At 44.6% G+C, this 134,860-nt stretch overlaps 1 protein-coding gene and 2 pseudogenes across 4 annotated transcripts; 1 reads left to right on the forward strand and 2 right to left on the reverse strand.

The window, feature by feature from the left end:
• Positions 1-19,567: 19,567 nt before the first annotated feature.
• Positions 19,568-100,103, forward strand: LOC104139558 (amyloid-beta A4 precursor protein-binding family A member 1). 4 transcript variants are annotated; one of them, XM_068925368.1, is made up of 13 exons: positions 19,568-19,784; positions 48,700-49,877; positions 64,484-64,582; positions 70,019-70,058; positions 73,487-73,632; positions 83,512-83,544; positions 84,597-84,683; positions 85,345-85,530; positions 90,894-91,073; positions 91,863-92,075; positions 94,987-95,106; positions 95,763-95,903; positions 96,261-99,552. In XM_068925368.1, exons 2-13 carry the CDS (start codon positions 48,747-48,749, stop codon positions 96,330-96,332), a joined length of 2,448 nt encoding a protein of 815 aa, XP_068781469.1. In that variant the 5' UTR covers positions 19,568-19,784; positions 48,700-48,746; the 3' UTR covers positions 96,333-99,552. The 4 variants fall into 4 exon arrangements, with proteins under 4 accessions (XP_068781469.1, XP_068781470.1, XP_068781471.1 ...); XM_068925369.1 differs by lacking the exon at positions 83,512-83,544 and having other exon boundaries at positions 96,261-100,103; XM_068925370.1 differs by lacking the exons at positions 90,894-91,073; positions 91,863-92,075 and having other exon boundaries at positions 96,261-99,307.
• A 4,167-nt stretch (positions 100,104-104,270) lies between these two features.
• Positions 104,271-105,014, reverse strand: LOC138064221 (uncharacterized; annotated as a pseudogene).
• A 1,085-nt stretch (positions 105,015-106,099) lies between these two features.
• LOC138064222 (uncharacterized) lies at positions 106,100-107,135 on the reverse strand (annotated as a pseudogene).
• Between the last annotated feature and the right edge of the window lie 27,725 nt (positions 107,136-134,860).

Raw genomic sequence — 134,860 nt, forward strand, 5'->3', positions numbered from 1 at the left:
TTGTCTTTGACCTGTGGAGTGGCTATTCTGTTATAAGCCAGACCTAGACTGATTTATGTGAATAGTCTAAATCAGGATCTCTTGGTCTTGCAAGATGATAAGCCACTGTAATTGCAGATTTTTGAACTTTAAACTTCCTTGCAAGTTAAAGATACCCAGAATCCTTTGGCTCTAGTGTAACTTAATGATCACATTTTGTTTGGGACTCTGAGAAAGTCAGTTTTTACAACTATTGCATAAATAGTGAATATTTAGCAGTTTTCTCATCCCAGTTTCTCTCTCCTTCAATACATGCCCAGAAAAATGACAATGTAATGGCATCAGATATACCTAAAATATCATCTCCTCAGTATTGAGCATTCTTCTGAGAAAATGCATGATGCTTTCATTGCTCTGGCTTGGCCTTCAACTCAATGAGAATTTTTGCATAAGTTAAAAGACAAGGGCATTGCCATACGTGAGTCATGTGACACTTGGTAATATGATTGTTATATTATAAATACTTAATATTTCACAAGTCTGGGATAGTTGCACAGAATTATGTTAATATTCAGCATGCTCACCTCCAAATTAGATAACTAAATTAACATGAGAGGTTGTAAGGGCACTGCTCAGTAGGCCATGTATGAAATGGAAAAAGATCTGAATAAATAATGCTTCTTTCAAGTGACTGGATTATAATTTCTTCAGTATGTATTTCTTGATCCATTGGTCCTTCACAAAGATCAGGGTTTTTTTAGATATTAATTTTAGCAGTTAACATACTATGTATGATATTGACCAAAGAGACTGTCAAAACATTAGTGAATTTATTATGTAAAATGTCTGTCATACTTATGTCATAAAAGCCTCATCTGTGTGAGTTTGTGTGAATGGCCTCTATAGGTACCTATGGGTATGGCTGGAGAAATAGTTACCAGAAAACAACCGGCCAAAGAGAGGAAAAACATGTACTGAGAGATAGCATGTGAGAGTCTCCCAAGGACTCCCAAGTTTTAGAGACTAGTGGTCCTGTTGAATCTGCGAGAACTGATAAACTCAGGACACTAAGACACTACTGAATCTGTACAAGACCACTTGCGCACGCTGGCATCAGCAACGGGTTGTGTAACTGGGACCACATCCAAGAAGGTGATGGCTGCTATATGCAGAGAAAGACTACAGCTATAGCTTAATATATATTGGTTGTGATCTGTGTCTCCCCTTGAATTGATCCTCTATTGGAAATTTACAACACTTGGATCTACTGCAAGAGTTCATTATTGTACAAATTATATAGCAGAGGCAGAAGTTTTACAGAAGAAGGTATGATATTTATTTTTTTGATTTCTGTATCTTGATATATTTGTTATGAGGCTTTCATCTTCATAATATTTTGTGTCCCTGGTTTGCTACCTCCTGAATACTCTCAGAAACACAATTTACTTATATGGGTGTACTGTATTAAATGTTATTAATTTTGGCTGATTTTATTTACCAGGTTGCCATGTGAAGACTTAAAGGAAGAATCTGCAGACAATTCAGGAGAAGAGTTTATCAATGAATATTATCTTTCTAAAAGGTAATTTAGTATGTTACAAGGATTTTTAGATGTATTTAAAATTTTATTCTATTAGAGATCCTGTATCACAGGAATAATTACTTATAATTATAATAATTATGTATTTAGATATATTTCCAAAAACATAAATCTGTGGTTTTTATTCTGAGAGGTAAGTTAAAAAAATCCACAAGCATAATTTTCTTAAAATATACATATTCTGAGATTTAAATTATTCTGTGTATTTTTTGTTTAGTTTTTATTCAGTTATACACTTGAAAAATGTGTTGATAGCAGAGGATATGCTGGGTATCACAGATGAATGTAACGGTGGGTCACAAGATGACTTTATAGAAATCTTTGAGGAAACATCTCCTGATATGACATTAGAGGACACGGGTGATATTTCTCATGAGAAAACTCACATAGTCTATGATTTCTGCCTTCTCCAACTAGCAAAAAAAATATTACACAAAAATGTTTGTTTTGTGGTGGTGAAGTTGATGTTTCTGTACAGTCTGTTTCCTCCTGTGTGCATTTAATATGGGTGAGTAGGATGTTAATATCTTTGTCTGCTACGTTACCCTGATGATTTCTTAGTAAATTGTAAGTGGGCTCATTTGATTAAGGTGCTGATCTACAAACAGGTTAGCCCTAACCTTTGCAGACTTCTACAGCTTTAAATGAGGCTCTACTTAAGTGTCTTGTGCCCACAGAGAAATCTACTAGTAATGCTGATCTGGAGAGGTGCCTGAGGACTGGAAGAAAGCCAATGTCACTCCAATCTTCAAAAAGGGCAAGAAGGAGGACCCAGGGAACTACAGGCCTCTCAGCCTCACCTCCATCCCTGGAAAGGTGATGGAACAGCTTCTCCTGGATGCCATTTCCAGGCACATGACGAACAAGAAGGTGATCAGGAGTAGTCAGCATGGATTCACCAAGGGGAAATCATGCTTCACCAATCTGATAGCCTTCTATGATGGAATGGCTGGCTGGGGACATGAGGGGAGAGCAGTGGATGTTGTCAGTAAGGCTTTCGACACTGTCTCCCATCACATCCTCATAGGCAAGCTGAGGAAGTACAGGCTTGGTAAGCAGACATGGTGGATTGAAAGCTGACTGAATAGCAGAGCTCAGAGGGTTGTGGTCAGTGGTGTGGAGTCTAGTTGGAGGCCTGTGGCTAGCGGTGTCCCCCAGGGGTCAGTCCTGGGTCCAGTCTTGTTCAATGTATTCCTCAGTGACCTGGAGGAAGGGACAGAGTGCACCCTCAGCAAGTTTGCTGATGATACTAAACTGGGGGGAGTGGCTGACACACCAGAGGGCTGTGCTTCCATTCAGAGGGACCTGGACAGGCTGGAGAAATGGGAAGAGGGGAACCTCATGGAGTTCAACCAAGGCAAGTGCAAGGTCCTGCCCCTAGGGAGGAATAACCCCAGGCACCAGTACAGGCTGGGGGTTGACCTGCTGGAAAGCAGCTCTGCAGAGAAGGACCTGGGAGTGCTGGTGGACAACAAGTTAAACATGAGCCAGCAGTGTGCCCTTGTGGCCAGGAAGGCCAAGGGTATCCTGGGCTGCATTAGGCAGAGTGTTGCCAGCAGGTCGAGGGAGGTGATCCCGCCCCTCTACTCAGCCCTGGTGAGGCCTCACCTGGAGTGCTGTCTCCAGTTCTGGGCTCCCCAGTACAAGAGAGACATGGCACTCCTGGAGAGAGTCCAGCGGAGGGCTACAAAGATGATTAGAGGGCTGGAGCATCTCTCCTATGAAGAAAGGCTGAGAGAGCTGGGCCTGTTCAGCCTGGAGAAGAGAAGATTGAGAGGGGATCTGATCAATGTCTACAAGTATCTGAAGGGAGGGTGTCAAGAGGATGGGGCCAGACTCTTCTCAGTGGTGCCCAGTGACAGGACAAGAGGCAATGGGCACAAACTGAAACACAGGCAGTTCTGTCTGAACCTGAGAAAAAACTTCTTCACTGTGAGGGTGACAGAGCACTGGACCAGGTTGCCCAGAGAGGTAGTGGAGTCTCCTTCCCTGGAGACAGTCAAAACCTGTCTGGATGCGATCCTGGGCAATGTGCTCTAGAGGACCCTGCTTGAGCAGGGAGGTTGGACTAGATGATCTCCAGAGGTCCCTTCCAACCTTGGCCATTCTGTGATATACTGAAGCCAATGCAGTTGCACAAAGTTATCCCACATAGATCTCCTCTCAGAACTGAAAACTGAATGTTTATTTTTACTATATGTAGAGCCTTGATTTTGCATACTTATGAGACTATTCATTTAGTGATTAAAATAATTTGATTAATCTCAAAAATTTGATTAAGTGTGAAGGACTATTTGAATAGGGATGACACTCAGGAGTACCTGTTTGTGAAATAATTCCCTCTGCTTTAACACACATTTGTGTATATGTGTAAGGCAGAGGCAATGCCTGGACTCCCAGCAGGGATAGATACACAAACATAAGGCACACTGTGTATCGAGCGTTTATTACCTCTGCATCTAAGCGAGGGTTCACCAATGATTTCCCAAGCAAGGCAATAATGGAGTGGGAGAGTCCCTGGCACCGCTGAGCATCGGTCCATGGCAGGGAACCCTGGAAGGGGCACTATATGAGGTTTTTATGGACTACATGTATGCACAGTAAGCATAGTGACCTCATCACTCATCTTGATTCAAATCCCAGGTGTAGCACCATGCTGGCACGGGCTCAGCCAAGTGACTATGGGTCAGCATGCCCTGCAGATGTTCCTTTTCCCATGGAATGGTCTGGCTAGCTTCCATCACCTATCTCCTCGACATTCTTCTGCATTTTCCCATACAAAGTAGCATCCAGGACATGCCGTGGGGTCCTTGGCCACTCCATCATAAAGGAAAGGACACTTAAAGTAACACGACCCACAGTGCGTGGGCCACCTGTGGTGTTGGCTGGCACATATGTATATGCTGTAGTGCCCCACAGAAGGAACCATCCTAGTGGTAGTATCCGGTGAGCAGACACATAGGTAATATTCATAGTGTTGTTACAAATTAACTGTGTATTGGTTACATTCTACAGAACATAGGTAGCATTTACAAAGTGAAAGCAAATATCTGCTTTAGATAGGTTAGCTATACAAAAAGAGTAAGTCCAAGGTGTCAGCTTTTGGGAAGCAATACCCAAATTGTATAAATTCATGGGAGTAACAGAAGTATCAAAAATTTTTTAGGACAATATACCTCTGCAATACCACGAGTGGAGTTGGCACATCGATGTAATACGTAGTTAAGACATCATCCACTGATCGTCCCCCTGCAATGCAGAAAGCAGAAAGGTTAGCTGATCTTGTGCGCGCCAAATCCGTGTATTTACATGGGAAACTGGATGGTCTTGTAGGTCAATGGTATCTGTCGTAGTCAGCAAAAGACAACATTCCAACAGCAACGTACAGATGCCAGCGTGATAACCTGTTGATGGGAAGGTAGAAAGGCATGGTATCACCATCAGGAAGAACTCGAGCAGTGGCTCCTGGGCCATCTGCTAAAACAGTGCCAGGCCATTTTTCCCTTCTGAGGAGTTAGTATCCACACACTGGCTAAAGAGTGCACTGAGGGTGTTTGCTGAACTTGAGGCGCTCCGGCACTGTGGATCAGAATTCCTCGCAGCATTGGTGCTCCCTGCGAGACATTCACTGGTGTGGATATGGATACCTGGAAAGATAAATCTTGAGGAGAGGTTAATAAGAGTGGGGCTATTTGAACAGGTTTTAAAGGTGTAAACAGCCATACACACTGTGAAGGGCAGTCAAGTCTTAAATGTACGCTTACAACTCTTTGCTCAGTAATCATCAGTTGCGTGTTGGGTATTCATGTCCTTTCTACTCCCTGCAAAGCATCTATAGTTTTCTGAATCTCCTTTTCCCCACCAGGAATCCTATACTGCTTCACTTCCACAACACTGGGGGGAACCAGTAAATCCACTGGGTCCCATTTTGGATACCCTCTAATCAAAGTAATGGATCGCAACTGCAGTAACGCAGGACTTTTTCCAAAGGAGAACAATCCTTGCAGGGTCTGAATATCTCTGCGCCTTGTTACCTTTCCACTCAATTTAGTAGTCCCTGACAATTTTTTCACCTTGGAATTCCAAGCTGCTCTCACTTCTTTAGTATCCAGTCCACCACCTAATGCCAAATCCCTTATATTGCTTACCAAAGCCCCTACTGACCCAGCTGCAGGTATTACTGTGCCAAGTAGTAACGGATTTAAGGCACTTGGAGCCCCCTTTAATAGTTAGGTTTTCATCTGCCACATTATTTCCACACCATCCGGTCCGTCTCCATCTGCTAACCCAATTGCTACCCCGAGCTGCTGGAACGCTTTGATCCCTTCCTCAAAAGTACGCCACGCTCCCACTGTAGCGGCTAATTCACCTGTGGACAGGTAAGCACCTACCACAGTGGTGCATAACCATTGATATAATGTTGGAGCTTCAATAACATTCCCTGCCCCATCCCACACAGAAGTTAATTGGGTAAGATAATATTGTACTTGAGCATCGATTGATAAGGGGCTCATTAAATTCAGCTCCTCTCTTAAGAGAGTAAGCGATCCAGCACCTGCATCCCATGCTCTCACCAACCAGGCTAACAAAGACTCCCCGGGTTGCTGCTGGAAAGTAGTTAAAAATTCACGCAATTCCTTGCGAGTATACGTCCTCAATTGCTCCACTGTATTCCCATCTACTTGCCTCTCCCCCTTCAATTGCACAAGAGGTCAGACCTGGGGAGTAGCCGGTTCTCCTTCTAATCCATATTCAACCTGCGAGTCAGATGAAGTACTCCAAATATTACCATGCCAATTCTCTGGGTCCCAGGAGGGTCTAGTTATCATTGCTCACACCTGGGCAACTGTAGCTGGGGTTTTACCATACTGCACACAGCATTTTTTAGCCACTCGTAAAGCTCATCGCTCTACCCTATAGGTTAATTCTTGAGTCTTTTCAGTTTGGGTTGTAACCAGCTCCTGTGCTGTCACCTTCACGTCTGTCATGGAAGGTTTGTTTTAGGGGAAAAGTCAGGAAAATGGGTTTTATTGAACAATGGGTATAAAGTGCCAATCACCCTGTCCTCTCTGTGACCCCAGTTAGCCTGCAGGAATCTCCCACTGCCACAATTTAAAATCATTGGTAGAGAGCTAACATGTGCCCCTAAAAGCCCATATCTGTCAACCAAGTAGAATATTCCAGAAGGAAGGTGAGTCTACACGGCCATCTGCAAACAGGTCCACATTATAATTAGGAATTGAAAGCAGACCAATAAGAGCAGGGGTCTAGACAAATTTGACCAATCACTTGCCTGTGGTCCCAAAGTGGGATAGGTATAAAAGGGGCACATGCTAGACCAGTGGTGGCTTTTTGTGATGGTGATGATGGAGGAGAGAAGAAGAGATCTGAATTCACTGATACAACTGAGGAAGAAGAAGCCTTGGCAGCCTTTTTCAAGGCTCTTCCCCCGCACCGAGGGAAGATCTCCCCGGCAGGCTGCGGGCAGCCAGTGCTGCCGTGCCCCCTGACCTGGGACGCCGGATCAGGCAGCTAGGGATCCCCCCCACCGCTACTAACACTTGCGGACGCATGAGTACTCCCCTCCCCTCCGGGGAGCAGTAACCCAAGCGGCACACCGGCTCGGCTGCGGCCTGCTCGCCTTGTGGAGCACGTGTGGTGGCAGCACACTGCGCCTGGTGCGGCCTGCTGAGGAGCCCTCGAGCTTGAAGTGGCACCTCCCCCCAGGGCGTGGCCTGCTTGTCCCTTCCCCCTCCCCCTCCCCCCATCTTCCCACGTAACCACCAGGCACCTTTTCCCTTACTGGTTTGAGCTCATATATATACACACACATATATACGTACTTGTAAATATTGTAATTATTCCTGTTCCATGTTGTGTGTGGAGTTGAATGTATAGTTATTGATTAACTAATTGTATATTGTTACTATTATTGTTATTATTATTAGTTTGTAATTGTTATTACTACCAGTGATACATATTAAATGTTGTTATTTGTTTCTGGCTGTTAATTGTGAACCCATTCATAAGACTCCTGGCAGGGACAAATACACAAGCATTTCCCAATTGAGGCAATAATGGAGTGGGAGAGTCCCTGGCACTGCTGAGTGTCAGTCCATGGTGAGGAACCCTGGGGCAGAAGGGGCACTATATGAGGTTTTTATGGACTACACACACGCACAGTAAGCATATTGAGCTCATCGTGAATCTTGATTCAAAGCCCAGGTGCAGCACCACACTGGCATGGGCTCAGCCACGTGAATATGGGTCAGCATGCCCTGCAGATGCTCTTTTTCCCATGGAGCGGTCTGGCTAGCTTCCATCGCCTATCTCCTTGACGTTCTTCTGCATTTTCCCATATGCCACCTCAGCCTGTGAGGTGACCCAGAGAGCCTCTCCCTTTGGCTCATCTTGATGGGTCGACAGGTGCCACTCCCAGCCCATGAGGCGGATGGCTCTCCTGGGACAGGCCTGGGAGGGGCTGAGGCAGGGACTCCCATTTCTCTCACTGGGTTATTGGGGCTCCCCTGTGCTTGTGGAGATGAGCCCTTGATGGGCTGATGGCTCTCCTGTGATGAGCCTGGGAGTGGCTGGCTCAGGGTATTATTCCAGTTCCCCCACCTGCCATTGTTCCTCTCTGCTCCTTTGTGTATGTGCAGATGCATAACCTAACAGAGGTCACTAGGATATTGTTTTGTGTGAGGTTGTTTGCCCAGTTGTTCTTTCATTGTTCTTCTCTCAATCTCTTTCACTGTGTGTTGCACTACAAGGAGAACAAAACTTGGTCTCTCCTCACTATTCCCCTCAGCCATGCTTTTTCCTATGCAATTTGTTTTGCCGGCCTTACCAAAAACCACCTTTGTACCCACCTTGTTTCAAAGGTCTGCTACAAATTTGCACAACCATGTTCACTCTGTTTCCAGGTAGTTCTTCCAGGAGTTTGAATCTCTTAGGTCACCTGTAGATTTTCACAGCATTGGAAAAATGTTAGAGTAGATTTGCAGGGCCTGTTAGACTGTTAGAAGCATTTATTCCTGATGATATGATGCTGTCTTGCTATGCCATCATTGACAGGATGGGCAGGCAGAGGTGCCTCAAGCAGCATCATGAGCAGTGTCCTCACTGGGCAGGAGTTCCTCTGCAGTACTGGCTCCCAGTGAAATGCACATCAGATTAGCTGTATTGATTCCTGGGGCATTTTCTAGCTCATACCACCTGACAGGGTGGCTCTGACATTATTAAATATCTTAAACTACTGGTGAGATTAACACTTGAATTCTCCAAACCCCTCAGGGAGATGGGGACTAAACCCATTTCATAGATGGACACTGCAGGCCATGGAGGTGTTCAAAGAACTTGGCCTTTTAAGCATTCTCAACCAGTACATGGAGTTATGAATTCAGTAATCTGAAATACAACAGAATCACAGAATAGTTGGGGTTGGAAGAGACCTGTGGAGATCACCTGGTCCAACCCCCCTGCTCAAGCAGGGTCAGCTAGAGCAAGTTGCCCAGGGCCGCGTCCAGTCAGCTTTTGAATATATCCAAGGATGGGGACTCCACAACCTCTCTGGGCAACCTGTCAACCCAGTGCTCAGTCACCCTCACAGTAAAGAAGTGCTTTCTTGTGTTCAAGTAGAATTTCCTGTATTTCAATTTGTTGCCCATTGCAACAGAGAACTGAGCCAAATTCTCTATTGCTCAAAATCCAGGGGCAGTTTACATGTGCAGGGAATACAGTGCCAAATCTGTTTCTAGATGCTGAAAGTGACTGTTCCCATATCACATTTGGTCAAGAAGTAATCAGCCCTGGTGCTCCTTCCTCCAAATGATGACAGGAGTGGGCACTGCCTTCACTTCACAGAAGTACACCTGGGCTCCTGCTATAATGTGAATTTTCATTGGTGACACGTTTCTGATGGCAACATAGCTATCTGGCACTGCTAAATGTTCTGAATGAACTGAACCAAACTGACCATGGGCAGACTCTTCCATTCATCCAGAGATGATTGGAACTATCTCTCAACCATAAATATTTTTGGCCTCTGTCTTAAAAAAAAAAAAAAAGCCTCCAGCTCTTTTGCCTGGGAAACTCACTTTTGCTATGTAAATTAGTGTATTCTTTGTTGTCATACTCTGCCTGCTACCAGGCAAATAGGAATGGATGGCAGTTCTATTCCGCTCAGCTCCTAGCAATAACCAAAGTTCTGCAATACAATCCATGTGGGCAGGAAGGGATGGGGCACTGCCTAACCATACGCACCTCACTGCAGGATGAGAGCCATAAATGTGTGGCTGTGGCCACAGGAGAGCTTCACGGATCATATTAAGAAGAGATTTCCAGGATAAAACATGCCTTCCTGATATTATTGCAAAGTTATCAGAATTAAGAACTCTACATACACTTTCTTGTCTGCCCTGCCCCACATCTGAATCAGAATTGCTTGTTGGTTTGCAAATTAGGATGTTTAAAAAAAATGCAGAGGAAACTTTCAGAGTGAATGTAGATTTAATGAGTTTTATCTGTCATCTAATCAAAATTCTTATGGATTCCCAAACTATTCCTGTTAAAAGTAGTGTCTGTCTTTCGTGAAAGGGAGTGTACACCCTTTTAGGGCCTCACTTTTCACACCTGGGAGTCACCTCCACAGGGCATGAGTCTGGAGTAGGTATCAGCAATAGCTCTGAAGGTAGGTGCTGCTACTGCAAGCAATGTGCCTCTAGCTGTGCTCATGTTCCTTCCAGCCAACCATCTCCACAATCAGTTCCTTCCCCTGCATCCTGGCGCAAGTTCAGAATGGCTGCATAGGCTCTGGTCATCTTCCAGAGATATAGTGTGTTGGCCACGCTATAGTATTGGCAGAATGCTGAAGGCTTCTTTGTTAGATAACACACATAAATAGCTCCATGACCAAGAACATCACAGAGCAAAAACCTCAGCCCTGCTAGGACTGCTACTGAAGGAAGGTTTGGTATAAAGGGGTAAGGTTTTTCCCAAGAGAATGAGAGAGACCACGGACTGCGGGGTGCAGAGTGCAGACTGACTTTACTTTAGACCAGAAGCCACCTAAGGTGCTCACGCAGTGGTTTGATTTATGTCTCTCAGTCCCCCCACTCTTTAAACCCAGTGCCATATACCTGTTCACATGGCCACTGAGCTGGAGGGAGGGCAAAATGGGGACATCTGAAAAGCACAACTTCAGCAGAGTTGTGCAGCATTGCCCTAATGTTTCTAATGCTACTATAGAGACTCACCAGTGACAGTTGCCCAACACAGGATCATCAAGTTCCATATACCTTGGTATATCTATGGAAGTGCAGACAGACCACAGTGAACTCACCCACATGTGGTGTAACTGTAGCAGTTTACATTCTTCCCTGATTTATCTAGAGAGAGCTTTTCCTGCTTGAATAAGCCCTATAGGTGCTTCAAAACTGGGGGGAGTGGCTGACACACCAGAAGGCTGTGCTGCCATTCAGAGGGACCTGGACAGGCTGGAGAAATGGGAAGAGGGGAACCTCATGAAATTCAACAAAGGCAAGTGCAGGGTCCTGCACCTAGGGAGGAATAATCCCATGCACCAGTACAGGCTGGGGGTTGACCTGCTGGAAAGCAGCTCTGCAGAGAAGGACCTGGGAGTCCTGGTGGACAAGTTAAGCATGAGCCAGCAGGCTTCACTACTCCAAGCACTGATGCTAAGTTTAATCAAGGTTATGCCAATGGAAATAACAGTAGTTTTCTTACAACTACAATGTTTTTTTGACTTCTTATACATTATTTATACTATCAAAATCCTTGTGTTGTTTAAATATGAGAGAAAAAATTGTCAGTTTATACTGGTAGTTTACCTTATATTGAACTGGTTCTAAAACAAGCAAAGTGTTAATATAGTGAGAAAGCTTAGATTTTGTTTTGAAATGCTTAAGTAAATTTAGGTTTCAAGTTTTGTGTTAGTACTACATAACTGGAACATGTAATTAGCCTTTATGAACAAGAGTAACTTTTTTACTCTAAGTAGGTAATGAATTAATTTTTAAAACAATATTTCTGATATTATACAAAGGGTCTTGGGAGGGCTTCTTTGCATAGCCACTGTTAGGTTATGTGATAAAAAGCTCATCTCCACACACACACAAAGGAGCAGAGAGGAACAATAGCAGGTGGGGGAAAATAGAGGGATAAGGGGATAAAGGGGGCTGGTTGTCTGTAAACAGACTGCTGGTCAGTACATTTGTCTGGTCATGCCCTGCACCTGATCAGTGCAGTCTGGCCTGTCTCATTAAACTCAATTTCTAACTAAACTCCATTTCTAACTATTTTCCTGGGTGAGGGGCTCTCTATTCTGTGTGCACATGCATGCATGGAGAGCTAAGTGCCAACAGCTGGAGTCAGACCACAGGTCATAGGGACTTGTGCATCTGGGGTGCCAGCAACTGGAGACACCAGAGTGCATGCATATTGTGCAGGTATGCATGTTAGTGTGTGATTGCTAGCACATATCAATCTGGACTAGCTGGCAAGCAGGATAAGAGGCTGGGAAGCCAGGAATCAAAGCAGCCTTAAGTCTGGGCCAGATGTGTGTGAGGGTGAGACACCTGGAAGAGTTGGCTACCAGAGAGACTGTGAGGTCTGGAGATCAATTGAGAAACCTGTTTGCACATGTGTGTCTCTGTGCAAGAGACAACAGGGGGAGAGCAAGGATTCAGGGCCAGCTACCTGATGGGACTGCATGTCCAAGGCCAGTTCCTGGAGGGATCCAAAGCATGTGTATGTGTGTAAGAAAGGGGGTCTGTATGAGCAACTGGAGTGGGGCTGTAGGCCTTGGGGGCTCTCTGTCCAGGTGCTAACAACTGGAGATATTGTCTGAAAAGAAGGCTTCTCTTTACCCAGTGTGCAATGAGCCAAAAACCCATAAATTTAATTCATACACTCAGTCTATCCAGTAGCTGGCCCCTGGATCCCCATGTCTCTCCAGTTGCCTCATGCACAGACACACAACAGGTCTCTCAGCTAGCAGGTCCAGACTTATGGCCTTACTAGTAGCTGACCCCCAGACCCCTTAGTCCCTCCAGTAGCTGGCTTGGACCCCTCTGGTCCTTCCAATAGCCAACTCAGACCCTCTGGTTTCTCCAGTATCCAGCCCAGACTTACAGCCACTCTGAAAGCTGGCTCCAAAGCCTCTTATCCTATTTGCCATCTAGGTCTGGCTTGATGTTTGCTAATGATTATACTCACTGACAAACACATCCACACAATATGCACACACTCTGGTCTCTCCAGTTGCTGGCACCACAGACACATGGATCCTATGACCTGTGACCTCCCCTCCCCCACTTAGACCTCCATACACACAGAATAGAGAGCCCTTCACCCCAGAAAATAATTAGAAATTGAGTTTAATGAGACAACAGGCCAGACTGCACTGATCAGGTATGGGGCATAGCCAGACAAGCATACTGACCAGCAGCCTGTTTACAGACAACCAGCCCCTTTTAACCCCCTTTTCCCCATGCTTGTTCCCCCCAATCCACCTTGAGAACCCTCCTTTTCTCCACGTTTGGGCCTTTCCCTAAACATCCCATAGCAAGTCTTGCACAACCCCAAAATGCTCTTCCCTGCATCCCATAATGAGTCCCATACCCCTGTAGAAAGTAACCTCTCTCATTCTGTAAGGTGATCTGGGTAGCCATTCCCATTGACTCTTTGATAGTTTTGGGAGTAGCTGGGTCAGGATGCTCTGTTTTCCCTGATTAAGTTATTGGGGCTCCTCCACCTGCTATTGTTCCTCTGTGCTCCTTTGTGTTTGTGGAGATTAGCCTTTTATCACAACCTAACAAAGACAATAACAATACCTGTTATCAACAGCCCTAGAACTTCCCTGCAATTCCAGCAATTACAACCAATTAGGACATAGCCAACAGATCAGCCTATTATAATTATACATATGAAGATAGCTGGCCAAACTAAAGGGAGAGGGCAGGGCAAAGCAAGGCATTTGCTTATACACCTGTAGAACAAACATGAACAAGCCCAGGTACATATATTAAGTGCAAGGTACAATCTCTGAATTCACAGACCCTAGTAAACATCCCATCCTGTTTGACACTGCTCTGAATAAAAACAGCCAAAATAGTTTGAAGTCAAGTAACTATTTCAAAGTAACAAGTTTGTCACAGGGATAAACTCTTGAATCTGACTGTGAATTAAGTTATTTTATGCTCAGTACACAGAAGAGTTCCAACTGTTATAATTGAAAGAGAAATACTTTCTTTTTTTTCCTTTAACATAGAAATTAAGTTTCTGGAAAATTTATATCAGGATCTGAATATATAATACAAGGGAGGTTTTCTTAAAGTGGGCCTTTTTAGTGCTTTATAGTTTTTCAGAAAAAAAATACACTTTAACTTAGTGGTCCTTTAAATAGAACTATCATTAACTTTAATTTTAATGAAGCTGAAAAAAATAGTTAAAACCATTTTAGTGACTGCTCTTGTGCCTATGTAATCCTACATTTATATTTGTTCTTAATGAATTTGCTTTTTTGTGATGCCTGAAAGAGCCATCTAAACTCAGAAAAAGTGACTAATTCACTACAATAAAAAAGGATAATAAACCAAAAGTCACTTTAAAGTGGATTACATTCCTTCAAAATATTTTAAAACTTTAAAAAGTACCTATGTAGCCATGTTGGTGCTGAATTCCCAAAATACTAATATGTACAACATTTTCATTATGGCTGATTCCAAATTGCTTTTTTAAAAAATTATTAAATGATTAAAATTTTCAACTACTTATTTTCCTTTTTTTGGAAATAGGACTTGTCAGGGAACAGCAAGAGCAAGGCTACTGCACAAGAGAAGGCAAGCCAGGGACTAAGAGTGACTACAGCACAAGCAGGGGCAGCACTCTCACCAGCAGGGCACAGTCCCACAGTATCCAGGCAAGGTAAGCAGAACAAGGCTGGTAACAATAACAGATTCCATCAACACTTCAGCAACTACCAGGCAAAAGTAAAGTAACAAGTCAAGTTTAAAGTAAATGCAGGAAATCCAAACAATTCAGAAACAGCAAGGGACAGAAACAAACATACCTATGAAGTAGATCAAAACAGGACTGAAGACCCAGGCCTGAGCTTAAATGGAGCCCATGGGCAGAGGGTGTGGGTGAAGGCCCCAGGTGAGGATGGTCAGGGCCAGTAAGGCCTATTGGTGCACTCAGGGCCCTGACAGGTTTAATGATTGTGATGTCTAGTATTCCAGATAGCACTGCAATTTCCTTTATCATAGTCTGAAGAGCTTTCTTAGTGACAGCTAAGATGTCTATTTAAAGCCTTTTCATAGATTATGCTGCATTCTTTGGAATTTAAAATAATTAAAGTTTTATATATATGGTCCTTCAGGTAAAATAAATGCTTCAAAGCATAACTATTGATGTTGGAGAATGCTGCTGGAACTTAAGTGTCTTTTGAGAAGCAGCCAAGTAAGTTATGGGCTTCATACCAAAACATTAGGTGAAATGTTATGGCTATGTTATATAGGAAATCAAAATAGATGATGATAATGGTGCCTTCTAGGCTTAAAATCTATAAGCCTGCTGTCAGGGCCCTGAAAACACGAACAGGCCTTCATTGCCCTGACCAGCCTCACCTAGGATCTCCACTCAAGCACCTTCTGCCCACAGGCCCAGGAGCTCCATTTAAGCTCAGGCCTGGGCATCCATCCCTTGTCTGAGTTCTGTTGTAGGTAGGCCTGTGTTCAGTCCTGTTTGTTACTATCCTAACTGATTGGTCTTCCTAAATGGACCTTGGACAGCTTTATTGACTAAATTTCTTAGTTTGATGCTGGATCTGACTCATTACCTTGTGTTGTCTGATAATCACCCCTGAAGGCTATTCCCCCCCCCCCATGCACACTGTGCTTGTGTACTGTATACTGTGTTGGTAAGGTCATTACCCCTGCCTGCCTTGCTGTCGCCCTTGGCTCCTGGCTTGCCTGTCCTTGTAGTTACTCTTTCTGCTTTCTGATAGCTGCTTCTTCACTCCTGACCTAGCTATTTCTGACCAAGCTAAATAAAAAGGTAGAATGTTTGTGAGACTCTTATTAATAAAACTGCCTTCTTTTAATTCATTGGTCTAAGACCAGAGTTTGGAAATATTTCCAGTTCTAAAAGCCTCTCACATATATTGTGAAACATCTTTAAAACAGGTGGTGCAGTTCTAGTAGCAGATATTTCAGAAACCACTAGATTCAGGAACTAATGCTTTATGATATATGAAAACTGTAATTTTAAACTTTCAAAGGGTAGAAGGTATTCATTTTTGTCCCTAGTGGATCTTGAGCTATCTGACCTTAAAGCTATGTTAAGCTTGACATTGGTCCTTTCAGTCTAAGAGTCCTAACGTGCCTTTGGCCCAAGGCTGAAAGTAGCAAGTAAAAAAGCCTCAAGATCACTACAATTTTCAGAGGTTCGAACCCCTGAAAATACATGCAAGCTGCCTAGCTCAACAGACTAATGTCACTTAAAAAGAATACCTGAGCTGGCATGGCCAATGTTTTATCTAGGCTAATTGGGTGTATTAGTCAAGGTGGAATGTAGCCAGACTGAATAAAATACATGTATTTTATGGGGAGTGTTAAGGGATGTTATAATTATATCTAAATAATACAGTGGAATTTATAGTCAGTTTAATTTATTTGGGAAAATTCATAGAAGAAAAATTGTCATAAATAATGACAATCAAACTGATAACATGCAAGAGCCTGAAGGACAATGCTGGTGCACCATACTAATACTGTTGAGTTAGCAGTGGCATCTCTTAAGGTTCATTGGGTACTTGTGCCCTAGAAGACTTTGCATGATGAGTTGTGAAGCAGATGGAAAGAAAAATGGAGATCTGGGAGAAGAATATGTTTAGAATATGGGATTTTTCTTGGATGTAATTTAGCAATTATGAAGATTCTTATTATAAGAAAATATAATAGTTTGTTGTATTATTTTGAGAAAGGAAAAGGGGGAAGAGGCAAGAGGCCAATCAGAAATAAACTGCTTTACCTGATCTAACTATTCAGGAATTGGTAGTTTTGCATGTACACTCTATGCTAAATTGTGGTAACTTGTAGTTCCAGCTCCACAAAAAAAAACCCCACCTGAGCAGAAACCTCCTCCAGGTTCTGTTATTTTCACTCCAGGAGTTATGAGGTTGGAAGATGTTTCTGGGATGGAAAAGGAGAAATATCAATCAATAAAAACAATAAGCAAAGGAAGAAAAAATTAAGTGTTCCATAATTAGAGGAAGAGGTTGTAGTAGTAGTTCTGTAAGGAAAAAAAACCCCAAAAAACAAAAAAGCCTCACCCCAACGCTTATTTTCTGGAAGTTTGTGATTTTTTCTCCTCTCCAGACCATATGCTTTTGCATTGTGCTTTTTTAGAGTTTGAATTTGTACTGTAGCATATTGACTAGAGTATAGAAGTACAGCAGAGTGGCTCAGGCCACTACTCTAACAAATGGAGTCTTTTTCAGGTAGGAGCCTCTGTTTTTTTGGAGAGGAATAAGCAAAACTCTATTCTAAATTAACACCATGCCATTATAGCAGCTATTACAAACTCACATAGGTACAGATTACTTATGCTACTTTCCAGTCGGGTATTTGTAAGCACTTCACAAATGTTTAATCTTCATGGCCTCTGAAGAGACAGATTTGCAATACAGTTAAAACTCACTAATGGAAATGGAGATGGAGATACTGTAATTTTGCATTAGCTTTCAAGGAGCTTAAAGAGTCTCCTGTTCTCCTATAATAAAAACTTTGATTTTTGTTACAAAAGGGTTATGCATTTTTCTCATTCCTAGACAGGTGCCTGTCCTCTGATCATTTTGTTAATTTATTGCAATCCAGCTGTATATATCAAAATGTTGTAAAATAAAAGGTATTATCTTTAGAAATTAAGGATTCTGGTTGTACTTGTGAAATAGGGCACTACCATGTAGAACAGTAGCTTGAAAAAGTACCTACAAGATATAGTAGGTAATGGCCTAGGCTGTAAATGCAATATAAGGACTAATGCTATCTTTATGCACATAAAAGGGGAGTAAACAGATATGCCCTCACCCAGGAAGGCAGTGTTGGTAAAACTGTTACTGCAGGGAAGCTAAAGGAGTTATCAGACTCCACTTCCCATTGTTCTGTTGGCTATTAGGGTGCTCCTATTGGTTCTACAGCACCATCCTTAGGCTCCTCCAAAGCAGGAGAGAAAGCACAATGCTGGCTAGCAGCAAGCAAGAACATACACACGCTTTGTATGTCTGTCCTTCCACCATACAGCTCCATGCTGAGAGGCTGCTCCTCTTCTGAGGGATGCCCCTCCTCACCTGACCTGTTGAGGGCTGTAGGCCCATAGGTAAAGAGGGAAGGGAGAAGGAAGAGTCTCAATCCCATTGGGGCTATCTCTGCCCTTGTACTAGTCAACTGCATAGCTCTTATATCCACATTTCAAGAGATGTGGGAACATTGGAAAAAAGTGATCTGGGACTGAAAAATGAGCCTGAAAAGTTACTGTCTTAGGGGCTCCACCTGTTCAGCTTGTAGAAGAGCAGACTGAGATGTGACTCCTTGCATAGGAGTACTCACATGTGGAGAGGATGATGGGGCTGTTTGCCCTTGCTGACAAAGGCACAAGGAAGAAGATAGCCATTTAAAACCTTTAAGTAATATATTGCTTCTGGTGAATTAGGGTCAGTAAATACTATTTTATCAGGGGAATTGCTTGTGTGTGAAAACCTTAACATGAGTTGCACTCTTTCCAGGCCCTGTAAGAAGTTTCTGAGCTTTTGGGGGCATGTTTGGGGCAAGGGAAAGGGGATCTGGGTGCTGGTCACTTCTAGCCTTTCAACTCCCTTGAAGGAGGGATTTGCCTGAATTGTGTTTGTAGTCAGTCACTTCTGCACTAAGGCAATTGAAACAGCTATAGAACTTCCTACTTCAAATGTTTCTTCAGGTGAGAGGGGCTATTTTTTTCCTCCATGGTATGCAGTTTGGTTTCTGGTGTGGGTTCCTCTGCTTTCTCTGTGGCTTTAGGTGAGTTGCAGCTAGAAGTGGGCTAGTTAATGAGGTGAGCTGAGGTGCTGTAGACTTTCTCAGCAGGTGCTGTGCATGTTTGCATGTTCCGGGTTGTGCTGAAGGCTGACTTTGGGGTCACAAGCTCAGTCTATTGGGGCACTGTGTGCTCTCCTCTTTCTGCCATGTTGTCCACTAGGATCATACCTGATCAGTTCCTTGCTGTTGTATGACATTCAAGAATCTGACTGTATGGTGGTCTCTTGTTGTCTCTGCTTGTGACACTTTTTGACTACTGCAATATTTAGTCTAATTATAGCTTTTAGCCTTCATTTAAAGGATTCAGTTGAACTTAATAACTTGAGATGTGCAGGAGGTCGGAAAGGACAGTTTGATTGTGCTTTTAGGCCATCACTGCTTTTCTAACTGAAATAAGTACAAGTGTATATGCAAATCAAGTTAATGTCCATATAAGTATTTAGTTAACCTCCTTACAATTCATTGCAAGATGTATTTACTTGATTTGCACAGACATCTGTGGCCAATAGACTGGTGCAATTACATTGTTATGCATTTTTTTGCATATGCTGTATTTTTAAGTTCAAACATGTTAACATGTCTGGTGTCTGTGATGTGATTTGAGTTAGTTTGTAATGGGAGAGAAGTAAAGCAAGCCTGTGAAAGTACACGTAGGAAGCTTTCTACCGTGGATTGTTTTTCTGCATGGGCCGATGGTGAGGAAAGCAAGCTGCATAAACACTCTTTCCTATAAGCAGTAGAATCCGGTTTAGCGCATTTGTTGCTCTTGCTATTGGAGAGCGGCTAGGAGCCTGCACCATCCCCTCCTACTGGGGGAGGGAGTAGCTGATTTCCTGCCTGCATCAGCTGTGGCTGCCTGAGAAAACAGTTTAGGCCACACCCCTTTTCTCAATGCGCTGGTCACGTGGAGGCAGGCAGGCAGGGTAAGGGAGGAAGGAGAAGATGGTGAAGCTGGAGATAGTAGTAGCAGCAGGCGGCGGCGGCTGCTGCTGCTGAAGCAGGAAGGGCGGGCTTATTTTCTAGGCTTCCTGCTGTTGTCTGTGCTGGCAACTTCCCTGATGTTATAATTGCTGTTCTGCCTGCTGAGGTGGTCTGCACAGAATCAAATCAAGGTATAAGGAGGCTGCTCTCTTTAGGCCTGAGCTGGGTAGGGGGAGGATTGAACCGGGAATCAAGTGTGCGGGGGGGGGGGGGATTTATCTTGATTGCAAGTGTGTTTGTATTTTGTACTGATGGCAGTTGTTAAGCCTCCTTGAGGAAGGATAGGGTTCACTTAGAGTAACAACAGGAGAGTCTGGATGGCTGCACATAGGCTATATGCATGGTGCTGGAGTTATAATGTGATGTGTATAAACTGTGGAATGTTGTATGAGTGTTCCCCTTGCCTCGGGGGTCTTCTTACAGCTAAGGATGCTGTAACTGAGAAGGAGGGGGGGAAAAAAGGCAATAGCAGCTATCAGCATCAGAAATAGAGTGTTGTGGCAGGTACTTGATGTGTAAAGCATGCACCAATGAAAACAGGGGAATGGAAGACAGTAGGTTGTAGGACCTGTGTGTGTATTTGAGGAAAACTTGTATCTGCTTCAAAGCTGTAGTGAAGGATATAAAGATATATTAATGCCCTGGGTCCAGCTGCAAATAGTGGCTTTAATGAGTAATTATGTGTATTGGGTTATTTTAATATTACTGGGAGATGCATGGAATATTACTGTACAGAACTACTTATACCTTAACATAATTTTTTTTGGCATCTCTTCTCCCCTTAAAAGGGAAAGGAGAAATGGGGGTTAAGAGGAGACTAATCACTGAGCAAGCTGCACGTGGTTGCAGCAGGACAGGGAGCAAAAACATTCCCTGCAGGGAATGCTACCAGACTCCTGGTTTGTGGGAAGGGCTCAAGGGAGAGGAGATCTACCCACCCATATTTGTAAGGTTCTCTGACTGTTCACTCTTCTGTTCCTCATCTCTGAGCTGGGGGAGAGAGAACACTAGCTGTTAATATCAAATACTAATTCTAGGAAAGGGAAACCTCTTGATTCTTCCTGGAGAAGCATCTGTATAGCTTCTGATGCAATTAGGGTGTGGATTGCTTAAGTTATCTTCCTGGTTGGTGTAGCCATAAACATTTTTATTTTCCTGGGAAGTTTGTTCATAACAGAAAGCCTTTATTGCAACTTGTTTCACTATCATTGTGAGCTGTGTTTGGAGGAGAGAGATTGAGGAGGAGGTGTGTGTTTTTTTTTTTTTTTTTTTTTTTTGCTTTCCATTTTTGTGGCTTTATGGGGCTGTAGAATTACAGTTTACCATAGAGTGCTTTATGGATCTGACTGTCATAGCCACTAAGAAACTAAAACAGAAAAGTTAGAAGGCATAGATGTGTCCCTGACTCTGCATATGTATTAAGGGTGACCTAATGTAGGTGCAGAGTGGATCAGACATGTAGCGTTCATTCTTATCTTTGCTATACACTACCTTATGCTGAGTGATAAGAATACATCCATATGGCAAGGATTTTGATTCTTTTTAAATATGGCTCACAGGCTCCCAAACAAATTGCTCCATAAAATATTCCAGTCACAATACTTCAAATTTTACTGCATTGCTGTCAAAATCTGAACTGACTGTCCCTACCTTTGCAGCTTGTGCCTGTCATACCTTCAGAGACAGATATGTTATTTTCTGAATGCTGAAGATGGCAAAAAGTGCTCATTTTCTAGATGTTACAATTTAGTGATACCAGAAATGAGGTGTATGTTTACCTTCCGAGTCAAAAAGACCCCTCAAAAAGCCCACCACTGTGAATGCCCAGAAGTCTGCTTATCTATTACTTTTAATCACACTAATTTCTAATAGTACATGTAGCTTTTCTGTCCAGCCAGTTTAAAGCAGACTTTATATTTTTCAGTTTGTTTTGACTTTTTCTTTGCTTCTTAATTTTAGATGTGGTATATTGGAGGAGAGAGAAATGCTGTTTAGGATTACTCTTTCGGTTTTATATTTACTTTAAAACAATTTCCATGAGTTCTTTTGTTAATGATGTTAATTACAAACTTATAGCTACATGTTTGTAACTCCTCACATCTCTGGCGAGAGTGGGAGTACGCTTCTCATTTTCTTGTTTTATAGCTGTCCCAATGTGTATTTAGATAATAGAATCTCTTGCAAAGCATTACTTCCTATGATGTTGAATGTGATGGAGTAGACTGAGTGATGGAGTAGATTGAGAGCGCAGCCAACAGAGGCAGCGAACAGATGCAGCAGTTTGTGCAGCAGTGTCTGGGCTCTGCCTGGGCCTTTTGTGGGCCTTGTTGGAAGTTGGGGAGACTTTCTGGGGACCCCCGAGGAACTAGACAGTGCTTGCTGCTAGCAGGAAGGGAGAGCTGGGCAAGGACTCCTGCAGGGGGCCTTGACTTAACTTCTCCTGGGAAGTTCTAGCCAGGTGGGGCTGCTGCTAACGAGCTCTCTGGGCTGCCCTGGTCAGAGGGAGTTGGGGCTTTTGTTTCAGGTGGCTCCTGATTGGGTGGGTCAAGCACCCTTGTGAGTCACTGCTAGGCAGAGGCCTATATAAGAGCCAGGCCTAGAGCGCAGCCAACAGAGGCAGCAGTTCATGCAGAAGGGCGCCAGAAGGCAAAGAAGGCACCTCTCCATTTTGCACAGGGGTGTGTCCTTCCCCGGGGCATGGTCATGACATGCTGCAGAGCACGTTTCCCAGTGGCTGCTGGAGGTGCTGCATCGGCTGTGTCTGAGGCTTCAACCCAGACAGACCCTCAGACAGCAGATGCAGTGCTGCAGGTGTCAGGCTGCAGGGAGTGCCTGGGGCCTCTCTGTGAGGCCTGGGCTGACAGTCAGCTCTCCTGCAGAAGGTGTGCTGTGGTTGACCAGTTGCATCACCAGATAAAGGAGTTACGGGAGGAGGCTAGTAGGCTGCGTAGCATCCGAGAGGATGAGCGGGAGATTGACAGGGCGTTCTCGGAGACTGTTCAGCTCCGGGAGTCCCCTGCCCCCACTGCAGCGGAGTTGTCAGAGGGCTCAGCACCGTGTGTAAAGGTGCATCATAGCACTGTTGAAGAGGGCTGGAAGCTGGTGACCTCTCGTAGAAGGAGAAAGGCTCTTGCTCCTTCTCAAGACTTACCCTTGAAGAACAAGCTTAGCGCCCTCCAAGCTGAGGAGAGGCTGGGCATGGCTCCAAGGGAGGCAACTGGCCTGGCAGACCCTGTGCCATGCAGGAACACCTGGAAGAAGCAGCGAGTGATTGTTGTGGGTGACTCCCTGCTGCAGGGGACAGAGGCACCTATCCGCCGACCTGACCTCTTGTCTAGAGAGGTTTGCTGCCTGCCAGGGGCTCGAATAAGAGATGTCGTGGAAAGACTGCCAAGGCTTGTCCATGCATCGGACTACTACCCTCTGCTGATCATCCATGTGGGTGCTAATGACACAAAAGGCAAACTGGAAACCATCAAACGGGACTTCAGAGCTCTGGGGGTGGTGGTCAAGGGTCTGGGAGCCCAGGTCGTTTTCTCCTCAATCCTGCCTGTGAGGGGAAAGGATGAGAGGAGGAGTAGATGAGTTTTCCAAGTTAACAACTGGCTGTGCTGCTGGTGTTGGCAGCAGGGCTTTGGTTTCTATGACCATGGGACCCTGTTTGAAGATTGACAGCTGATGGGGAGAGATGGGATCCACCTCACCAAGCGGGGCACGCGCATCTGTGCCAACAGATTGGCCAGCCTGGTAAGGAGGGCTTTAAACTAGGAGAGATGTGGGGGGAAGGGGAGTGGTATAGTGGCAGGGGAGTCAGTAAAACACCGCTCAAGTCAGGATGCCTCCAGCGGGTGCATGCAGCCAGGGGAGACAGCATGCAACGTGGCTATGGAGGATCCTCTTGCACCTCTCCTGGGAAGCTTGCATGCTTGACTGGCTCTCTGAAATGCCTGTATACCAATGCATGCAGCACGGGGAATAAGCAGGAAGAGTTAGAGATCTGTGTGTGGTCGCAGGGCCATGATCTCATTGCAGTTACAGAGACATGGTGGGATAGTTCACGTGACTGGGATGCGGTCATGGATGGCTATGTGCTTTTTAGGAAAGACAGGCCAGGAAGGCGAGGTGGTGGAGTTGCTCTTTATGTGAGGGAGCAACTGGAATGTATGGAGCTCTGCCTCGGGGTGGATGAAGAGCAAGTTGAGAGCCTATGGGTAAGGATTAAAGGGCAGACTAACATGGGTGACACTGTGGTGGGGGTTTACTCCAGGCCACCTGACCAGGAGGAAGTCATCGATGAGGCCTTCTACAGACAGCTGGAAGTAGCCTCATGATCACAGGCCCTGGTTCTCATGGGAGACTTGAACCACCCTGACATCTGCTGGGAAGAGAGCACAGCTAGGCACAAACAGTCAAAGAGGTTCCTGCAGAGGATTGATGATGATTTCTTGACCTAGGTGGTGGAGACGCCGATCATTTCTCCACCACTTGGGTCAAGATGCCAACGAGGAGAGGTGCAATGCTAGACCTTGTACTAACGAACAAAGAAGGTCTAGTTGGAGATGTGCAGGTTGGGGGCAGCCTTGGCTGCAGTGACCATGAGATGGTGGAGTTCAGGGCCCTACGAGGAGGGAGCAGGGCAATGAGTAGGATTGCAACGCTGGACTTCAGGAGAGCTAACTTTGGCCTCTTCAGGGACCTACTTAGGGGAATCTCATGGGTGAGGGCCCTAGAAGGAAGAGGGGTCCAAGAAAGCTGGTTAATATTCAAGCGTCACTTCCTCCAGGCTCAAGATCAGTGCATCCCTCTGAGTAAGAAGTCGAGCAAAGCGGGCAGGAGACCTGCATGGATGAGCAAGGAACTCCTGGCAAAACTCCAACAGAAGGAGGAAGTACACAGAATGTGGAAAAGGGGACAGGCCACTTGGGAGGAATACAGGGACGTTGTCAGAGTGTGCAGGGATGCGACAAGGAAGGCTAAGGCCCATTTGGAATTAAATCTGGTGAGAGATGTCAAGGACAACAAGAAGGGCTTCTTCAAATACATCAATAGCAAAAGGAAGACTAGGGAAAACGTGGGCCTGCTGCTGAATGGGGCGGGTGCCCTGGTGACGAAGGATACAGAGAAGGCAGAGTTGCTGAATGCCTTCTTTGCTTCAGTCTTCACTGCTAAGGCCAGTCCTCAGGAATTCCAGGCCCTGGGGACAAGAGAGGAAGTCTGGAGAAAGGAAGACTCTCCCTTGGTGGAAGAGGATCAGGTCAGAGATCTTTTGTCCAAACTTGACATCCATAAATCCATGGGCCCTGATGGGATGCACCCACGAGTGCTGAGGGAGCTGGCGGATGTTCTCGCTAGGCCACTCTCCACCATCTTTGAAAGGTCCTGGAGATCAGGAGAGGTGCCTGAGGACTGGAAGAAAGCCAATGTCACTCCAGTCTTCAAAAAGGGCAAGAAGGAGGAGCCAGGGAACTACAGGCCTGTCAGCCTCACCTCCATCCCTGGAAAGGTGATGGAACAGCTCCTCCTCGAGGTCATCACTAAGCATCTGGAGGACAAGAAGGTGATCAGGAGTAGTCAGCATGGATTCACCAAAGGGAAATCATGCTTGACCAATCTGATAGCCTTCTATGATGGAATGACTGGCTGGGTAGATGAGGAGAGAGCAGTGGATGTTGTCTCCCTGGACTTCAGCAAGGCTTTTGACACTGTCTCCCATCACATCCTTGTAGGTAAGCTCAGGAAGTGTGGGATGGATGAGTGGACAGTGAGGTGGATTGAGAACTGGCTGGATGGCCGAGCTCAGAGGGTTGTGGTGAATGGCGCAGAGTCAAGTTGGAGGCCTGTGGCTAGTGGTGTCCCCCTGGGTCCAGTCTTGTTCAATGTATTCCTCAGTGACCTGGAGGAAGGGACAGAGTGCACCCTCAGCAAGTTTGCTGATGATACTAAACTGGGGGGAGAGGCTGACACACCAGAAGACTGTGCTGCCATTCAGAGGGACCTGGACAGGCTGGAGAGCTGGGAAGAGGGGAACCTCATGAAGTTCAACAAAGGCAAGTGCAAGGTCCTGCCCCTTGGGGAGGAATAACCCCATGCACCAGTACAGGCTGGGGGCTGACCTGCTGGAAAGTAGCTCTGCAGAGAAGGACCTGGGAGTGCTGGTGGACAACAAGTTAAACATGAGCCAGCAGTGTGCCCTTGTGGCCAAGAAGGCCAATGGTCTCCTGGGGTGCATTAGGCCGAGTGTTGCCAGCAGGTCGAGGGAGGTGATCCTGCCCCTCTACTCAGCCCTGGTGAGGCCTCACCTGGAGTGCTGTCTCCAGTGCTGGGCTCCCCAGGACAAGAGAGACATGGCACTCCTGGAGAGAGTCCAGCGGAGGGCTACCAAGATGATGAGGGGACTGGAGCATCTCTCCTATGAAGAAAGGCTGAGGGAGCTGGGCCTGTTCAGCCTGGAGAAGAGAAGATTGAGAGGCGATCTCATAAAGGTGTACAAGTATCTGAAGGGGGAGTGTCAAGAGGATGAGGCCAGCCTCTTCTCCGTGGTGCCCAGCAACAGGACAAGAGGCAACGGGCAGAAACTGAACCACAGGAAGTTCCATCTGAACCTGAGAAAAAACTTCTTCACTGTGAGGGTGACAGAGCACTGGAACAGGTTGCCCAGAGAGGTGGTGGAGTCTCCTTTGCTGGAGATATTCAAAACCCGTCTGGATGTGATCCTGGGCAATCTGCTCTAGGTGACCCTGCTTGAGCAGGGAGGTTGGACTAGATGATCTCCAGAGGTCCCTTCCAACCTAAATGTTTCTGTGAGTAGTGATGCCAGAGGTGAAAATCCTGGTGTAGTTAGTTGTGCACTGCTCACTCTTCTGGTACAGGTAAAGTGGATATGGATTTTCTGAGGTAATATGAAATATTTTATATTTTGTATGAAAATTGTTTGGTATGTGTGGATATTAAAAATCCATAATGCTTTTAAGATAAATATTACTGTTAATTTCTAGGCTAAATCTTGTGGGAATCTCACCAAGAAACAGTAATTTTAAAAGAATGGCTTATCTGAGTGGGTTTTAATGGGACAAGGGATTGCTCTCTTTTTTTTTTTAGCTTAAGTTGTAGATGTACAATGTTGCTTTTTCTTAATTTAAGAAAAATCAAGCTATAAAAGGCTGCACCATGGTAATTATGTTTGCCTATGGGATGTTCTTAATCTTCTGTTGTTACAAGTAGTACCTACTAGTACTGGAGCAGAGATGGAAGTCATGGGTGTGGGGAGGAAATGGCATCTCTTATTCAGCTTTTTATATGCAGTGTCCTGTTAAATACAGGAAATAGTCATTTGCAGTGCTTTAGTTGGTTCTAGGTTGTGTGCCTTTGTTTATGGCAAATAAAATACTTGCCATATTTGCTGATGGCAAAATTGGGGAAATGGGATGTTAAAACCAAAAATATTAGATAGCAGAAGTAATATGTACTCATTCCCATGTTGCTGCATCCTGTCATGCAAGGGCAGGATTAGAACCTAAAACAAATTCTCACTTTAAGAAATGTTTATAGATCAAGTCTTAGGAGTCCTTCAGGCTGACAAAAATCAAAATAGAGGCTAAAACTTGACTCTAATCTTTGTGCCTAGGTAGGTCAGTTTTTCCTTTGTACATGAATAGCTCTATTTGCCTATAGTCATTCTTGTTTCTCACCAGACTGGGCATGAGAAGAAACTATTGGAAACATTCCCCCTCCTGCCCCCCCTTTTTCATGTATGATGCTGCACTGCCTACAGGCAAAATTGAGATGGAACTTCCTACAAGATTGTGTCAGTGTAGATATAAGTCAAACTCTTGGTGTTATAGTGCCACACTTTTAATGTGGTTTTCTTATTTCAGTAGAAGCTGAAAACTTAATGTGAGATATAGCAAGTTATTCTCTGATAATTTATTTCTAATGTAGGGGAGCTGCTACTACTACTATCACCATTAACAAGGTAGGATCCTGCCCTTGCTGCTTAAGGACTTGGTTACCTTAAACTAGTTTATTTTACTGTTGTTATAGGGTCATGTCCTATGAGAGATTTTCTAGTGCTTTCTTATTGGAGGAATCTTCCATGGTCTAAAATGTCTATATAAGCAAGCATTGCTGATAATCAATGGGGTTGCTAGCTTCCTTTTTGAAGTATGTAAAAAGGAATGAGATAGAAGTATTTAAAATAATGAATAGTCTAGATGAGGTAGACCAGGAACTTCTGGTTTTGCTATCTCATAGTGAAAGGAAGTAATGAGATTCTGTGAAATTAAGACAAAAAAGCAAATAATTTAGAGATATGACTTCCATGTCTCTGGCTGCTCTCTCTCCATGCTGTCATTTATTCTTGTATTACCTATTTATTCTTCAAAAGCTTGCTCATAAGTCAGTGATTAAGCAACATTTGTATTCAGCTTTTTTTTAAGTGAGCAGTTTAATAAAACCAATTCTCTGTAGATAGAAGACCACCTTATCCCACAGAGTAGAAAAACAGAATTAAGAAGTGGGAGACTTCCAAATAAAATCTGTGGGGAAAGGTCATGGCAAATGAGTAGTGTATCCCTGAGGTTTTGGCTGAATCATTTTAAGTGATAATTTGTCTTCTCAATTAATTGTACTATTCTAAACTTCTGTGGCATCCTCTTTGAGCACTGAGAGCATCCCTTCTGAATTTGATGTTCAAACGTTCAACTGTAAAAGAGAAGTGTCAGGATAGCAGATCTGTAAGAGTCTATAAAAACTCAGTCATCTGCTATCAAGATCAGTTGAGCAATTTTTCTAAATTACTAATTTTTTTCTTTTGTGCTTGAGATATATGCCTTGAACTGCTTTTCTGTGTGTGTGGTTGAGGTAACAGATTGATATCTAGGTTTGATTCCCTGCATCGATCTGGTTAAATCATTTAATTTCTCTAATCATTTTTCTTTTGCAGGTAGCAAAATAAGGTTTCTGTTCTTTATGCTTCTGCTGTTCTAGAATCAATAAGTGTTTCATCAAAATCTTGTTTGAGAAGAAATGCCTTTTGTTGAAAACTTGTTTTTACTTGTGGGGATTGGGGAGGGCAGGAGACTGTTAGGATAAAAGAAGGTAATCTTGAAGGGGAGAGGAGAAATTCAAATGTGATGGGTAGTTTCTAATATACAATACATCAAAACATTCTGGAAGCAAATCTAATTGCTTTATTAATGTTGAGCTGGTATCTGTAATTAGCTGTGGAACTGACTTGGTTGTGTGGTTTTTCTCCCCCCCCCCCCCCCCAGCTTCCTCTTGCTCATAGACTGGAAAAGGGAAATTAAACTTTTCTTTTTATCACTGCTGTGTATAAAGCAGTTACTGAATTGACCTGATCTGAAGTGAAGAATATATCCTTTGTGAACCTGCAGAAGAGGCTATCTAACTATCAAAAGTGGTTTAATACTTCTGCTAAACTTAGTTCCAGGAAAAGTAAGTAAAACTGACTGAGGTGAACTGTAGAAGAGGCTTTTGAAAAAACAACCAACCCTCCTCTCCTTCTTCTTGCAAGAGAACTTTTTAAAAAGATTATGATGTGTTGATGTGTTAGCTGTGCATATTGCTACTTATTGTGACTTTTTTTTTTCCCCTCCTATGGGAAAGTTATACCAGACTGGCAGGCTTTGGCATGCTTTATTCAACCACCTTTTGTTGACTAGCAGAGGTGGCAAGTATTTGCTTAGTGACAGGAACCATGGGATATTTAATATTTTTACTAGGTATATTATTTATAGTGTTAGTAGCAGAAGGAATCAAAAAGGGGAGAAGAGAAGACTGAGAGATGATCTGATCAATGTCTACAAGTATCTGAAGGGGGGGGGGTTGTGACGCGCCACTAGAGGGGTGTCCGTGATTCTTTCGTATTCTGGGATTAGTTGCACTGAACTCGAGAGATCATTCTTTGTCAGATGTAAGAATTTTAGATCTAAGCGGTTCTACACATGACGGACACTGGACAACACTAAACCATTAACAGCAGACAATCTACAAGTATAACAAAGCTAAGAAGTATAGTAAAGAATCAAAAACACACACGTATCAGAGCTCTATGGTTAAGCCACGGAAGCACAGTACAATGACTGCTCTCAGATGCACGGTATAATGACCGCTCTTGTCCTTATGGGCCACCCCTCCAGTATAGTTTTCCCCGGATTGTTCTCACCACGCTCAAGCTGCGCCAAGAGGATTCAGGTTCTCCCTGGCAGTTGGCATCAGGGGCCTCGCCACTGATGGGTGGGTTGTCGGGTCCGCAGGCCAGCTGATGGTGAGTCTGAGTCCACACAGAGGTATGTGGCTTACTTCCTTTTATCCTTCCTGGGCTTAGTTCATTAATCAGTGCCAGACCACAGCTGGACAATGGAACAGATGGTCTTAGGTGATAACAGTATGGATGTTGACCATCCTGTCGGCAGGATGCTTATCAGTACATTCAGCAGCTATCAGTGTGCATGTTTAACAGTTGCACGTTTAACAGCTATCAGTGCACACAGTCAGCAGCTATCAGTATGCACATTCAACAGCTATCAGTACAAAATTCCAAGGTATCTAGATACTTACAGTGTGAGTCTGCGGTGTCACTTCTCCTTTGCTGACTAGGTTTGCTCTGCACTCATGCTCTGCACTCATGAGGCTACGGCAACCCCACAGTGTGGTGGCTCTGGCCGTGGTGCACCCGGGGTTCCTAAACTTTTGGGGAGCACCCCAGAGCAAACCCCTCTTCTACGGGCTGCACCATCCTGAGTCCCATGCTTGCCTGTGTGGCTCCTATCAGGGGTGGGTGTCAAGAGGATGAGGCCAGCCTCTTCTCCGTGGTGCCCAGCAACAGGACAAGAGGCAATGGGCAGAAACTGAAACACAGGCAGTTCTGTCTGAACCTGAGAAAAAACTTCTTCACTGTGAGGGTGACTGAGCACTGGACCAGGTTGCCCAGAGAGGTAGTGGAGTCTCCTTCGCTGGAGATATTCAAAACCCGCCTGGACATGATCCTGGGAAATATGCTCTAGAGGACCCTGCTTGAGCAGGGGGGTTGGACTAGATGATCTCCAGAGGTCCCTTCCAACCTAAACCATTCTGTGATATTGGAAAGAGGGAGGTGGAGGAGGGCGAAAAGTATTAGATAGGGAGGTGGGGCTGTGTGTTGTATGTGGTGTTTTTTACAAAGGTTTATAGGTCTTGTGTGTGTATATACATGTAAAATAAAACTTAGTCCGGATGCTTGATTCTGTATAAGTTGAACCTCTTGAAGTTGAGGATGTCCTTTTGCAATTGTTTGTTTTCCTTCTGTAACAGACTCTCTCAAATTCCAGGGAGGAATTTGCAGAGAGCTCAGCATCTGGGTCTCTGCCTGCTTTATGGCTGTGGTTCAATAATTGTGGTGGTCTCTTGCTTTCAAGAGATCCTATATATACTCATTCAAGTGAATGTTATGCAGTTTGGTCACAAACTAATGCTTTTAGGCGCATTCGCAAAAGTAGCGGTCCCTCCTTTGCATAAGGATTCTATGCTTGCTGTTCCCTGTTCATGACAACAGATGTTAAGGAGTGGCCAAATGCTGTGGACTTTGTTTTGGGGGAGTCTTTCCTCTTGCAGTCTGCTGGGACTGCTGCTTTTCACAGGTCTGAGCGTAAATTCCCAGTAGGCATGGGCATAGTCAACCATCCATAGGTCAACACAAATGGAAGGGCAGTGCTTTTACAGGTTCCATATAGACACATAAACGTGGACAATACAAATGCTGTCATCTTATGTGCTGACTAATGAGATCTGCTAGCCAGCACTGAATCTGATGTACACAAATGCATACATCTTGGGTAGCTTTTTGTATTCCTTGGCCTCCTACTCAGAAACAGGATGCCAGATACTGCAGTGTATCTGCATACTATTCACCTGGCACCCTGAAACAAATGTTAGCCTTAAGTAACTGGGTTGTAATCCCAGCTGCCTGGTTACAAATGCTGCAGCGCTCTGCATCTGACCATGTTATGGGAATGTAGTGTGTATGTTGTTCTTACTTTTTTTTTGCACCTGACAAATGATCCTACCTAATATGGATTCACATGTGAACACTTGTTCCTGATAGGTGTGTGCTCACAACAAACAGAAAATTTCTGCAAATGTCTGTACTCAGCTTATGAACAGACAGGGTCTCAAGCAAGCATGCTAAGGGCTGGGGTTTTACTCAGATTGTCAAAACCCAGTATGTGAAAGGGCTTGGGTTGTATACTTAATACACAACAGATAAAAATTCCTCGCAAATGCATTGTGTCCAAAAGAATAGGATTCCCCACAAACAAGGACACCTAACCTTAAAAAAGGAGTGTTCAATACCACTGATATTTAATAAACAGAAGGGAATTGCTCAGCATCAGGAAGATGCTCTTGCCTGTGTTCTTAAATGGCTTTGTGACATCTAATTAAGGGCAAGGTAGCAGCAAGAACAGAACTGTACCACTTGTTGTGGTTTTTTTTTTTCCTTTTAGTGTAATGGGTATAGTTGGGATAGCAATTTCTATCAGAAGATTTCTCTTCTATAATGCTTGTACACTTCATGGTTGCACTAATATAGCCCCCTTCCCTCTCTGGTCCATTTTAGATGGGCACTATGGACTGAGGGGAACTGGATGCTCACTGGTTGCTATGTGCAACAGTTCCACAGCAGGCTCAGAATTCAATGTGGTGTCAGACCTCTGTGTATGGATGTTCCCTATAAGGGCTTATTGTCTTGACTACATATTGCTTCTGAACTTAGTAGTTGGCTCTATATCTAAGGCCACTTAGCAGTTATGTGGGTTGCTATCTGGTCTCCTGCTCGAGATGTTCTAAGGATGTAAAGTTAAGAGTTTCTGTTCTTTGCCCCCCCCCCCCCCCCCGGGTGTGTGCCTCCACCATTAAAGCAGGGTGGATGTAGCCTGGAGATCTTGAGCAAACCTCCTCTGTAACAATTACAGAATCACAAAATAGTTGAGGTTGAAAGGGACCTCTGGAAATCATATTGTTTCACCCTCCTGCACAAAGTAGGGTTGCCTAGAGCAGGTTGCTCAGGACCTTGTCATCAGGCTTTAAATATCTCCAAGAATGGTATCTCGGCAACCTGGTGCAGTGTTTGACCACCCTCACAGTATAAAAGTTTTTTCTTATGTATAAATAGGCACAAATTGAAACACAGGAAGTTCTATTGCCTCTTGTCCTGTCACTGGGCACCAGTGAGAAGAGTCTGGCTCCCACTTTACTCCTCCCATCAGGTATGCATATTGATAAGTTCCCCCTGAGCCTTCTCTTCCCCAGACTGAACAGACCCAGCTTGCTCAGCCTCTTCTCCAAAGTCAAATGCTCTAATCTCATAATTGTCCTTGTGGCCATTTGCTGGACTTGCTCAGATACAGTTATCTTTTTTGTTTGTTTTTTCCTCATCGCATACTCTGTGAAGAGCCTGGCCCCATCTTCTTGATGACCTCCTCATAGGCATTGGAAGGCTGCTATTAGGCCCCCCTGAAGCCTTCTCTTCTCCAGGCTGAATAAGCCCTGTTCCCTCAGCCTCTCCTCATAGGGCAAGTGCTCCAGCCCCCTGACCAGCTTGGTGGCCCTCCACTGAACTCATTCCAGTTTGTCAATGCTTTTCTTGCATTTGGGGGCCCAAAACTGGACCCAGTATTCTAGATGTGGTCTAATGAGTGCTGAGTAGAGGGGGGAGAATCACTTCCCTTGGTCTACTGGTTGCACTCCTGTTAATCCAGCCCAGGGTGCTGTTAGCCTTCATCACTGCCAGGGCACGCTGCTGGCTCATGTTCAGCTTGCTGCCTACCAAGACCCCCAGGTAATTTTGGCAGAGCTGCTCCCCAGCCTGTACTGATGCCAGGGGTTCTTCCTTCCCAGGTGCAGGACTTGGCATTTGTCCTTGTTGTATTTCATGAGGTTCTTGTTGGCCTGTTTCTCCTGCCTGTCTAGGTTCCTCTGGATGGTAGCCCTGCCCTTGAGCATATTGACTGGTCCCCTCCTAATTTGGTGTAAAGTTGATGAGAGTACAGTCTGTCTCCTCCAGGTCATTGGTAAAGATATTACCTAGGACAGGTTCCAGGGAGATTCCCCCCCCCCCCCCCCCGCATGGTTTCCACTTCTCACTGGAATCCAGGTAGAGACAATCCGTTAACTACTACACTCTGAGTGTGATTATTTAACCATTTTTTTTACCCATCTAGTTGTGTGCCTATCCAGACTGTTATGTCCCAACTTGGATACAAGAATATTGTGGGAGATGGTGTTGAAAGCTGTAATGGGCATATAAGCTTTTAAGTAGCAGTGGGCTGCAATGGTGACCTATATGGGAGGAGGTCATGAACAGCCCTATGCCAGTCAAAAGCATTTCTAGCCAGCACTGACAGATATAAACAATGGAAAACTATTGTGTGCTAAAACTTTATCCAATGGGAGAAGCACGTAAAGCCCCTGCTCAAACATCTTCAACAAAGAAATCACCAGCCACAGGCAGCTGGACACCCTCTTGAGGGGGGATGTTCTATTCCAAAAGGAGGTACAGACACCCCTGGAGAGGTTGTGGCCTGTGGAGTGACCCACACTGAAGCAGATATGCTAAGGAATAAAGTGGCAGGAAGAAGCCATTATGCATATGACCTCAACCTACTATACTGCTCATTGACACCCCCCCCCCCCTTCAACTTTCTGTATTTCTGCTATGGGTCACACCTGGACTGCTGCCTCCAAGTGCAGGATCCAAGGAACTTAGCCTGGGAGTTATAGAAGGGATATGACCCATAAAACACTGGGAGAGAGATGCTGCTTTGCTGTGGGGGTGTGCCAGTGTATACTGTATGCTTCAAGTAGAGCTTTAAAAAGATTGGACTGCTTAACAGAGGTCACAAATGCAGCTGAAGTTCTCTCCTGGAGTAATGGCTTGCTAAAGGATGCATTAACAAGTGCTCAGTGCAAAAGAGACGCCTAATCAGAAGTTAGCAGCTAGTAGTGCTGAACTGGCTGAATTAAAAGCTATGGGCCAAGCTGCCCATGCTGCTAGGGGAACAGTCAGTGACCTTAAGGTGACTGCCACAGACAGGGATCCCAAAATCTGGGATGGTGAAATTCAGGGCTCGGACTTGAATTAAGATCAGAGTCACAGAATCACAGAATGGTTTAGGTTGGAAGGGACCTCTGGAGATCATCTAGTCCAACCTCCCTGCTCAAGCAGGGTCACCTAGAGCATATTTCCCAGGATCACATCCAGACAGGTTTTGAATATCTCCAGGGAAGGAGACTCTACTACCACTCTGGGCAACCTGTTCCAATGCTCTGTCGCCCTCACAGGAAAGAGGTTTTTTCCTCAGGTTCAGACAGAACTGCCTGTGTTTCGGTTTGTGCCTGTTGCCTCTTGTCCTGTTGCTGGGCACCACTGAGAAGAGACTGGCCTCATCCTCTCGACACCCCCCCCCCCCCTTCAAATACTTGTACACGTTTATGAGATTGCCTCTCAGTCTTCTCTTCTCCAGGCTGAACAGGCCCAGCTCCTTCAGCCTTTCTTCATAGGAGAGATGCTCCAGTCCCCTCATCATCTTTGTAGCCCTCCGCTGGACTCTCTCCAGGAGTGCCATGTCTCTCTTGTCCTGGGGAGCCCAGTACTGGAGACAGCACTCCAGGTGAGGCCTCACCAGGGCTGAGTAGAGGGGCAGGATCACCTCCCTCGACCTGCTGGCAACACTCTGCCTAATGCAGCCCAGGATACCCTTGGCCTTCTTGGCCACAAGGGCACACTGCTGGCTCATGTTTAACTTGTTGTCCACCAGCACTCCCAGGTCCTTCTCTGCAGAGCAGCTTTCCAGCAGGTCAACCCCCAGCCTGTACTGGTGCATGGGGTTATTCCTCCCCAAGGGGCAGGACCTTGCACTTGCCTTTGTTGAACTTCATGAGGTTCCTCTCCACCCACCTCTCCAGCCTGTCCAGGTCCCTCTGAATGGCAGCACAGCCTTCTGGTGTGTTAGCCTCTCCCCCCAGTTTAGTATCATCAGCAAACTTGCTGAGGGTGCACTCTGTCCCTTCCTCCAGGTCATTGAGGAATACATTGAACAAGACTGGACCCAGGACTGACCCCTGGGGGACACCGCTAGCCACAGGCCTCCAACTTGACTCTGCGCCATTCACCACAACCCTCTGAGCTCGGCCATCCAGCCAGGTCTCAATCCACCTCACTGTCCACTCGTCTAGCCCACACTTCCTGAGCTTGTCTATGAGGATGTGATGGGAGATCACCTTCTTGTCCTCCAGATGCTTAGTGATGACCTCCAGGAGGAGCTGTTCCATCACCTTTCCAGGGATGGAAGTGAGGCTGACAGGCCTGTAGTTCCCTGCCTCCTCCTTCTTGCCCTTTTTGAAGGCTGGAGTGACATTGGCTTTCTCCTAGTCCTCAGGCACCTCTCCTGATCTCCAGGACCTTTCAAAGATGATGGAGAGTGGCCTAGCAAGAACATCCGCCAGCTCCCTCAGCACTCGTGGGTGCATCCCATCAGGGCCCATGGATTTATGGATGTCAAGTTTGGACAAAAGATCTCTAACCTGATCCTCTTCCACCAAGGGAGAGTCTTCCTTTCTCCAGCCTTCCTCTCTTGTCCCCAGGGTCTGGAATTCCTGAGGACTGGCCTTAGCAGTGAAGACTGAAGCAAAGGCAGCATTCAGCAACTCTGCCTTCTCTGTATCCTTCGTCACCAGGGCACCTGCCCCATTCAGCAGCGGGCCCACGTTTTCCCTAGTCTTCCTTTTGCTATTGATGTATTTGAAGAAGCCCTTCTTGTTGTCCTTGACATCCCTTGCCAGATTTAATTCCAACTGGGCCTTAGCCTTCCTTGTCGCATCCCTGCACACTCTGACAACGTCCCTGTATTCCTCCCAAGTGGCCTGTCCCCTTTTCCACATTCTGTGTACTTCCTTCTTCTGTTGGAGTTTTGCCAGGAGTTCCTTGCTCATCCATGCAGGTCTTCTGCCCGCTTTGCTGGACTTCTTACTCAGAGGGATGCACCGATCTTGAGCCTGGAGGAAGTGATGCTTGAATATTAACCAGCTTTCTTGGACCCCTCTTCCTTCTAGGGCCCTCCCCCATGAGATTCCCCTAAGTAGGTCCCTGAAGAGGCCAAAGTTAGCTCTCCTGAGGTCCAGCGTTGCAATCCTACTTATTGCCCTGCTCCCTCCTCATAGGATCCTGAACTCCACCATCTCATGGTCACTGCAGCCAAGGCTGCCCCCAACCATCACATCTCCAACTAGACCTTCTTTGTTCGTTAGTACAAGGTCTAGCATTGCACCTCTCCTCGTTGGCATCTTGACCCAAGTGGTGGAGAAATGATCGGCGTCTCCACCACCTGGGTCAAGAAATTATCCTCAATCCTCTGCAGGAACCTCTTTGACTGTTTGTGCCTAGCTGTGCTCTCTTCCCAGCAGATGTCAGGCTGGTTCAAGTCTCCCATGAGAACCAGGGCCTGTGATTGCAAGGCTACTTCCAGCTGTCTGTAGAAGGCCTCATCGATGACTTCCTCCTGGTCAGGTGGCCTGGAGTAAACCCCCACCACAGTGTCACCCATGTTACCCTGCCCTTTAATCCTTACCCATAGGCTCTCAACTTGCTCTTCATCCACCCCGAGGCAGAGCTCCATACATTCCAGTTGCTCCCTCACATAAAGGGCAACTCCACCACCTCGCCTTCCTGGCCTGTCTTTCCTAAAAAGCACGTAGCCATCCATGACAGCATCCCAGTCATGTGAACTATCCCACCATGTCTCTGTAACTGCAATGAGATCACGGCCCTGCGACCGCACACAGATCTCTAACTCTTCCTGCTTATTCCCCATGCTGCGTGCATTGGTATACAGGCATTTCAGAGAGCCAGTCAAGCATGCAAGCTTCCCAGGAGAGGTGCAAGAGGATCCTCCATAGCCACGTTGCATGCTGTCTCCCCTGGCTGCATGCACCCGCTGGAGGCATCCTGACTTGAGCGGTGTTTTACTGATTCCCCTGCCACTATACCACTCCCCTTCCCCCATCTCTCCTAGTTTAAAGCCCTCCTTACCAGGCTGGCCAATCTGTTGGCAAAGACACACGTGCCCTGCTTGGTGAGGTGGATCCCATCTCTCCCCATCAGCTGTCGATCTTCAAACAGGGTCCCATGGTCATAGAAACCAAAACTCTGCTGCCAACACCAGCAGCACAGCCAGTTGTTAACTTGGAAAACTCGTCTACTCCTCCTCCTGTCCTTTCCCCTCACAGGCAGGATTGAGGAGAAAATGACCTGGGCTCCCAGACCCTTGACCACCACCCCCAGAGCTCTGAAGTCCCGTTTGATGGTTTCCAGTCATATCAGGCAGCCCCAGTTACAATAATTAAGCAGACCTATGTCTCTGGCCCTCATCCTGACCTGGACTTGCTGCTCTGCATTCTGGCTCCTCCTTGTTGGTGAGGTCACTGCTTTTGTTTGCCTTGTTATCATGCTCAGTTTCTGGCTTACCTTCCCTTCGGGAGCAGCTAGCCCTTGCTGCGCCCTGACAAAAATGAGTCGAAGGAGAATTGTGTCCCTCTTCCTTTTATATTTTCTGAACCCTGATGGCTACCCATGAGGGAATGTTCTCTTAGCTTGAAGTTCTCAGATGTAGCTAATGCCCACCAAGGAATTTTTGTTTTAACTGAATGTGTGACAGACTGTTTGGAAAGTTACTGTAGTTTAAACACTTTTTCATTACGTTTTCATTGAATTCATCCAATATGCTCTCTATTCTACTGTTTTAACCTTTTTATGCTTTTTCTCCTTTGAAACAATCTTTCCTGGAACAGTATTCAATAGCTTGCTGCACTAAGTTGAAGAAGCCTAATGGGGACAATCTCTCTAATAAAGATTGAAGCTAGCCTCACGCTATAATATTTATATTTGCTTACATGCTATTCTGATTTCTTTCTTTTTTGGAAACTGACTTTATTAATAAGCATGATTTAAATGTCAGTGCAGCAATTCCAGTGGTCAAATTTGTAGGTTATCTTGGCAGCTAATTTAAGATGCAATCCATAATAAATCCTGGGAAAAAAATAGTAAGCTATTAATGAATAACTGTGCAGTAAAAAACATACAAGAAAACCAAATTTCCTTACTTTAGGCTTTCATAATAGTAATTTTATTTATGATACTTAAGCTGTAATGTTCTGTTGGTAAGAGCAAGCACACTTTCTCACTGTACCACTTGCTATTTGGGATTGGTTAATGTCTTTTTTAGCATCTTTGATCCAGTGTGTGAAATCTGTTGTTACACTTCCTCTACTGAGATGGCTGTCTGAGGAGTCTCATCAAGATTTTTGTCTCCACTGCCTTTGGATTACTACTTCTTTGGGTTATAACATCAGGCAACCTTTCTATGGTGGTCTATAGGTGGTCTTTCTTTAGGTGGTCTTTAATTCCCCTCGAGTCCATTGCCTGTGTTTCTTCTGTTGGCAGGATTTTATTGCGAAGAATGGCCTATTCCTTTCCTGAGCAGTGCTTGCTCATAAATGTTTTTCTCTGTCACACTCAAGCTCGGTCTCTCTGTCTCGCTCAGTCGCGCGCTCGGCCTCTCTCTTCTCATTCGCCTGTACACATTCATGAGATCTGGTGTGTCTGAATCAAAGACTGTTTAAAACTAAAACTTAGATCTTGAACAAAACAGAACAGGTATTGGAAATTGTGACTTCCATTTGGAAGAAAGGATGAATGTTAATGGGAGGGATGACTAGTGATTCTAGGTCTGGATTTTTTTATTAATAAAAGAGCTTGGGGAGGTTGGTTATGTCAGGTGCAGAGTCCTTTCAGTTCCTTTTTCCTCAGGTAGAGAGGGAGATGTGAGCAGGTGATTCAGGGATTTTTTTCATCTTGTATCTGTTAGATTTGAATCATTGTTGATTGCATACTAGCTATGTATCAAGTATTCAATAAGTACTGGTTTAATGATATTTGAAATAGATTTTTCTTTTCTTTGTTTAGTTTAATAATTAGGATGCCTAAATAAATTCTTACTTTTCTGAAATTATGTGAATTCAGGGCTGCTACAATGCTTTTTCTGTCATAAATTCATATGAAAAAGGGGTAGAGTTTAAGTTTGGGGGCATTTCAATAATTTCTGTTTTCAGTAAACTGTTAGATTTGTAAATATAATCATTTCCCATCTTCTTTTTCTTCCTAAAGATATTTTTCAGACACTATCCACAGTTATAGACGCGTTTCTTGGATAAATTGGCATTTTTCTAAACTGATCCTCAGTAGTTTCAGCAGTTTTTCATCTACTGCTGCACATAAGGAATGTGCTTTTGAATACTTGCAGCAAGGGTCAGTCTGCATTGACCAAAAAAAAAAGAAGGAGGGGTGGGGGAGAGGGTGAAAAATGCTTTGGGGTAAAAAACATGGTGCAGTAGAACTTCGTTATCCATCATTCAAGAAATGCTGGCATTTCCAGACTCCACATGAGAGTTGTGACTTCTGCAGGTTTTGTTTATTATGATGTCATTCCAAATTAAAAGAGATTTTTAGGAGTTACTGTGAAGAGTATTTTTTTTTTTTTAAATTAGAAGCCAAAATTCAAATTACTTCACTGTAATCAAGGTTTAGCCTGTGATGTGTTTTTGGGAGTCTACTACTGATTCATGTTACTGGATTTAGTACCCTTTCCCACTACAGAATTTTATATCCTGGTTATAGCAAAAATTAAATTTAAAAACAGTGGGGAAAATGAAGTCTGGCATGTGATTCGCTTCTGCAGCATAAATGACTTGAATCCAATTCAATTTCAATTCAGTGCAGTTTGTATGTTCAGTTTCTTATATTGTTAACTTCATAGATGTATATTAAACTATAATGCTTACTGAATTATCTGTGGGAACATCAATACCAACTAGACTCAGGTGTCAGTTTGCCTTCCTGAAAATTTCCAGGTTTTGTTCAGTGTTCTGTCTCTGACTTAAACCTATGAGGGTCTTGTTCAAATAACTCAGAATTTTATTGGTCATAAATAATCCTTTTGCAGTTTTTGTTCTTTTGTTAACAAAACTTAACTTTTTTTTTTTTTGCCCTTTCAGTTGTGAGGAACCATGGGTTGTAAGCCACTGAGTACTGTGACAGAAATTTTGATATTTGGCTAGCTGTGACTGTTTAAAAAAAAAAATTGCTATCAGTTGCCATGAACGTGGGTGTGATGTCACAAGCACAGGCCAATATATAGCTCCCTTTTAGTGAAAATATTACCATGTCAATGGAATCTCTATAGTGGTTTAGACCAGTTGTAGTCAGAAACAGGACTGCTCAACTTAGTAGGAGAAACAAGCCCCTTTTGAAACTTACATACCTTATTATGATTGGCAAATATCTTAAGAAAAGAAAATATGGTATTCATAGATTTGAAGTATTTACATCTTTAATTTCTCCACCTTAAAAAAAAAAAAAAGAAAAATGCAGCTGTCCTGTTCATTTGTTGAACTAGAATTAAGGCATGTGGATAGTAAGTCCGTATTATTTACACGTACATGCTGTGTTACCCATGCATAGAGATAATGGCATGAGCAAGTAGTGTAGTGTGAAGTTGCAAGTTTTGTTTCTTCTGGTTTTCATCAGTTCAGTGAACTTTTCACTGTTTGGACAGACTTTTTTTTTTTTTTTTTAGTGTCTGGTCTTTACCTAGAGATGACCTTTCTTAAACACTTTCAAATTTCTTCCCCTCAGAAGTATTAAAATAATGAACCTATTCTACACTCTTGTGAACAGTTTTGCAACTAATTTGAAACACTTGAAGATGAATTGAAATTTTGGTAGGATTAAATAACATGAATCAAGGAATGTATTCAAATTTTTGAACACTTTGGTGAAAATGGTTTTGATTACGACACTGTGACTAGTAAACATGCAGAAAGTAATTTTCAACCTCTCCCAAAAATTGCATCAGCTGACCAGAGTGAAAAGTATACGTACTACCAAATACTGCAGTTTTTAAGACCTAAAGCAACTCTGCCATATTTAAAAAAAAAACACATACAACATGTACCTTACTAAATCTCATTTGATCTTTTTCCCTGCATAATTTACCTTCCAACACGTTCTCTCTTTTTTCTTTTTTTTTTTCCCTTCCCCCTTCTCCTGCTTTACCTCTCTTACTTTGTATTTCATTGTGCCAGCGGCCACAGAAAAAAATCTAAACGAAAATAGATTATCTAGCAATTGATGGCTAGGACACACAGGGTTATTTTGTTGAATGTTGTGGAGTGCATATTTTAAACTTTGCTCTTACTAAATTCATAAGAGTAGCTTGGGCTCAGAAATGGAAGTTTATATGGTTATTTATGAAGAAGGCAATTCAAATAAAAGACTGCAGCAAATGTTAAAGGCAGATTGCACTGTTGAAACTCTTATGTCCTGAGTCTAAAACTTTGCAGTGACACAAGGATTCTACAAGCTCTTGTGGAAAACTCTATGTACACAGCAATTTTTATGTACAACTGTTTTGCTTTACTGTTTCATGATGATTAGGGTTCACAGGTGTGAAACAAGGTGTGATTTTTTTTCTTTTTTTTTTTTTAAAGTCACTTTCAAGGAATGTATGTTTCTTGCCCGTAAGTGAATATAGTATTTTTACAAGTCATATATATATATTTTTTTAAAGCTATTTTGGGAGAAGTGATCTCTTTTTATTAATTTACTTAATACTCAGAAATGTAAGCAATCAGGTTTCCCAAACAGGTTACCAATTCAGAAGGGAGACAGTTGTGGACTCTGGAAACAAATAAAAACAAAAACCACTTTGAACCTGAATGTTCGAATTTTCAGCTCTTCTATGGCATGTTTTATGATTAGCACCAGTGATCAGTGCTGTAGTCTTGCTTCAGGGTGATAGCATGCTTGGTGGTGGTGTAGCTTTTCTTGAAGAGTTTTTATTTAGTATAAAGCAGCAAAGAGTGAACCTCAAACTTCAAATTACTGTGAGTCTTCTTTCTGTTGCCTAAAAATATGTGATGTTTAATATTTTTTTTCTTCATAGCCAAGAAGGTAGTTTAACCTTCAGTGAAGAGCTAGTTGTATTAGTAATTGACCTCTGATTTCTCTGTTTTGAAGATAAATTAATCCATCAAGATTTGAGCGCAAAGCTAGGAGTACTCAGAGTACTTTCTCATAGGTGTCTGATTATTGGAACAAAGCTGCTGTTCTGGGTAATTAATGTGAAAGTATGACATCTTTCAGATGGGCGTTGTGTCTTTACAGAGTCAAATGGCCTCTCCTGCTTATATTCTCTTCTATTTATGGTATTTTATGTAGGGTGGTATGTGTTTTTTGATTTTTTTGATATTTTTTTTTTCCTGTTTTGTGAAAGCCTGGTGAGAATAATCAGAAAGACCTTGCATCTGCTTGAGGGAAACGTTACCGAGAGAAGAACATTGCATTTTTCACATGCCTTCTAGATACCATGTATAAAGGTGGTGGTCTTATTAAAGCCCAAATGTTAAATAGTTAAATGAATGTACATGATTTAAGAGCTTATTTTTCATCAAAGGTCACCTAAACCCCAGTAACTTAAGTGTTGTTACTCAGATCCAAAGTTCTATAGGTAAAACTTTCATACACCATTAAGATGTTTTCCATTTTTTTTCTTTGCAAAATGAAAAAAATGAAATTAAATTGGAGTGATTGGGAGAGGGAGAACCAGAAATGATTTTTTTTTCTCCAGTGAAAACTAATTTTTTGGAGTATGGGAATTTTTTCTTTTTTTTTACGCTTTTAGGATATCAGAGCAGTTTCACAACTAAAACCGTTTTACTTTAGAAACTTCTGTTTTACAAAATGAAAATGTTGAAGCCTTCAAGTAGTCTGTAACAATATTTTAAATAGTTTGTCTCTTTTTAATTTCTCACGGCTGTAGTGGTCAGTAATGTATCTCTTGCATGCTAGTACGTTGAAATTGATCTTGTGTTATGTGACTTTAAAATTGGGTCATGTGTTCTTGGATGTTGTCTTAGCTTTGGTTGTAGTAAATATTGTGGCATTTGATAGCTTATTTGAGTTCAGGTATAGATAGTCTTTATGTAGTTGAATTTTGACATCTTCCCTAACTTGATGTCATTCAGTTAAAGATATTCTCTTTAACCTCTTCTGGGAAGCCTGCGTGCTTGAGTGGCTCTCTGAAATGCCTGTATACCAATGCACGCAGCATGGGGAATAAGCAGGAAGAGTTAGAGATCTGTGTGTGGTCGCAGGGCCATGATCTCATTGCGGTTGCAGAGACATGATGGGATAGTTCACATGACTGGGATGCGGTCATGGATGGCTATGTGCTTTTTAGGAAAGACAGGCCAGGAAGGCGAGGTGGTGGAGTTGCCCTTTATGTGAGGGAGCAACTAGAATGTCTGGAGCTCTGCCTCGGGGTGGATGAAGAGCAAGTTGAGAGCCTATGGGTAAGGATTAAAGGGCAGGGTAACATGGGTGACACTGTTGTGGGGGTCTACTACAGGCCACCTGATCAGGAGGAAGCCATAGATGAGGCCTTCTACAGACAGCTGGAAGAAGCCTCACGATCACAGGCCCTGGTTCTCATGGGAGACTTCAACCACCCTGATATCTGTTGGGAAGAGAGCACAGCTAGGCACAAACAGTCAAAGAGGTTCCTGCAAAGCATTGATGATAATTTCTTGACTCAGGTGGTGGAGACGCCAACGAGGAGAGGTGCAATGCTAGACCTTGTACTAACGAACAAAGAAGGTCTAGTTGGAGAGGTGAAGGTTGGGGGCAGCCTTGGCTGCAGTGACCATGAGATGGTGGAGTTCAGGATCCTACGAGGAGGGAGCAGGGCAATGAGTAGGATTGCAACGCTGGACCTCAGGAGAGCTAACTTTGGCCTCTTCAGGGACCTACTTAGGGGAATCTCATGGGTGAGGGCCCTAGAAGGAAGAGGGGTCCAAGAAAGCTGGTTAATATTCAAGCGTCACTTCCTCCACGCTCAGGATCAGTGCATCCCTCTGAGTAAGAAGTCGAGCAAAGCGGGCAGGAGACCTGCATGGATGAGCAAGGAACTCCTGGCCAAACTCCAGCAGAAGAAGGAAGTACACAGAATGTGGAAAAGGGGACAGGCCACTTGGGAGGAATACAGGGACATTGTCAGAGCGTGCAGGGATGCGACAAGAAAGGCTAAGGCCCATTTGGAATTAAATCTGGCAAGGGATGTCAAGGACAACAAGAAGGGCTTCTTCAAATACATCAATAGCAAAAGGAAGACTAGGGAAAACGTGGGCCCGCTGCTGAATGGGGCAGGTGCCCTGGTGACAAAAGATACAGAGAAGGCAGAGTTATTGAATGCTGCCTTTGTTTCAGTCTTCACTGCTAAGGCCAGTCCTCAGGAATTCCAGACCTTGGAGACAAGAGAGGAAGGCTGGAGAAAGGAAGACTCTCCCTTGGTTGAGGAGGATCAGGTTAGAGATCTTTTGTCTAAACTTGACATCCATAAATCCATGGGCCCCGATGGGATGCACCCACGAGTGCTGAGGGAGCTGGCGGATGTTCTCGCTAGGCCACTCTCCATCATCTTGGAAAGGTCCTGGAGATCAGGAGAGGTGCCTGAGGACTGGAAGAAAGCCAATGTCACCCCAGTCTTCAAAAAGGGCAAGAAGGAGGAGCCAGGAAACTACAGGCCTGTCAGCCTCACCTCCATCCCTGGAAAGGTGATGGAACAGCTCCTCCTGGAGGTCATCACTAAGCATCTGGAGGACAAGAAGGTGATCAGGAGTAGTCAGCATGGATTCACCAAAGGGAAATCATGCTTGACCAATCTGATAGCCTTCCATGATGGAATGACTGGCTGGGTAGATGAGGGGAGAGCAGTGGATGTTGTCTCCCTGGACTTCAGCAAGGCTTTTGACACTGTCTCCCATCACATCCTCCTAGGTAAGCTCAGGAAGTGTGGGCTAGATGAGTGGACAGTGAGGTGGATTGAGAACTGGCTGGATGGCCGAGCTCAGAGGGTTGTGGTGAATGGCGCAGAGTCAAGTTGGAGGCCTGTGGCTAGTGGTGTCCCCCAGGGGTCAGTCCTGGGTCCAGTCTTGTTCAGTATATTCATCAATGACCTGGAGGAAGGGACAGAGTGCACCCTCAGCAAGTTTGCTGATGATACAAAACTGGGGGGAGAGGCTGACACACCAGAAGACTGTGCTGCCATTCAGAGGGACCTGGACAGGCTGGAGAGGTGGGCAGAGAGGAACCTCATGGAGTTCAACAAAGGCAAGTGCAAGGTCCTGCACCTAGGCAGGAATAACCCCATGCACCAGTACAGGCTGGGGGTTGACCTGCTGGAAAGTAGCTCTGCAGAGAAGGACCTGGGAGTGCTGGTGGACAACAAGTTAAACATGAGCCAGCAGTTTGCCCTTGTGGCCAAGAAGGCCAATGGGATCCTGGGGTGCATTAGGCAGAGTGTTGCCAGCAGGACGAGGGAGGTGATCCTGCCCCTCTACTCAGCCCTGGTGAGGCCTCACCTGGAGTGCTGTCTCCAGTGCTGGGCTCCCCAGGACAAGAGAGACATGGCACTCCTGGAGAGAGTCCAGCGGAGGGCTACCAAGATGATTAGAGGGCTGGAGCATCTCTCCTATGAAGAAAGACTGCAAGAGCTGGGCCTGTTCAGCCTGGAGAAGAGAAGATTGAGAGGCGATCTCATAAACGTGTACAAGTATCTGAAGGGGGAGTGTCAAGAGGATGAGGCCAGCCTCTTCTCCGTGGTGCCCAGCAACAGGACAAGAGGCAATGGGCAGAAACTGAACCACAGGGAGTTCCATCTGAACCTGAGAAAAAACTTCTTCACTGTGAGGGTGACAGAGCATTGGAACAGGTTGCCCAGAGAGGTAGTGGAGTCTCCTTTGCTGGAGATATTCAAAACCCGTCTGGATGTGATCCTGGGCAATCTGCTCTAGGTGACCCTGCTTGAGCAGGGAGGTTGGACTAGATGATCTCCAGAGGTCCCTTCCAACCTAAACGATCCTGTGATATGTGGCAGGATACAAATCCCATGTGGCTATGGGCTATGTGTGACTTCATTTTTCTTTATTACTACCCTTTATCTGTGAGTAAGCCACTGACTCTTACCCAGATGTCATTGGTGCTTTGAGTGCAACTTACTGAAGGTAGGATTTCTAAATAATACTATTTGGGCCTAATTCTGTATCTCTGTAAATCAGTAGGAATTTTATCACAAACTTCAATGGGAGCAATGAATCCTTCTTGGATTGGATTCCTTCTTGGAATGGACTTTTCTAAGCCCTAATATGCATTATCATCTTCGCTGTTCTTTTTCTTTAATCCGTGCTTAAAACTGAAAGCTCTTCAATACTGATGTTCTTTGTAGTGTTTCCTTAAATAATATAGCTCTAGTACTCTGTTTTGTGGGCTTTTTCTTTTTTATTATTTATAATACACATTTTAAGAAGTCTTTAACTTCTCAGTTCTTTAGAAGTCTGGAGGGTGTTGACATACTTTCACTTTTTTCATTTAAAACAAAACAACCCACCCCAAACTTTCAAATACTTCTTTTGACATAAGTCTAAATCCATGAGCTACTTCTGTTTGCTTTTTGTTTATATGTACTCCTAGAAGGCTCAGTTAGTTTTGTGTATAGTATCTTTACCTGTTCAGTTATGTTTTTATGTGATTTCTTAATTAGTATTTTACATCTATGTATTATGACTTAAGTCCTGGGTTTGTTTTGTTTTGTTTTTTTTTTTTTATGAAGGTGGGAAAGGCATATATTAGAGGTTAAGCATAGCATGTTAGATTTGTGCAAGCTATGTATGTGCTGTTTCTAGAAGTGAAAAAAGTCTATCTGGAGCCAGGGCCAAGATTTATTTTTTTTCTCTCTTTTAAGGACTTAGTTTTAAAAACTAAAACAGTGGGTGTGGCATAGATGAGGAGAAACATTTGCTGAACTGGAAGCTACACCCACTGGAGTTCCTATAGAGTTGTAGCACAAATAACTCCCATCTATTCTCCCCTGCCTATCAGGAACTCTGATGGAAGGCAGCTGAGCTCACTATTGCTTTTTTGTCTGCAGGAGAAAAAAACAAAAAAAAACACACACAAAAAACCCAAACAAATGGAAAACCCAACAACCTGTGGTTTTGTACAGAGCTTTAGTGTAGCAGTATCGTTTAAGCCTCTGCCTTAGTTCACTAAATTTGATTCAAGTTCTACTTTATCTGTTGAATTCTTTTTTTTATTATTATTGGTATCTGATGCATACATCTTATAGTATCTTCAAAATATAAATCTTCTGACAGGCATCTTTTTTCCCTTATATGTGATGGTAAACCACAGGCTAAAATTATATTTTACTCACGGGTATGTGGTTGGACTTGAAATACATGAGATGTATTCTTATATTTATGATGCTACATTTTAAAACATTGGGCAATGTTCAGAATAGCTGAAGTTGGCAGGTAAAAACTACTCTGAGCTAGGTAAGCCTGGCTGCTCTGAGAAACCTCTAGAGGCTAAGCTATATTCTTATAGGTTTTTCTTATTTCCATGCCCTACATAATTATCATTGTTGGCAGACCTCTTTAGTAATTATATCATCATTTGAGATTTTTTTTTTCTACTCTGATCAGAACAAATTCAGTAAAACTAAAATGGCTCACTAGTCTCAAGGTGGCAAAGGTCATGATTATGAATATTATTAATGTCTGTTCCCTGTTTTAGGAAAGACATTTGGAGCAGGACTAATTTTGCATAATTTTAGATGTATTCCATGAAGTTGTCTATATTGGAGCTAGCTATCTTATGCTTCCCTAGGGAAGAGAAACAGGCACTTTGGATTACACCCTAGAAGTGCCTTTTTTCTCTCTGTTGATTATAAGGTGCCTTAGGATGAGGAGCTCAGTTGGAACTCCTCATCATGTTGGAGATGTCTAGTCTGGGATTGTTTATTGACTTTATTTTTTTAATTTATTTTTTCATTTTATTTTGTTTCTTTTTTGTATAACCTCACTCTCTTAATTTCTTTCCAGCCTTGGTAGACAAATACCTTCTAAAGGCCTACATATCGGAATTTTCCATGAACCATTTGGTCGTACCATCTGAGGGAGAGGTAAATGAAGAGATGAATGAGTCAGTGGAAGCTGACCTGGAGCACTCGGAGGTAGAAGAGGAACAACAGTATGTGATTTGCTACTCAAGGCACAGAAACAGCTGCCAAGGGATACTGTCTGGGGAGGAAGAGGTGCTAGCTCGATCAGCCAGCACTGAGAGCGGCTTCCACAATCACATGGATGCCGCAGAAGGCGATGTTATAGCTACAGCAGAGGATGGCTATGATGTAGATAGAGCTCAGGAGAATGAGGATGAGAGTACATATGCAGTGCAGTACAGGCCTGAATCTGAGGAGTACATAGAAAATGCTGAGGCAGAGCATACTGAGGCCATTCATAATCAAACGCTGCCTGATCACGTACGTTTCCATTCAATCGAACATGAGGAAGCCATGAATGCAGCATACTCGGGTTATGTCTATGCTCACCAGCCCTTCCACCAAGGAGAGGATGAGCGGTATGCCGAGCCCTATGCTGACTATAGGCTGCAGGAGCATGTGTATGAGGAGATAGGGGATGTGCCAGACCTTAATGTCAGGGAGGGGCTTCAGCTCTATGAGCGGGAAAGGGAGGAAGCTGACAACTATCGAACGGAAGCTCTTGGTGCCCGCCTTCATCATTATGATGAGCGATCTGATGGAGAGTCTGACAGCCCTGAGAAGGAGGCAGAGTTTGCGCCATATCCAAGAATGGACAGCTACGAACAAGAGGAAGATATTGATCACATTGTGGCAGAGGTGAAACAGAGCATGAGCTCTCAGAGCTTGGACAAGGCTGCTGAAGATATGCCAGAGGCAGAACAGAGTTTGGAGCACGCTCATGCCCTCCCTGGCAGGGGACACAAAAGCAATGGTCAACTGTTAGCTAGTTCTAGAGCCACAGCCAACTCAGGAGAGTTGATACAGAGGTACAGCAAGGAAAAAAGGGATGCGATATCACTGGCCATCAAAGATATTAAAGAGGCTATTGAGGAAGTGAAGACAAGGACTGTTCGTTCTCCTTATACCCCTGATGAACCAAAAGAACCTATTTGGGTGATGAGGCAGGACATTAGCCCAACCAGGGACTGTGATGATCAGAGGCCGATAGATGGAGGTGTAAGTATACAAAGCTATTGGCTCGCATATTACAATTAAAGGAATGGGGTCTATTTAATATATGTTACAGTGCAACTGAATAGGTTATACTCTTCTGTGACTCATTGTATTCCTCACTGAAGTATATAATGTTTTGTGTATTTTAAATTTGTACTCTAAAGGATGCATAAGGAATATACATGTTTTCAGTGTGCCAAAATTTCCTTTATGAAACACTGCTGACTTCATTACAGTTATACTAGAGGTGAATTTGACACAGAAAGCTCTACTGACTTTTTTCTGAAATAAGTGTTATTACTTTTTTCTAACATCCACTGGATAATTAGAATAGCTACTAAATAACTTACCTTATAAGGTATAGAACCTTGTGTGTTCCTGTTAATTCTCAACTTGTAAGTTTTGTTTTCTGTCAGATAATAATGCTAACAGTATCTATTAGCAACTTGTTAATATTTATGATTTTTATAAAGGTAATATCACAGCTACAGATCTGAACAGATTCAGGCTCCTTATCTGCTTGCAGTCTACAGAGATTTCACAGAATCACAGAATGCCCAAGGTTGGAAGGGACCTCTGGAGATCATCTAGTCCAACGCCCTCTGCTCAAGCAGGGTCACCTAGAGCACATTGCCCAGGATCGCGTCCAGGCAGGTTTTGAATATCTCCAGTGAAGGAGACTTCACAACCTTTCTGGGCAACCTGTTCCAGTGCTCAGTCACCCTCAGAGGAAAGAAGTTTTTCCTCAGGTTCAGATGGAACTGCCTGTGTTTCAGTTTGTGCCCGTTGCCTCTTGTCCTGTCACTAGGCACCACTGAGAAGAGTTTGGACCCATCCTCTCGACACCCTCCCTTCAGATACTTGTACACGTTGATGAGATTGCCTCTCAGTCTTCTCTTCTCCAGGCTGAGCAGTCCCAGCTCTCAGCCTTTCTTCATAGGAGAGATGCTCCAGTCCCCTCATCATCTTTGTAGCCCTCCGCTGGACTCTCTCCAGGAGTGCCATGTCTCTCTTGCACTGGGGAGCCCAGAACTGGAGACAGCACTCCAGGTGAGGCCTCACCAGGGCTAGGTAGAGGGGCAGGATCACCTCCCTTGACCTGCTGGCAAGACTCTGCCTAATGCAGCCCAGGATGCCATTGAGCCAGCAATGTGCCCTTGTGGCCAAGAAGGTCATGGTTAACTTGTCCACCAGGACTCCCAGGTCCTCCTCTGCAGAGCTGCTTTCCAGCAGGTCAGCCCCCAGCCTGTACTGGTGCCTGGGGTTATTCTTCCCCAGGTGCAGGACCCTGAAGTTCCTCTCCACCCACCTCTCCAGCCTGTCCAGGTCCCTCTGAAGGGCAGCACAGTCTTCTGGTGTGTCAGCCACTCCCCCCAGTTTAGTATCATCAGCAAACTTGCTGAGGGTGCACTCTGTCCCTTCCTCCAGGTCATTGAGGAATACATTGAACAAGACTGGACCCAGGACTGACCCCTGGGGGACACCACTAGCCACAGGCCTCCAACTTGACTCTGCGCCATTCACCACAACCCTCTGAGCTCGGCCATCCAGCCAGGTCTCAATCCACCTCACTGTCCACTCATCTAGCCCACACTTCCTAAGCTTGCCTATGAGGATGTGATGGGAGACAGTGTCAAAAGCCTTGCTGAAGTCCAGGGAGACAACATCCACTGCTCTGCCCTCATCTACCCAGCCAGTCATTCCGTCATAGAAGGCTATCAGATTGGTCAAGCATGATTTCCCCTTGGTGAATCCATGCTGACTACTCCTGATCACCTTCTTGTCCTCCAGATGCTTAGTGATGACCTCCAGGAGGAGCTGTTCCATCACCTTTCCAGGGATGGAGGTGAGGCCGACAGGCCTGTAGTTCCCTGGCTCCTCCTCCTTGCCCTTTTTGAAGACTGGGGTGACACTGGCTTTCTTCCAGTCCTCAGGCACCTCTCCTGATCTCCAGGACCTTTCCAAGATGATGGAGAGCGGCCTAGTGATAACATCCGCCAGCTCCCTCAGCACTCGTGGGTGCGTCCCATCAGGGCCCATGGATTTATGGATGTCAATTTTGGACAAAAGATCTCTAACCTGATCCTCCTCGACCAAGGGAGAGTCTTCCTTTCTCCAGCCTTCCTCTCTTGTCCCCAGGGCCTGGAATTCCTGAGGACTGGCCTTAGCAGTGAAGACTGAAGCAAAGGCAGCATTCAGCAACTCTGCCTTCTCTGTATCCTTCGTCACCAGGGCACCCGCCCCATTCAGCAGTGGGCCCACGTTTTCCCTGGTTTTCCTTTTGCTATTGATGTATTTGAAGAAGCCCTTCTTGTTGTCCTTGACATCCCTTGCCAGATTTAATTCCAAATGGGCCTTAGCCTTCCTTGTCGCATCCCTGCACACTCTGACAACGTCCCTGTATTCCTCCCAAGTGGCCTGTCCCCTTTTCCACATTCTGTGTACTTCCTTCTTCTGTTGGAGTTTTGCCAGGAGTTCCTTGCTCATCCATGCAGGTCTCCTGCCCGCTTTGCTGGACTTCTTACTCAGAGGGATGCACCGATCTTGAGCCTGGAGGAAGTGATGCTTGAATATTAACCAGCTTTCTTGGACCCCTCTTCCTTCTAGGGCCCTCCCCCATGAGATTCCCCTAAGTAGGTCCCTGAAGAGGCCAAAGTTAGCTCTCCTGAGGTCCAGCGTTGCAATCCTACTTATTGCCCTGCTCCCTCCTCGTAGGATCCTGAACTCCACCATCTCATGGTCACTGCAGCCAAGGCTGCCCCCAACCATCACATCTCCAACTAGACCTTCTTTGTTCGTTAGTACAAGGTCTAGCATTACACCTCTCCTTGTTGGCGTCTCCACTACCTGAGTCAAGAAATGATCATCAATCCTCTGCAGGAACCTCTTTGACTGTTTGTGCCTAGCTGTGCTGTCTTCCCAGCAGATGTCAGGGTGGTTCAAGTCTCCCATGAGAACCAGGGCCTGTGATCGTGAGGCTACTTCCAGCTGTCTGTAGAAGGCCTCATCGATGACTTCTTCCTGGTCAGGTGGCCTGGAGTAAACCCCCACCACAGTGTCACCCATGTTACCCTGCCCTTTAATCCTTACCCATAGGCTCTCAACTTGCTCTTCATCCACCCCGAGGCAGAGCTCCATACATTCCAGTTGCTCCCTCACATAAAGGGCAACTCCACCACCTCGCCTTCCTGGCCTGTCTTTCCTAAAAAGCACATAGCCATCCATGACCGCATCCCAGTCATGTGAACTATCCCACCATGTCTCTGTAACTGCAATGAGATCATGGCCCTGTGACTGCACACAGATCTCTAGTTCTTCCTGCTTATTCCCCATGCTGCGTGCATTGGTATACAGGCATTTCAGAGAGCCAGTCAAGCATGCAAGCTTCCCAGGAGAGGTGCAAGAGGATCCTCCATAGCCATGTTGCATGCTGTCTCCCCTGGCTGCATGCACCCGCTGGAGGCATCCTGACTTGAGCGGTGTTTTACTGACTCCCCTGCCACTATACCACTCCCCTTCCCCCATCTCTCCTAGTTTAAAGCCCTCCTTACCAGGCTGGCCAATCTGTTGGCAAAGACACACGTGCCCTGCTTGGTGAGGTGGATCCCATCGCTCCCCATCAGCTGTTGATCTTCAAACAGCGTTCCATGGTCATAGAAACCAAAGCCCTGTTGCCAACACCAGCGGCGCAGCCAGCTGTTAACTTGGAAAACTCGTCTACTCCTCCTCCTGTCCTTTCCCCTCACAGGCAGGATTGAGGAGAAAACGACCTGGGCTCCCAGACCCTTGACCACCATTCCCAGAGCTCTGAAGTTCTGTTTGAGGGTACCCAGTTTGCCCTTGGTGTCATTAGTGCCCACATGGAAGATCAGCAGAGGGTAGTAGTCCGATGCATGGACAAGCCTTGGCAGTCTTTCCACGACATCTCTTATTCGAGCCCCTGGCAGGCAGCAAACCTCTCTAGACAAGAGGTCAGGTCGGCAGATAGGTGCCTCTGTCCCCTGCAGCAGGGAGTCACCCACAACAATCACTCGCTGCTTCTTCCAGGTGTTCCTGCATGGCACAGGGTCTGCCAGGCCAGTTGCCTCCCTTGGAGCCATGCCCAGCTCCTCCTCAGCCTGGAGGGCACTGAACCTGTTCCTCAAAGGCAAGCCTTCAGGAGGAGCAAGAGCCTTTCTTCTTCTACAAAAAGTGACCAGTTTCCAGCCTTCTTCAACAGTGTTATGATGTACTGTTACACACAGTACAGAGCTCTCCAGCAACTCCGCTGCAGTGGGGGCAGGGGACTCCCGGAGCTGAACAGTCTCCGAGAACGCCCTGTCCGTCTCCTGCTCATCTTCTCAGATGCTACGCAGCCTACTGACTTCCTCCCATAACTCCTTTACCTGGCGATACAACTGGTCAACCACAGGACACCTTCTGCAGGAGAGCTGACTGTCAGCCCAGGCCTCACAGAGAGGCCCCAGGCACTCCCTGCAGCCTGACACCTGTAGAGCTACATCTGCTGTCTGAGGGTCTGTCTGGGTTGAAGCCTCAGACACAGCTGATGCAGTACCTCCAACAGCCACTGGGGAATGTGCTCTGCGGCACGTTCGTTTGCTATGAATCCTCATGCGTTTTATTATTGTTGTAAAATAATTTTTCTCCTCTGATCTGAGTGGTAAAGGCCACTATTCAGGTGTACAGTCTTAGTTTTTGTTGTTGTTGTTGTTAATTCTGTGCCTCTTCGCATCGAGCCTAATTTGCATCAGAATCGGTTCATAGCCTGTCATTCCAGTTGTCGTTGCTGCCCTGTCAAGGTAATCTTTACTATTAAGTTTATGGTTTTTTTCCTAATTAAGTAAGTGCATAAGCAACTTTTAACTGTTTTTAAAATTTATAGCTGACGTGAAAACAGCCAATAGACTAAATTTGGTGGACCAAAGTCATCCCTAATCTGAATCCATTCAGTTATCTCAAGGATGACTGCACTGTAAACATCCACATCACTTCTCTTTGTTGCTGTGGAACACTTTTTGGTGACATCTGTGCATTTGTTTGGAAGAATATGGAATGATAGAAGTTTTGTGTTGGTTTTTTTTTTTTATTTTTATTTTTTAACAATATCGATTTATCTTTTAAACCACATTTTTGTGACCTAGGTGTCAGGGCCCAGAATGCATCCCCCTTCTAGGAGTTTAGTTGGCTAAGTGAAAGAATTTAGGTGGCTGAGCCCAGGGTCAGCTCCCTCACTGCTAAGAGCTGTTGTGAAGCAAGCTAGAAGCAAGGCCCTGCCCCTCCTTGCCCTTGGGAGCTGCTTTTAAGCTGAGGCTGCACTGCTGGCCCTGCCTGTGCTACATCACAGCTGTGCAGCAGCTGTGTCTGCACCTGGTCTCCTACCTCCCTGAGTCTGACCTGGACCCACTGGCTCAGCTTTCTGGCTTGAGCTCGGGCCTGCCTCATCACTACAGACCTGCCTGGTGACTGGACTGAGGCTGACCCTGATCACTGTCTCTGGCCCTGATCCTGACCTGGACATGCTGACTCAGCATCCTGGCTCCTGGTTGGTGAGGTCACTGCTCACACCTGCCTTGCTATCACTCTCAGCTCCCAGCTCCCTTGCCCTTGGGGAGCAGCCAGCCCTCCCTGCACTCTGACACTGGGCTCTCATGAGAAATACCCAGAATACCTCAGTCTCTTCTGCGAAATCAGTAAAGAGAATTCAAATGATGTGAAATGGATTACGTACAGTTTATACATGAGACATACTTAGGCTTTTCCAGCTATGTTCAAATGAAGTAACTCGTATTCTGCAATTAGGAAGAGATTTAGAAGCATAGTGTTTGAACTGTGGAAAAACATGCAAGTAGTTTCCTGATCCCCCCTCCTTAGAAAGCCCATAGTGATGAATATGTTCTAGTTCTTGTGTGTTGCTTCTACATAGTCTCATTGAAACTTTTTTTTAAATGTATTTTTAAATTTATCCCTACAAATGTTTTTAAAAAATAAAGTTATTTATAGAATTGATTATCAATTTTTTGGAGAGCTAAGGTAATCTACTCATTTTATCCTATATAGGAAAAATACAATTTTTAACATAAGTTTCCAGGAGTTATGATTAATTCCTATTGTTCAAATATGTATCACATTATTCTTTGTTTAATCCTATTGTAAGTTTTGGTCAGTGTGTTGTGTATGCTTATAAATGCTCTCCTGATCTGGGAGAATAACACTAATTGTCTGCTCAGAATCCTAAGTACCAGTGATAATCTCAGAGATGTTAGCTTGGAGATCCTGTGGAAGGCCGGGTCCTTTCTGAAGGTGTTCTGACTTCTCTCTAAAACCTCTCTGCATCTAACAGAATTTGACTCTCTAAGGTGTGCTGTTAGGTAGGCTCCAAGTTGGTACACTTACGTAATGATCAGATCAGGTATTTCCTTAGGTATGTATTTGTGTCAGATATTAAAGCTCATTGGGTTTTGGCTTTTTGTCCCAAAGAGCTCATTTTTTCCTTCAGTATTTTTCATTGCCTGCCTGCCACATAGGTACCTGACTATGACTTTCAGTGCTGGCTGTAATAAAAACAGTAAAACATAAAGATTATAATTAAAGCTCAGTGCAAAGATTAAATGTTGGTAGGTATATAGGCAATCTAAATTATTGGGAAGAGAAAGCAGGAGTTGAGCAAAGGGTTTAAAAGGTATGCGGTAGACTGAGAAGAATACATGTTTTATAAGAAAAATAGAATATGAGACTTGGAGTGGGTGGAGGTTTTTGCTTTTCAATTAAGATAAAGGGTTCTGTTTGTATTATTGTGATCTTTAATTAAGGTGTCAATTCATACAGGTCTGAACATTCAATTTTTTTTAACAGAACATTCCTAGAATTGCTTAGCAGTGTGCTGAACAAAATGGAATTGTGTTGACTAAGTGATCATGAGAAATACATTATAATAAAAATATAGTAGAAGCTCATTCATCAGAATGTAGATTTCTTCTTTTTTCCCTTCAGAAAGAAACAAGATTTCAGAAAAACTAGGAGCTTTTCGATGTAAACAGTATATGGCAGAGGGATAATTCAATTTGATTTGTAACAGTGCTATTGAATTAAAAAGGGATTAGATTAAAAGAGACCACTGATGCAAATTAGATGCTTATTACACTTTGTCTTTTTTCTGGTCTGTCTTAAAAGTGTTCAATTCCACGCATGCTATTTTTTAAAAAGTGTTGTTTTTAGAAGCAGTACTTACTTGAAAATATTTGTATTATTTTGTCTTGTCAATCACATGATATCCAAACCTCTAAGTCCTCTTTAGATCAGAATAGTAGTCATTAATTTAGCTACTAGCTCTCCAAGAGAGATTGGTGAAGCCAAGGAGTCAGAAGAATGATTTGCAGTTCATAGTCATTGAATATGACAACTTTGCCTTTGCCTTTTTTGGAAGCAGAAGGGAAAAAAAAAAAGGCAAATGAGTCACTGTGAGTCACTGCTAGGCAGAGGCCTATATAAGAGCCAGGCCCAGAGCGCAGCCAACAGAGGCAGCAGTTTGTGCAGCAGCTCGCGCAGAAGGGTGCCAGAAGGCAAAGAAGGCGCCTCTCCATTTTGCACAGGGGTGTGTCCTTCCCCGGGGCATGGTCATGACACGCCGCAGAGCACGTTCCCCAGTGGCTGCTGGAGGTGCTGCATCGGCTGTGTCTGAGGCTTCAACCCAGACAGACCCTCAGACAGCAGATGCAGCTCTGCAGGTGTCGGGCTGCAGGGAGTGCCTGGGGCCTCTCTGTGAGGCCTGGGCTGACAGTCAGCTCTCCTGCATGAGGTGTGCTGTGGTTGACCAGTTGCGTCACCAGATAAAGGAGTTACGGGAGGAAGTCAGTAGGCTGCGTAGCATCCGAGAGGATGAGCAGGAGATTGACAGGGCGTTCTCGGAGACTGTTCAGCTCCGGGAGTCCCCTGCCCCCACTGCAGCGGAGTTGCTGGAGAGCTCTGTACTGTGTGTAACAGTACATCATAACACTGTTGAAGAAGGCTGGAAACTGGTCACTTTTTGTAGAAGAAGAAAGGCTCTTGCTCCTCCTGAAGGCTTGCCTTTGAGGAACAGGTTCAGTGCCCTCCAGGCTGAGGAGGAGCTGGGCATGGCTCCAAGGGAGGCAACTGGCCTGGCAGACCCTGTGCCATGCAGGAACACCTGGAAGAAGCAGCGAGTGATTGTTGTGGGTGACTCCCTGCTGCAGGGGACAGAGGCACCTATCTGCCGACCTGACCTCTTGTCTAGAGAGGTTTGCTGCCTGCCAGGGGCTCGAATAAGAGATGTCGTGGAAAGACTGCCAAGGCTTGTCCATGCATCGGACTACTACCCTCTGCTGATCATCCATGTGGGTGCTAATGACACAAAAGGCAAACTGGAAACCATCAAACGGGACTTCAGAGCTCTGGGAATGGTGGTCAAGGGTCTGGGAGCCCAGGTCATTTTCTCCTCAATCCTGCCTGTGAGGGGAAAGGATGAGAGGAGGAGTAGATGAGTTTTCCAAGTTAACAACTGGCTGTGCTGCTGGTGTTGGCAGCAGGGCTTTGGTTTCTATGACCATGGGACCCTGTTTGAAGATTGACAGCTGATGGGGAGAGATGGGATCCACCTCACCAAGCGGGGCACGCGCATCTGTGCCAACAGATTGGCCAGCCTGGTAAGGAGGGCTTTAAACTAGGAGAGATGTGGGGGGAAGGGGAGTGGTATAGTGGCAGGGGAGTCAGTAAAACACCGCTCAAGTCAGGATGCCTCCAGCGGGTGCATGCAGCCAGGGGAGACAGCATGCAACATGGCTATGGAGGATCCTCTTGCACCTCTTCTGGGAAGCTTGCATGCTTGACTGGCTCTCTGAAATGCCTGTATACCAATGCATGCAGCATGGGGAATAAGCAGGAAGAACTAGAGATCTGTGTGCAGTCACAGGGCCATGATCTCATTGCAGTTACAGTGACATGGTGGGATAGTTCACATGACTGGGATGCGGTCATGGATGGCTATGTGCTTTTTAGGAAAGACAGGCCAGGAAGGCGAGGTGGTGGAGTTGCCCTTTATGTGAGGGAGCAACTGGAATGTCTGGAGCTCTGCCTCGGGGTGGATGAAGAGCAAGTTGAGAGCCTATGGGTAAGGATTAAAGGGCAGGGTAACATGAGTGACACTGTGGTGGGGGTTTACTCCAGGCCACCTGACCAGGAGGAAGTCATCGATGAGGCCTTCTACAGACAGCTGGAAGTAGCCTTGCAATCACAGGCCCTGGTTCTCATGGGAGACTTGAACCAGCCTGACATCTGCTGGGAAGACAGCACAGCTAGGCACAAACAGTCAAAGAGGTTCCTGCAGAGGATTGATGATCATTTCTTGACTCAGGTGGTGGAGACGCCAACGAGGAGAGGTGCAATGCTAGACCTTGTACTAACAAACAAAGAAGGTCTAGTTGGAGATGTGATGGTTGGAGGCAGCCTTGGCTGCAGTGACCATGAGATGGTGGAGTTCAGGATCCTATGAGGAGGGAGCAGGGCAATGAGTAGGATTGCAACGCTGGACTTCAGGAGAGCTAACTTTGGCCTCTTGAGGGACCTACTTAGGGGAATCTCATGGGGGAGGGCCCTAGAAGGAAGAGGGGTCCAGGAGAGCAGGTTAATATTCAAGCATCACTTCCTCCAGGCTCAAGATCAGTGCATCCCTCTGAGTAAGAAGTCCAGCAAAGCGGGCAGGAGACCTGCATGGATGAGCAAGGAACTCCTGGCAAAACTCCAGCAGAAGAAGGAAGTACACAGAATGTGGAAAAGGGGACAGGCCACTTGGGAGGAATACAGGGACGTTGTCAGAGTGTGCAGGGATGCGACAAGGAAGGCTAAGGCCCATTTGGAATTAAATCTGGCAAGGGATGTCAAGGACAACAAGAAGGGCTTCTTCAAATACATCAATAGCAAAAGGAAGACTAGGGAAAACGTGGGCCCACTGCTGAATGGGGCGGGTGCCCTGGTGAAGAAGGATACAGAGAAGGCAGAGTTGCTGAATGCCTTCTTTGCTTCAGTCTTCACTGCTAAGGCCAGTCCTCAGGAATTCCAGGCCCTGGGGACAAGAGAGGAAGGCTGGAGAAAGGAAGACTCTCCCTTGGTCGAGGAGGATCAGGTTAGAGATCTTTTGTCCAAACTTGACATCCATAAATCCATGGGCCCTGATGGGATGCACCCACGAGTGCTGAGGGAGCTGGCGGAGGTTCTCGCTAGGCCACTCTCCACCATCTTTGAAAGGTCCTGGAGATCAGGAGAGGTGCCTGAGGACTGGAAGGAAGCCAGTGTCACCCCAGTCTTCAAAAAGGGCAAGAAGGAGGAGCCAGGGAACTACAGGCCTGTCAGCCTCACCTCCATCCCTGGAAAGGTGGTGGAACAGCTCCTCCTGGAGGTCATCACTAAGCATCTGGAGGACAAGAAGGTGATCAGGAGTAGTCAGCATGGATTCACCAAAGGGAAATCATGCTTGACCAATCTGATAGCCTTCTATGATGGAATGACGGGCTGGGTAGATGAGGAGAGAGCAGTGGATGTTGTCTCCCTGAACTTCAGCAAGGCTTTTGACACTGTCTCCCATCACATCCTCCTAGGTAAGCTCAGGAAGTGTGGGCTAGACGAGTGGACAGTGAGGTGGATTGAGAACTGGCTGGATGGCCGAGCTCAGAGGGTTGTGGTGAATGGCGCAGAGTCAAGTTGGAGGCCTGTGGCTAGTGGTGTCCCCCAGGGGTCAGTCCTGGGTCCAGTCTTGTTCAATGTATTCATCAATGACCTGGAGGAAGGGACAGAGTGCACCCTCAGCAAGTTTGCTGATGATACTAAACTGGGGGGAGAGGCTGACACACCAGAAGACTGTGCTGCCATTCAGAGGGACCTGGACAGGCTGGAGAGCTGGGCGGAGAGGAACCTCATGGAGTTCCACAAAGGCAAGTGCAAGGTCCTGCCCCTAGGCAGGAATAATCCCATGCACCAGCACAGGCTGGGGGCTGACCTGCTGGAAAGTAGCTCTGCAGAGAAGGACCTGGGAGTGCTGGTGGACAACAAGTTAAACATGAGCCAGCAGTGTGCCCTTGTGGCCAAGAAGGCCAATGGTCTCCTGGGGTGCATTAGGCAGAGTGTTGCCAGCAGGTCGAGGGAGGTGATCCTGCCCCTCTACTCAGCCCTGGTGAGGCCTCACCTGGAGTGCTGTCTCCAGTTCTGGGCTCCCCAGTGCAAGAGAGACATGGCACTCCTGGAGAGAGTCCAGCGGAGGGCTACAAAGATGATGAGGGGACTGGAGCACCTCTCCTATGAAGAAAGACTGCAAGAGCTGGGCCTGTTCAGCCTGGAGAAGAGAAGATTGAGAGGCGATCTCATAAACGTGTACAAGTATCTGAAGGGGGAGTGTCAAGAGGATGAGGCCAGCCTCTTCTCCGTGGTGCCCAGCAACAGGACAAGAGGCAATGGGCCGAAACTGAACCACAGGGAGTTCCATCTGAACCTGAGAAAAAACTTCTTCACTGTGAGGGTGACAGAGCATTGGACCAGGTTGCCCAGAGAGGTAGTGGAGTCTCCTTTGCTGGAGATATTCAAAACCTGTCTGGATGTGATCCTGGGCAATCTGCTCTAGGTGACCCTGCTTGAGCAGGGAGGTTGGACTAGATGATCTCCAGAGGTCCCTTCCAACCTAAACGATTCTGTGATTCTGTGATCATCTTTGTAGCCCTCCACTGGACTCTCTCCAGTAGTGCCATGTCTCTCTTGTACTGGGGAGCCCAGAACTGGAGACAGGACTCCAGGAGAGGCCTCACCAGGGCTAGGTAGAGGGGGAAGATCACTTCCCTCGACCTGCTGGCAACACTCTGCCTAATGCACCCCAGGATGCCATTGAGCCAGCAATGTGCCCTTGTGGCCAAGAAGGTCATGGTTAACTTGTCCACCAGGACTCCCAGGTCCTTCTCGGCAGAGCTGCTTTCCAGCAGGTCAGCCTCTAGCCTGTACTGGTGCCTGGGGTTATTCTTCTCCAGATGCAGGACCCTGCACTTGTCTTTTTTGAACTCCATGAGGTTCCTCTCTACCCAACTCCCCAGCCTGTCCAGGTCCCTCTGAATGGCAGCAGCACCCTCTGGTGTGTCAGCCACTTCTCCCAGCTTTTTATCATCTGTTTTTGAATATAATATCAGTTAAAGCTGCAGAGCCTCAAGAATAATGACATTGAGAAACTGACACTTGATGGAAAAGACTGGAGCTTCAGTTAGATTACATATTCTGAGCATGGAACTGGAGAAGTGCAGTTCATGCCCTCCTGAATAATGCTCATGGATGTAGAGCAGCATGGAATTTCTGGCACATGCATATCAGAGAGAGTGGCGTACAGGGATTTCCTTTTGAAAAGCCTGTGTTTCTCCTAGGTAAATACTATCATCCCTCTGACAGGGCAGGACCCTGTATCATTAAGGTAGTGTGGTAGGCAACAATGATGAGAAAGAGCTGTCTCCAGTGGAAACTGCATATTGTGAATGCTCCTAGCTGAATATAGGAAGGGAGGCATTTAAACCGCAAATAGAGGTATGCAGTGCATGGATCATAGGTCTTCAGATATACTGCTGCTAAAAATGGATAAGCAGCATCACTCTTCTGAAACAAGAGCAGATTTTTGTATTAGAAGACATTTTAATATCAGTAATGTGCCTTTCATAGGCTATTCAGTAACGAAATGGGTTGAACAGGATAGGTTTGATGCAACACAATGCTATTGCCTTTCTTGTTATGAGTTTTGTTATTAAATCCCACTGTAAAATAGCAATGAAGCACACTCAGATCAAGTGGATCACGTGTTATTAGGCTCAAACAATGCTGAAATTAAGATGGAGTATTTTTGGATGTACTGGGCTGAATATTTTAAGAGAAATGTAGGTAGGTTTTCAAGGAGGAAACATAAGTTTGCAGGTACTTATTATTGAGCTAAAAAAAGACATTGCAAGTCAATAACAAAGTTTTCTATGGTAATAATAGAAAAACTGTCATTCATTTATTGTTTGTGGCTTCTAAAGTAGTTCTCTTACCTGTTAAAGAAGCAGTATTGGACATCTGCTTTAGATATTAGTTTCCAGTGTTTTAAGTAGCTGTACAAATTGTCCATCCTCCATGATTTATCAAATTTTTCTTGCTATTGGTATAAAAGCTACTTGCAGGCTGTAGTGTATGTTGTATATTGTACTGCTGAGCTTTCATTTTGCTGAGGAATACAAATGGGTAATTATTCTTCAAAGACCGAACTTTGACATAAAAGCATTTTTGAGAATAGCTTTCATTTCATGTCTTGTAGCACACTGTAGGTTATATGATGTTTGATTTTTTGGGTGTTTTTTTTTTTGTCAGGCTGCAGTAGCTCTTTCAGAAACTTTTGTAGCAAACATGCAAAAACAGTGCCTAGAAGGCAGCAGTATGATCCTTTTGATAGTCATATAAGAATAATATTCTGTAGATGAGAATAGTTTAGGGTTTTTGTAATGCTACTAGAGTGACTGTTAACACATTTTAAGCAGTGGTGAATTTCTGAATGCTAGCAATTAGATTAGTTTATGTAAGAGCATTTTTTAAATTATTGTTTCAGCATATGAATATGAGAGTTTTAGGCTTTTCAAATAATTCTTTGTGGATGCATTTGGTATTGAAAGATCATATTCCAATATCTGTATACTGATGTCATTGTTAGGTTGATAGTATTGCAGACCTTTTATGTTTAACTCTAATATAAACAGCATTATGTATCTAATGGGAATAGGAATGCTAGGGGAACGCTTTCCCAAGGGAACAGGAAATGCTACTTGTACGATTGAGTCAGTGCAGAACTGTAACTTCTTATGAAGTCACATGGTAAGTTGGAAAGTATATAACTCTCTCAAAGTACTTGTGGGAGTGCCAGGGGTCTAATGGGTAATGGGTTATCTTTTAGTTTGACAGTGCAATTATATTCCAGGATTCTAGGTGCCATTTCACAAAATCATCTTTTCTGTATGTCTTTTTTTGCCCCACAGTTGTGAATCAAAGAAAAGAATGCATCTGTACAAAGAATTACTTCATAACTCTTCAGTAGCCTCTATTAGTTAAATGTGATTCTGGGGTTTCTATTTAATAAATATACAAGATAGGCCTTTTCAAAAAATGAAGGGAAGGAGGAGAGGAGTGGGTGGTGGTGGTGGTGGGGGTCCTGGTTGTGTGTGTGTGAAGAAAAAGCTGAAGGAGACTTTGTAGAATTTCAGGGCTGCTGAGCTAAAAAAAAAACAATGTGCATAACTGAATACTAAAACTTCCTTTGAGGATTCACATTGTGACATCTTGCACTGCCTTGTCTTGCAAGTACCTCCTAAAGATCTGGTTTTGAAATGCTTGATGTGTCAAAGCTTTGTATTCTCTTATATCTTAAATGATTTCATTAGTCTCCTTCATTAATTTGACACACTATTTTTTGTATCATATTTGCACTAAAATCCTAAGTATATGATGTCTGATGGAGGTTTTATAATTTTACCTGAGAGTAGATAGATGAAAATGAGAGATATTTCTACATTGGTCACTCAAATTATTTAATTTTATTTTCTTACCCTTTCTAGTCTCTATCTCCTGATTCCTCTTCACCCTGGGGTGCTGAATCAAGTAGGCAACATCATCAGGATGTCTGCAGTACAGCAGAGCCCTCCACTAATAAAGAGGTAGTGCAATCTTTTTAAAAGCCACAGTCCTGTCTATTATTTATGCCTTTTTATTTTCTTTACCTCTTTGTACATGTGCAATCCCCTCTCTCCTACCAAAACAGCAACAAAAAGAAAAAGCTGTTTTGAAATTTTCTTGTTTGCCCATCTGACTGAATCCATAACATACTGTAAGACTGTTTGTGGTGGCATTCCTTAATCTGTGTTTGGCTGCCACAGCACTTGTTTAACAGGCTAGGGGGTATTGATTTACTGAGGAACAGCCACCAACATCACCTCTGTATTAGAGACAAGAGGAGGTAGCCCTTTTCCTTTTCTCTGCAGAATATCTTGCCCTAAAGAAAATAACATTTCTCAGCCAGGTGAATAGGCCTTTACAAATAAATAGGTAGTAATTTAATGCTGCATACTATTTTATTGTTAAGCAAACTGATCCATAGGAACAACTAAGTGATTTGTCAATAGCGTGTTTTTTTTTGTAGGGGCCTGTGCCTGGCAGCTTTCCACACTGCAATATTTCCACTGATAGAAGATGAAAAAAATGACTTTTTTCTTAAACTTTAATGTTAGATTTGTTAACAGAGATCTGTAAGCAATTAGGCACAGTTGCTGATAGATAACTTGTACTTAGCTATCAGCTAACAACATGATATCTTCTACAAATGAAGAAACTGATCTTCCGTAACCAGAAATATTGGTTGAAACTGAAACAGCAATTAGTCTATTCATTTTTTTTTCTTTATCATCTGGTGGAAAAAAGCCTGTAACCTGTACATATTTGTTTAAATGTGTGCTTGCATTTATAAGGTGATGGAAGCTTTCAGAAGACTTCAGAATTTTGTCCTTAATTTATCCTGTACTGAAGCCTTCAACAGTATTGGATTGTGTCATTGTTTTCATATGCAATATTCTTAGCTTGTTAAAGCTTCTGGTTTTCATCAGTTTACAGATGTAGTTGCTTTGTGAACACTCTAATGGCTGGCAGTTGTTAGACATTATTAAACTAACTCAAAGAAAAAAATGAACAAGATGCTACCCATTTTAGTTTTCAATATATGATCACATACAGTGTTAAAAGTAATAAACTTTCAGAGTAATTTCAGTCATATGTGTTGTGTGTGTGTGGTTTTTTTTTCCACCTAAATAAACAACACCGCATACTTTAGTACCTCCCTTACAAAAATAACAATGGCAAAGCAGCCTCATCATTTTTGGGAGACACTTTTAGGTCTTAACAAAACCTTTATTTAAAATATAAATTTTACAATTTTCAGTTGATGGACAAATATCTAACATTAATGACCTATGTTTTTCATTACTCATGGATATGTAAAATTAAAAATTATAGAATTCCTTTTTTTCAGTAACATTATCTGATGCCTTATTATTATTATAGTTTTATCAGAGTGTCTCTCAGCATGGGTAGTAAATGACAAAATTTTGTCACAGAATCACAGAATCACAGAATCGATTAGGTTGGAAGGGACCTCTGGAGATCATCTAGTCCAACCTCCCTGCTCAAGCAGGGTCACCTAGAGCAGATTGCCCAGGATCACATCCAGACAGGTTTTGAATATCTCCAGCAAAGGAGACTCCACTACCTCTCTGGGCAACCTGGTCCAATGCTCTGTCACCCTCACAGTGAAGAAGTTTTTTCTCAGGTTCAGATGGAACTCCCTGTGGTTCAGTTTCGGCCCATTGCCTCTTGTCCTGTTGCTGGGCACCACGGAGAAGAGGCTGGCCCCATCCTCTTGACACTCCCCCTTCAGATACTTGTACACGTTGATGAGATCCCCTCTCAGTCTTCTCTTCTCCAGGCTGAACAGGCCCAGCTCTTGCAGTCTTTCTTCATAGGAGAGATGCTCCAGCCCTCTAATCATCTTGGTAGCCCTCCGCTGGACTCTCTCCAGGAGTGCCATGTCTCTCTTGTACTGGGGAGCCCAGAACTGGAGACAGCACTCCAGGTGAGGCCTCACCAGGGCTGAGTAGAGGGGCAGGATCACCTCCCTCGACCTGCTGGCAACACTCTGCCTAATGCACCCCAGGATCCCATTGGCCTTCTTGGCCACAAGGGCACACTGCTGGCTCATGTTTAACTTGTTGTCCACCAGCACTCCCAGGTCCTTCTCTGCAGAGCTACTTTCCAGCAGGTCAACCCCCAGCCTGTACTGGTGCATGGGATTATTCCTGCCTAGGGGCAGGACCTTGCACTTGCCTTTGTGGAACTCCATGAGGTTCCTCTCCGCCCAGCTCTCCAGCCTGTCCAGGTCCCTCTGAATGGCAGCACAGTCTTCTGGTGTGTCAGCCTCTCCCCCCAGTTTTGTATCATCAGCAAACTTGCTGAGGGTGCACTCTGTCCCTTCCTCCAGGTCATTGATGAATACATTGAACAAGACTGGACCCAGGACTGACCCCTGGGGGACACCACTAGCCACAGGCCTCCAACTTGACTCTGCGCCATTCACCACAACCCTCTGAGCTCGGCCATCCAGCCGGGTCTCAATCCACCTCACTGTCCACTCGTCTAGCCCACACTTCCTGAGCTTGCCTATGAGGATGTGATGGGAGACAGTGTCAAAAGCCTTGCTGAAGTCCAGGGAGACAACATCCACTGCTCTGCCCTCATCTACCCAGCCCGTCATTCCGTCATAGAAGGCTATCAGATTGGTCAAGCATGATTTCCCTTTGGTGAATCCATGCTGACTACTCCTGATCACCTTCTTGTCCTCCAGATGCTTAGTGATGACCTCGAGGAGGAGCTGTTCCATCACCTTTCCAGGGATGGAGGTGAGGCTGACAGGCCTGTAGTTCCCTGGCTCCTCCTTCTTGCCCTTTTTGAAGACTGGGGTGACACTGGCTTCCTTCCAGTCCTCAGGCACCTCTCCTGATCTCCAGGACCTTTCCAAGATGATGGAGAGTGGCCTAGCGAGAACATCCGCCAGCTCCCTCAGCACTCGTGGATGCATCCCATCAGGGCCCATGGATTTATGGATGTCAAGTTTGGACAAAAGATCTCTAACCCGATCCTCCTCCACCAAGGGAGAGTCTTCCTTTCTCCAGCCTTCCTCTCTTGTCCCCAGGGTCTGGAATTCCTGAGGACTGGCCTTAGCAGTGAAGACTGAAGCAAAGAAGGCATTCAGCAACTCTGCCTTCTCTGTATCCTTTGTCACCAGGGCACCCACCCCATTCAGCAGTGGGCCCACGTTTTCCCTAGTCTTCCTTTTGCTATTGATGTATTTGAAGAAGCCCTTCTTGTTGTCCTTGACATCCCTTGCCAGATTTAATTCCAAATGGGCCTTAGCCTTCCTTGTCGCATCCCTGCACACTCTGACAATGTCCCTGTATTCCTCCCAAGTGGCCTGTCCCCTTTTCCACATTCTGTGTACTTCCTTCTTCTGTTGGAGTTTTGCCAGGAGTTCCTTGCTCATCCATGCAGGTCTCCTGCCCGCTTTGCTCGACTTCTTACTCAGAAGTCTGAGTCTATGTAGAGCTTTTGAAATTAAAGCATTAATTTGATGTTAGCTTACACAGCTTTATCCTGAAAGGAAGTTTTATCAGCTAGCCAGATTGCTGAATAGTTGTCAAACCTGTAATTAGATAGGTAAACTTTGGTTTAGGCCTTGAGTCTGTTTAAAAAAATTATCCACATATTTATCCTTTTCAAAACATATAAGCTGCCTCTGATTTTTTTCTGAAGTGTACAGTTGTTTTGTTCTCTAGGCTTGTCAGAGTCCAGGTAGTTCATTCTATGTTAGCACCACAGTAGCAGCAATTACATGCGGTTATTGAAGTCTGTATAGCTGGTGCAGTAAAAATAAAGTCATCACAACAGATAGAATAGCCACAGAGCAGCCACTCTTGATTTGAAAACAAATGCTTGTGTCCTCTCTCTTGATTTCCCTTAAGCACTTTGACAGCAGGAGGTCATTACTTAGTCACAACTTTCTTTCTGTTGGTATCTTCTCTGAGAAGAGCTTTCTTGGTTTTGCTGTACAACTCAGTCATTTTCATGAGGAAAGGCCAAGTATATTAAGGTTGTCTAGGCTCTGTTTTCTGTTTCATGCACCTTTTGTTTTTTCTGCCATTTTATAGTGAAGCCAGTGTAGTAGGTTGAAAAATATTACTTATTTCTCACATCCTTCTAATAATAAATGGAAAAGACTCACTGGATTAGTCATTTACCTGTCACACAAATATGCACCTTCCTGAGTGATTTATTTTTTGTCACAAATGTACAGAACCTGTTCAGCTACCTATCATAAAGGAAAACAACTTAGTATATATGTGTGTGTGTAAACACAACTGAACCTCGTCTGAGACACTGGGTTTTATCCTGTTTATACATGGATCTTGTTTTAATATAACTGTACTGAGGAGTTGATCCCAGTTTAATCCATTGTAGAATGAGGTTCAGGTTCATCAACATTTTTTAATGCTTAGCTTATCCAAATTTCTTGTTTCAAAAAGGTTTAATAGCAGCATATGCTTCATTATACCTATTACCATATGTTTTGACACACAAAGTTGTCTTTAATAAATTTTCCCATACAGATATATTGTTGAATGTAACAGAATGGTGAGTCTCACTGAAGTTATAATTACCAGATGGTTATATTGTCACCACAGAGCCTTTCATAGAAAGTTACAACTGGAAATGAGGTATTATTTTAGTCTGTGTGTTTACAAATGTAGGACAGATTTTTTTTCCATTAATGCACCTTTTATGAAATTGAGACTTTACTTGCTTGTTTAAGTAAGAAAAAAATCAAAGAATAAATGCCTTGCTTGCAATTTTCGTTATCTAAATCAGGCACGTATGTGCTTTTGCGCTTGTTACAGCATAAACATAATCAGTGTAGAAATGTTATTAAATGGATTTACCCAAGAGGATATAGGTTGTTACGTAGCCTGTCCAAATTTGGAAGGTTGTATGTAGGTTGTACTAACATAGGGAACATATCTAAGAATAATCCTAATAAGTAATAAAATTTAGTTCATAATTAATTGACTAGGTCAGTGCTTTTTGTCATGAATAACAACGTTATTAGTCCATTTTAAATATCTCTAGATGTATTTGTTTTTACTTGGGAAGTCAGCAGATTTGAGAGAGGATGTATTTTTCTGTGTTTCTATTTGTTAAAGAGAGCACAGCACTAATAAGTAGTCAGGAAGTATACTGCCAAACACCAAGAACTAACTGGAAACTGAATGTAGCATGTTGCTTGATTGATGAGCATGTTAATGGAATATGCTATACTTAGGGATAATAACCCTCTAATAATTGGTCAGAGTTTGAAAACATTAAATATTTTCCCAATAAACTGTCATCTTCTTTTGCTAATAACTATCACTGTGATTTCATTTTTATGGAGGAATTTTTAATGTATATTTAAACATACTTTGTTCTGTTTGAAATCCTGTTTGTCTTGATTACAGTTCAGAAAAAGCTTGGCTTCATTCCCAACATATGTCGAAGGTAAGATATATTTCATAACTTCAATATTTTTTCATTATATGAAGAATTCTAATGTTTATAATGTATAGAATTGTATTTTTTATATACACAATAGAAAACTTGCTAGGGTTGGGTGAAATGATTTAGGTTAAGCTGGGTGCAATCTGGAACTTGAATTAAACAAACACTAGTAGGAGTTGAGAAAGAAGTTGAGAAAAATATCTCTTATTTCGTAATGTTTTATTGATGGCTTCTGCTCCAGTTCTTCTTGGTTATTATCAATATCACTTAAAGCACAGATTAAAAAAAAATGGAATTCATAATACATGTGGATGTGTGTGGAGAGTGATTTGTTCTCTGATAAGGAATAGAGGTTAGACAAAATGATCATAATTATCTCTACAAAATTGAGATTTAATTGACAGGCAAGTAGGAAGAAACTTGCACTGCTTTTCAGGTACTTGTCCTCTGATTAAATAACATTTCCTGTCTCAGAGTTAATGTTGCGCTTCTACTAGTGCTAATCTTATGAAAAAAAAATCACCCACTATTTGAGCTAATACTCAGTTCTGTGTACTCATAAAGATTGCATGCCATAAAACACAACTAGATGGATTTAGTTATAGCAGCATGATAGAAACTGAAAATTCTAAGTTCCCTGAAAGTAATTGAGCCTTATGCTTTAGAAAATGGCAAAAATGGAAGCTGATGTCATATTTCAGTTGGAATGTTCTGGAATTCCTTGATTGCTTTACAGTGTACTGTATATAAAAGATTATATGATCATTGTCTTTAGACTGTAACATTTATCACTGGTTTAGTCTTTAAAGTATATGTTGTATATTTTAGAACCTGTGACCAGATGAACTGGTATAAATTACATGGATTGCTTTGAAACTAGCTGAGGTTTAGAAATTTAAACCAATGAAGGATCTGTCTCAGATTTAAAATTTATCTACAGTAGGCAGGCCTCTCTTTGAAGGGCCATCTTAAAGTGCCCCCCCTCCCCCCAAAAAAAACCCTTTAGCATTCTGAGATATTGGTCCAGTGGGCAGTTGCTTAAAACACTGAACTCTATTTTTATGCAGGGAATTGATAGTCTGAGGAAAAACTTTCAAACACCTGCACTACGCTTTTATTCAACAGATAACTGACATAACGCATGGAGGAGGGCTTGTGAAAAACAGTACTGTTGTTCTGCATGTATGTTCACATCTCATGAAAATAAAACATGTTCCTTTTCCCTTTTGAATATGCTTCCTTCCTGTCTTATCTGTACCCTTTTCACCTTATGTTTAGGATTTTGTGTTTTGATCAAGAACTATAGTATAAAGAGTTTGGTAATTGAAGTGGTGATAAGGCCTTCGTGTATAGAATATAGACATATAGAGTCAGGGCTTGAGCCTTGAAATAATATGTAAATATGTAGCACTTCTAGATGCTGTGTGTCAGGAAGGAGTTGGTAAGATGCCAATGTCATCAGGCCTGGAACATGCACCAACACAGTGATAACAGGATGCTCAATCTGCTAGTCAACTAAAGCACTCCCTAGTCCTCCTGACTGTGGAAGCAGGTTTGACATGTGTGGCATGGTCAGAACAGGTTTGGTTGATTGTCCTGATTTAGGCTGTAGTGAGCAAGTGCAGGGTTGCCCAGCAGGGACCTGCAAACAGCACTGATCACAATTTGCCTCCATTTTCCCATTTCTTGGCCCTCCTTTTTGCCACCCTTGTACCTTCCTTTCTCTGCCCCGGTTTCCTCCCAAATAAACAACCCACCCCTAATTACTTCTTCCCCACTGGTCCCAGTTTTGCTATGTCCATACCCAAATTTGGTATTTCTGGTACCAGTCCCTAGGCACTCGTGGCCTGATATGCTGTTACTGATATGGTTGCCCAGGCACTGGTGGCCTTGCAGGGTTCCGCTCCCCAAAAGGCCTCCAGTGCTCCCCGTCAGGTGTCTGTGAAGTATGGCCATCTCTCACATTGCTCCCCCAAAACCACCTGTGAAATCCAACTATCCCTCACAGCACTGCCTGTAACTTCTGCCAGCTTCTCCCTCTGTTGTCTGTCACATCGAGCAATTTCTCCTGTCATGTCCAGTAGTTTGCCACGTCCTGTTCAGTTAGCTGAACCTCAGGCCAGGGCCTAGTCAGCGGCCTGCAGCCCTAACAGTATGAAAGTCTCACTAAGGGAAAAATTCTATTCATTGGGTTTCGTTCTTGAAAGTGACTAGTGATCATAATTACCTGCATTTTTTGGGTGTCCAGATGTGTAGTATTTGAACAGATTTAACACACTCAAGGTACCTCAAAATCACTAGTCATAAACTTTCATCTCTAAAAAAAACATAAAGTGGGAAAGCTTCATGATAAAGTTTGTGTATGTACTCATATCTGAATGTATGTTATGAGTGTGATTAAGATTTAGCTCCAGCTACTATATATTTTTTTAACTTAATAATGACTTATATTCTTTGGGGGATTAAGTTATAGTCATTCTCAGTGCTTGTTAATCTCTTCTTTGGTGAATTAGTACACAATTGGCTTTTTTTTTTTGCATTATGTTCAACTTTAGCACCTCTTAAATCTCGGACTAATCCTTGAGTCAATTAAAAACTCTGTTCTAAAAGCATCAGTTCCTAGCAAAATAGAGAGCAAAAACAGTTTATACTTTTGATAAAATATATACAATTTTACCAATAGTTTTCTCTCAAATGAAAATTACCTGTACATTTTTACTGGCCTTGAACAAAGATTTTTTTTTCTTGTAGCAAAACAAGAAGCTTCTTGCATAAACCTTCCTTTTTTCTCAGATCATGAGAATTTTAACATATAGAGAGAAAAGTCCAGTCTTCTGTAGATGTAATCCCCAAACACCTGAAAACCTGCAGTTTATACATGTTGCTCTGTAAGGACTTAACTTTTGAGATGATATATACCTCATCGCCCTTTAACTTTACACAGAAGTTGATGAGAATTGAAGTCATTAAGTATCTTGCAGGACTAAGTAGCTTTTTGCAACACAAGAGCCCTTGCCCTTCCCAGCCCTCTTTATATTTGTGACCATGTCTAAACAGTAATATGTTTATCTTAGTCAGGATTACAAGGCTATTGATAGTGGTGAGAGAGCAATTTAAGTATTCCTGTTTCTTTGTAAGAGATACATACAGGTTATTTTGCTCTAGAGTGAACCCTGCCTCATAGGGGAATGAACTATTGTGAGAGGTTGAATTAGCAATTAGTTTCTGCTGGAGAGATGTTGAGAACACATGCTCAGTGTTTTGTATGCCTTGATTGAAAGTATTGGTTGTTGTGCCATCATGCTAAAGTGAAGTAGTTCAGAGGAGCGTTTACAGCTCTCAGGTACAGGCTCAAGTAGTCAGAGTACTGTTTTCTTACCATGGTTTAATGTGATTTAATGTGATTTTTTTCCCCCCTGTGTTTGTAGTTCCTGGACCTTGTGATCCTGAAGACTTAATTGATGGAATCATTTTTGCTGCCAATTACCTTGGCTCCACTCAACTCCTTTCTGACAAAACTCCCTCCAAGAACGTGAGAATGATGCAGGCACAAGAGGCTGTCAGCAGAATCAAGGTGAGGGGTGGCTCTTGCTGCTTTTCAAGTTGGTGTTTTAAAGCTGCAGATGTGAACTTCTTGTATACTTACGTCTTCTCATGTTGGGTTATCTGTGATTTCAGAAACGTTAAGTGCCTAATCTTTCTGCAAGATAAACCACTTGTTTAATGCTGCTTTTGGAACAAGGGTGAGAAGAAAAAAGTACCAGATAATTCCAATTCTGTACAGTACAACTTGTGCTCTATTCTGTGAGCCAAAATCTATAATGAATGGTGCTCTGTTATATATTACCTTTAAGTTGTCAGAAAACAGATTTGAAGAAAACTAACATTGCAGCTGCTTCTGGTTTGGCATTGGATGATAGTTGTACAGTGGTAATGCCTGCAGTTATTTTTTGCCATCTTATGTATAGTGGTGCCTCACCTCATAGTAGTTATTAGATGGTAAGGAATGGCCTATGATGGTAAAGAGTTAATCTGGAAAAAGTAGTGTTTTGTCTGCTGTCTGATGTGTTCATTACCCTTGCTTTAAAAACAAAAACTTCCATGTAGGTGATGACCAGTGATAGACATTTGTCTGCTATATCATTCCTGAAAATGCAGAACCATCCCAGGGCTGGACTATGTTGTTAACTGACATTAAGGTGTGTGGGTGAATTATTGTGCTATTGTAGAAGATACTGCAATCTTAAGATGCACCCCCTCCCCCCAGCTATGTAGTGTTAATCATCTAGCTTCTGATAATTCACCTACTCAACAAAATCCGATATGAAAAAATGTTATTAGTTTTCATTAGTTCAGCATCTATGTGTCCTTAGGATCCAAAGTAAACTGCACAGAATTCAGACTGCATATGTACAACTGTGAAAAAGGGCAAGGAAGGGAAAGAGCACAGCAGGGCTGGTAGCACTATTAAGGTTGCCTGATGCTTCCTGTTGTTATTTCTTCACATATTTTCCATGCTAGGTGCCTGATTCAGTCTGTGTAATGACCTTTTAGAGGGAAGCTCCAGCTAGAGCCATTCATACTTTTCCAGAAATTGCTATTTTGTCCATGTTTGAATACGTGAATAAATTCTGTTAGCCTTGTTTTTGAAAATCATTAGCACTGTAGCATTTTGGAGCAGGCTTGTTTAGCAAAGAAGTAGCCTTCCTGTCACAGATGCATCTTTTGATTATCTCTGTAGCAGCTTGCTCAAATTTAGACAAGTAATAAGCCTAATAACAGTGGTTGGTGTGTGTGGTTTTAGTACTTTTATTTTTTTTAAAGAGGACATACTTGCTGAACTTGCTCAAGCCTGACAGCTCGTAGTGTTGACCAGACTGTGTGCACTATTTATAGAGTGGTTTTTCCCAAAGCTACAGGGATGGACTGAGATTTTCCCCTGTAGTTGCTGCCCCTTATCTACTCTGGGTAGCCAGATCTGCCACTGAAACAGAGAGTAAGTAAGGCTCTCTTCTATGCTCAGTGGCCCCCATGTCTTCTTTCCTGACACTTGGACTGCATGGTAGAGATGTTGTTTGATTTGAATTCAGAGGGAATAAAAGCTAGGCTGAAGAAGGAAAGAAAATAAGGACTTTGAGACTGGATCTGGGAGGGAAATGCGACTGGAAGTTGAAAGGAAAGATTAGGATAGAAAACTGATGGTAGGAGTTAGGAGGCTCGTGAGCTTGGGCCTGGCTGAGTAGGGAGTTTGGGTCCAGGATAAGCAGCCTATGAGGGAGAACATTAATAGAAAAAAAATTTAAAGGAGGGAGGTAAATAACATGATTGGGACAAAGATGTATTGGTGCAGAAAAGACTAGGCTTTGGGAGGTGGAGGAGAGATGAGTCTGACACGTTAAATGTATTTCTTAGAATTTTGTTAACAAAATACAGCATATACCAAGGCAATGTGCCTTACCACCATATAATCCTGAAGAAATCTACTTGACTCACTTTCACACATTAAACTTCTACATTGTGCACCCAAATAAATGAGTAGGCATGCACATACTTGGTTGTAGCAAGTTTATTTTGGAGTTGAGGTCCATGTAATTGCATTTTTGACTTGGTAAGACCCTAGCATGTACATAGGGGTTTCTGAAGCCATGAGTGAATTTAAGATCACTTCTTTACAGGAATGGACTGCAGGGTATGTATTACCACTATGCACTTTGACAATTGCTCCTTTTCTGCTTCTTAGGTGAAATAAAAACTTACTTAGGCAGGCCTGGGCCTTAGGGTCTCCAGTTATTTTGTTTTTTAGGGGGAAGGAGTTTGATATTTTTGTTGGCTATTGCCATGAAAGCTAACCTTCATTATGACAGATGATATAACAGAACTCCTGCTGCTGGATTCATCACTGCTCAAGACAGCACTTAACTCAGAATTGTAAAATGTTCCTGGCAAAATGCTGCTGATGTTTGTGTCCGACTCATGTTTTTTACAGAGTGTGGGGGATTTAGTACCGTAAGGTGTTACATCTGAAAAACTTCTGTCTGATTAAAAGAAGATAGTAAAGGTTATGAATTAAGACTAAACTTTTAAAAACCCAAATACCTGAAATTAAGAAGATTAAAAAGCAGGGGAGTGGCATTCTCTGTTTACATAACTCATTAAATCAACATGTAACTTCAGGTTCTTGCATTTGGAAGTGTTACTTTTCTGTTTATTAATTCCAGAATCAGAATAGTTGGGGTTAGAAGGGACCTCTGGAGATCGTCTAAGTCCAACCCTGCTGCTCGAGCAGGGTCAACTAGATCAGGCTGCCCTGGACCATATCCAGTTGGGTTTTGAATTTCTCCAAGGATGGAGACTCCACAACCTTTCCTGTTCCAATGTTCAAAAACCCTCACAGAAAAAAGGATTTGCTTATGTTCAGATTGAACTTCCTGTATTTCAGTTTGTGCCCATTGCCTCTCTTCCTGTCACTGGGCACCACTGAGAAGAGTCTGGCTCCATCTTCTTTACACCTCCCCAATCAGGTATTTATACACATGAATAAAATCCCCCCCGAGCCTTCTCTTCTCCAGGCTGAACAGGCCCAGCTCTCTCAGCCTCTCCTCATATGAGAGATGCTCCAGTGCCTTAATCATCTTAGTAACCCTTTGCTGAACTCGCTCCAGTGAGTCCATTTCTTTCTTGTACTGAGGCACACAGAACTGGACACAGTACTCCAGATACGGCCTTACCAGGACTGAGTAGAGGGGAAGGATCACCTCCCTTGACCTGCTGGCAGTGCCCTTCCTAATGCAAACCAGCATGCCATTGTCCTTCTTGGCCACAAGGGCACATTGCTGACTCGTGGTCAACTTGTCCACCAGGACTCCCAGGTCCTTCTCTGCAGAGCTGCTTTCCAGCTGGTCAGCCCCCAGCCTGTACTGGTGCCTGGGGTTACTCTTCCCCAGGTGCAGGACCCTGCACTTGCCTTTGTTGAACTCCATGAGGTTCCCCTCTGCCCATTTCTCCAGCCTGTCCAGGTCCCTCTGAATGGCAGCACAGCCTTCTGGTGTGTCAGCCACTCCCCCCAGTTTTGTATCATCAGCAAACTTGCTGAGGGTGCACTCTGTCCCTTCCTCCAGGTCATCGATGAATATACTGAACAAGACTGGACCCAGGACTGACCCCTGGGGGACACCACTAGCCACAGGCCTCCAACTTGACTCTGCGCCATTCACCACAACCCTCTGAGCTCGGCCATCCAGCCAGTTCTCAATCCACCTCACTGTCCACTCGTCTAGCCCACACTTCCTGAGCTTACCTAGGAGGATGTGATGGGAGACAGTGTCAAAAGCCTTGCTGAAGTCCAGGGAGACAACATCCACTGCTCTGCCCTCATCTCCCCAGCCAGTCATTCCGTCATAGAAGGCTATCAGGTTGGTCAAGCATGATTTCCCCTTGGTGAATCCATGCTGACTACTCCTGATCACCTTCTTGTGCTCCACAAGCTTAGTGATGGTCTCCAGGATGAGCTGTTCCATCACCCAAGCAAGGGGAGCAGGGCAGACCCAGAGACTGTGACTAGGTTCCATCAAGAAGTTCAGGTAAGTTCGTGGTGATGAGGCTGGTCCAAGGTCAAGCCGGGACGTCAGTCTACATGTCAGGGTTGGGGTCAACGTGGTCCATGGCCAAGTGCAGTGTGACCGCAAGGCGGGAAAAGGAGGGACAGACACCAACGTAGAGAGACACTCAAGGTTTGTGAGTAGTTAAACAGGATAGATTTAATAGAGGACTTTAAACTCCAAACTGCACAGGGAGCCCCGGGAACCATGTGGAGGGGTCGCTGATGGGAGGCTGCTGGACAGACTGGTTGGACGCCCAGGCGGGACTCACTTTGTGTATGCTAAGGGCCTCTTAAATCTACTAGAACTATTTTCTTATCTCGATAATGCAAAGCTTGAGTAGTTACTGGCTGCAAAGCAGCTATACATTGTTGACAAAATGGATTATGCATGTCTGGCCCTGATGGGTTTCAGTCAGTGGTCGAGAGCACACTCTAGGTCTTATCTAGCCTATATGCGGATGTTATGGGAGATAGTGTCAAAAGCCTCACTCAAGTCAGAGTAAGCAACAGCCACTGCTCTCCCCTCATCCACCAAGGTAGTCATCGCATCGTAGAAATATGTTTAAGCGTTATTTCTCCTCGTAAATCCATGCTGATTACTCCTGATCACCTTCTTGTCCTTCATGTGCCTGGAAATGATTTCCAGGATTATTTGCTCCATCGGCTTCCCAGGGATCAAGGTGAGGTTCCTTGATTCCTCCTCCTTGAAGAAAGGAGTGACATTTGCTTTCTTCCAGTCCTCAGGAACCTCCCCCTATCACCACGACCTTTCAAAGACAGTTGAGAGTAGCCTCAAAATGATATCAGCCAGATCCCTCTGCACTCATGGGTGCATCCCATCGGATCCCATTGACTTGTGTATGTCCAGTTTAAGTGATCCCTAACCTGATCCTCCTCCACCGAGGGTAAACCTTCCTTGCTCCAGATGACCCCTCTGGTCTCAGAGACCTGGAATTCCTGAAGGCCAGTCTTACCAGTAAAGACTGAGGCAAAGAAGGCATTCAGTGCCTTAGCCTTTTACGTGTCCTTTGTCAGCAGGGCCCCTGCCCCATTCAGCAGTGGGCCCACATTTTCCCTAGTCTTCCTTTTGCTGCAGATGTACTTGTAGAAGCCTTTCTCATTGCACTTCATGGCCCTCACCAGATTCAACTCTGGGTGGGCTTTGGATTTCCTAACCTCATCCCTGCATGCTCGGACAATGTCTATATTCTTCCCGGTTCACCTGTCTCTGCTTCCACTTCTTGTACCTTCCTTTTTATATTTGAGTTTAGTCAGGAGCCCCTTGTTCATCCATGCAGGCCTCCTGCTGCCTTTGCTTCATTTCCTGCTTGCTGGGAATGGACCATTCTTGAGCTTGGAGGAGGTGATCTTTGAAAATCAACCAGCTCTCTTGGGCCCCTCTTCCCTCCAGGGCCCTATCCCATGGAATTCTTCCAAGCATGTCCCTGAAGAGGCCAAAGTCTGCTCTCCTGAAGTCCAGGGTTGTGATCCTACTTATTGCCCTGCTCCCTCCTCTCAGGATCCTCAACTCCACCATTTCATGCTCACTGCAGCCAGGGCTATCCCTCACCAGTCTTTCCTCGTTTATTAGTATGAGGTCCAGTAGAGTGCCTCCCTTTGACTTCTCGATCACCTGTATCAGGAAGTTGTCATCAATTCTCTCCAGGAACCTCCTGGATTGCTTGTGCCCTGCTGTGTGGTCCCTCCAGCAGATATCAGGGTGGTTCCAGTCCCCCATGAGGACCAGGGCCTGCGAACGTGAAGCTTCTTTCAGTTGCCTGAAGAAGGCCTCAACTACTTCTGCTTCCCGATCAGGCGTTCTATAGCAGACACCCATAGCAATGTCGCCCATGTTGGTCTGCCCTCTAATCCTGACCCATGAGCTCTCATCTGGCCTCTTACCCATCCCTAAGCAGAGCTCTATGCATTCTAGCTGCTCTCTCACATAAAGGGCAACTCTCCCTCCTCGCTTTCCTAGCCTGTCCTTCCTGAAGAGCCTGTATCCATCCATGGCATCGCTCCAGTCATGTGGGCTGTCTCACCATATCTCTGTGATCCCAATGAGATCATAGCCCTGTAACTGCACGGAGACTTCTAATTCCTCCTGTTTATTCCCCATGCTACGTGCATTAGTGTACAGGCACTTCAGAGAGGCACCCCAGCATGCTGACTTCCCAGAAAGGGCATGAGAGCTTTCCCCATAGTTCTGTCTGGTAGGCACTTCCTTATATATGGGCATACACTTGAGGTGACTCCACTTTAGCCCTGTTTTGTTGATTAAGAGGTCCCTTTTCACATCACCCTAGACCCTTTGCTTGCCAACCCCATCTACCACTTCCTTACTTGATCGATGGTCATTTTCTTCCTCCCCCATTGTTCCTAGTTTAAAGCTCTTCTTACAAGGTTGGCCAGCCTCTTGACAAAGGTCTCTGGTAATGCTTCCTTATAGCAGATAGAACTGACTTTAGACCACACGTTTAGATTTTGGACAGTCTTTTCCTACGCTTTCTTTAAATGAGTATCTTTTTTGTTAAAGGTCAAAAAGAGGATTGTGGCATTTACCGCTCCCCCTGGCCCTTTTCTCTGTGAAGTCTGACTAAGTCTACTAATGCTTTGTAGGCATTCATTAAACTCAAGTGACTTGAGTTCACTTAAAGGTACTTTCCCATTTGCCTTTTTCCAGCCATACTCTCTATCATTTTTGAAATAGCATGGAAGGAAGTATCTTTCCATGTTTTACTTCTATTGGATTTATTTAATGCTTTTAACAATACAGAAAAGTTAACGTTTGCTGGGCTAGAATAGATTTAAAAAACAAATTATTATAAAAGTGAGGATGTTGTATCTGCTTCCCATTAATACCAGTAGTTCCAGATTTGAAAGCGTTAGGCCCAACATGGTCTGGGCACAGGCAGTTGATCTGAGTGCATGCAGAAAGTTCAATCTAGGAAATGTCAGATTCTTTCTGCCTTACAGTCGACCTGTTCAGAATGATTGTTAGGCTTTGCATATAAAGTAGTGATTAATTAGAGTTTTTATTTTCATCAGCAGATTTGAGCCTTGCTCCTTAAATGAAATGCTTGGACTCAGTGTTGTTCTAAGGGCATAGAAAGAACCAGCAAAAATGATTTGATGGTGCAGTAGGATTTGTCTGATCATGCCTCTTGCATGGACTGTTGTTTTAATGGGTAACTTTCCTTTGTTAGATGGTTACAAATATCAGCTTCTTTCATAACATTTCTTTACTGCGTTAATTATTTCTTAAGCATGAGTAGCTGTTCCATACCATTATATTACTTTTATGAAATATTAGAAAATCATTCACCAATAAGCTGAAATAAAACTGCGAACTGATGCTGCTCCCATTGAATTTGAAAGCAGAATTCTGAATAATGTACATAATAGGATATTTTGAGTCACCTTTGGCATAGTATATGCATCGTAGAGCTGTAGCTCAAGGAGACTTTTTCCTTTCCCTTTTTGACATGTGCTTTTCTTTTTGTGTGACATTCTGTACAGTTTCTAGTTTTGTCTGGAAAATAACTTGATTTTGGGGAACAGTTAAAATTCCTTATCTTGAGAGTTTAAAAAACAAAACAAAACACCAGTGTGTGCAGCAGCTGTTGTTCGGGATGCATATGTTATTTCTGAATGTCAGTGTCAATTTAATGAAGAGACTTCAGTATGGGCCAGTTGCAACTGCTTTTGCAATAGCCTGGTGATAGCAAACTATAGTATATTTCTCTATCTGAAAAGGATGATTAGAGAGGATGTGAAAATGTTTGTTTTTATTTGTAAATAAGCAGAATCTAATGTTTCAGCAGTTGCTTTCAGAGTGATTTAAAGTAAAACCAGCAGACTTCAGTTGTGAACTTGAATGTAAAATATTCAGTGCATCCATGATTCAGGCTTTCTGTTTCTGGCTCTTCCTAATACTAATTTGTCATGACTCTCTATCTATAAAGTGTTATCCTATAGCTCTATAATACAGTATTGCCATTGCTAGTAATAGGCCATAAGCTTTGTGCTGAGTTTGCAAGGCCTCAGAACTTAGGATTGTCAGGCTTGCTCTGTCTGAACTTTTCCTGACCTGCCTGCAGCTTTGTTTTAACATGGTGTTAGCTGTAACAGCAATTTCTCCAATTGACCAGGTATCTATGGCTAATTTGATTTACTTTTGTATGGTGCCACCATGGTTTTATGACTCTAACATAATGATGTAGCGTAGAGAAATACAGTCCTGGTATGATAACAGAGGCCTTGAGAAGTAGACACACAGGATACAGTGTAGAGGAGTGCAGGCATGGGATAATAAGTGATGGGGCACGGGCTTGGCACTGGAGACCCCACAGCTATAAACAATTCACTAATGGTCAGTTCAAGTAATGCAGACCTGGAGCTAAGCAAAACTGGTTTTAGGGGTAACAAAGAGAACACAGAAATAGTATCTAGCATATGTAAAAGCCACCATATTATCGTAAATTTGGATGTAATGTGGAGCTGCAGATCAATGATGAAAGAGCAAAGGTGTAAAAGCATGTTAGCAAACATATAAAAATGACCCCAAGTGGATTCTAGAGTGAAGAAGAAGTCATCAGCACGAACATCATATTCCTGGTGAAGGGCTGCAGATGCTGACAACTCGTCGTAACAACTCCCCACAACCACCATCAGAATGAAACCACCAACCTTAGGACCAAGAGGAGCAGGGGAAACAACACCAGGAATGGGGTAGAAACTAAGGAGTGTGTATATAACAATTTTAAATGTATTATTATTCTTTCTTTTTCTATAATAATTAGATCTAGACTAATAATGGTTAAGCTGTTAAGATTTCAGTTATGCTAACAGTAAATTTTTGGCTCTCTCTATGTATAAGGTGTGCTTCCTCTTTGCCCATAAAAAATTTTTAGTGTAACAAAAGTCTGGCATGATAGACTCTTGCCCCCCACAGAACACCTGTTAACTTAATTAGCTAAGAGGAGATGTTACTGTTGGAAGTAGAAATGATATTTGCCAGTATGGTGAATCTTGCATTTCTTCAATAAACTGGTCTATAAGTTCAGGCCATAAGTTGTTCCCCCCCCTCCTTGGGATTAGGATGAAATATCTTTGGATATAAAGTAATTACAAACAGTTATAGTAATACTGCTTCATGAACGCAGACGATTTCAGGTGTTTAGGAAGTATATTCTCTTCCTCATTCTTGGAAGAATGTGATGGTATAGAAATATCTTTATAAAGGTGTCACAGGAAAACCTGATCTCCAAATGCATAGGTGCATTTGCATGGGAGGAGAGGGAGCTGGGGGCAGAAGGGTTCAGTCAGATATCCCTCTATTGTTCTGTTTTTCCAGAAAAAAATTGACATATTTCTGGGATTTTTTTGGTTTTTTTTGTTTTTTGGGTTTTTTTTAAGATTGCGTGCGTGTGTGTGTGAGACCATTAAGCAATTTGAATGTAAATTCTTTAGATCTCAGAGAGTTGGAATAATAACGGGTGGGATTCTTCTCAAATCTTACACTGATGTTATTTCAGAGGAGTTATTCGCAATTTGTACTGCTGTAAATGAGGAGAGGCTCTCAGCAGGGGGAGGGGAAAGCTGTTTCTTCAGAGTAATGTTTAAATGGGAAAAAATCCTTTTATGTTTTCTCCTGGTGCAGATTTCTTTTCATTTTTTTAAACTGTGTTAAACATGAAACTTTCTTTCATAAGCCAAAAAGAAAAGGGGGGAAAATTAATCTAAGCGGAGACTAATCTAGAACAGCTAGTAGACTGAGCCCTGGCATTAGTGTATAGATTCCTGTTTCTTCTCTAACCATTCTCCTATCTCTGTTTATTCCATGCTAAGCAGATGGCCCAGAAATTAGCCAAAGGCAGGAAGAAGGTGCAGTACAACCTCCATCAGTTTGATGTTATACCTTTTTCTTTTTTTTTTTTTTTTTTGCCTTTGTATTTTGTGCTTTTAATTTTCTGCATCCAGCAAGTTTTGTTTAGGTTTATTTCTGAGCCACTATACCAGTTGACATTTCTCAGAAATCAGTTGACTAGTTGGCCATTTTTGTTGCTTATCATTAGCCATTTCATGTTAGAAATAGGTTAAAGATTGGATTTATCAAAGGGATACAGTCAGTACACAAAATACATACCAAAGAAATAGGACTAATGTGGCAAAGGTTTTCTGTAAACCATTAGATTAAAAAACAAGTACCTTTTTATTCTTCTATGAAGTGTTTTGCTTGATTTACAGATGTGTCAAATTGCTGGATGCAAAAAAGGGAAAAAATATACACGCACAATTATATGCTGACTGACTCATATTTTAGTAATATGAATATGGAGTTCTTAGAGTTATTGGATTTGTTAAAAGGTACTTAAAAATGTAAGCATTTGCTTTTTGTTTGCAAAGGTATGGCTTCTGGAGTGAATTAGTGCTTTAAATACTATTTTGTCTGACTGTGAAAACCCTCTTACTAGAACTGCACTATAAGTTCTTTAAAACTGCAGCTGTGGCACACATTTTTCCATTACTCTGAGCAGTCACTGTTGTTAGCCCATACAGAAGTTCTCCAGGCAAGAGATACCTTTAGTCCTATATATGGCCTTCTTTAAAGCAGGTATCATGTGGAGGAGAATCAGTTTGATTTTCATGGAATGTTTATACAGTTCATGTTGCAGTAGTTTATAACTTTATTGGATCAAGAAGGTAGTCAAGGGTGGCTTTTATGGGATTAAAAATTTTACAAATGACATGTAACTCACTTTCATATCTAATGCAGGGATTCCATATCTTTGTGTTTATCTTTAACTTCTGCAATCTAATACTCTGTTCTGCATTGCTGTTCTGGTGACTGTGTCTTAGTGTGCCCTTGTTTGTGATCTATTTACGTTATTAAGGATGTTACCTAATGTTGTTGACTCTATTCCATTTATCTGTAGGCTCCAGAAGGTGAATCTCAACCCATGACTGAAGTGGACCTCTTCATTTCTACACAGAGAATAAAAGTATTGAATGCAGACATGCAGGTATAGACAAAGAAGCACCTTTGCCAGGTCAGGCCTTGTCAGTATTGTAATAATAGTTCATTGAAATAGACCTTCATCTACCTGCCAAAATGTGACTTTCTTAGCTCCCCTGAAGTAACATCAGTGCTGGCTCTTATATTTCCCTCCAAGATTTCCTGGTCAGAAATTCATGCTCAAGAATCATGTCACGCATGCCTGATGTGTCTGACTCTAGAAAATGATAGTGTTGGCAAGTATGCTAATTGCAGTCAGCCCACTTCTGATAAGAAGCTTTGTTCACATTATCCAACATTCTAGGTAGTCTAGTACCATAACATGACAAGTATCAATCATCCCCAGAGTAGCCTAAAGCAATTGGTTGTGATAACTAACTTGAAGTCCTTAGTCCTCTCTATGTTGTGTGTGTTCAGGCCAAGACACCCAAGTCTGTGTTCTTTTCCACAGTAAATATAACTTTAATTTTCAAAATGTGCTTTTTTTATTTGTTTATTGAAAGTGAGGCTGTTGGTTCCTCTTGACACCTCCTTTCATACAGACTTCTTTCCTTTTTATAGACACTTAACAAAGATCTCAAACTGCCATTGATCTGTTTATAAAACACCAGAAGTGCAATAAGAACTTGCTTAAAACAACTGCTGATACTGTTTTTTCTATCCTCCAGGAAACTATGATGGATCATCCTCTGAGGACCATTTCTTACATTGCGGATATAGGGAATATAGTGGTTCTGATGGCTCGTAGACGAATGCCGCGATCAAATTCCCAGGACAATGTGGAAGCATCTCACCCCTCCCAAGATGGAAAAAGGCAATACAAAATGATTTGTCACGTCTTTGAGTCTGAGGATGTAAGGAATTTTACTATCTTGTGATTTTTCTTGGAGGTAAAATATGAGTTCATCTTGACAGGCTTAAAGTCCATCACCAGTGGTCCTGTTTGGTTTGTTTGTTAATTGCATAAAAATATTTCATCTAAGTAGAGGAACTTACCTTCTGTTTGTATGTTGGGACCTGGTGTTTTACTTGCAAAGTTAGTATTTATAGAAGAACTTCCTATGTTTATGTGAATTTAATACTTTCTAGTGACAATGAGGGGCAGGTTCTAAAAGAACACTGTTGCCACAGCTTACATATACCAGCTCAGGATCTGCCTGTGAGAGTGAACATCCATCAAAGCAGCTTATTTCCATAGGGAGCTTCTATTCCCTACAGTTGCCACAAGGGTCAGTGATATATGCCATAAAGGGGTGTTTTGGCTTTTTTGTTTGGATTTCCTTATGATATGAGGCTGGAGTTCAGGAGCTGATGAAATCATTCCAAAAAAAAATCCTGTAAAAGAGACACGTCCTGTAAAGAGACACATCTGAGTGAATACGTATGAGGTAGAGGATGCCACAGGGGGAAAAATGCTCAGTTCATGTGATTTAAATCAAATCAGGATCAAAGTGGTCGTCTTCCTCTTTAGTGTTATCAGTTTGGGGCAAATGCCCTCTCAGACAGTTGCGGGTGTCCCATTCACACCCACTGTTACACTAACATCCCTATTTATCAGCTGTTGTTATCCAGGCCATGTTACCAAGTGTTGGTGTGCAAGTGCCCCCACAGAGGGCTTACTGAGTTGTCCGTTATCAAATCTGTCCTCGCTAATTAAAACCCAAACATTTGGGAAATAAATATAAATGCACCTAATTTACTGGTTTTATGTAGTGGGTTTTTTAAACTAAACTAAATAATTGGGGGGAGGGGATACACAAATACCTCAAATTGAAGTTGGTAGATATACAGCTGTCAGTCTCATAATCAGGTTAGCCTCAAATAATACGATGTCACACAGTGCTATCTAATTGGGAAGACAGCAAATTTCACTTAGTGCTCAGCCCTCCAAATAAGAGAATATTATATGCCTCCATGGCAACCACTGTATTTATGCCAGTCAGGTGGCTTACACAGAGCGAGAGGAACCACTCCCATGTGAAAATTAATATTTAGGCTACAGCGATGATGCCAGTTGAGGTATCCTGCCCAAATTACAGATGGTGAGGTAATAGCCTATTTCTGCTTCTTGTGCCTTGCACCTCACCTAGGCTTCAGAAAGACTTTCCAGTACAATTCAGAGTATATTGAACTAATTAAAAAATTAAGTGAAAATATTATTTTCTCATTAATGCCTTAAATGTCTTCTGCTCCACAGAATATATTTGTAAGGGCTTTCAGATGCAAAGGTTTCCTTTAAGAAGTGGCTGATTTTATGTATTTGGGAACCTATTCTGAAGGCACCATGTTCATATCAAATCTGTGGCTGCAGATACACATGCAATCCACTGCTGGGATTTTCAGTGCTCTTGCTTTGCTTTTTAGAGGTACCAAAATTAATTTGACAGAGAACCTAAAAAATTGATTTTTATGCAAAATAGCATATAAGCCACACTTCTTGTAATGCCCTTCATGAAATTGGTGTGCAAACAGAAAGACTAGCTTATGTTTTTTGGACTTAATATCAATAGATGTGCTGCCTGGTTTGAGGCTGTTGCTTCTGTATTTCAAATCACAGATTTTGTATGTTACTGGACTCTCTCTCACTGGCCAGTTGAAAAAGGCAAAGATCAAATTGTCAGATGCCAGAGGCAATGGTTTATTTTCTTTCAGAATATGATAGCCTGACTATCATCCAGTCTTCCTGGATCTATTTCTCAGTGTTTTCTTGTCTATTCAAAACCTGTGCTTCCATTATAGGATTGTTGTCATTACCTTCTGTGGTTTAGTCAGATGATTTCATATTTGTGTCAGATGTGATCCTTCCTGTGCCAGTAAATATTGGCCTGGAAAGTACATGTCCGTAGGTCCAAAAAAAAGCATTGATCGCTCAGTAGTCTGAAAATATTCTGAAAATTTTCAGGAGATCAGCTTTCCTCAGTCATAGAGCAGTTCAAAATAATAGCTTGCGAAGCATTCTAAAAAATCCAAATGAGTAGGTAAAATATAATTTGGAAAGAGTTAGAACAAAAATATTATTGTATCTGTTAGCAGCAGAGATTTCCACTCTAAAGAGCTTGTAACTCTAATGGAGTAATAGACCCTCTTTTATATATAAATCTTACATATTTTACTGTTATTTTTTCTTCTTCTGGGGCAGCTGAGTATCTAGAAAAATTTATCCAGTACCTGACTGTGATATACCTTAAGCCCTCAAATGTGTGATGGCCAAAATGTGTCCCTGCTTGGAACTATCCTTATCTTAAAAAAAAAAAACAAAAAAAAAACCACAACACCAGATTTTCCAAGTGTAGTTGGGGCTGGATCTTCAAAACGGCTCAGCTCCCAGAATATGACCAAATGCTGCCAAATGGCAGTTGATCTCTTGGAAGTCATTCTCAATGTATGCACCTGAATGTACAAGTCCATATTTATTTCCTCTTGCAGATCACTTACTGAGCTATTGAGTTGTAGTGCTCTCATCTTCTTGACATCTTGTTCTTGCCATCAAATTGTTTTGATTTGAATGTTGGCAAAATAATGCTAGTCCAGACACTGTGTGTGCTGTTGCCTTTTCAGTGCCAGCAATCATGCTGTTGTCATCAACAGGTTTAGAGCTAGCTTGAGTAGTTTTAAGATGCAACCAGTTTTTATTTCAGTATTGGGAATCTTTTCCTTACTGAGGCCTGAATTGGACTTACAAATACAGTTGGCAAGCTGCATGTAAAAACACACCTTAGCGGTGTTCCTGCATACCCTCACGCAGTAGGCTATGGAGTCCTCCCATCTGCTTTCCCTCCAAACCAGCACTACCTACCAGAGGGCAGTTTCATTCCACACTGTGACCAGCACCATTACACTCCACAGTGCTTCCTACACCCAACACTCTGGTTATACACAGCACTGCTCCACACCCAGTTTTCTCAACTGCTCCTATATGCTCTGCACTCATGCTATGTTGCTTTCCACTTGCACCCAGTATGTGTATCATTCTAACTTTACCTTGATCACCACCTTAAAACAAAGGATTCCAATAGTCTGCTATTTTCAGCTGCTTCCTTGCATGGCACAGAACTTTCTCTTTACCTGACTATGTCCTCTACCCCACCCCAATCTCTACCAACAGTAGCAGGTGGTGGGAGCTAGAACAGCTCACAGGGAGTAATGTAGAATAGTGAGTGAAAGCTATGGAGCATCCAGTAGCTTTAGGTGTAGAGTGGCCAAGAAGAAGCTGCAGGCATAGGATAGAGCTGTGTAGAATAGGTAGAATGTGCTAGAAGCCCAATGAAATTCATTCATAGAATACAACAAGGACAAATGCCAAGTCCTGCACCTGGGAAGGAAGAACCCCTGGCATCAGTACAGGCTGGGGAGCAGCTCTGCCAAAATTACCTGGGGGTCTTGGTAGGCAGCAAGCTGAACATGAGCCAGCAGCGTGCCCTGGCAGTGATGAAGGCTAACAGCACCCTGGGCTGGATTAACAGGAGTGCAACCAGTAGACCAAGGGAAGTGATTCTCCCCCCTCTACTCAGCACTCATTAGACCACATCTAGAATACTGGGTCCAGTTTTGGGCCCCCAAATGCAAGAAAAGCATTGACAAACTGGAATGAGTTCAGTGGAGGGCCACCAAGCTGGTCAGGGGGCTGGAGCACTTGCCCTATGAGGAGAGGCTGAGGGAACAGGGCTTATTCAGCCTGGAGAAGAGAAGGCTTCAGGGGGGCCTAATAGCAGCCTTCCAATGCCTATGAGGAGGTCATCAAGAAGATGGGGCCAGGCTCTTCACAGTGGTACATGGTAGGAGGATGAGAGGCAATGGGCACAAGTTGAAACAAAAGAGGTTCTGACTGGATACAAGGAAAAACTTTTTCACTGTGAGGACAGTCAAGGAGTGGAACAGGTTGCCCAGAGAGGTTGTGTAGTCTCTGTCCTTGAAGGTTTTCAATATCTGACTAAATAAAGCCCTAAATAACCTTGTCTGAACTCATAGCTGACCCTGCTTTGAGCACTGTGGACCATTTCCAGTCACGTTAAGGGCTGGATCCACTCAATGGGCCAGTAGTTCCCACCCTTTCCCCACTTCATCTGATAGTAACTGCAAACACCACTGTGATAATTTTAAAAGAAAGGAGCGTGGGAAGAAGAGGAAATATCTTAGAATCACAGAATACTTGAGATTGGAAAGAACTGTTGGAGGTCATCTAGTCTACTCCCCCTTCCCCTGCTCAAAGCAGAGTCAACTAGAGCAGGTTGCTCAGGGCCTCGTCCAGTTGGGTTTGGAATATCTCCAAGGATGGAGAGTCCACAACCTCTCTGGACAACCTGTTTCAGTGTTTAACTACCCTCACAGTGAACAAGTTTTTTCTTACATTTAACGGGAATTTCTTGTATTTCAATTTGTGCCCATTGCCTCTTGTCCTGTCACTGGCCCCCACTGAGAAGAGCCTGGCTCCATCTTCTTTACTCCTCCCCATCAGGTGTTTATACACATTGATAACCCTCAGAGCCTTCTCTTCTCCAGGCTAAACTGTCCCAGCTCTCTCAGCCTCTCCTCCTAAATCAGATGCTCCAATCTCGTAATCATCTTCATGATCCTTTATTGAACTCACTCCAGTATGTCCGCGTCTTGTACTGGGAAGCCCAGAACTGGACACAGCACTCCAGGTGTGGCTTCACCAGTGCTGAGGGATCATCTCCCTCGACCTGCTGGTGATGCTCTTCCTAATGCAGCCCAGGATGCTGTTGGCCTTCTTTTAAAGGCCTTTTTATATCTTTTTTCATGTTGTGTGTATTTTAGAGCATGTTTTTATTTTTTACTGGTGACTCGTCAATGTAACATTGCTTCTGGCAGAAGCAGAAAGCTATTTGGGATCTTCATGTATTGGAAGAGGGCAGGTGAGAGCTAAAGGTCTCCCTCTGCAGTCTCAATTTCAAGCAATGCAATGGGTAAACCTTTACGTTAGCAGCTGTTACCTCTGAAAGGAAGGTTTTACTTGTGTTTCTTATTTATAATTGGTTTTTGAGCTGGGTTCACTGCATGGGTGACTGTGCTGACTCTTTTCTGTTGTGTGTTTTTTTTTTTAATTATTACTTTAGATTCAAATATTTTTTTTAATTGATTGCAGCAGCTTAACTTGTAGGCAGGAACCATTTTGCAGAATGATTATAACAGAAAGAGAGTGTCAGTGAATGAGACCATCAGAATGTTTTGATATTTTCTTCTTTGGACATTGCTACAGGCACAGCTGATTGCACAGTCCATAGGTCAAGCATTTAGCGTGGCGTACCAGGAATTTCTGAGGGCAAATGGAATCAATCCAGAAGACCTAAGCCAGAAGGAATATAGTGACTTGCTCAATACCCAGGACATGTACAATGATGACCTGATTCATTTTTCCAAATCTGAAAACTGCAAAGATGTACGTCTCATTTTTTTCCATAACACCATTAAGCATATCTGTCCCAAATTCAGACCTGTAGTGGCAACAATTAGAAAACTATTAATGCTTCCTATAAATGACCTCACTGAGGTCATTTATATCCTCCCCAGTAGGATATCCCATGAGCAATTATGTTTTAAGAGCAAACAGTGAACCCTAAATTTATCAGTAGTGAAATGATTTACCATCTCTTTTTACCGCACAATTTTCACATTTGAGACATTGCATGTCAGTGAAGTGTATTTAAAAAAAATTTATTAATGCAGTAGACAGTATAAAATTTTTGGAGGCATTAGGGTTGATAAGAGAGATTGACCCCAGATTTTAAAAGACTATATATTTGCTACTTGTTTTTATTAATAAAGATGAACTAGTGTATCACTACAAAACACAGGTAATCGTTTCCCAAAACACAGTCACAAACACTTTAAATCCCTCCCTGACTTAGTTCTGCCCACCAAAGCCCATCATGCCAGAGTCTATTCTACCCCAGCTCCCTCCACCCATATGCACAGATGAGTTCTGTTTGAGGCAGATTTTGCATTAAACAAAATCTCTAGTTTTAATGTTATTTCATAGCTGAATTAATTTAAACTGTGTTAAACTATATACCCTATTGTGTTTTACCTTTGAATAAGAAAGGCATTTTGCAAACGAGAAGTGTGTGTTTGTTTATGTGTAAACATATGAGAGTGGGGGTGGGGGGCCCTCATCAGTTCCATAGATGAGAAAACGCTTTTGTTTGAAACTCTCTTTCTTATGATTCAGGTTTACATTGAAAAGCAAAAGGGAGAAATTCTAGGTGTAGTGATTGTGGAATCTGGCTGGGGATCAATTTTGCCTACAGTTATCATAGCCAACATGATGCATGGAGGACCAGCAGAGAAGTCTGGGAAACTAAACATAGGGGACCAGATCATGTCAATTAATGGGACCAGTTTGGTTGGCTTACCACTCTCAACATGCCAGAGCATTATAAAGGTACAGAGAATATTCCTGGATGTTAAATGTTTCAAAACCTTTATTGGATTAGTGGGAGAGCAAAAAGTATAGAACTATTTGTTTGTTTGTTAATGCTGAACTTGTGCGTTTTATAGCAGTTTTCCTTTTGATGACCTTAAAGTAGAGGGCAAATTCTCTTTTATCTATTTTCTGAGCCTTGACAAGGGGGCTATGCATTTAGCTGCTTAGATCAGGGCACAGTGCAGGACTTCAGGCCCCAAGGGAATATTTGAATCCAAAAGGAAGATGCCTGTTATGATCTGGAGACACCTAAAACTTCACATGACAGTCTGAGACATAGGTGCCTAAAAATCTGCCTTGGTGCCATTTTAGCCATTTAAATGCTTCCTATGTTCTGGTTCCTAGAGAACTGAGACATTTTTTAAAAAGCTTGTTTTTTGAAAACAATTTTAAAAACTTTGAATTTAAAAGAAAAGTTAAGCATATTTATTCTCTGTAGAAACAACTTGAGTGTATTTGAAAGTGTAACGTTTCTCTGAACTTGGCTAAATGGTGAGATATTTTAATTGGACGAACTTTCTTCTAATTGACATGAGAGCATGTAAATGCAAAAAGCAGGTGAGTCAACTGGAAATGAAGAGTCTCTGGGGTAGCTGCAACATACAAGAGAATGGGTATTTAAACATCAAAGTTTCAGGAGGGGAAAAGATGCACCCCTTGAGAATGTGGGAGATTCAGCTAAATTGTGTTCTGGGTTACCTATTGAAATAGTCAATCACCACAGAACTGCTGCATGTTATAGCACGTAGACATGTAATGTAATGCTGTATCTGACTGTATAGAAATCCTTCTGTGTCCCTGTTAGGTAGTGGTGTTCTGCAGTAAAAAAAAAAGTTGTTTAGTAATTCACAAAATAAGTATGTCTTTGTTGCCCATGGATTCATTTCTTAATGCTTGAACAAAAAAATTTTCTCTAAAGACTTGATATTCTGGTTTCTGAAAAAGTAAACACCGTGCCCTGACAAGCAATAGATACTTAAGTCTCTGAGCCCAACTGTTTTGGATTCAGTGACTTCAAATGATACCCCATGAATGCAGTATATTAAAACCTTGATAAAAGCACTTTTTTTTTTTCCTGAAGGGGAAAAATGCCATCTTATTAAATATCTCTGTGCCAATTTCAGTGGAACAAAGCTCAACACTTTGAATACAAGCCCTTCATGTTATCTGCTTTGTCATACTTGTTTTTTATCCCATACCAGTTTTATTTCTAAAACTATGATGTATTCTCATACAGAAGGACTTTTGCTGTGAAGCATTAAGAATCTTCTGTATTTTCTCAAAACAAAAACAATTAAAGGGCCAACTTTGCTGTCTCCTGCCTTTAGAGGCCTTTTTTCATTGATAAATGAGGCTGTTGCCATAGGAACTGCTAGCCATTTATCTTTCTGTTAAGAAGGTAGTCCATGCATTCACAGGTCTTTATAGCCATGTATCTGAAGCTGTTTATGTAACATTTTTGGATAACACACAAATGAACCCCCAAATGAAACAGTCACCTAAGCATACATTTAAATGTTGCAGAAATATCTTAAGATTGCAAATTTTTTTAGCATGCTATAGGGACCCCTATGAAAAGATAAGCATTTTATATAGATGAGGAGTATATCTTGCAAGTATTTCACTTAATCTTATTTTTAAATTAGAGATGTAAGCCTTGCTGCTAATTGACTATAAACCAATTACAAACTGACAGAACTAGGAAGAAACTTTCCATGTGTGATGGTTATTCCTGAATTGTATTATGTTACTTATGTCTTTTTCAGAAGCATCTGGTTCTAACTACTATCAGAAACAGATTCAGAGACTGTGTGACTGTCATGTCCAGGCAGTTAGAGGCATTGACTGTTTGTCCCAGCAGAATGTCAGTCTCAAGTCAGTACCAAGTCTAGAGTTAGGCTCAACAAAATCAGCAGCAGTAAACTGCATGTGGAGATGTCAGTATAGTACTTAGCTGTAATAGGAATTATTTTTCTGAATGAAATCCTAATCTTGTTGAAGTCAGTGGCAGGCAACCCATTGATTTCAATGGGACCCATATTTCACTTTGTGCATATGAAGAAAATTCAAAGGCAGGCATTGGAATTGATAAATGTTAACATGAGGGAAGCTTTAAGCTACTGTACTCTTTACATAGCATCTCTTTCCTGTATGGGTTCTGCTTATTGAAGGCTAATCACATGTGTGAATGCAACATTTAAGAGTAATGTGTGTTCAATTCTGTATGTTGTAAAGAAAAAAATAATCTAACATTGGAGTTGTGGATCTACAAGAAAGAGCTCTGAATGCTTGAAATTGTGTAATGGTCAGACTCTGCAGTCATTTCCACTTTTATGATTGTGTTTTTCTTCTTCATTTTGTTCTTTTGGTAGCAAAGATTTCATGGTGGATATGATAATATTCAGTTTAGAAAAGAGGGGGAATATAAATGTGAGTATTGCTTATGCAAGCATTAGATGAGTAGGACTTGACATTCGCATTACAGAATTGAACATACCCCATCAGAAAAGCCACTTTTTTGTAACTATCTATCTTAACTGTATATTTAAAATTTCATTTCCCAGCCAGAATGTTTGGCAGTTTTTTGGTCAACTGCATAGACCTGCTTCTTTTTCTTTCCTTTGCTTCCTTTAGAAGAACAATTTGTGTTCTCAGATAAAGAAATTGCCAGCAGGAAGCTAGATTTCTTAAAATGACTCCATCAGCTTCTAGACAAGGACTGAGCATCCTATTGCTCATGTCTGGTATTCAGAAATCCTGTTCCAAAATGATGCATTAACATTCTAACTATTGTTTTTTCTAGTGCTCACATTAAATTGTTTCACCTCATTTTTGTCAGCATTATTCATGGTGATGGCATTTTTTGCAGGGTTTGAAAAACCAAGCCCAAGTTAAACTGAACATAGTTAGATGTCCTCCAGTAACCACAGTCTTGATCAGGAGACCTGACCTCAGATACCAGTTGGGCTTCAGTGTACAGAATGGGATTGTAAGTAGCTTCCAGACCTTCTGATGATGCTTTCGCATATGTGGAATTTTGCATATGTGGAGAATTACATTTTTTTCCTCACTGCAATAGGGGCTCAGTACACATGTTAAGTTTAAGATATAAAAGCTGAACTGGTCAAAGTTATTCTTCTTTGACTTTTTTCCCAGTCAAAGGTAAGAAAATAAACTTTATTTCATAACTTTAGAGTCAATCAGAAGAATAAAAAGGCTGTTTTAGGTTAAAGAAACAAAAGTGTATGGAGAAGGCTGCTTTCAGTCTGCATCATTTGTGTGTTTTGAGACCATTGTATGATTTCAAAAGGAGGAGTCTGTCTTTGATTCTCTTTTAATGCAAGGCATATGCGCTCTGAACTTTTTGTAAACTATGATTCTTTATGCACTCTTAATTTTTCAAACCACAGAGTTTCTGAAGTATAATACAAATAGCTTTTGGTAGATGAGTTCTTTTGCTCTTGGAAGAGAATGTGTAGTACTTGATTACTAATAAATGCTACTTTGAATCAGTAATCCACTACGTTTTAGACTTTGTTGCAGACACATGTATTTAAATATTGTATTATAATTTGCAGACAAATGTATAATCTAAAGCCTCTGTTCCAAATCAAAATCTTGATAATTTTGTCCTTTCCCTTCCAGATCTGTAGCCTTATGAGAGGAGGTATAGCAGAGCGAGGAGGAGTGCGAGTTGGTCATCGAATCATTGAAATCAATGGGCAAAGTGTTGTAGCAACACCTCATGAGAAAATTGTTCACATTCTCTCAAATGCTGTTGGTGAGGTAGGAGCAGGCAGTGTGCCTAGACAGTATTGCACGTTTCATCATCATTGCCTCTTTTGGCTTGTTACTTTTCAAACATAAATACTAGAAGTGAGAGTGAGAATTACCAAGGTTTCTTTTATTATTGAAATGCCCACATCTTCAGATAAAATTGAGATGGTGGGTGGATACTCGATACCTTAGAGAATCCCCTTCCCCCAGACCTTAGTATGAGTATGAAAATTCTCAGGCTTTTCCCTTTTGTCCTATGTTACCTCAGCTAGTTTCTTCCCCAGTGCTCCCTAGGCTATGGGATGCTCATGTTTTGGGCAATATGCCTAATAAGTGTATTGATTAAGTTGTCTTATTGCCTTGTAGATTCATATGAAGACCATGCCAGCTGCCATGTACAGACTGTTGACTGCACAAGAGCAACCAGTTTATATCTAAGGCTGACACCTTACCTTCACAACGTGCATGGGGGATGTTTTTCCTCATTAGTGCTTGTGTTTCTACTGCTGCATTTGTGTCTGCAGAGACATTTCTCTCTCTCCCCAACATTTGCTCTGTATGGAGGGGGAGGGGAAATATATCCATGAGACTTTTTAGTTGCATCTCTTTACAAGTAAAGCTTTACGCAATTCCACACACACACACACACAAGATAAATAACAGCAGCAATGTCCATAGTAGGATTCACAAAAAAGAAGAGTTACATGCCTATGAAGAATGAGTAAATGATTGTTCAAATGCACACCTTTTAATTCTCATTTATCAGTTCTTCAGGAGGGGGGAATGATCTCTAAATATCCAGCAAGACTAATATTGAGGGGCTATACTGAGAAGCTATACTTTCTAAACTCTTAATTCCAGATTTGGTGCACACAGCTGTGCATTGGTGTATATAGACTTTTTTTTAAATTGTGCTCAATTGCTTAATATTTATGAAGCTTGAAAATAATAGGTCTGCACACTGTTCTAAGTAATTTTGTTACTCTGAGCCAGTTTTTTGTCAAAAGATTTGTCTAATTTTAGTGACTTTTTTCTTTAGACATAGATAAATGGGAGAAGTAAAGATAACGTAGGAATAAATTTATTTTGTTATATAAGTTAATTTGTGATTTGTTTTTTCCATATGACACTTAGAGGATATGTGTGAGTACTATACAAACTTGTATGAAGAAGAAATGTAGAGATGTATGAAATCCAGGATTTGCTTGGTCTATAACCAATAATCAATGTCAGGGACAAAGGAGGAAAAATAGTTAAAGAATAAAGCAGCAGGTGGCTGTTTTTTCCTCAGGAAGAAGAAAATGCTCTGTTGTATGTAGCTACATTCTGTCAGTACTGCATACTGATGTTTACACTGAAATTGAAACATATATTTAGACCAGGCTGATGCCTTGAATTTTTTGGAAGCAACAGTTTCTGCTGTGTTGTACTGTGATATAAAGGCTCAATGTAATTAAAAATAAGACCAGGACGCACATGGAAAAAAAATCCCAGCCTTCTCACTTAAAACTGCTCACAGTCATTGGTTTCTCAATCATTGTGGAATTGACTGAAGGAAGTTCCATCTAAACCTGAGGAAAAACTTCTTTACTGTGAGGGTGACAGAGCATTGGAACAGGTTGCCCAGAGAGGTAGTGGAGTCTCCTTCGCTGGAGATATTCAAAACCCACCTGGATGTGATCCTGGGAAATGTGCTCTAGGGGACCCTGCTTGAGCAGGGAGGTTGGACTAGATGATCTCCAGAGGTCCCTTCCAACCTAAACCATTCTGTGATTCTGTGATTCTGTGTGATTGTGCATTGCATTGTGTTTGGAGACTAGTAATGATACCTGGACTTTACTCCAGAGATACCACGGATGTATGTGTGTGTGTAGACATGCACAGTTCTGTTGATGAGAACTATAAAAACTATGTTTCTATCTGAGCACTTGGTTTCCATCTGTGGTCAGAGGTACGTTTTTTGCCTTTCAGAAACCATGGACATACATGAGCTAGAGAGAGAGAACTAGACAGAGAGTGAGAAAATAAGCTTTATAGTTGAATGGACAGTAAATATTTAAGGGAGATAATGGAATGGAGCATAAGCTATTGTAGTAAGTGAATATGTTTTAGTGTGAAAGTAGTATACAGTGACTTGAGTTACTGCAGTTCTTGTTGTGTAATTTAATCTCGATCTCTGGAATAGCAGATTTTGCAAGAAAAGAGTATTAGTATTCTAGGTTAGTATTTACCTCTGCTATCAGACTGCTGTAAATAGATTGTGAATGACTTGTGAGTAGTTTTTAACTGTATACATCTGACTTATGGAGATCATTTGAAATTTTTTCACAACTTTCTATAAAAAGTAATATATGTAAATATGATATATAACCATATACAGTTTAGTAGATTATATATAGTGCAGCCTTTCCATAAGTTGCCTGAGGAAACTCATCAAAGTCTTGAAGAAAGTTATCACACTTCTGATTTCTTCTGTGTTTTACACCTTCAGCGTCACTTGTTGCTTTTGTGGTTCTATCCAACTCGCGTTGAGGGGTCTTCCCATTGACTTCAGTGGGAGATGAAGAAAACCTAAGTGTACAAAAGTATATGGAGTTGAAACAATTGTTTATTTAAAAAGAAGGCTGTTATCCTGCAATCAAGATTATACCTAGTAATAAGCACCTGAGTACCTAACACATTTACTTCCTGGTGAACAGACGCTTAAAGCTAAGCATGTGAATGCTTGCAGGATTGGAGCCTAGTGAAGAATCTTTGTTGTTCCAGTTGCAATATGTGTATAAAATTTCTACACTGAGAGGCTTCCTGTGTGTGTATGTGTGCATGCGTGCACTCCTGATAAGTCTTGCAAACAATCCCACCAGTTTAGCTTATAAAAGTAAAGATTGTTGCAAGAAAAATGAGCTCAAAAGGAAGAGTTGGCACTTTTCTACAGTAGTGCAGCAGTTCATTAGATTAGGTGTGTGAATTCTCCATGGGTACAAAGGAACAAACTGTCATTTTACATTCCCTCTTCTGTAAAAGGTCCAAAAAGTTTTTTTGTTCTTCAGTGCTTCATATAGTCTTATTAACTCTTCAATGGTTACATTAAAGATGAAACATTAGCAAGTTTCCCACTTGTTTTGAATCTCATTCTGATTTGAGATTTGGTTGGAATTTCCAGATTTGTTCTGTGTTTTTTTTTCCTTAATTTTCTAAATGAAATCAGTTTCTGAAGATGACAATGTGCATGAGATCTCTTGTACATATTTTGTGCAGTACCTAGACTCTCTTGTACTATTGTTCTGTATAGAGGATGAACGGAAATTATTATAAAGCATTGGGAAAGACATAGTATTGTATTTGTAACAATATTGTTCCTTGTAACACTGAACTTGATCTCCCGAGAGCCTAGAATATTGATATTGCACATCTGAATGTAATTTCTCTGATGTTTTTTGTCACAGGTCTTTGACCCTTTCTCTGTAATGAAGCTGCAGTGGTTCAATGGGGGGGGGTGAGTTTGGGGGTGTTGGGGGGGGAAGAGGAGTTTGGATTTTGGGGATGGGGGATTGCCAGCTATTTTGGTGTGATGTATTTACTGTGCTACATTCCTTTATTTAGCAGAGCAGTAATGTCTGTAAGAATTACAACAATAAAATACAGAACAAAAATACCTCAGACAAGGCTGAGACTTTGCTAATATTTATTTAGGAAGTGGCTTGCCAGTACTGCATGTATGTATGCTTAGGTGTCCAAATTCCTCTTTTGCGACTTAGTTTGCAGTAATGGTATATGTGCATCTGCAGACTCAAACCTATAATATTAACTAAGTATTTAAAACACCATTGTTTTAGGGTAATAAATGACATAACTGCTCCTAAATTATATCAGTTCCTTAGCTAAGGTTGTGTCCCAGCTTTCATTTTTTATTCTTGCCATGTGTGGATCTTAAAAAAATATGTGTATTATTTAAACATGTCATCCATATGACAAATATTATTTCATTGTCCAACTTTAAATGCATCTTTCATTAAAAAACAGCTTATTTCCCATATTACAAATACTTAAGCCACTATCCTCTTTCCAAAGTCTTCAGTATGATGTAGTCTTAACACCTAACACAACTTGAATAAGAACTATCTAGTTGTAATATGTTTGACCTTAGAACAAATGCTGGGACTGCCTGCGTGAAGACTGAAAAATATTTGTATTAAAGTTTGAATTATGAACAACATAAAGGTATTTGAGAGTTATGCACAAAGATTCTCTTATTAAAAAAAAATTAAGGCATAAGAACATCATGGAAACATGCCACAGAATTTAAATTCAGGGGCAGATACAATTCATGGAGCATACACGTTATAACAGTACAGGGTGAGAAATCAAAAGGCTGGTGTAGTGAGGACACCTGCAGAAGATCTGGTAAGGAGCCAGGTGACTGGCTGAGTACATGATAGCAGCCCCAGGGTGTGAAACTACACACTGACTGAATTCCCAGCAGGGCCAGGCATGCATATTCCATTTTGTCAACAATGTCTAGCTGCTTTCCAGCCAGTAGCGACTCAAGGTTAGCACAGCTGAGATAAGCAAATAGCTCTAGTAGATTTAAGGGGCCCTCGGGATACCACGAGTCAAGTTCTGCCTGGGCATCTGACCCATGCCTCCAGCTGCCTCCCATCAGCAACCCCTCCACACAGTTCCCCACAGTTCCCCTGCACAGCCTGGTGTGCTAGCCCTTCATTAAATCAACCCTGTTTAACCCCTCATGAACCTTGAGTGTCTCTCTCCACCAGGATCTGACCCTCCCTTGCCCACCTTGCAGTCACAGATGGTTGATGAATATTTCCAGCTCTGATATCTACAGAACTTCTAAATTTTCTTGTACCCGAAAAGAAGGACCGTGAAGTAAATCAATCAAGAGTCAACAAGGGAGTATCTCAAAAAGTTTTCATAGACCTTTCTGTGAACAACAGGTCATAAGGAATATTTTGAGGCTTATTCTTTTGTATATGAACATTCATAGTGGTAGCTTGCCCTACTTGATTATTTCACACATTCATTCACCCTGCCCCCACCCAGGTCACATCACTACATCGTGACTTCCCTTCCCATCAGGCAGATCACTGCTGGTCCAGGAAGGTGAGACTGAAGGTCAGGTCCATGCTGTGCAGCTGCTTGCAGTTACCACTCTTGGGCATTACCAGCATTGCTGGACATCCCAAAGCATTTGTCTCTATAGTTCACCTCCATTTCCCAGATCTTCCCAACTTCCAGGTTCCATCCTCCAGCTAGGAAGTTCACCACCTTCTTTCCAGGCTCTCAAGTCCCTTGGTCTTCCCTGATCTAAATGGTCGACATGTCACATGATCAACCTCCTAATTGGTGGTTCTTCCTCATGTCTCTATTAAAGGGAAGATTCAGGACCTGCCACTTTTAGTCCAGATGTTATCAAAAAAGTTGTAGCTAGCAAGTAGCTGGCTTGTCCTTGAGAGTTCAAAAGTTCAGTTTTAGACAGCGTGACTGCAAGACAGGAAATGGAGGGTCAGATACCAACGTAGAGAGACACTCAGGCATGTGAGGGGTTAAACAAAGTAGATTTAATGAAGGACTTATGCTCCAAACTGCGGACCCCCAGGAACCATGCAGAGAGGTCGCTGATGGGAGGCTGCTGGAGGCAAGGGTCGGATGCCCAGGTGGGATGTCCAGGCAGGACTCCCCCTGTGTATCCTGAGGGCCCCTCCGCCGCAGGTCGGCTCACCCTTTCTTTGTGGTTCACATTTACTCACCTGTTTCCCAGCTGCCCACCTCTGCTAACAGAGGACGCCTCTGCTACCCGGGAGAGCAGCGCTGCGGCCTCCCCCACTGTGCCCGGCCCCCCAATCACAGGTAGCACCATCGCTTTAAGATGCAGGGGGGGGCGGGTGGTTCGCAGCACCCTACTCCAGATGGTTTTGCTCATGGGGATCTGATCTGGTCCGGTAAGCTCGGGGGAGTAAATTCCGGACAGCATTCCTGATTGCCGCAGCCGGTTCATTCCTGCCGCGATAGCGGTCCACCCGGTGAGCCCGTCATCGATGTCCGCGGCAGTCGGCCAGGTTAACCGCGCCGCGCCCAGCACCCACTCCATTAGGGAGGGGGGAACATTTCGGCTTTGCTACTGCGGGGTATGGAGGGTGTCGCGCAGCCTGGGATCCTGGGGCATGGCCCCCGTCCCATCGAGCTCCCCTCTAGTAAAATAAACCGCAACCGCCCCATCATCCCGCAGCCTCAACAGCCACTCTAACAACCCTTCATGGGGCTGCTGCTGGTAGCGCCCCTGCACATCCTGCAGCTCTGACGCTTTAAAATCGCGAGTAGTTGTGGTCCCTTGCAGATGGGCTGCGCTCGGTCCGGTAAGCGGCTGCGCTGCCCCCTCATGCTCGGGGTCTGACTCCGAGCTGGGGCTCGTCAGGGCCCCAGATGTTGCCATCCCAAGTTTCCGGATCCCCATCCGCTTTTTGCACCAGTGCCCACACTGCCAGGGATGGAAATCTCGTCGCCTCCCTGTCACCGCCGGCGATTTGCAATGTGGGCAGCCACAACAGCACACTGGTGCTCCAGCTTCTCGGCTTGACCCATGGTTGCAGTTGTGACCTCCTGGGACAGCTGGCAAGCCTCCTTAGCAGCTTCGAGACCGCTTTCCACCTGCCCGTTTCGCTGGCGCTGCGTCAGCAACGCCTCGTCCGGGGTGCGGAGCGCAGTCAGCGAGACCCACCCCAGATCCCCCGCTGCCTTTAGCTCTGGCCACGCTGTGAGGGCGACCTGCCCCACCAGCTCGCGAGCCACAGGTGCCCATCGACCCGTAGTGGGCCACCCGGGAACACAGCTCCCCGCCTCCCCCTTGTCCTTTCACCCCCCAAAGAGACATCTCCGCACTGGTATCCTGCTGGCTACGCCAAATGTGACTGCAAGGTGGGCAAGGGAGGGTCGGATCCCGGTGGAGAGAGGCACTCAAGGTTCATGTTTCAATCAGTGTAGAGAGCACACTCTGGGGCTGCTATCATGTACTCTGCTAGTCACTGACTCCTTGCCAGGTCTTCCACAGGTGTCCTCTCTACAGCTAGCATGACTAGAATGCTGCAATGGATGGATACAGGCTCTTCAGGAAGGACAGGCCAGGAAGGCAAGGAGAGGGAGTCACCCTTTATGTGAGAGAGCAGTGGGAATGCGTGGAGCTCTGCCTAGGGAGTGGATGATGAGCAGGTTCGAGAGCTTATGGCTAAGGGTTAAGGGGCAGACTAACATGGGTGACACTGTTTTGGGTGTTTGCTACAGGCCACCTGATCAGGAAGAGGAAGTAGATGAGGCCTTCTACAGACTGCTGGAAGTAGCCTCATGTTCGCAGGCCCTGGTCCTCATGGGAGACTTGAACCACCCCAATACCTGCTGGAGGAACAACACAGCAGGACACAAGCAATCCAGGAAGTTTCTGGAGCGCATCAGTGACAACTACCTGATACAGGTGATGGAGGAGCCAACGAGCATATGTGCTCTGCTGGACCTTGTACTTACAAACAAGGAAGGGTTGGAGACCTGAAAGTCGAGGGCAGCCTTGACTGCAGTGACCATGAGATGGTGGAGTTCAGGATCCTGGGAGGAGGAAGCAGGGCAATAAGTAAGATTGCAACCCTGGACTTCAGGAGAGCTAACTTTGGCCTCCTCAATAATGCCGAGCTAGGGTTAATATCTAGGAACACAAGTACTCACAAAACCACGGATGCTAGGCAGGCTTGCAGGAACCAGAGCATGGTTTCTTTAGGTGAGTGACTCAGACCAGCTGATGGGCTTGGGGAATTCCAAATTCCCCAGTCAGATAGGTCCCTTCTATTCCTTGAATCTGGATAGCACTATCTAGACTCCTGAGCCCATTATCACCTTGTTACATCCTTCAGGGCATTTTCTTTCCTGGGGTTTTGCAATCCTATGCATAAGATCCTTTGTCACCTTGTGATTACTAGAGGGGGTGCTAGATGGGTGATTACAGCATGAGGCAATATTAACCTAGAGTTGCCTTACATTTTCACTCCTTGCTTATGCGACTCAACAGGGAAAGGGTGGTTTTCTTGTCGTGATGGCATAAGGCCAGGACTGATGTCAATGCCACCCACTTCCCCATGGGTGTTTAGCTAGGAAGAGTGCCTGATTATAAAGTTGGTTGGGTGGCAAAGGGCTGGGCTGAGTCAAGGTAGTTAAGAATATGGCATGCTGAGAAACCATTAAAATAGTGCAAGCTAAAAACCAAATGCGAATATACAATTTATTAAAACAAGCAAAAGTCCACACAAAACGAGGATGATTGATAACTAGGGGATGAAGCAAGGTATTTAGTATCCCTGTTTCAGTAGAAGACCCATCCTAGGAGAGATTTCCACCATGTCTGGCAATTTTCTGGACACATACTGGTATTTGTGTGATTTCTGTGATATCATGGTGGATAGTAATTAAAATTTGTTGCGCTTGATCTTTCACCTGCCTTAATAACTGTTGCAAGTCCATATGCTGTAACAGATGTTCAATCAATGATAGGTTCATACCAATAGGGGTAGGGATGATATGGTGATAGAGGGTATAATTGGTAGACAATAATTGATGAGTAACAATTGGAGTGGTATAGATAAAATCACATCTGGATAGCATAGTAAAACTACAAATACATAGGTTAGTATTCTTAGGTAAGATGTGATTAATCATAGAGTCAATATATACAAAAGGACACAAAGACTGTAAACATATGCAGCCATTTCCAGTGTAAACAAGTATGGTCTTGGTGTGTTCGTCAGGATGTATTGCAAAATGACAAACTCCGCTGGGGGTATTAAGGCACACATCAGAAGTTCTAAGGGAATCCCCTTTGCACATGAACCCCAGTCCTTGTTCAGGGATGCAATCCTCGATGTCTACGGATTACCATGCCTTGACTTCCCACTCGGCCCACTGTCAGTGATCCATGGAATAGATCACAGATCTGGCTTGGTGTAGGCCCAGGGATACAATGGGGTAGATTCGCTCAGTGGTAGCATTTTGTACAGTTAGTACACAGGTGATGGATAAATCCATATCTGCATCATAGGTAAAGTTCACCATGCGCTACCAGGCTTGTAATTGTCATTTGGTGGCATTATCCTAGATCACAGAATCACAGAATCACAGAATCGTTTAGGTTGGAAGGGACCTCTGGAGATCATCTAGTCCAACCTCCCTGCTCAAGCAGGGTCACCTAGAGCATATTGCCCAGGATCACATCCAGACGGGTTTTGAATATCTCCAGCGAAGGAGACTCCACCACCTCTCTGGGCAACCTGTTCCAATGCTCTGTCACCCTCACAGTGAAGAAGTTTTTTCTCAGGTTCAGATGGAACTTCCTGTGGTTCAGTTTCTGCCCATTGCCTCTTGTCCTGTTGCTGGGCACCACGGAGAAGACACTGGCCTCATCCTCTTGACACTCCCCCTTCAGATACTTGTACACGTTGATGAGATCCCCTCTCAATCTTCTCTTCTCCAGGCTGAACAGGCCCAGCTCTTGCAGTCTTTCTTCATAGGAGAGATGCTCCAGCCCTCTAATCATCTTGGTAGCCCTCCGCTGGACTCTCTCCAGGAGTGCCATGTCTCTCTTGTACTGGGGAGCCCAGAACTGGACACAGGACTCCAGGTGAGGCCTCACCAGGGCTGAGTAGAGGGGCAGGATCACCTCCCTCGACCTGCTGGCAACACTCTGCCTAATGCACCCTAGGATCCCATTGGCCTTCTTGGCCACCAGGGCACACTGCTGGCTCATGTTTAACTTGTTGTCCACCAGCACTCCCAGGTCCTTCTCTGCAGAGCTACTTTCCAACAGGTCAGTCCCCAGCCTGTACTGGTGCATGGGATTATTCCTGCCTAGGTGCAGGACCTTGCACTTGCCTTTGTTGAACTTCATGAGGTTCCTCTCCGCCCACCTCTCCAGCCTGTCCAGGTCCCTCTGAATGGCAGCACAGTCTTCTGGTGTGTTAGCCTCTCCCCCCAGTTTAGTATCATCAGCAAACTTGCTGAGGGTGCACTCTGTCCCTTCCTCCAGGTCATTGAGGAATACATTGAACAAGACTGGACCCAGGACTGACCCCTGGGGGACACCACTAGCCACAGGCCTCCAACTTGACTCTGCGCCATTCACCACAACCCTCTGAGCTCGGCCATCCAGCCAGTTCTCAATCCACCTCACTGTCCACCTCACTGATGATTTTATGGATTTCAGTGGGTAGAACCCCACTGTCACCTTCCCTTAGGATTCCAGCTACAGCTGCTTGGACCTATGTTTGGGCCTGGTGGCAGCTCAAGGCTAAGGAAACGTTCCTTTGGGTTGTCCCTAAGGTGTTTAGTAATAGAATGCAGTTGTCATGATTCAGACGTTCCCATAAAGGGAGGGTGTTTGTTGTTAACTATTGTTCCATTCCTAACTTAGATAATGAGGACTGTAAGGAGATGTGAAGGTTTTGCAGTGTGGTAACCATTGCGTCTAGTTTATTAGCTAGGATTTCTGCGTCAACACTGTTGAGTACCCCATGCCCATCCCTAAATAGCCTGTAAGATCTCTATGTGTTTGAGAGTTCTGTTGGGGTACAGTACGGCACCAAGCTAACCACCCTACATGACCTGTGGCTGAAAAGGGGGTACGCTGTGGGTTTACTCTTGATATGTTGGTCAATAGTGTCAATTCTATCCATTGCAGGGATCAGTTGGGATCTAGGAGTAATTGTCGCATATGATTTTTTCCGGATCACGTAGGGACCTACTTCTGTGATGATGGGGAAAGAGTTGGGGGAGTGAGTTGGGAAAGATAGTTGAAAGAGTAAGAGACACAGCCGTTGTGGCTGTGGGAAGGAAAGTGGGAGACCGTCTTGGAAGTAAGGGGTTGATTTTAATCTTGAAGGCGAGACCTACTGGGTCTTCTGCCCAAAGGCAGACTATTTCAACAGGGTGGGAAAGTGTAAAAGTTATACTACAAACGGCTTGGCGTAGACAGATGACCCGTTGACTAGCAGTCCTCTGCTGGGCTGGTCCTTTGACCGATATGTGGGTGTTCCCCATCAAATGGTTGACAATCTTGCAACTTACAATGATGTTTCATCCTTGGGGTATTGAGGAATAATATTGTCTTAAAGAAGGATCCCATACGGGGGTACTGTGGGTTTCTCCTTCTACCTGTAGTAGTGTGGTGAGGTTCTGTGTGCCAGGGTTTCCCATTTGTCCCGTAAATTTAGTAAACCAGGAGTCACCAGAGGTATGGATTTCCCAGAAGGAGCGTGGATGAAAGTTATGAGGATAACAGAATCACAGAATGGTTGAGGTAGGAAGGGACCTCTGGAGATCACACAGTCCAACCCCCCTGCTCAATCAGGGTCACCTAGAGCAGGCTGCCCAGGACCCTGTCCAGATGGCTTTTGAATATCTCCAGGGATGGAGACACCACAACCTCTCTGGGCAACCAGGTCCAGTGCTCTGTCACCCGCACAGGAAAGAAGTTTTTCCTCATGTTCAGATGGAACTGCCTGTGTTTTAGTTTGTGCCCATTGCCTCTTGTCCTGTCACTTGGCACCACTGAGAAGAGACTGGCCTCATCCTCTTGACATCCTCCCTTCAGATACTTGTACACATTGATCAGATCCCCCCTCAGTCTTCTCTTCTCCAGGCTGAACAGGCCCAGCTCTCTCAGCCTTTCCTCATAGGAGAGATGCTCCAGTCCCCTCATCATCTTTGCAGCCCTCCGCTGGACTCTCTCCAGTAGTGCCATGTCTCTCTTGTCCTGGGGAGCCCAGAACTGGAGACAGCACTCCAGGTGAGGCCTCACCAGGGCTGAGTAGAGGGGCAGGATCACCTCCCTCGACCTGCTGGCAACACTCTGCCTAATGCAGCCCAGGATACCCTTGGCCTTCTTGGCCACAAGGGCACACTGCTGGCTCATGGTCAACTTGTTGTCCACCAGCACTCCCAGGTCCTTCTCTGCAGAGCTGCTTTCCAGCAGGTCAGCCCCCAGCCTGTACTGGTGCATGGGGCTATTTCTCCCTAGGGGCAGGACCCTGCACTTGCCTTTGTTGAACTTCATGAGGTTCCCCTCTGCCCATCTCTCCAGCCTGTCCAGGTCCCTCTGAATGGCAGCACAGCCTTCTGGTGTGTCAGCCTCTCCCTCCAGTTTAGTATCATCAGCAAACTTGCTGAGGGTGCACTCTGTCCCTTCCTCCAGGTCATCGATGAATACATTGAACAAGACTGGACCCAGGACTGACCCCTGGGGGACACCACTAGTGACTGGCCTCCAACTAGACTTTGCACTGCTGACCACAACCCTCTGAGCTCGGCCATCCAGCCGGGTCTCAATCCACCTCACTGTCCACTCATCCAACCCACACTTCCTGAGCTTACCTAGGAGGATGTGATGGGAGACAGTGTCAAAAGCCTTGCTGAAGTCCAGGGAGACAACATCCACTGCTCTGCCCTCATCTACCCAGCCAGTCATTCCGTCATAGAAGGCTATCAGATTGGTCAAGCATGATTTCCCTTTGGTGAATCCATGCTGACTACTCCTGATCACCTTCTTGTCCTCCAGATGCTTAGTGATGACCTCCAGGAGGAGCTGTTCCACCACCTTTCCAGGGATGGAGGTGAGGCTGACAGGCCTGTAGTTCCCTGGCTCCTCCTTCTTGCCCTTTTTGAAGACTGGGGTGACACTGGCTTCCTTCCAGTCCTCAGGCACCTCTCCTGATCTCCAGGACCTTTCAAAGATGATGGAGAGTGGCCTAGCAAGAATATCCGCCAGCTCCCTCAGCACTCGTGGGTGCATCCCATCAGGGCCCATGGATTTATGGATGTCAAGTTTGGACAAAAGATCTCTAACCTGATCCTCCTCGACCAAGGGAGAGTCTTCCTTTCTCCAGCCTTCCTCTCTTGTCCCCAAGGTCTGGAATTCCTGAGGACTGGCCTTAGCAGTGAAGACTGAAGCAAAGGCAGCATTCAATATCTCTGCCTTCTCTGTATCCTTCGTCACCAGGGCACCCACCCCATTCAGCAGTGGGCCCACGTTTTCCCTAGTCTTCCTTTTGCTATTGATGTATTTGAAGAAGCCCTTCTTGTTGTCCTTGACATCCCTTGCCAGATTTAATTCCAAATGGGCCTTGGCCTTCCTTGTCACATCCCTGCATATTCTGACAATGTTCCTGGTGTGCTCCTGGACCTTGTACTAACAAACAAGGAAAGGCTGGTTGGAGATTTGAAGGTTGGGGGCAGCCTCGGCTGCAGTGACCATGAGAAGGTGGAGTTCAGGATCCTACAAGGAGGGAGCAGTAGCAGTTCTGCGGTCCAGGCTGGATGTTTGTGCTAGAGCTTTCTCAGTTTCAGCTGCTACTACTGGGCTGTGATCAGCTTTGTCTCATCATCATCTGCTTCCACCTCTCTGAGCGCAGCAGTGGCATCTGCACAGGCATTCTACACAGCTGCTGCTGTGGGATAGGTAGAGTGAGAATCAACATGGCCTACAGTTAAGGTGTGGTAATGAGCATAGTCCCAGATTTCTTCCCAGAGGGGGTGGTCCCAAATTTCCCCAGTGCAGGTTTGGAAGGAGCATGCCTTCCAAGAGGAATGCCAACAAGTGCACCCAGTGAAAACAGCCCAGGATTCTGTATATAGAGTGTGGGCAGAAGAACAAATGGCTAAACAGTGGGCTAAGAGTTCAGCCATCTGGGCACTACCTCTACAATCAGCTGTAATGACTTGGCCATCTGTAGTGTGGATGGCAGCAGCATGCCCAAACCAAACATTATTGCAGAAAATTGCAGAGCCATCAGTAAACCAAATACCCTCATGCAGGGTGGTGAATTGGAGGGCAGGCTTCTTTAATAGGTGAGTCTGGGGGACTCATCATCTAAAACAGGATAGGGAAAAGATAGTGGAGCGAGGATAAAATGGTTGTGACCTAGAAGGCAAACTCGGTCAGTGATGGCACAGATACTGAGGCCCAAGTGTTGAACTGCGATGGGTTGTGCATGTCCCTCTGGAAAGAGAACGTTGCAAAGGACATCACGGGGAATGGGATGCAAAACTTTAAGTCTGAGAGGCGTTTTCCCTCCTGGGGTTTTGCAACTCTCTGTGCATAGGGGCCTTTGTCACCTTTTGGTTATCAGGTGATGTGATTGCAAGGCAGGAAAGGGAGGGTCAGATACCAGCATAGTGCAACACTCAAGGTTCATGTGGGGTTAAACAGGATAGATTTAATGAAGGGCTTGCACTCCAGGCTGTGCGGGGAGCCCCAGGAACCGTGTGGAGGGGTCGCTGATGGGAGGCTGCTGAACACGTGGGTCAGACACCCAGGCGGGACTCACTTGCGTATCCTGAGGGCCCCCTTAAATCTACTAGAACTATTTCCTTATCTCAGCTGTGCTAACCTTGAGTAGCTGCTGTCCAGGAAGCAGCTAGACATTGCTGACAAAATGGAACATACATGCCTGGCCCTGACAAGAATCTGGTCAGTGTGCAGTTTCACATGCTGGGGCTGCTACCATGTACTCTGCCAGTCACTGACTCCTCGCCAGATCTTCTGCAGGTGTTCTCAATACAGGTGGTTACTGGAGAGGGTGCTAGACAGGTGATTGCAGCATGTGGCAATATTAGCCTAGAGTTGTCTTACAGCAGGATGATTAAATAGTCCTGCCATTTTAAATGTAAATGTAAATCTAGTCCAAACCCTTGCTCAAAGCAGATTTAATTAAATCATATTGCACACAGACTTGCCCAGTTGAGTCTGAGATGGAGTGTCTTCCATCTCCAAGGATGGAAGTTCTAAAGCCTCTATGGGGCCCTTTTCCAGTACTTGACCAGTGTCATGCTTTTAAAAAAAAAAATCCTAATATCTACCTGGGATTTCCCATGTTCCAACTTGTGTCTGTTGCTTCTTGTGGCATTACTGTGCAGCTCTGGGAAGAGTCTAGCACTGAATTCTCTGTATCCTATGATCAAGTAGTTGTAGACAGCAATAAGGTCTCCCCTTAGTCTTCTCTTCTTCAGGCTGAACAAACCCAGATCTCTCAGCCTCTCATATCACGTGTTCCAGCCCCTGGAGTGGACTCACTCCAGTATGTCCTGTCTCTCTTGTACTGGGGAGCCCAAAACTGGACACAGAACTCCAAATATGAGCTCACCTCCCTCAACCTGCTGGCTAAGTTCTTACTAATATAGTCCATTATGTGGCTGGCCTACTTTGCTGCTGCCTCATGTTCAGCTTGTCCACCAGAACCCCCCAGGACCTCTTCTGCAGAGCTGCTTCCTAGCCAGTTGGCCCCAGCCTGTATTGTTGTATGGAGTTATTTCAGCCCAGCTGCAAGAACTTTGAACTCAAACGAGGTTCCTGTCAACTCATTTCTCCAGCCTGTCTGGGTCCCTCTGAATAGCAGTCCTGTCCTCCAGCATATTAGCTGCTCCTTCCCAATTTGGGGTTGATATTTAACATAATCATTAGGCAAAATTCTTACCAGAAAAAAACCCACAAAGTTTTAAAGTGAGTTTAAATTAAGCTTGTTTAAAAGAAGAAATTGTGCACTTCGGCTCATGAAAGCAGATAAAATGCTTAATCTGTACACCTAGAATTGATATTTTATTTTTCATGCCTGATAAAGACAGTTAAGGCTATTACTGATATACTGACATATTCTGCTCTTGTAAAAACAAAACAAGTTAAAACTTCTTTTTTCATCTTCTCCCATTCCAGTACTGCTCCCAGTAGCTGTAACAGCTTTTACCCTGGCATTCGACTCAATGTTACTCCCTATCCTTTACTGGGGAAAAAGACTGCATGGTCCTTGAGCTGTAAGTAAAGATGTTAATTGCTGACACCCCAAGTGGACTAGGGTTAACCTGAATTAAAGCTTTCCCTTTCACCATATGAGCAGCCATATAATTCAGAAAGTAAACCTTCAGATAATAGGATGAAGGAGGGGAAAAAAAATCAATAAATTATTTGCTTAACCTGTGTCATAGGTGGGAAAAAATAGCTTAACTTGTGAATGTTGCTAGGTGGCAGATAATTGGGTGCAGGTGACTGTCAGTCAACTAACTCCTCGCCAGATCTCCTGCAGGTAGCAGCCCCAGGATGTGAAACTGCACACTGACTGAATTCCTATCAGGGCCAGGCATGCGTATTCCATTTTGTCAGCAGTGTCTAGCTGCTTCCCGGACAGTAGCTACTCAAGGTTAGCACAGCTGAGATAAGGAAATAGCTCTAGTAGATTTAAGGGGCCCTTAGGATACAATGAGTCGAGTCTCGCCTGGGTGTCTGACCCGTGACTCCAGCAGCCTCCCATCCACAGCCCCTCCGCGCGGTTCCTGGGGCTCCCCGCACAGCCTGGTGTGCAAGCCCTTCATTAAATCTATCCCGTTTAACCCCTCACAAACCTTGAAGTCCTCCCTCTGCAAGGATCCAACCCTCCCTTGCCCGCCTTGCGGTCACATTTGGCGTAGCTGGCAGGGCACCATTGCGGAGATGCCTCTTTGGGGGTGAGAGGACAAGGGGGAGGAGGGGAGTCATGTTCCCGGGTGGCCCGCTACGGGTTGATGGGAACCCATGGCTCGCGAGCTGGTGGGGCGGGTCGCCCCCCGCAATGTGGCCGGAGCTAGAGAGTGAGCCAGGGGGATCCCCAGAGCGGCTCGTGGAACTGGTCTCCAAGCTCCGGCTGGAGAAAGCAGGGCTGGTGGCGCGAAAGGCAGCGGGGGATCTGGGGTGGGTCTCGCTGACTGCGCTCCGCACCCCGGACGAGGCGTTGCTGACGCAGCGCCAGCGAAACGGGCAGGTGGAAAGCGGTCTCGAAGCTGCTAAGGAGGCTTGCCAGCTGTCCCAGGAGGTCACAACTGCAACCATGGGTCAAGCCGAGAAGCTGGAGCACCAGTGTGCTGTTGTGGCTGCCCACATTGCAAATCACCGGCGGTGACAGGGAGGCGACGAGATTTCCATCCCTGGCAGTGTGGGCACTGGTGCAAAAAGTGGATGGGGATCCGGAAACTTGGGATGGCAACATCTGGGGCCCTGACGAGCCCCAGCTCGGAGTCGGACCCCGAGCATGAGGGGGCAGCGCAGCCGCTTACTGGACCGAGCGCAGCCCATCTGCAAGGGACCACAACTACTCGCGATTTTAAAGCGTCAGAGCTGCAGGATGTGCAGGGGCGCTACCAGCAGCAGCCCCATGAAGGGTTGTTAGAGTGGCTGTTGAGGCTGCGGGATGATGGGGCAGTTGCGGTTTATTTTACTAGAGGGGAGCTCGATGGGACGGGGGCCATGCCCCAGGATCCCAGGCTGCGCGACACCCTCCATACCCCGCAGTAGCAAAGCCGAAGTGTTCCCCCCTCCCTAATGGAGTGGGTGCTGGGCGCGGCGCGGTTAACCTGGCCGACTGCCGCGGACATCGATGACGGGCTCACCGGGTGGACCGCTATCGCGGCAGGAATGAACCGGCTGCGGCAATCAGGAATGCTGTCCGGAATTTACTCCCCCGAGCTTACCGGACCAGATCAGATCCCCATGAGCAAAACCATCTGGAGTAGGGTGCTGTGAACCGCCCACCCCCCCTGCATCTTAAAGCGATGGTGCTACCTGTGATTGGGGGGCGGGCACAGTGGGGGAGGCCGCAGCGCTGCTCTCCCGGGTAGCAGAGGCGTCCTCTGTTAGCAGAGGTGGGCAGCTGGGAAACAGGCGGGTAAACGTGAACCACAAAGAAAGGGCGAGTCGCGGCTCTGTGTTCCGAGACCTGCGGCGAGCGGCATGCCGTCGGGGGAGGTGGACGGCGAACCCAGCGCAGAGCTGCTCCAACGGTGGCTGCAGCTCCAGCCGGAGCAGCGCACGCAGCCCCTGGGGTTGGGGGAGCGCGGCGAGCAGCCTGGGGAGCGCAGGGGGGACCCGCGACACCCACTGTCCCGCCGGCAGCGTGCACGGAGAGGGAGCTGCCAGCGGCACAAAAACAGGCCAGGCAGTGTTGCCTCCATTGCACCCGCTTAGCTCCACAGCAGTTGCAGAGCAAAAAGCGTTATATCTGCAGAGGGCAAAAGCCTGGGGAGGAGCGGCAAATTGATTCTATTGGACCCTCACCAGAGAGCCAGCAGCGCAGCTATGTCTTGACCGCTGTAGATGCCTGCTCTGGTCCATCGCACACCCACTCTTGTGCCGCAGCTACCCAGGCTCACACCATTAAGAAAGGCATTAGAAGACTTGATTGGGTTATATGGTTCCCTGGTGGAAATCCAAAGTGATCAGGGCACTCATTTTACAGGGAATGACGTTCAAGATTGGGCTGGAGAGCGAGGAATAGCCTGGACATATCACATACCCCACCATCTGCAAAGGGCAGGATTGATAGAGCGAATGAACGAGCTGCTCAAAGAGCAGCTGCACAAGTTGTCCCCTACTGGTACAATCATGGGCTGGAGCAAAAACGTTCGTCAGGCAACTGCCTGCCTCAGTGACCGCCCACCGCATGGCTCTCCTCCATGTGCTCATTTCAAAGGGGAATCCATGGAGCGGCCGCGTGTGCTTAGAGTGCAACGGCTGCACCCCCAAGCCTGCTTCCCCATTGTGAGCTATGCCCAGGAGTGCAGGGTTGGGTCTGCGATTGCCACGCAAAGAAATAACCCTAGAACCGGAGAGCTGTCATCTTGTGAGTATGGGGTTGGCTGTTGCCATACCTCAAGGGTATTATGGTCGCTTGGTGCCCTGCAAAAGCTTAGCTGTCTGGAGAGGTGGACATCATTGCAGGGGTCATTGACTCAAACTACCTTGAGGAGGTGAAGGTTGTGATCCATTACACCAGAACCCGACCCCTGCGATGTACACAGGGAGACCAAATAGCCCAACTGATATGTGAGTGGATAGGGGTCCCCACTATCCAGGAAATAGATTCCTTGCGGCCCACCCAGCAACCAGGCAGCTTTGGGTCTCCAGGGCGTGCTGTGTGGGTGCATGATCTGACTAAACTTGGACAGTTGAAAGGGGAAAATTATTGCTGATGGGCCAGGAGACACCCACCTGGCACCAGCTGCGCCGCTGGTGTTGGCAACAGGGCTTTGGTTTCTATGACCATGGGACCCTGTTTGAAGATCAACAGCTGATGGGGAGAGATGGGATCCACCTTACCAAGCAGGGCACGCGTGTCTTTGCCAACAGGCTGGCCAGCCTGGTAAGGAGGGTTTTAAACTAGGCAAGATGGGGGAAGGGGAGTGGTATAGTGGCAGGGGAATCAGTAAAACACCGCTCAAGTCAGGATGCCTCCAGCGGGTGCATGCAGCCAGGGGAGACAGCATGCAACATGGCTATGGAGGATCCTCTTGCACCTCTCCTGGGAAGCTTGCATGCTTGACTGGCTCTCTGAAATGCCTGTATACCAATGCACGCAGCATGGGGAATAAGCAGGAAGAGTTAGAGATGTGTGTGCGATCGCAGGGCCATGATCTCATTGCAGTTACAGTGACATGGTGGGATAGTTCACGTGACTGGGATGCTGTCATGGATGGCTATGTGCTTTTTAGGAAAGACAGGCCAGGAAGGCGAGGTGGTGGAGTTGCCCTTTATGTGAGGGAGCAACTGGAATGTATGGAGCTCTGCCTCGGGGTGGATGAAGAGCAAGTTGAGAGCCTATGGGTAAGGATTAAAGGGCAGGGTAACATGGGCGACACTGTGGTGGGGGTTTACTCCAGGCCACCTGACCAGGAGGAAGTCATCGATGAGGCCTTCTACAGACAGCTGGAAGTAGCCTCCCGATCACAGGCCCTGGTTCTCATGGGAGACTTGAACCAGCCTGACATCTGCTGGGAAGACAGCACAGCTAGGCACAAACAGTCAAAGAGGTTCCTGCAGAGGATTGATGATAATTTCTTGACCCAGGTGGTGGAGACGCCAACGAGGAGAGGTGCAATGCTAGACCTTGTACTAACGAACAAAGAAGGTCTAGTTGGAGATGTGCAGGTTGGGGGCAGCCTTGGCTGCAGTGACCATGAGATGGTGGGGTTCAGGATCCTATGAGGAGGGAGCAGGGCAATAAGAAAGATTGCAACCCTGGACTTCAGGAGAGCTAACTTTGGCCTCTTGAGGGACCTACTTAGGGGAATCTCATGGGGTAGGGCCCTAGAAGGAAGAGGGGTCCAAGAAAGCTGGTTAATATTCAAGCATCACTTCCTCCAGGCTCAAGATCGGTGCATCCCTCTGAGTAAGAAGTCCAGCAAAGCGGGCAGGAGACCTGCATGGATGAGCAAGGAACTCCTGGCAAAACTCCAGCAGAAGGAGGAAGTACACAGAATGTGGAAAAGGGGGCAGGCCACTTGGGAGGAATACAGGGACGTTGTCAGAGTGTGCAGGGATGCGACAAGGAAGGCTAAGGCCCATTTGGAATTAAATCTGGCAAGGGATGTCAAGGACAACAAGAAGGGCTTCTTCAAATACATCAATAGCAAAAGGAAGACTAGGGAAAACGTGGGCCCACTGCTGAATGGGGCGGGTGCCCTGGTGAAGAAGGATACAGAGAAGGCAGAGTTGCTGAATGCCTTCTTTGCTTCAGTCTTCACTGCTAAGGCCAGTCCTCAGGAATTCCAGACCTTGGAGACAAGAGAGGAAGGCTGGAGAAAGGAAGACTCTCCCTTGGTGGAGGAGGATCAGGTTAGAGATCTTTTGTCCAAACTTGACATCCATAAATCCATGGGCCCCGATGGGATGCACCCACGAGTGCTGAGGGAGCTGGCGGATGTTCTCGCTAGGCCACTCTCCATCATCTTTGAAAGGTCCTGGAGATCAGGAGAGGTGCCTGAGGACTGGAAGAAAGCCAATGTCACCCCAGCCTTCAAAAAGGGCAAGAAGGAGGAGCCAGGAAACTACAGGCCTGTCAGCCTCACCTCCATCCCTGGAAAGGTGATGGAACAGCTCATCCTGGAGGTCATCACTAAGCATCTGGAGGACAAGAAGGTGATCAGGAGTAGTCAGCATGGATTCACCAAGGGGAAATCATGCTTGACCAACCTGATAGCCTTCTATGACAGAATGACTGGCTGGGGAGATGAGGGCAGAGCAGTGGATGTTGTCTCCCTGGACTTCAGCAAGGCTTTTGACACTGTCTCCCATCACATCCTCATAGGCAAGCTCAGGAAGTGTGGGTTGGATGAGTGGACAGTGAGGTGGATTGAGACCCGGCTGGATGGCCGAGCTCAGAGGGTTGTGGTCAGTGGTGCGGAGTCTAGTTGGAGGCCTGTGGCTAGTGGTGTCCCCCAGGGGTCAGTCCTGGGTCCAGTCTTGTTCAATGTATTCATCGATGACCTGGAGGAAGGGACAGAGTGCACCCTCAGCAAGTTTGCTGATGATACTAAACTGGGGGGAGTGGCTGACACACCAAAGGGCTGTGCTGCCATTCAGAGGGACCTGGACAGGCTGGAGAGCTGGGTGGAGAGGAACCTCATGAAATTCAACAAAGGCAAGTGCAGGGTCCTGCCCCTAGGGAGGAATAGCCCCATGCACCAGTACAGGTTGGGGGCTGACCTGCTGGAAAGCAGCTCTGCAGAGAAGGACCTGGGAGTGCTGGTGGACAACATGTTGACCATGAGCCAGCAGTGTGCCCTTGTGGCCAAGAAGGCCAATGGTCTCCTGGGCTGCATTAGGCAGAGTGTTGCCAGCAGGTCGAGGGAGGTGATCCTGCCCCTCTACTCAGCCCTGGTGAGGCCTCACCTGGAGTGCTGTCTCCAGTGCTGGGCTCCCCAGGACAAGAGAGACATGGCACTCCTGGAGAGAGTCCAGCGGAGGGCTACAAAGATGATTAGAGGGCTGGAGCATCTCTCCTATGAAGAAAGGCTGAGGGAGCTGGGCCTGTTCAGCCTGGAGAAGAGAAGACTGAGAGGCGATCTCATCAACGTGTACAAGTATCTGAAGGGGGAGTGTCAAGAGGATGAGGCCAGCCTCTTCTCTGTGGTGCCCAGCAACAGGACAAGAGGCAATGGGCAGAAACTTAACCACAGGGAGTTCCATCTGAACCTGAGAAAAAACTTCTTCACTGTGAGGGTGACAGAGCATTGGAACAGGTTGCCCAGAGGGTAGTGGAGTCTCCTTCCCTGGAGATATTCAAAACCCGTCTGGATGTGATCCTGGGCAATCTGCTCTAGGTGACCCTGCTTGAGCAGGGAGGTTGGACTAGATGATCTCCAGAGGTCCCTTCCAACCTAAACGATTCTGTGATTCTGTGATTCTGTGATTCTGTAATCAAAGAGGAAAGTGTCCCAGTCTATGTCCCCTCTAGGAGACCCTCACCCAGAGAATCGAAACCTGATGAATATGCCGAGTGGAGCCGTGACATTGCTGCTCTCCATCCCAGCCCTGTACACTGACGGTAGTTGGGACGACGAAACTGCAGTGAGCACATCAAACCCAACATCCACAAGAAAACGAGCCTACTTCCAGTACTACATGATGTAAAGTCTAAAGAATCAGCACGGGACAACCCCTGGCAGTGACTGTCATCATGGCTGTCGAATTTAGGACTATGGGGAAAACACATTATACTCCTGGTCTTGGCTGATCAGTTTTGTGTGCATACATGTTCTATTTGACTATATATATATATATTTACTATGATTTAGTTGCTTGTACACCTTAGCTGTTAGTTAAGCCAATGCCTGAAAGGCATGTCCGAACCTTGTCCACACACTGGTGGCACCAACACCATGTCTCTGCCAGTTGGGGGTGGAGTGTAGTGAGGACACCTGTGGAAGACCCAGCAAGGAGTCAGAGGCTGGCAGAGCACATGATAGCAGCCTCAGAGCGTGCTCTCTACACACTGACTGAATTCCCATCAGGGCCAGGCATGCATATTCCATTTTGTCAGCAAATGTCTAGCTGCTTCCTGGCTGGTAGCTACCCAAGGTTAGCACAGCTGAGATAAGGAAACAGCTCTAGTAGATTTAAGGGACCCTTAGGATACACAGGGGGAGTCCCACCTGGGTGTCCGACCCATGCTTCCAGCAGTTTCCCATCAGCAATCCCTCTGCACAGTTCAGAGTACAAGTCCTCTGTTAAATCTATTCTGTTTAACCCATCACCAACTCTGAGTGTCTCTCTACGCCAGTATCCGACCCTCTCTTTCCTGCCTTGCGGTCACACGAGCTATCCCACCACATCTCTGTGATCCCAAGATCACAGCCCTGTAACTGCACACAGATCTCCAATTCCTCCTGTTTATTCCCCATGCTGCGTGCATTTGTGTACAAGCACTTCAAGAGGCACCCACGTGTGCCAATTTCCCAGAAAGGGTGCAAGAGGTTTCCCCATAGTGCTGTCTTGTAGGCGCTTCCTTGCCTGCATGCAAGTGCTTGAGGTGCCCCTACTTAAGCCCCATTTTGTTCATTGTGTGTTCCCTGTAATTCCTGATTTAAAGCCCTCCTTACCAGGTTGGCCAGCCTGTTGGCCAAGATGCTTTTGCCCTGCTTAGTGAGGTGGATCCCATCTCTCCCAAGTAGATGTCCATCATCAAACAGGGTCCCATGATTATAGAAACCAAAACCCTGTTGCCAACACCAGCTGCGCAGCCAATTGTTGACTCACACCCTTCCCCCCTCACTGGCAGGATAGAGGCTCAACTGACACAGATGCTCCATTTGACAGCGTTTCCAGCTCCATGTCAGCTACAAGGGGAGTGAACCTATTCTGAAGTTGCAAGCTTTCCAGTGGAGCAGGAGCCCTCCTCCTGGTGCCAGAAGTCACCATCTTCCAGCCTTCTTCATCATGGGAGTTTCCACTTTCTGAACTGATAGGCAGTGATACTGCCTGCCCCTCTGCTACATGTGGAGGTTCAGGCTCCTGAAACTACAGTCTCAGAAAAGATTCTATCAGTCTCCTCCTCATCCTCTCTGAGGCTGTGCAGTCTGCTGACCTCCTCCCACAGCACCTTCACTCAGCATCCCAACAAATGCACAGCTCCTACAGGCAGGGAGACCATCAGTCCCGGCCTCAGCAAGAAGCCCCAGGCACTCCCTACAGTGAGAGACTTGGCAGAGCTGCAGCATCCTTCTGAAGCTCCATCTGGGTCAAAGCCTCCAACGTTACAGGGACAGTTGCTCCAATGGCTGTCAGGGACCATACACCGTGGTACATCACCACCATATCTGAGGATGTGTATGCTGGTCCAAGTAGTGTTGCTTGACCCTTCTGTGCACCCTTCTGGGCAAACTGCCGCATCTGTTGACTACCTCTAGGAGCTGCACTTTAAGGCCTGGCTCTTATATTGGCCTCTCCTTAACAATGGCTAAAAGGGTGCCTGACCCTCCCTAATCAGGGCTCAGTTGGAACAAAGGCCCCAGCACTCTTTGATCAAGGGCAGCCAACAGAGCTTGTTAGCAGCTGCAAGAGCTTTTCAGAAGTCAAGGCTTCCTGTGGCAGTCCTTACCTGACAGCACCAGGCACCCTCAAGTTCTTCAGAGAGTTCCCAGGAATCCCCTGACAATCTCAAAGCTCCCCAGATCATGAAATCTTGAAGCAGAGCCCAGAAACTGCTGTAAAAACTACAGCTTTTGTTGGCTGCCTATGTTAGCTTGTCACCACACAGAAGGCTCAGAAAATCAGAATGCTACACAGAACACTGTAGAACTCAGTAATAAGGACTCTAGGACTAAGGCAGTTATGTAGAAAGATCTAACACTGCACTAAGGTTAAATCTCTAGCAACCAATTGTCAGAGAGCAGTAAGGGCTAGCTGCTCCCTAAGGGACAGAGAGCTGAGAGCCAAGCATGATAACGTGGCCAGCAAGGCAGGGGCCTCACCAGCCAGGGCCCAGTCCCACAGTATCCAAACAAGGTGAGTAGGGCAGACCCAGAAACAGTAGCCAGGTCCAACCCATAGTCCAGATCATCAGGCAAGTTCATGATGATCAGGCAGGTCTGAGGTCAAGCCAGGAAGTCAATCCACAGATCAGGGTCAGGTTCAGTGATTACCAGGCAGGTCTATGGTGACAAAAGGCAGGTCTGAGGTCAAACTAAGAAGACAGTCTGCAGGTGAAGAAGACAGGATCAGGCCTGATGAGGGGAACCAAGGTCAGACACAGTCCAATGATCACCAAGCAGGTCTATAGTGACAATATAGATCCAAGGTCAAGCCAGGAAGCCAGTCCATGGGTCAGGGTCCAGAACAACAGGGCCCACAGTCAGGCTACAGCATAGCTCAGACCAGGTCTCTGCTGAAACAGAACCCATGAGCAGAGGGTGTGGGTGGAGGCCCCAGGTGAGGCTGGTCAGGGCCATTAAAGCCTATTAGTGCACTGATAGCCTCCCAATGAAACTTTCACACCCAGCAAATCAGTAGGAATAATTCCAGCTCTAATTCCAATCTCAATGTCAGAAAGGACAAGCACACAGGTTAAAAAGTATTATCTCACATGGTAAATGTTTGTAGTCTCATAAAATTGCATTTTTTCTTGTGCAACTCTGTACCAATGGTTCAAAACCATTTCAACAGCTGACATCAGCACCCTCCAACACAGTAAAGATTTTAATAGAGGCAGACATAACAGGGATAAGTAATTGGAACAGGATAACATTACCTCAAAGGGGGACATACTGTTGGAGGTATGGGAAAAAAAGGAGATTAGGGCATTATTCAGTCTTTCACAGGTAGTTAACAAAACAAGGCCCTGAAGGAAGGAGCAAGACAACACCATTAGGCAACCAGATAAGGAAGTTCCCAAATAAACCTGAAGAAGAAAACAAAAACAGTTGATAAACAGGAGAGAACTACTTGAACTATGGATGAACTATCCTAATTAGCATAATAAAAAACCCCACCCACAAGCAGGGAAGCCCCCTGCTGATCAAAGCCCCTTCCCCATAGAGCATGCATAGTAGAAAAAGAGAATATTGTGACTTTAAATGAAGATGAGACCTAGCAGAACCAATGGGAACAAGGATGACTTAATGTAGTTGTAAACTGTAGTGATGACTGTTGCTTAAACTGTATAAAGTGTAAGCTGTGTAGTGCTAGGTGTGCTAGCTTTGTGGAATTACCACCTAGCACCCATCTCTGCGTAGAAATGAATTAAACAAATAACTCTGTATGTTTCTCGGTTCATTGCATACCAGGTGAAAGAACCCTTCTTTGGGACAACAATACTGCTCCTAGGTATGTATGCAAACAAAGAGGTGTCTGAATGAAAGGATGGGCCAATAATGAGGGCCTTAATCAGAAGCAAGGTTCTGACTCCACCAGTCTTTCTGTGTGACCTTGAGTAGGGCCCTTAGTCTCCCCATGCTTAAGTTTTTCTCTTGTAGACTAGCACTTCCCTAGCTCATAGGAGCATGATGAAGAAAAACTCATTAGCGATCACGTTCTGTTCCGATATCATGGAAATGGAAACTAAACAGGGACCTCAGGCAGACATTTATGGGACTGTCAAGCATATATTCCTGTATCCAAGTCTCTTTTTCCCTCAGCTGAACAAACTTTGTAATGAGGAAGCAGTATGATAGACTAATTCCAGCCAAGCCTATTTCCCAGAACAATAACAGACATAAATTTGTGCCGGTCACAAGTGATCCACACAGTATATTGAAAGCCTGACTTTTAAGAACAACATATAAGAGGAGACAGGAGTACAAAGAACAGTTTACAAAGCATGCAGGGACATGACTCTTATCCATGAGAGGCAATCAGCAACTGTGTGGGATATGCATACTTGTTAACATCCCTAAAATAGCTGATCACTATCACAGATCTGCATGTTATACCTCATGAAAATGACTGGCTGCCCACAGAATATTTCCCCATCATCTCCCTACTCATGAAGGACTATGGACAGTACCTATAGAGAGAAATGAAGGATTACTGATGTCCCTGTGAAAAAGAGACTGTCTGTGGGTTTAACCCCTTCCTCACAGTAGGCCTATATAGAATCATAGAATCATTTATCCAGTTGGGTCTTGAAAAATCCTCTGCTCCAAAATGAGAAGAAAGGGAAAGACTCACTGAAATAATGTTTTGGAGCCTGATCACTCCTTGGCTTTCCTGTTAAGACTGGGCTGCAAAGCTCATACACCAAGGTTAATGACCTGACTTAATAGCAGAGGATGAAATTGGCCCACACTCCTAACACCTGTCAAGACTTTTATCCCAGCCTATGGGATAAAAGCTAGTAAACAACACAAGAAAGGAGAGCACAGAGCTAGGCTTAGGCTAATTGGCTGTGAGAGCATATGTTCTCTGGGCATTATGGGAAATCTGTTAAAAAAGAGACTTTCTTAAGAAATGGATGCTTTCTCACCCCTCAGTGAGTGAATAGGGATTTCTTAGGGCTTTGTAGGCTAAATAAATACTTGCAATAGTTGTCAAGGTGTCTTGCTGACCCTGAGAACAGACTGATCCTTCTCTTTGGAAGAATAGGGTCATCTGCCTTAGGAAAGGGAAGGGATATATGTGGATCACGTGGTTTTCCTTATGAGAATGAGTCTTGTTTTGAGTTACTTTGAGTAATAGTGCTGGGTTGATTGTGAGGAAAGGCGTTTTTTCAGATGTCTTCCTCTCCCTCCCCCTCCTTCCCCAAATGCCCCTCAAATGACCAACAGGCATTTGGTTGTTATGGTGCATGTCCAACTGGATCAGAACACAGAAAAATAAAAAGCTTCACAAATGAAAGGTATCCAAATATTTTCCATAGTGTCTTGTGCAGACTTGGGGGCAAAAAAGGAAGCTGTTTTTATAACTTTATTTGCATTTGATAAATAAAACAGTGAGTGTGAAGTGAGTAATCTTCATCACCTTACAGCCATAGAATCGTAGAATCATAATTTAGGTTGGAAAGGACCTCCATAAGTCATCTAGTCCAACTCCCTGCTCAAAGCAGGTTTAATTAGACCAGGTTGCTCAGGGCCATGTCCAGTCGAGTCTTGAACACCTCCAAGGACAGAGATTTCACAACCTCTCTAGGCAACCTGTTCCAGTATTTAACCACCCTAATGGTAAAAATTTTTTTCCTAATATCTAATCATAATTTCCTATGTTCCAACTTGTGTCCGTTGCCTCTCATCCTATCACCACACACCTCCAAGAAGAGTCTAGCTCCATATCTGTATCCTCTAATCAGGTGGTTGTAGACAGCAACTCCCCTTAGCCTTCTCTTCTTCAGGCTGAACAGGCCCAGTTCTCTCAGCCTTTCCTCATACATCATGTTCTCCAGCCCCCTGACCAGCTTGTTGGCCCTCCACTGGACTCACTCTGGTATGTCACTATCCTTCTTGTACTGGGGAGCCCAAAACTGGACACAGTACACCAGATGCAGTCTCACAAATGCCAAATAGAGGGTGTAGTGAGAACACCTGCGGAAGATCTGGCGAGGAGTCAGTGACTGGCAGAGTACATGGTAGCAGCCCCAGAGCATGCTCTCTATACACTGACCAAATTCCTGTCAGGGCCAGGCATACATATTCTGTTTTGTCAACAATGTTTAGCTGCTTTCCAGACAGTAGTTTCTCAAGGTTAGCACAGCTGAGATAAGGAAATAGCACTAGTAGATAAAAGGGGGCCCTCGGGATATGCAAGTGAGTCCCGCCTGGGCGTCTGACCTGTGCGTCCAGCAGCTTCCCATCAGCGACCCCTCTGCATGGCTCCTGGGGCTCCCCATGCAGCTTGGAGTGTAAGTAAGTCCTTTATTAAATCTATCCTGTTTAACCCTTCACAAACCTTGAGTGACTCTCTTCGCTGGTATCCAACCCTCTCTTGCCCGCCTTGCGGTCACAGAGGGAAAAGATCACTTCCGTAGACCCACTAGCTCCACTCTTACTAATACAGCCCAGGATGTGGTAGATCTTCTTTGCTGCAAGGGCACACTGCTGATTCATGGTCAACTATGTTGTCCATCAGGACCCCCAGGTCCTTTTCTGTAAAGCTGCTTTCTAGCCTTTTGGACCCAGCCTGTCCTGTTGCATGGGGCTGTTCTGTCCCAGGTGAAGAACTTTGCATTTCCTTTTGATGAGCTTCGTGAGGTTCCTGTCAGTCCATTTCTCCAGCCTGTTGAGGTCCCTCTGAATGGCAGCCCTGCCCTCCAGTGTATTGATTGCCCCTCCTCCCTCCCCAATTTGTTATTGTGACATGCCACTAGAGGGGCGTCCGGGATTCTTTTGGATTCTGGGGTTAGTTGCACTGAACTCGAGAGATCATCATTTGTCAGATATAAGAATTTATTAGAGCTAAGCGGTTCTACACATGACAGACACTGGACAACACTAAACAATTAACAGCAGACAATCTACAAGTATAACAAAGCTAAAAAGTATAGTAAAGAACTAAAAATAGAATACACATCAGAGCTCTATGGTTAAGCCATGGATGCGCAGTACAATGACCGTTCTCGGATGCACGGTATAATGACCGTTCTCGCCCTTTCCTTGTCCTTATGGGCCACCCCTCCGGTATAGTTTTCCCGGATTGTTCTCACCACGCTCAAGCTGCGCCAAGAGGATTCAGGTTCTCCCTGGCAGTTGGCATCAGGGGCATCCCCGCTGATGGGTGGGTTGTTGGGTCCGCAGGCCAGCTGATGGTGAGTCTGAGTCCACACAGAGGTATGTGGCTTACTTTCTTTTATCCTTCCTGGGCTTAGTTCATTATTCAGTCGATCAATGCCAGACCACAGTTGGACAATGGAACAGATGGCCTCAGTCAATAACAGTATGGATACCAACAGGATGGTCAGCAGTATGGTCAACAGATATCAGTACGCATGGTCGACAGATAACCCAGTGCAAAGTTCCACAGTACCTAGATGCTTACGGTGTGAGTCTGCGGTGTCACTTCTCCTTTGCTGACTAGGTTTGCTCAGCACTCATGGGGTCACTGGAGGGCTACGGCAACCCCACAGTGAAGTGACTCTGGCCATGGTGCACCCGGGGTTCCTGAACTCTTGGGGAGCACCCCAGAGCAAACCCCTCTTCTATGGGCTGCACCATCCTGAGTCCCATGCTTACCTATGTGGTGCCTATCAGTTATCATCCACAAATTTGCTGAGAGCGTACTCTGTCCCATTGTCCTGGTCATTAATAAAGACATTAAACAGTATTGGTCCCAGTATTGATCCCTGAGAGACGCCACTAGTTACTGTCTGCCAGTTGGATCAATGGCCAGTTGTACCACTAATCACAATCTTTGAGCCCAGTGGTCCAGCCAATTTTCCAGCAAACTAAAAGTTCACTTATCCAGTCCATCACTCACAATTTGGCTATAAGGATGCTATGTGAGACTGTGTCAAAGGCCTTGTTAAAATCAAGGTATACAATATCCACTGCCCTCCCCTTGTCCACAAAGTCACCTCATCATAGAAAGCAATCAGGTTGGTCAGGCATGATTTGCTGTTGGTAAATCCATGATTGTTTTCAGTCACCTTCTTGTCCTTCATGTGCTGGGATATGACTTCTAAGAGGATTTGCTCCATAACCTTCCCAGGGACTGAGGTTAGGCTGCCCAGCCTATAGTTCTCTGGATCTTCCTTCTTGCCCTTCTTGAAGATGGGCATGACATCTGCCTTTTTGCAGTCATCAAGAACCACCCCCAATTGCCATGACCTTTCAAAGATGATAGACAGTGTCCTCACAATGACATCAGCCAGCTTCTTCAGCACGCTCAGATGCATCCCATTTGGTCTCATGGACCTGTGCATGTCTAATTGATTTCAGTGCTCCCTAACTCTTTCTTCCTCTACTGTGGCTACTGCTTCACCCTTCTGGACTCTGCTAATAGGCTCAGGGACCTCAGAGGCCTGAGAACAAGCCTTACCAGTGAAAACTGAGGCAAAGAAGGCATTGAGTACCTCAGCCTTATCCCTATTGTTTGTCACTAGGTTCTCCTGTCCCACTGAGTAATGAGCTCACTGTCCTTAGCCTTCCTTTTGCTTCTGATGTACTTATAGAAACTTTTCTCATTGCCCTTCACCTCCCTTGCTAGTTTGAACTCCAACTGAGCTTTGGCTTTCCTGACTCCATTCCTACGTGTGCAGGCAATGTCTTTCTATTCCTCCCTGTATGTATTCATGCTTCAGTTATTCTAAACAACAGTGACAAGCATATCACCAGTCAGCCTATATCCCTGATTCATGTTTATCAGCCTCTTACTGTGAAGATATGGCTGTATGTTACAGCCATTTTATGCAAACCAGTAGATGCTGGGAATATCTTGGGAACTGTGGCAACCCTTACTAAATCTCATGACATACAACTTTATTTTAAAATGCCAAAGATTATTTTGTAATTCATAATTAATATGAACATTTGTTAGACACTGTGGTGTTGTCTTCCCTAGGAGATTATTTGATACATTATATTAATTCCTTATTTTTATATGTCACATATTCATTTAGGGATCTGGGCCTGTTTTATGTGCATTATATTAAAGGCAAAATCATTCACAATGTCTGAAGCATTAATATTAAAATAAATAAGAGGTGAAACCTATTGTATTTCTTTCTGGATTTCCCACAGAATTCTCTCATTGAATTCTCACAGATCTCCTTTGTAGCTCCAAACCTGAGGAATTGGACTGCATTGGAGTTTAATGTCATGAGTAAAGAGCTCCTTCTAAGGTTTGAGGCCATTGTATGTCCCATTGCTGTCACACTACACAAGATTTTAACAGACCATTCTTTGTTCATCTTCCCTCACTATGCAGTGAAGCAATGCTGACCTTTTAAGGGAATTGCTTAGATGCCATATGTCCAGAGAGGGGAGGGAGATTACAACCCACAGTTGAACAAGGTAGTGGTAGACAGGGGTCAAAAGCCAAGGGTGCAGGGTGATGGGAACAAGAGATACTTCAGGAATGATAAAACAGGGTGAAGGGACACCTTCCTCAAGTGTGTGTACACAAATGCACACAGCCTGGGAAACAAGCAGGAGGGACAAGAGCTTAGTGTGCAGTCACAAAACTACACCATCACTGGAATAACTGTTCCTAACAAGTTAGGAAAGTGGTGATTATTAATAGTTGAATACCCTGAACTAGACTGAGCCACTCCCAGGTTGTCCCTGCTCTCCTGTGGCATGGTTTATTTGCAGGGACATGCTCAGTTATGTCTGGAAAATGATCTGCTACATGTTGCACAGCACCATTTGCTTGCCAAGCTAAACCAGAATTGAGTGCTATAATCACTTGCACATTCTTCTTCCTACCTGCAAGGAAAGTTATACAGATGCTTCATACTTAGACTTCAAGTGGTGTCTGTCTGTAAGAGAAGAGTGCTAAAACATGCATGCCATTGTTACCATGTCTGCAGCAATAGCATCCCTGCATCATTTAAGCAGAAATTGGGAGTCTCTAGTGCTGGGCACTGTGGAAACACTCCAGTGGAAATTAAGCCCACAGGTCATAAAGTGTTTCTTGTTTTGCACTGTCTGGCAAAACAGAAACACTGCTGCCAGTTTCCCAAAAGCAATCTCAGCAGGTGGGGCTTGAAGAACATACACAGCAGCTGCTGAATCGCATCTACCTTCCTGCCTATCAGAATAACATCTGCACATGAAAGCAGTGTGCATTATTCCACCCACAAAAGTTAACGTTCTACTCTCCCTGCTGGAGCACCTCCTTTTAATGTAACACAGCATGGCTTGAAACTTATCTCCTCTTTTTCATTAAGTCTGATTCCTGCACAATGACTACCTGCCAGCAGCAATTCATACATTTCTTCCCATTGATAGTCTACACATTTAATAGAATCTAGCACTGTGTAACAGGCAGTAGACTCCAAGTCCTGCCTCTGTTCCATGCAGCCTTGCTAACATGTTCCTATAACAACATTCCAACCCTGGGCTCTTGACTGATGATGTGCTTGAAAAGTTGCTCACAGGAGTTTTTTCCCTACTTTGTGACTAGATTTTAAAGTGCGACCTATTGTTTGAGAGAGAGGATCAGGCTCATGGTTCCATAACAAATGGAAAAGATACTGAAAATACCTTCCCACGTTCTAAAGCAAAGCAGATGGTCTTTTAACTTAGTTGATTTGCTAAGAACACCATTATGGCCTTTTTAACCCTGGAGAAAAATCTAGAAGAGAAAGCTTTCAGGCTGATGCTAAATACCAATGGGCCATTTGCTCCCCTTACTTTCAGAAGCGATGTAGTGTCCACAGCATAGTCCTTGCAATGCAAGTGGGAAAGGTGCAGTTTGTTTACATGCTTTTTCAAAACCCAAAGCTGCCTGGCTTTTTGCAGGTGCACATGGAGAACATGTATCCTTCCACAAGCCCACCTCACCGGGCAAGAGGAGCTCCATGGCACCCACACATCCCTTCTGGTGCAAGGCTGTACCCAGGCAGCTCTGTGCTTAGCTGAGGAAAGGGGAAATGGGGCAGGATTTACTTCCCCCAGTTGCACTTTCCCTTGGTCATGTGATGTTGACGCAAGTTGGGTTTCTGTACTGCACTTCCTACGGTTGGCAGCAGTGGCAACTTCTGTCTCCAAATTGCACTTCCAAGTGGTATGGAAGATGAAACAGGTGAGTCACTGGGGAGAAGGTATGCTGTTGCTCACATCAAAAAGGTGTTTGGGAATAGCCAGCATGGATTCACCAAGGGTAACTCATGCTTGACTAACCTGATTGCTTGCTATGATGAGATGACTGGCCCTGTGGACAAAGGGAGAGCAATGGATATTGTCTACCTTACAAGGCTTTTGATAGTCTCCCACAGCATCCTTGGCTGCAATGCAGCAGAAACTAGCTCAAGCAAGGCCCTGGGTGAGAGCCCGAGCTTAAAAGCAGCTCCCAAGATGGGAGGGGGATGTCAGCCCTGACTGAGGCCTCCCACAGAGCTGTCTGGGAACCTCTCTCCAAGGTCACCATAGAGAAAGGGGCAGCACTATTCCTAAATTGGCCCTGAGCCCTAGCAACCAAACCTCCAGGAGGGGGAGAGGAAGATGTGCTCAGGGACCTTACGCTGGCAACCAAGACTAGTTGCTACAAACATAGGATGATAATCAAAGCAAATAGCCACTAAGACTGTCAGTTATTCCAATGATCAGGAAGATCAAGCTTAGAGCATGATTGTTCTGTATTTAAATGCACTATTTCACTTTAGGCTGTAGCCTTGTCTTTTGGCAGTATCAATTTCCTGGAAAGTTATACTACTAGAAATACTGGCATGACTTCTTATATAGGGTACGGCACGTTGGATGCTGAATCCCAAAGCAATGCAAATGAAGGATGTTGTCAGCACTGCAAGACTGAGTTGCTCTCAATAGGGACAAAGCCACAGGGTACTCACAATACATTTATAGAAAGGATGAGTTAAGGAGTTCTGGAAAAGATGGTATAGCTATGTCCTGTTTTATCTCTAGAAAACAGAAGCTAAGTATCAGCTGCTTAGGTCCTAATACCACTTAAAAAAACAAAAACAAAAAAGTACCAATAAATCCAATCATACAGGAAAACCAAGTCTGGGTTAATACAGCATCTTGAGCTTGCCCTGCCACATCTTGTAGGACATGTGGAAACGAAAGTCATCTTGGACTACTCTAACAGAATGGACTGGAGCAACTGCAGGACTGCGGGCCAGTGGACCCAAATGGTTAGTGAGGGCTGTACTTCCCAAATACAGCCTTACAGGCTTTGGAATGATTTCAAAGAAATTAAACACTTCTAGGGAGCTAGAGAAGCTAGGGAGCTGGACTTTTCACAACTTCATCTGAACATGTTCTTTCTAAATTATGTATAATTATAAATAAATGGCATATTTCAGTATTGAGGGATAAAAAAACCCAACACTTTCTCTTTTAGTTTAGGCACCCTTAAAGAAGGCTAGGTTAGAAATGATATATCCAAAGAAATGCAAAACTTATGACAGTGAAATGCTTATAGTGTTGTAGCAGGTCTCAACTTGTCTCCCAACAAACAGCCTAAGCCTGCTGAAAAAGCTTCAACATAGCAAGCTCTTTTCACTTCTTGCTGGCATCAGATGTTTATTCCCACCAAGATATTTTAGCATACGTTCTGGGGAGCTGGTTCAGACTATAGTCACACAAAGGGGAGAGCAGGACGTTTCAGAAAGATTGAAAATATCCAGGCTATTTCAGATAGCAGTGTCTTTAAAATGCATGTATGTCATTGCATGTACGTTCATAGTTATGACTAACATTATTAAAACACTATAATGGGCAGCTTGTAATAGGCAAGGATTATAACTGCTCCAAGGTGGATGAAAGCCCCTGCTCACATACATACATACATTCCTTAATTTCCATTACATGAATGCTCAGATTTTTTTCCCCCACTTCCCAAGCTCTCTGTGAATACTGCTCTTTCTGCTTTATACAGCAAATTCGAGATGCTTTACAATGATGATGCATTAAAGGATTTCTGTAGGCCTTCATAAACTGAAGTGCCACAAACCACTTAGTATAATAAAATCTATCTCAAACTGAGCAGCCATCATGCTGATGTAATGAAGAAACACATACACACACACACACACACACACACACACACACACACACACACACACACACACACACACACACACACACACACACACAGAAAAGCCAAGAAGCTATCAATCCCAAAAGGGGCTATGGGAGCATCTGGAATGCAGTACTAGAGTAATCCAGTTTGACAGCTGTAATATTTCAGCTAAAAAAGGCGGGGGGCAGATGCACAGTTTTGCTGACTTCATCATGGCTGGGAGCTCTTACCACAACTTACAAAGTGCCTAAAAATAGACACTGAACTTTGATATTGACTGATCCTGAGCATCCAGCTGGATTTCCTAGGTTAGAAGATATTACTGGAGACTCTAGTCTTCCTGCAGAAGACAAGCAAGGGACACCCACCCAGGGACTTGAAATTTCACCTGAGACTTTGGCTAACTGGGGGTTGTGCAGCTTTTAGAAAGGAACTTGATTTTGATGCATTTTCAGAAGCCATGAGCCTTGACAGTTCCCAATGAAAATGAAAAGCCCCAGTCCTCTCTTCTCACAGAAAAGATTTGCAGTGGGAAGCATGAGTCCTATTACAAGATCTGGTCCAAACCCTGCACAAAAGTTTACTAGCCTTGCTGCTGGGAAGGAGGCCAAGTCAGCCTGGTAAGCCTGCCTTCCAAATCAGTCTCCCAACAGACTGGGTGTGCTACATGGGGTTCCACAGAGGAGGAGAAGCTGTGCTTTGTGGCTCTTACCCATCACAACATCTTCAACCACTGTGAAAGAACAAGTTTAAGAGGTCTGCTTCTCCTGTAACCCAGGATCTTCACCCAGGGCAAGGCTCTGTGATGGGTCCCCACACATCATCTACCTGCAGGACCCTTTCCTGTTTGAGTTTCTCCCTTAGAAGCAAAGCTCCTCCAAGCTTCCCTGCTCCAAAAAGGGATATAAGGCATTGAGAAGCTTTGATGCCAGAATGGTTTCCTAGGGGAGAGGTAAGGAGGTCATGGCAGGAGCTAGCAGCACGTTCTAGATGCATCGCAGGGCCGCAGGGCTCAGAGTTTAGCCCCACTCCACCAAATCAGCCTCTCTGAATTGTAGCTCAACAAAGCAAGAACAGGCAAGCAGCAACCACCATCTTTGGATGTCAGTGCCTGTGCCAGATCTGTTGCCAGCATTCACTCTACCCTGCCTCTCTCTATACATTTTAAGTTGTCCTCTAGCTGTTGTAGTTTGCACATGTCTCAGTGTCTGCTAGGTGTGTGCTACTGGCAGATAGCACAAATATGCCCAGCCTTGCAGACTCATCTAGTTTCTAGTGTCTTCTGAACCTAGTGCTCAGAACTGTCACTGCCTGCTCTAAGTTTGCTCTGCTGCTATGGAAATAACCAGAGAAGAGAAAATACTTCAGTCAATCTGTTCCCAACCCCCACTATATAATAACTAACATACCATGTGTATCTCACCTCATCCCTAACACAAGGCAGCAGAGCCAGGACAGAGAACACATATTTGCTGGTACACAGCCACACTGGCCAAATCCCATTGCCCAGATATGCTGCTCAATACAGGAGAGGAGGGGAGGAGAAAGTTGTGAGGCAAGTGGCTCTGGTCACAGATGGGAGGGAATTCTGCACATTCTGCTAGGATACACTGGCACTTCCCCAGCTTGGAAGTATCCCTCCCAGCTGCTAACCAACCTTTGCATCTAGAAATGGCAGGCATAGAGAACAGTTTGGCTAGCTTCCATCACCTATCTCCTTGCAATTCTTCCACATTTACCCGTAAAGGAGAAAAGAGCACAGGGACTGGGGCCATTTAGACTGGAAAAGAAGAAGCTGAAGAATGAGAATATTCCTTAGATGCTTAGGTTTTGGTAGAGAAAAAGGAGATGAAAAGTGTTAGGATATGATTGAGAAGATGCTGATGCTATCAGACTTGGAATGGGCACTGACATGGTGATACCAGGATGCTTGATCCAGCCAGCCAGGTTTCTCCTGCTAGCCAGGGAAAGCACGTTGCCCCCCAATCTTTGTGGCTATGGAAGCAGGTTTGACATGTGTGGCATAGTCAGAACAACAGGTTTGGTTTATTGTCCTGATTTAGGCTGTAGTGATCCAGCACAGGGCTGGTCAACAGGTACTGCCACACAGCCCCAATTCCATCATTTGCATACCTTATTATCCCTTTTCCTTTCTTCACTCTCTTTTTCCACTGCCCTTGTACCTCCCTTTTCCACCCCAGTCTCCTCCCAAATAAACAACCCACCCCTAATTACTTCTTCCCCACTGGTCCCAGTTTTGCTATGTCCATACCCAAATTCGGTATTTCTGGTACCAGTCCCTAGGCACTCGTGGCCTGATATGCTGTTACTGATATGGTTGCCCAGGCACTGGTGGCCTTGCAGGGTTCCGCTCCCCAAAAGGCCTCCAGTGCTCCCCATCAGGTGTCTGTGAAGTATGGCCATCTCTCACATTGCTCCCCCAAAACCACCTGTGAAATCCAACTATCCCTCACAGCACTGCCTGTAACTTCTGCCAGCTTCTCCCTCTGTTGTCTGTCACATCGAGCAATTTCTCCTGTCATGTCCAGTAGTTTGCCACGTCCTGTTCAGTTAGCTGAACCTCAGGCCAGGGCCTAGTCAGCGGCCTGCAGCCCTAAGAAACAGCTGTCCTCCCCCATGGTGGGTAAGACAAGATGTAATAAGGCTGAATTGCCTCAAGGGAGATTTAGATTAAATACTGGGGAAACTTTGTAACAGCAAGGCTAGCTGAGTGCTGGAAGACATTGCCTGGGGAGGTCTTTAAGAATAGGGTAGCCACACCTTGGGTAGTAATGACCCAAGAACAAACAATAGTAACTGTTAGTAAATGTATGGTACCTTTCAACACGTTTGCAGAACACAGACCTTCATTTTTCAGTGATGTTCTGGGTTTTAAAAACTCAGATAAAATGTATTTTCCCAGTAGTAGCTTTTTAAAAATGAAATGCTAATAGGTTAAAGTGGTTAATGAACTAAATTAATAGCAAAAAAAAGACATTATCGTCTATATTCACTTTAAGTCAGTGATATAAAAAAAACTCAAATGAGTGCAATCACATAATTCTGTATGTCTGAAGATTGAAAGATAAAAAACTTTATTGTTATCCTTTTTCCTATATTGCTGGAGAAGGAAAGGAAATAACCACCCTTTGTGTGGTTCACAACATCAACACCCTATCCTATGTAACTCAAAACCAAAGATTTTTTTTTTCTTTCAAACACCCCTAGACCAAACCAGAAAAATATTCACTTTTAGGTTAGCATCATGCATCCAAAACATCCACCCATAGAAGGTCACCTATTTTATAATTATCAGTGAATGAGGTGATAAGGATGGTAGATGATTTGCCTCTTTAACAAGAGAAAGAACGATCAGCACCTGTTATAGCTCATCATAATAATAAAACAAATCACAAGGAAGAGAATTTCAGAGACAAAGCACTAACTAATGGAGACCTACCAACCGAACTCTAATTTATGAATATCACATTGTATTCCC

The sequence above is a fragment of the Struthio camelus genome, chromosome W (genome assembly GCF_040807025.1).
Source record: "Struthio camelus isolate bStrCam1 chromosome W, bStrCam1.hap1, whole genome shotgun sequence".
NCBI classification, from domain to species: Eukaryota; Metazoa; Chordata; class Aves; order Struthioniformes; family Struthionidae; genus Struthio; species Struthio camelus.

What these genes read in the sequence shown, in the direction of transcription:
- LOC104139558 (XM_068925368.1), top strand. Translation starts at nt 48,747, where the DNA reads ATGAACCATTTGGTCGTACCATCTGAGGGAGAGGTAAATGAAGAGATG. An exon ending in AGGCTGTCAGCAGAATCAAG is followed by an intron (nt 73,633 to 83,511) that starts GTGAGGGGTGGC and finishes CATGCTAAGCAG; the next exon opens with ATGGCCCAGAAATTAGCCAA. An exon ending in TCAGTGTACAGAATGGGATT is followed by an intron (nt 95,107 to 95,762) that starts GTAAGTAGCTTC and finishes TTTCCCTTCCAG; the next exon opens with ATCTGTAGCCTTATGAGAGG.